General features: G+C 43.1%; 2 protein-coding genes across 3 annotated transcripts; one reads left to right on the top strand and one right to left on the bottom strand.

Annotated features, from left to right (window-relative positions):
- Positions 1 to 41,548: 41,548 nt before the first annotated feature.
- GALC (galactosylceramidase) lies at positions 41,549 to 103,692 on the bottom strand. Of its 2 annotated transcripts, XM_074998776.1 has the most exons (17): positions 103,460 to 103,692; positions 102,159 to 102,227; positions 96,110 to 96,173; positions 94,203 to 94,316; positions 90,192 to 90,331; positions 87,461 to 87,499; positions 76,138 to 76,268; positions 66,448 to 66,603; positions 65,251 to 65,375; positions 64,141 to 64,268; positions 63,228 to 63,317; positions 61,548 to 61,637; positions 60,158 to 60,302; positions 56,659 to 56,839; positions 50,778 to 50,941; positions 47,842 to 47,918; positions 41,549 to 42,875 (listed from the first exon to the last, which is right to left on the bottom strand). In XM_074998776.1, exons 1-17 carry the CDS (start codon positions 103,673 to 103,675, stop codon positions 42,732 to 42,734), a joined length of 2,073 nt encoding a protein of 690 aa, XP_074854877.1. In that variant the 5' UTR covers positions 103,676 to 103,692; the 3' UTR covers positions 41,549 to 42,731. The 2 variants fall into 2 exon arrangements, with proteins under 2 accessions (XP_074854877.1, XP_074854878.1); XM_074998777.1 differs by lacking the exons at positions 96,110 to 96,173; positions 102,159 to 102,227; positions 103,460 to 103,692 and adding an exon at positions 95,021 to 95,157.
- A 30,656-nt stretch (positions 103,693 to 134,348) lies between these two features.
- GPR65 (G protein-coupled receptor 65) lies at positions 134,349 to 135,988 on the top strand. Its single transcript, XM_074997490.1, has 2 exons — positions 134,349 to 134,447; positions 134,972 to 135,988. Exons 1-2 carry the CDS (start codon positions 134,349 to 134,351, stop codon positions 135,986 to 135,988), a joined length of 1,116 nt encoding a protein of 371 aa, XP_074853591.1.
- The last annotated feature ends 8,191 nt before the right edge of the window (positions 135,989 to 144,179 follow it).

Raw genomic sequence — 144,179 nt, 5'->3', positions numbered from 1 at the left:
TCGGAGCTGTGACCTTAGCAACTGCTACTCTCTGGCTGCCAAGCACTTAGAGCAGCAGTACAAAAATAAAGATACCATGGGCATGGTGTTGCCACCCTTCTTACTTCTCCATTGCTGCAGGTGGTGTCCTGCCTTCAGAGCTGGGCATCTGACCAACATGACAACCCCTGCTTTCCAGTGCCCAGCTGTGAAGGCAGTGCAGAAGTAAGGATGGCAAAAGCATGACCCTCGTAAAAGAACCCTGTGGATCTCCCTTCATTTCCCTTTTGAGTCAGGACCCCCAATTTGAGAGACGCTGGTGAAATCTGTACACTATAGGGTAAAAGCACACATAAGGCCAGATTTCATGGAAGGTCCCAGATTCCACAGTCCATGATGCATTTGAGGTGAATAGGCATGAAACCAAAAATTTTGGGTCAAAGCAAAATTGGTTTAAAAAGTTTAGATCATCTAACCTGAGATCAGAAACAATATCACATGACCAACCAGTCACACAACTTAAATGTCTAATTCCAAGTACAGGAATGACCATGCAGAGTGAGCAGTTTGTAAGTAAGATAATATGTCTACACAAAACATTTGTCTGACAATTCCAAATAGTCATCAAATTCATTTAAAAATGGTAAGTTCCTTGCAGAACATTAAGAATAGAGAAAAGTGCTTAATTTGCCAAATAAATTGTTCATTGAGAATTGTTTCCTCTGCTCAAAAGCTTTGCTTACATATCTGATTTATGTCCATGTTTTTCATTGTCTCACATTTCAGAAAGCAACATATTATACAAAAATCATGGTTGTTTATTACCTGAGACACACCATTTTGAAAAGAAAACAAGGGAATGCATTTTTTTTTAACTATAAATTTTCAGCATGTTTACCCCTTGCATAAACAAATAGTGCTGGAGCTTGCAAATAATATTAAAGTTAATTTAAATTGCAAATCTGACCTTATTAAAATGGCTTTTCAGAGAGCAATAAACAAGCAGTGTGTAAGCTGGTATTGTAGCCAAAACAACAGAACACACTCAACCAACACTATAATTATCATGGAAAAATTTTTGTTTTCAGTTCTAAAAATCTGAGAAGAAACCAGGGAAAACATATCCTGGCAATATCTTGAGGAGGAGAAACAATTCCATCTGGACATCCCCTTTAAGAATACTTTGGGACAATTAGTCTTTCAAATTCAATATAAATTCTGATGAACAGCATGAAAACATTATTACACAGTTGCTAATTTAATGTGTTTTGAATATTTTTCCTACAGCTACTATGTTCCCTTTTAATGTTTGAAGCACAACCATTAAGATTTACTGTGTTTTCAGTGAGAATAAAAATGGAACAATTAAGACTGTGCTTGTATCTGCTAGGGATATGGAGAGCTAGTAAATTTCAGCATTAAATGCCAAACAGATATACCAAGTCTGTTTCTTGGTTTATGGAAAATCTATACCTGAAGGTATATTTAAATCAGGATATTGTCAGCAAACAAATTGTTTCCTTTTACTTAGAAAAATAATACAAGCAGCAGAGGACCAAGCAAATTAGTTGGAGCAGAGGTGAAACATGATGGGTATTCTTTCCCCTGCGGCTGAGCGTTGCAGTTGGTAATTATGGCTCTTTGGTACAGCACGCCTGGCTCCCCATGAGCTCAGAGGAGTAATGGCTCAGAGTTTAAAATTACCTCTGAACAACACAAAAGCACATACTAAATATAGTCATGGCTAAAAATATGCCTTTGATAGAAGAACATCTGTAACACAGTCATCCAGACAGATCGGAAAAGAGCCACCTGCACTTCATGTGACCAGAAAGAGCCTGGCTAGACGGAAACATTCAGCAGATTAGGAACAGGAAACCCTATACATGAATGGACAATGGACCACTATGGTAACTGAATCTCTTTAACATGGGCATTGAAGCAAGTAACCTTCCACCTTCTGGGGTGGGACTGTACTTGGGGTTCACTCAGCTTTCATCAAGAGCACAGCTTCCAAAGTCAGATACTCCCTCATAGAGCAAGTGGGTAGAGAATGGATGAATAGTTTGCTGAGCCCTGGTAGCACCTCTGATGCAGTCCCCACTGATGATGGCTGGCCAGGGAGAAGGAGGGAGCTGCCCCATGGAAAAGGTTTGCACCAGAGTACTTAGCCCTAACCCTGCTGGGCTCTCTCAGGAGGAACTGGACCTCAGGGAGGTGTAATGCTCCCTCCTGGGCCAGTGCAGCTACTCACCATCCTTTATTTAGACCAGTGCATAAAATGTACCATTCAGCCCCAAACGATGTTCTGGCAAAAGACCTCCCGGACGCCCCCAGTTGCGCTACAAAGATGTCTGCAAGAGAGACCTCAGAGAGGTAGACATCGAGCTGGACAACTGGGAAGAACTAGCAGACGACCGCAGCAGATGGAGGCAGGAACTACACAAGGGCCTTCAGAAGGGCGAGATGAAGATCAGACAGCTATCAGAGGAGAAAGCGAGTGCAAAGAAAGCACAATAAGGACTTGCCAGACACCCACGACAACTGCAAGAGATGCAGCAAGGACTGTCACTCTCGTGTGGGTCTTCATAGTCACAATAGACACTGTAAACGAAGTCCTCAATTGAAACTTTAAAGGGCGCAATCCATAGTCTATGCAGACTGAAGGATGCCTACTACTACTGATGTTCTGCTCAGGCAAAGGCAATGAACTGTGTGGGAGTTCTCAATCCCCTGGTGTAGTAAATGCAGCAAAGCAACAGATTAAACCAACCTTAGATTAACTACTGATGGTCAAAACTCAGCTTCTGATGAGTTCCTCAATCAGATACCATTGTGTTCCTTTGTGCTTACACAGTACCTTCTATATATAGGACACAGATACTCACTGGAGCCTCTAAGTACCACTAAATTGTTTGTATATAACTCTTTGCATCTGCCAAATGGGACTGGAAATCACACATGGAACAGCATTTGTTGGGAGATTTCCAGCCTTGTTGCTGCACAGCCTGGCAATGCCAAGAGAATGAGCTTTCTTTGCAACAGCTTGATGTTTCCACAGCCAGCCAGGACCCAGGAGAGCAGATGCAGCATGGAAGTAATGGGGAGACATTAACCAAATTATTGCAAAGCTTGGAAAGAAGCATCTCAGGGCTGATCCAAACTCTGCATCAATGCTCAGAACAGGTCTTATCTTGTTCAAATCAGTTCACCAAGCCCTGCCTGTGATGTCCCTATGCAACTCCATTAAACGCTAAGCAGTCTCTGATTTCTTTACTGGTTTTCATTCTATTGCTCACTTACTTCAGGCTCAGCTGACTACATCCAGGGATCAGTCATCATGTAAAAAAAAACCATATTTCCTATTGAACTAAAAGGGACAGTTTGACCTCTGACCAAGAGGCAGGGTTGCGTGGGCAAAGCAGAGTGGAAAGGTGAAAGCTTTGTGTGTTAATCTCTCCAGCTGGCCACTCCCCCAGCGACAGTTAAATCAGGGTCCGAAACTCCATGCTGAAAGAATATGAAAGTCTTTATTATTGTTAAGTAGCTAATGTGCTGCCAGCAAGCTTGATTGTTACTCTCAGTGCCAGCTAGCTACTCCTACAACTGGTTCAAACCAGCGCATTTCAGAGCACAGTAATGAAGAAAAAGGCCCAAGTAACCCTTCCAGAATGAACTCTGAAATGCTGCACTGCATTGTCCTATGTCATATTTGACAAAAGGGACCAAGGCACAGTGGCAGTCCCAGCTGCAGAGAGAAATCACAGGAGCAAAATGATCAATTGGCCTGCCAGGCGATTATACTCACGGCACGCCAAAGATGCACGGAGAAATAAAGTTCACAGCCAGCCACGCTCAACAGCCCTGAACATTTCTGTGTTAGTGCCTGGGAATTAGATAAAGAGGAGAATGGAAAAGGCAGCAGGTCATGCATGAAGGCAGCAATGCAAGGTTTAGATCTGTTTGCCTGACATTTAAAGGAGAGCTTGAATTCAACCAGTTACTATCTGGCAAGTGGAAAAAGGCAATTCTTAAAGGCTGAGAGAAAATTCTCAGTTAATTTACAATACAGTGAAAAGGCAAAATATCAGCAGAATGGAACTGCATTTTCATTATGGGAAGGAATGACAACTTTTAAATAAATTAGAGACAATACACGTGTACTATAGAGCAAAAAATGCTTTAACAGGAGGTTGTTAATACAGCTGGTGAAATAAAAAATATGCTTGTTTTTGTTGTGAGAAAGCTTTGAGATCAACTTTTAAAGAGATTTAAGAATAATATCCTTTATTGTTGGCACTGAAAAAGGAATGAATTACGTCTCAAAAAAATTTGAGATTAGGAAATAGACCCATTTTATAAATGGTAAAACTGAAGCACTGAGTGTCTAAGGCAACCCAAAAATTAATGCCCAAACTAAGAGACCCCAAGAAGTCCTGACATCTGGTTCTTGGTCTTTTTCTTATTAGACTTAGTACTAGTAGTAGCATCCTTCAGCCTACGTAGACTATGGATCACGCCCTTCATAGTTCCATTTGGGATCATCATTTGCAGCATCGACTGTGACTCTGAAGGCCCACACGAGAGTGACAGTCCTTCCTGTATCTGTTGCATGTGTAATGGGTGTCTGGCAGGTCCTTACTGTGCTTTCTGTGGGCTCGCTTCTCCTCTGCTAGCTGTCTGATCCTCATCTCACCTTTTGAAGGCCCTTGTGTAGTTCCTGCCTCTATCTGCTGCAATCATCTGCCAGCTCCTCCCAGCTGTCCGGCCCGATGTCTACCTACCTGAGGTCCCTCTTGCAAACATCTTTGTAACGCAACTGGGGGCGTCTGGGAGATCTTTTGCCAGAGGCTAACTAGCCATACAGGATGTCTTTTGGGATCCTTCCATCATTCATCCTGTGGACATGGCCAAGCCAGTGGAGCCGCTGCTTCCTGAGGAGGGTGTGTATGGTTGGAATTCCAGTTTGCTCAAGGACGGCGGTGTTGGACACTCTGTCCTTCCATGATATTCCAAGGATGCGCCTGAGGCAGCCCAACTGGAAGACATTCAGCCTCTTTTCCTGGTGGGCGTACAGGGTCCAAGACTCACTGCCGTAAAGGCAGGTGCTGAGGGTGCAGGCTCTGTAGACTTGCATTTTGGTGTGGGTGTACAACTTGGTGTTATTCCACACTCTCTCGCTGAGTCTGGATAGAGTTGAGGCTGCTTTTCTGATCCTCCTATTTAGCTCAGTCTCCAATGACAGGGTGTCAGTGATGGTGGACCCAAGATAAACGAACTCGTGGACGACCTCTAACATATAGTCGTCAATGCTGATTGATGGAGGCTCAGCAACATCCTGAGCAAGTACATTTGTCTTCTTTAGGCTGATGGAAAGCCCAAAGTCCTTGCATGCTTTGGAGAACCGGTCCAGCAGTTTCTGAAGTTGGTCTTCTGTGTGTGACACTACAGCAGCACTATCTGAGAACAGCATATCTCTGATGAGGACTTCCCGCACCTCAGATTTAGCTTTCAGCCTTGCAAGATTAAACAGTTTCCCATCAGATCGTGTGTGCAAAAAGATGCCCTCTGTTGAAGATCCAAAGGCGTGCTTCAGGAGGAGCACGAAGAAGATCCCGAACAATGTCGGAGCATGGACGCATCCTTGTTTGACGCCGCTCCTGATGCTGAAAACATCCAATAACGTGCCACCATATTGGATGGTTCCTCTCATGTCTTTGTGGAAAGACTGGATCATCTTGAGTAACTGTGTTGGACAGCCTATCTTGTGGAGCAGTTTGAACAGTCCATCCCTGCGGACCAAGTCGAAGGCCTCGGTCAGGTCGATGAAGGCTATGTAGAGTGGCTTCCTCTGCTCCCTGCATTTCTCCTGCAGCTGCCTCAGAGAGAAGACCATGTCAACGGTAGATCTCTCTGCGTGGAATCCGCACTGTGATTCAGGATCCACCCTCTCAGCAATCTTCTGGAGTCTGCCAAGGATGACGTGAGCGAACAGTTTACCAGAGATGCTTAGGAGGGAGATTCCACAATAATTGTTGCAGTCGCTTCTGTCTCCTTTGTTCTTATACAAGGTTACAATGTTAGCGTCGCGCATATCCTGTGGAACCTCTCCCTCTCTGCAGCACAGGCACAGTAGCTCATGTAGGGGTTCCAGGAGAGTGTCCGTGGCACACTTGATTACCTCTGGTGGTATACCATCCTGGCCCAGGGCTTTCCCACTGCAATGCTGTTGATGGCTTTCTTCAGTTCATCCACAGTTGGTTCCTGGTCCAGTTCGTCCATTACTGGTAGCAGCTTGACGGCATCGAGGGCTGTATCAACCGCAATGTTCTCGCGTGAGTACAGCTTGGAGTAGTGTTCGACCCAGCGCTCCATCTGTTTGGTTTTGTCAGTGATGACTTCACCAGATTTGGATTTCAGAGGTGCCATCTTGTTCTGGGTGGGTCCTAATGCCTTCTTGATGCCCTCGTACATTCCCCTGAGATTACCAAAGTCAGCACTGGTCTGGATGCTGCTGCATAGCTCGAGCCAGTAGTTGTTGGCACAGCACCTGGCCATCTGCTGTACTGTTTTTCTGGCTGCTCTGAGTGCTTGCAGGTACCCTGGCTCGGCGAGCATTTGTACTCCAGGAGTGCAGCGCGCTTCTTTTTGATGGCTGGAATCATCTAATCAGAGTTAGCTTCAAACCAGTCATTTGTGTTGCTAGCTCTTCTTCCAAACACCGACAAGGCCATGTTGTAAATTGTATCCCTCAGATGCTGCCATCTGGATGTCACATCGGCACCCCCAGGGCTGCTGCACAGACTCTCCTCGGGGATCTCTCTGAACTTTTCGGCTCTCTCTGAGTTTGCTGTCTTTCTGGCATCAATGAGGGGCCTTCCAGTTGGTTTAGAGTGGTACAGCTTCTTGGGAATCACCTTGAGTTTGGAGCAAACTAGCGAGTGATCTGTATCACAGAAGGCACTATGGTAGCTGTGTGTCAGAAGGACGTTTTTGAGGTTATCACGTCTAGCGATGACCATGTCTAGTTGATGCCAGTGTTTCAAGTGTGGGTGTCTCCATGACACTCTGTGCTGTGGCTTGATTCGGAAAAATGTGTTTGTGATGCACAGATTGTGGTACGTGCAAAGTTCGAGAAGACGCTGTCTGTTTTCATTCATTTTTCCCACACCGAAGTCGCCTAAGCAGGAAGGCCATGAGTCACGATCGGCTCCAACTCTCACATTGAAGTCACCCAAAATGTACTGTTGTTCGCAAAAAGGTATTTGGGCTATGGCAGCACTAAGCACGTCATAGAACTTGTCTTTTACTTCCAATGTGGTGTACAGGGTTGGGGCATAAGCGCTGATCAGGTGGACAGGAGAGGCGCAAGTTTGAAGTATGACCTGAAGGAGTCTTTCTGATCTGCCCATGACTAATTCCACCATTTGTAGAAGGGCATTTCTGATGGCGAAGCCAACACCACGCTCCCTGGGTTCTTCTTGGGCTTTACCCTGCCAGAAACAGGTGTAGTCCTTTTCCTTTAGGGATCCCGAATCTGCGAGTCGCGTCTCTTGCAGAGCAGCAAAGTCAACTTGGAGCCTCTTCAGTTCCTCATTGATGACAGAGGTCTTTTGAGTGTCGCTGATGTCCTGAAGATCTTCAGTCAAACCAGTCAGCATGGTCCACACATTCCAGCAAGCAAGCTTAAAACTTTGATGGTTTCCTTCTCTTGTTGATTTTCTTATTGGTTTGCCTGGTGCTCAAATTTCAGTCACTTGTCAGGTTTGGGAACCTTAAGCCTCACGCACCCAGTGAGGCAGGTGAACTGTGGCGGGAGAGTACCCTACTGGCTAGGGGCTGCCCAGCTTGAGGTGGGTGGTGACTGTCCAGTGAGATGCGACGATCTCTCCCACTGTTGAAGGCAACCCCTGGCGCTTGTTCTCTACGCCAATCAAGCAAGAGCTTATAACTGGTTTCTGTTACCTCCCGTGTTGGTTCAATGCTGTTAAGCGATGCTGGAGTACTTCTCCAGGCACGAGCCTGGGCAATTTTTGGGACCCTGGGCTGCCCAGATGCCAGTGTTCCCCTCTCGGCTTTACTGATATAGTCCAAAGGAGGGGATAACCTCTACCTCTGGTACCAGCTCAGCTGCAACAGTTGCCAGGACAATGCCAGAAGTTGGCACAGAACCGCCTTAGGATTCACCTCCAGATTTTCTGTCAGAGTTTACTCCCTTAGCCTTACTCCTTCCCAGGATAACCCACAAGGCAGTGGGGCTTATTGGACCACATTCTCCCAGTTCAGAGAGGGCTGAAGTCAAAGAAAGAGCTAGAAGTGTGATGGAGATTAATTAAGTGGAGTACTAAGCACAAGGCAAAGACAGTCACTGTTGAATCAATAAAGCTAGTGTGCAGGATCAGGAATAAATGCAAGCTCCTATGTACTCATTTTTCAAAGAAAGCCTGAATAAAGATAACAGCCCATAGCACAGGAATGTTTAGACAGGGAGGCGGATATTATGACAGTATAACCTGAACTGCTTAGTAGGAATTAAATGAAGAACTCAAACAGGGCTTTTGACCGTCAGCGGGAGAGGGGGTAGGACATGACATTTCTCTTCATAAAGATTAGGCCAATTAATGTTGGTATTAAGAGCTTTGTTAACATATGCAGAACTAACGTGAGGACTGGATGTTTCTGGGTATGGAGCTAGACAGAGAAGCCTCCTTAGGCTGAACCAATGGAACTTTCAGGCAGCTACTTCTGACTAACTTTTCACAAGCCTGTCAGGCAGTATTTGAAAGAACAATGACATAACAAATGTGGCAGATCAGAACCTTAGTTAAGGAGCAGGCTTCAGCACCCACAGGTGTAAAGTAACTGAAAGGCAGTGCATCACCTGACTGGTTTATTAAAAAATTACATTTAAATTTAAAAGCATAGTGTCTATGTCTCCACTAGCTGCAGAACTTCGAAAGGGGCATGATAACGAACCTAATTGAAAGATGCTAATGAGATGCTGCCATGAATATGCAGCACCTGATTAGCATAATGGCAGCTGCAGCACTTCGAAAGTGTCTCTTTCGATCGATTGCAGCTCATCTACGCAGGGTCCTTTTGGAAAGGACCCCACACACTTAGAAATCCCCTTATTCCTATTTGGTTATAGGGATTTCGAAGTGTGCAGGGTCCTTTCAAAAAGGACCCCATGTAGACGAGCCATGAGCAATTGAAAGTGGCACTTTCAAAGTGCTGCAGCTGTCGTTATGCTAATGAGGTGCTGCATATTCATGGCAGTGCCTCATAAAAATGCAGCACCTCATTAGCATCTTTCAATAAGGTTCATTATTATGCCCCTTTCAAAGTTCTGGGGCTAGTGGAGACATAGCCAGTGAGGAAACCAAAAAAGTGCCACATTGGCTAAGTGACAAAGTAAAAAGCAGCAGGAGACAAAAAGGCATCCTTTAAAATGTGGAAGTTAAATCCTGTGAGCAAAAGACAAATGAGCATAAGCTCTGGCAAATGAAGTGTGAAATATACTAAGGAAGGCCAACAAAGAATTTGAAGGACAACTAGACAAAGACTCAAACTAATTAACAAAAAAAAATATGTATATCCAAAGCAGGAAACCTGTTGAACAACCAGTGGGCCGACTAGATGATTGAGATGCTACAGAAGCAGTCAAGGAAGATAAGGATATTACTAAAACTAAATTTATTATTTCTGTCTTCATGGTTGAGAGTGTGAGGGAAACTCCCAAACCTGAGATATTCATTTTAGGAAATAAACTGAAGAAACCGTCTCAGTATAACGTGTCAGGGGAGACTTTGGAAGGAAAAAAAAAAAAAAAATCAAGAAAATAAACAGCAGTAAGTCACCAAGACCAGATGGCAGTCACCCAACAGTCCTGAAGGAACTCAGATGTGAAATTGCAGATCTACTTATTGTGGTTTGTAAATCAGCTTCTGTACCAAATGGCTGGTGAAGAGAGACTATCACACCATTTTTTAAAAAGGGTTCCACAGATGATCCCAGCAATTATGGGCCAGTAAGCCTAACTTCAGTACTAGGCAATCTGGTTGAAACAGTGGTAAGGAACACAACTGTCTGATACGTAAATGAAAAAAAAATTGTGGGAGTCAATGTGGCTTTTATAAAGGGAAATCAAGCATGTGGACAAAGGGGATCCAGAGGAGATACTGTTCTTTGATTTCCAAAAAGCTTCTGACATAGTACCTCACCCAAAGCTCTTAAGCAAAGCAAGCTGTCATAGGATGAAAGAGAAGGTCCTCTCATGGATTGCTAACTGGTTAAAAGATAGGAAATAAAGGGTAGGTAAAATACTCAGTTTTCAGAATTGAGAGATGTAAAAGGACCCCAGGGGTCTGTTCTGTGACCAGCCCTATTCAACATATTAATAAATGATCTGGGAAAGGGGATAGTCAGTGAGGTTGCAAAATTTGTACACAGTATAAATCTACTCAAAACAATCAAATCCCAGGGAGACTGTGAAAAGCTACAGGAGGATCAACCAAACCTGGACTGGGCAACAAAATGCCAGGTGAAATGTAATGTTGATAAATGAAAAGTAACACACATTGGAAAACAGACTCCCAACTATAGATATAGAATTATGGGATCTAAATTAGCAGTTACTACTGAAGACAGACCTTGGAGCCATTATGAATAGTTCTTTGGAAACATCCATTCAACATACAGCAGAAGACAAAAAAGCAAACAATGTTGGGAACCATTAGGAAAAGGATAGATCAGGACCAGACACTCCCAGACCCTGCACCCCCTCCTACGCCATTCTCCCAGACCAGAACTCTCTCTCTGCACCCATGCCCCCTCCCAGACTTTGCACCTCAATTCCCTGCTCTACATCACAACCCCCCACCCAAACTCCCTCTCAGACCCTTCCACCCACCCACACATCTGCATTTGAGTTCCCTACTTCAAGTTTTTTCTGCACCCACCATCTGTCCCAGACCCTTCACCCCCTCCATTCAAAAATGAGGCACTTGACCACTTACCAAAATCTTGGAATATTTCCCCATCAAAAATTATTGCCCACCTTGGGATAGATATGAGTAGTGACTTATGTGCAAGTTACCACGACTTGATCACATTCCTAACATGCAAACAGAATGTTCTATGATTCTATGAAGTCCAAATCAGTAATTTATAAACTTGGTGCTTTCAAAGGGCTGGTTTTACAAAGTTGAAAACAATTATGAGCCAAATCAATTGACAAGATGAATTCAATTGAAAAATGTGAATGATAATTGGGAATTATTTCAGAACAGAACCCAACATACCCAAAAAGCCACAGCTGAGGAAGGAGGACATGGGCATTAGATAACTGACCTCTTTTAGAGGGGAAGTGAAGGCACGTATAGGAATTAAAAATGTATCTGTAACAAATGGAAGAGAGGGGAAGCTGATAGTAATGAATATAAATGGCAAGCTCTGACTTGTCAAAAACTGATAAGGGAAGCAAAAGGACCTAAAGAGAAACCTATGGCCAGCAAAACTAGGAAAATAAAAGGTTTTTAAAGTATATTACAGAAAGAATCCTGACAACGGTGTTTGTCCAATATGAGAGCAAAATGATACAATTTTCAATAATAATGCAGAAAAGAAAAGTGCTGAATAAATATTTGTGTTCTGTATTAGGAAAGAAATACATAACACATTATCATCTGATGATAGCACTCTTTCCAGTTTAACATCCTCCTGAGATTCTAGTGTAACCCTTCTGCCAGAAGGAGTCAGCAGCAATCAGAACTGGCTTCAAAATCTAGGGGCTCCTTCTCATCCATCTCATATAGAACCAGCTCAAGCACACACCCAGTAGCCTGGGAAATTCACACACCCCTGGGCGCCTCGGAGAGGCAATGCTTCCCCACTCGCAAGCACAGAGTCTGAGTGTAGAAAATAAACTTTTAATGAAAGAGACAGAAAAGTCATATGGCCTAAGGTTGGGAAAATACCTCACCTACAGTTCATACCCAATTCTCCAGTAACTGTCCCAGCTCAAATGGATTGAGCAGTGTCCTTTGCCTCACAGGCTCATCAGTCCAAAACTGTAACCAGCCAATCCACGCACCCAAACTTTCTCCGTACCCGCCTTCAAATGCCGCACTTACAATACTGTTCAGTCTGTGCAGGCCATGACACATCACCCTGATGCATTCCATCATTGAACCTGAGGCAATGCCACTTTGCGCTGGTCCGGCATTCCACTTGTCCCCTCTTAGTTGCCCCACTGGCTGGCCACTGGTCACTCCTGCCAGCTGCCCACTTCCTCTCCTGCCTGCCACCCACCAGTCTCACCTGCCAGGTGCCCACTGCTTCTCTTACCAGCCATCCACCAGTCACACCTGCTGGCTGCCCCTGCTCCTCCTACTAGCTATTCACCAGTCATGCATGCCAACTGCCCACTGCTGCTCCTACCAGCCATCCACCAGTCATGCCTGCTGGCTGCCCGCTGCTCCTCCTACTGGCCAGCCACCCATCACTTCTACCAGCTGGCCGCTGGTTGCCTGCTGCTGTCTTGTGGGTTTTGCGGTAGGCAAAACCTTGTGATTCCAGCTTTCCATAGCTTCAGCTACCAGTGATTTCGGCTCACAGTGGCATTCAGCTCCGGGCCTAGCCACAGCATCTCAGTATCCACCAAGGTGGGTTCTCACAAATAAGTGTAGACCTATCTTTAGATCTACGTTTGAACAGTGGAAGGGAGAACTAGTTAAACCAGTCTTACAACTGTATAGCCAAAAGGCTTCCACCCAGCTGGTTCAACCACTATCCCTCCCCTTCCTTTCTTCTCACAATGCTAAGATGACGATAGCCCTCTGCAATCCATATCTTACATAGCAGTGATGACTGCCCTGTACCCCCACAACAATTTCAAGTATTGGTGAGACCCCACAATTCTTACACTGGGTGATAGGATAAATTGTGACTTTACAACAGCACGTTGTTTACAATAGACAAAACCTCATTGCTTCCCCTGCTCCCATGAGGCTTTGTTGACAAGGCATTACATATGCACACCTTTGCATTTTCATGCAAATTATCTCTGAAGGACACATTCCCCAAATCCTGCAGCAGTATTGAGCTCCTGCTGGCACATTCCTTACACCAGTAAACAGCAACTATTAAAACTAGACATTTTTAAATCAGTAGGTTGAGAGAACTTGCAAGTAAGTGTTTTAAACGAGCTGACCAAGGAGCTCATTGTCCCGTCAGTGTTGATTTTCAAAAAGTCTTGTAATAATGGAGAAGCTTCAGAAGACTGGTAGAAAACTAACATTGTGCCAATATTTTAAAAGAGTTAATGGGGTGACCAGGGTAATTATAAGCTTGCCACCATGACATCAGTCTCATGCAAAATAATAGAGCAACTGATAAGGGACTTGATTACTAAAAACTTAATTGAGTGATATAATTAACCCGGTGTAGACCCCTCTACTTTGTTGTATTAGGAAACAGCACTCTGGCTTGGATCACACTTGCAGAGCAAAGCCATAAGCAGTCTATAGTTTTGTGACTGCATAATAAAGGCAACCAAAGAGCAACAAGCAGAGACTCTCACCCATCTCTGGATAGGCAGAACCCTGAGCAATCTTTCGCCCACATGTACTTGGTTGGGCCGGCAGTAATTAATAATCTAAGGCTCTATCCTGTCGATGGGACAGAGCAGAGAACAAGCTTTTGCCTAGACCTACTATCTGCCAGCAAACACAGTCTGGTGCTTTGGCTTTGTGGGGGTTGGGATTGGGGGCAGAACGGAAAGTAAGCTTTAGACCACCAGCTTCTGACTGGAACTGACAACAACTATCTAGGAAGCCCTGATCCTCAGACAAAGTAGTAACAAGATGTCCAATATCTCAGTTCAGGTGGACCAGAGAAAAAGATAAGCCCCTTGGCCCCAGGTGTAGTGAGGAGGAGATGCAGGCCCACCCAATTCACTGCAGTACAGCAGCACGAATCCGGCCATAAAGTGCTGAGCTAGATTCAGTCAGCAACATAGTCGAACCGTGGTCAATTGTGCCTGGGTTACATCCTGCTTCCCAGGGATTTGGCACCTTTGTAATCCACATGTTCTCTGACTGTTCCACATACACAGAGCACAGTAGTCCCAGCAACTTCCCTTCTGAGTCAGTGTCCTCCGGAGGCAGGATGCTGCAGAGTGCAGTTTCAGCTCCTGGGTGCCACAACAGAGGGAGGTGTCCATCTCTTTCCTGGGCTCTCAGTCAGCAGAGCATCAGAGACTTCCTTTTATGCTTCCTTGTTTGTATGGTCACTTCTGGAGAGGGAGGTGAGGTAGTTTTGGCTCCACCCACCATGGGGAATATTGTGGTCCTGCTCTCAATTCCAGGGACAGGTCACTCTGCCTCACTACACCTGAGCTTAAGGAAAAATGATTCCATGAACTAACTTGATAATTTTTCATGATGTCACAAGTTTGATTGATAAAGGTGATAACACTGATACAATATACTTTGACTGGGTACTACACAGCATTTTGATTTAAAAATAGAATATAAAATTAACCTGGTGCCCATTCAATGGATTAAAATACCAAACAGAGAGGTCTTAAAATGTAATTGTAAAAGGAAATTGTCATCAAGTGGGTATGTTCCTAGAAGAGTCTTACAGGGATCTGTTTAGGATTCTGCACTATTTAATTTTTTTTAAATGACCTGAAAGAAAACAAAATTCACCACTGATAAAATTTGCAGACTTTACAGAAACTGTGCTGTGCTAAACAGCGTTGAGGACAAGTCACTAACACAGAACAACCTGGATGACTTGGTAACATGGGTGCAAGAAAACAATGTGTTTTAAAAGCAGCTAATATAAAATGGCAGATATAAAAATAAAAACAGTGAACCATACTTAAAGGATGGGAGGCTCTATTGTGGTAAGTAGTGACCCTGAAAAAGATTTGGAAGTCAGGGTGGGAGTATAAGCAATTGAACATGAGCTCCTAATGTGACACTGTGGCCAAAAGGACTAATGCAATCCTGGGTTGCATAAATTGGGGAATCTCTAGTAGGAATACAGAAGTTATTTCACTTCAGTATTTTGTACTGTGGTGCCCACTGCTGGAATGCTACGTATCCAAAGGTGGGGAAAATACCCAAAAGTGTATGTGAATAAAAGTACAGCTGTTGTGGGGAGGGGGGATGTAATTAAGTACAAATCACCAGTGTCCCCCTGGAAAACAACTTGAGTAAAAGTACACACGCGCATGTGTCACATTTTGATTCTACTCAAGTATCCAGCAGTGAAAACACTTGTGTTTTTACTCGAGTAACTTTTTGAGTACGTTTTCCACCTCTATGTATCCAGTTGTGAGGTCCAAATGCAAGAAGGATGTTGAAAAATTGGAGAGGGCTCAAAAAAAGCCATAACAATGATTAAAGGATTAGGAGCCCTGCCTTATAGCAATAGACTCAGGCAGCTCAATCTATTTAACATAACAAAGAGAAGATTAAGGGGTCTCTTGATCACCTTCTAAGTATCAACTTGAGGGAAGAAATATGTAATAATGGGCTCTTCAATCTTGCAATGAATGGTATAAGATGATCCAATGGCTGGAAGCTGAAGCTAGACAAATTCAGACTAGAAATGAATTGTTAACAGTGACAGTGCAGGAGTCTCCATCATTGAGAAACTTTAATCACAACTGGGTGTTGTCCCAAGAGCCGCACTCCAGAAACAATTTTGGGGGGGTGTTCTCTGGAGGTCAAACTAGATGCACACAGGGGTCCCTTTTGGCTTTGCCATCCCCACTCCCAACCAATGACGAGCAGCCACAGAAAGCTGAGACAGCCAAACTGCTGTGGGTGCACTGCATAGAGAGGCAGGCCACAAAGGGTCAGAAAAGGGTAATCCAGCCTGGGACACAACAGGCCCAAAACGCCTGTGTTCTGTAGGGGCAACACAAAAGCCTCCTTCCTACTGCAGCTGCTGCTACTATAGCAACAGAATGGCTTGGCTGGAGTGGAGGATCATTTCCCCCTCCTCCCACCCATCTCTATCACCTGCACAATAAGGGCCAGGCTTTGCACAACACAGACAGACAGACAGAGAGGCAGCTTCTTCAATTCAGTGCAGAGTATTACAATACCAAGCCACATCTTCTGTATGTCATATTTAACCCCAGAGCACTTTACAAAAAGGATTACTTTCGCCTAGCAATAAAACTCATCTTCCTCCGGTGTGAAACGCCCTAGCTGTTTAAGAGTGCACAGCAACACTGCCCAGCAGTTTACAAAAAGATGTGAAGCATGACACAGTGTAGTATTTGGGCCAGGAGAACACAATGGACTGAACTGGAAGTTAGACAAGACGTTCATAGAATCACAGGGCTGGAAGAGACCTCAAGAGGTCACTGAGTCCAGCCCCATGCCCAAAGCAGGACCAACCCTAACTAAGTCATCCCAGCAGGACTTTGTCAAGTAGGGACTTAAAAACCTCTAGGGATGGAGGTTCCACCACCTCTCTCAGTAACGCATTCCAGTGCTTCACCACCCTTCTGGTGAAACAGGTTTTCCTAATATCCAGCCTAGACCTCCCAAACTGTAACTTGAGACCATTGCTCCTTGTTCTGCCATGTTCAAGGCCAACATCTCTACTTATACAAAACATGCCACAGAAAGATTAATGACCCAAATAGTCAGGATCTCAGTTATGCCACGCCTGACTGGCAGTGCTTCTAGCAGCACAGAGACCTCTAATGCCATGCTGTGGTACAGGTTCAACTTGGGTGAGAGGGAAGACTGACCCAGTTCAGCTCTCTGTAGCAGCCTGAGTTTTCCTTAAAGGTTTCCTGTTCAAGCACTTACCATTTCTCACCCAGCACAGCCTATGGAAACTGACAAGATTATAGCTCAAGATGCTATGGCTCCAGGTTAATCGAAAACCCCCAGCTCTAATCGCAGAATGGATTCCATCACTGTACCTGGACTTAGCTATGTATGTGCTGCACTGTAGAGAGAAAACATTATAAGCACAAGTAGGAGAAAGAATGACTTTCTGGTGAAGCCACAGACCAAGCTAAGCACTGCACACCCCTCACCCCAAAGGGCTTGCAGACTGACTAGACAAGACAAAGGATGGGAAAAGAAGGCTGCAACTATACTGCAAGCTAAAAATCAATTTCTTAAACATTGATTTATTAATGCTGGGTTCTATCAACTCGATTTTGAGCATCCTCACATTCCCACATGCACCCCACAAAATCAACTTATTGCTGCCACACACAAGTAGCTTAAATCGAATGCTGCAGCAGTGTTGTGGGAACCTATCCCACAGTTCCGCAAGCCCTGTAGCACTCTGGATATTTTTACTGGTTCAGCACGGAGAAAAAAAAATGCTCTGCAAGTAGATGTGGATATCTGAGGACATCTTCCCACATTTCATTCCCCTCTTTCCCCTGCTGTGTTAAACAACCTCCCTTTTTCCAGGCAGGGTCTGGCTTGCCTTCACAAAAAATGTGCTTTTTGTAACTGAGGGGTGGGGAAGGGTAGTAAAGTGCTTAGGAATGGCTGAAAAAATATTTTGGGTTTCCTACAAGTTTTTTAAAACAGGATACAAAAGCACTGGATCTGTGCAGGCTTGGATATGGACTTAGACCTCCTGACAAAGACAACCCTCAGAACAAGAATTTGTTTAAGTAGACACTGGTGCTACACTGAAACTGTAATGAATCGTTGAAACAGTTACCGGTTGGGGAGACTAAAAGACCCCGGCTACAGCCAGCACCATATAATCATGATCACTGAGACATACTTCCCCCAGGCAGCTAAAAGACCCCTGACTATAGACAGCGTCTTGGCCTTTGGCTAAAGCCCATCCAAAAATTTCTTGAGAGGACAGCTATGCTAGTGCCCAAGTATTTTCTTCTGTTGCCCAGAAATCGTGATTGACCAGGGAGATTTCCCTGCCTGGCTACAGGACCCTCACCGTGCACAAGCTGCCTGGCACCTTGCACAGTACGTCCTTTTATCGGTTCGGGGTCAAGCCATGTGATGCAGCTGGGCACGGGAAAGTTCCAGACAGCATGGTGCCTCTGGGGGAAGGGAAGGAAGCGGACGCAGGGGGCAGGATAACAAGTAAATGGCTGAAAGTAAGTTTCTTATCCTAGCAGACAAGTACAACCCCACCCACAACCATATGGTACAGGTTGGCAGGGGCTGGCACCAGGCAGCTCAGATAAAAAAGGCAGCTAGCAGGAGTACACACAGAACCACAGACCCGAAAGCCATGCTACTAATAAACAAAAAGAAAGGATTTTCAGTCTTTCATGACCCTACAGCCACAGGCTTCCAGGTGCTGAACTGAAAGGGACTTCCTGTTCCCTAATTTCTCCGCACCTGAGAACAGTGGAGACGGCAGGGGCCAGAGAGGAGAACTGTGGGGCATCGTGAACGTACATAAACTGAATAATTGCATGATTTGTGGGGCACATACAGGACATTTCTGGAGGCTAATGAATTTGATTTAAAGACATGGCGCTTCCTCACTATCCTTCATTTGGAATTTTAAATCTGAACTGAACGCTACACCCGTCAAGTTACTATGGTACTGTGATATCAATATTATGTTGATTTTAGTGCACCATAAATTGAGCTAATGGAATTTACAGTGAGGACAGGCACTTGGAAAAATCAGGCCAAATGACTTAAAAATTAATATTATCTCATAGTGTAGACATACCCGAAGTGTCATTATCCCCACCCTGAGGGAACTGAGGCTCAATGAGATTAGGTGACATTCTCAAGATCCTAGAGAGTCTGTGACAAAACCATGACTAGAGTCCATATCGCTCAAGCCTGAGGGCTTGTGTAGACAGACAAAAAGCTGTGAATGTAGAGTGCACTAGCCTGCCACACACTAATTGACCATATGAACACTGCAATGGGACTTTCAGTGCACCTGTGGCAGGGTCCACATGGTGACTGAATACACAGTGGCTTAGCATGATATATTTACACCCTAGGTAGCTGGGCATTTCCATGTGATTCACCTCTGTTCAGTCCCTTAATTACAAATCCAACCTTCCTCTCTTTGCCCAGCTCTGCCAATGACCTGCAGTGTGACTTTGGGCCTATTACTTCAGATACCCTGTGCAATATATTGAATGTTCCTTAGCTATGGGAATATTTTTTTGCCTTTCAGAGGCATTGTGATAAATCATCAGTACTTGTGTAGTTCTTCGAAGAGTTCCTCAGATGAAAAGCTCCATAGAAGTACAATGCAATATTAATATATGATCCAGAAAAATGACACAATAGAGCCATGTACAGATACAAAAATTGTATCTGCATCTAATCTGCAATCAGCAAAAATGGTCTGCAGATATAAAGCAGATATCTGTAGCTTGGCAGGGTTCTAACAATATACTGATGCAAATGCTGCAGTACAGTGCTTAATAAATTTATAACTAGCATAATACTCAATGATAAAATTCGTTCTCAGTTAATTACATTCTTGTCTATCCAGAAACTATCCAGAGCAGGTAAGTTATTGACTACCATCATCTTCTATAAAATGACAACATAGTCACCAGGCCATCCTGGATATACTGTTATTATTCATAGACCAGAGTAACAAATTCTGCCACAGATCTATTCGAATAATTTAAACACCTTAGGTTTCACCAAAGAGAGCTAAATTGGTACTGTAAAAGTCTATTAGATTACACACCAACCCACATGTGCTGTGTGCACACATGCCTTTATTAACCAATTAAAGCAACAAACTTGTGAACATACATAAACTAAACAATTGGGTGATTTGATCCCTGAAACCTTTGCCCTGCCTCACAGCATCCTTTCTTTACAGCTTATTGTGTTACTCACTTACCACGTTATGTCGCAGATTAAAGCGTAACCTCTTCAAGGCAATGAGCTTGTCTTCCTATCTATCCAGGAAGGCATCCGCTGACTAAAAATAATACAGAGTAACAATAAAGGATTTGTGAACAGGTATTTGGGTGGAGGGAGAATCACCAATTTACTTCCATTACAGTAACCCTTCTTATTCATGTTCTCATTCACGAGAAATACATTTTCACTGGAATGTTTGTAGAAAACATAAGAATGGTCACACATGATGCATGTCCAAAAATGTATGTGAATATCTTTTATTTCCTTCCACCAGGCTACAAATTACGTGGTCATCTAATCAAGGAACAGAAGCAATGTCATGCAAATTGGTGTCTAATGCTCCACAAACAAAACAGAAAAAAAGTCAAATCATTTGCAAATAATCCATAAGCTAAAAGATGTGCACACAAAATGATCAAATGGACAAATTCATATATAAGTCTTTTGGCAGATAACTGACAAAGTAATTATATTAACATTAACAATTTGCCACATTTTAAGCATCACTTTGCAGCAGATTCTATATTCAGGAGCAGCTGGCTTAGCAATCTAAGCACAGCACATTTGAAATGTCTCAATTCAGTGATCCACCACATGAATCCAAACATCAACACAACCTCTCAAGCCTCTACAGTAGCTGCATTGAGTTCCAGGGAGAATACTGAATGCAACTCTTTCAGATGAGAATTAACAAGCAATTTCTGCTCTGCATGGATATTAACGATCCTATGGCTCCTTTTAATTAAAAATAAAAGGGTAATCACAGGTATCCTTGGCACTATTTGCCTACCTATACTTATCTCTCCTTCTTGTCCCCAGCACGGCTGTACACCAGTTAGGCCACTGTGAGTGTTCTGTTTCCTGTGCCCCATGTCTAAATTTTGGAACAGTCTCTCTGCGTCATTTTGTTCTGAGATCTCAATGCAGAGAGAGGAGATTTTATGTTTGTTCTTTCTAGTGTTACACAGTTAGTCATCAAACCAAAGTATTTATTGTATACAGAGAAACGACCATTTGCACAGCAGTGGTGATACTCCAGGATAAGAGACCTTATGTAAATGGAAACAGTTTTATGAAGATTTCATATTACATACTACTGAAAGAGGAAAGGCATTATATTGTCTAGTCCAGAGACTGCACAAAAGCAATCTGTGACCCACATTCAACTAAGGGATTTCCTCTTGTGCATCATTCTCTTTTCTAAAGGCTGCAGATTCTGTGTGACTTCTGCTGAGATCATGGTGAAGCATTGTGAGCTTTTGCATTTCACCTTCATATATGTGAAACATCGCTATTCAAGATGAAGGGGGCTGCAGTGTGCTCCATTTCACAAAAATTAAATGTAGCCTTATAGTGCCAACATTGCTCATGGTGGGGCAAAATCTGTGCTGACCTTGATCTACTCAATAACTACTGTGGGAGATATGGAGAGAAATCCTTTGTAACCGTGGTGCCAACTGCTGCCACGGGCCTGGTGGCAAGGTAGTCGTAGGATTCCCAGAAGGGGCAGGGCTTAGGGAAGTCAGTCCTTTGGGCTTCCCCCCATGCTCCCTCAAAGCCACACACAGAGTGGTGGCACAACCCTCTGTGGCACTTCAAAGGGGCCTAGGGATCCAGCTGCTGCTGCTACTTCAGCAGCACCCACAGCTGGAGCTCTGGGCCCCTTCGAAATGCTAGACCCAGAAGCGACTACCCCCTTTTGCTCCCTCCACTGGCAGGCCTGCTTCACAAAAGTCCTAAGGGACCCTGGAATGAAGTTATTGTCAATGGTATAGCCAAAAACCATTTATCTGGAGGCCCTGGAAAGGGCTTCATTATTGTATAGACAGCGAAGCACTGTCTTCTTTATGATGGCCCTTACTTCCCATATGGTACCAACAGTTTGGAGGATTTGAAAGCAATTCTGATAAAAATGATCCCATGAAATGAACAGACTAAATCTAAAAGCAGCCTGGCTTCTGCTTGCTCTAAACAGGTGTTTATAGGCACTTAAAAAAAGGAGAAGAGTGAGAGAATTGTTTGGCAAAGGAAAATGCCTGAGAGGGAAGTGACTTTCTCGAGACTCTGATGTCTTAAGTGCAATCCAAATTTATTGCACTGTGGCTAAGGTTGAAATTCTTTTGATGTATTTACAGTGCTGTTACTCTGTGTCATGTCTTCGAAGAATGTGATGACCAAATGCCACACGGCCTCCTTAGAAATGCACTGTAGACCTAATAAATACAAAAATAATCTGACATTTCTTTGACATTTATTGACTTCCCAGAGGGTGATGGTATATAAAAGATAGACCTCTGGAATTTTAAATGGTGTTGGACTGACATAGTTAGCAGGGGGGAAACCTTCTTCTACCAATAACCCAAGATCCAAAGAGAATATAAGAAACTGACAGTGAGAAGAGATTAATATTGACAAGATTTTAATGCCAGAGATATACAAGCACTGATCTCCCATCGAAAGCTCTAAATCCATTTATAATGCAGAGAGACCATCAGTTTAACCTAATGTATCAGCATGAGCTATAACTTATCATAGAATGCTAGGACTGGAAGGGACCTTGAGAGGTCATCGAGTCCAGCCCCCTGCTCTCATGGCAGAACCAAGTATTGCCTAGACAATCCCTGACAGACATTTATCTAACATGTTTTTAAATATCGCCAGAGATGAAGATTCCACAACCTCCCTAAGCAATTTATTCCAGTGGTTGACCATCCTGACAATTAGGAACTTTTTCCTAATGTCCAACCTAAACCTCCCTTGCAGCAGTTTAAGCCCATTGCTTCTTGTTCTATGCTCAGAGGCCAAGAAGAACTCCTCAGAGGCCAAGAAGAACTTGTGTTTGGCTTCCAGATTCTCAAAATTTTCTATGGAATTCCGGGTTGGGTGTGTAATAGTGATAAAGGCTTTTTTTTGCTGTCAGTACATTGGGGCTTTTCCCTTCTGCATTACCCTGATTCTGAGATAGTTCAAGGCAGCTCTAGGAATAAGAAATGCTGCTTGGTGTTGTTTTCAACAGGGCTACCTACCTTTTTAGATAATCTTTGTCAATAGATAGATAGATTGTGGCATTTTAAAGGAAACCAGTGTGCCTGGCTTTCAGTCTTCCCACTAGTGCTCTTAACAAAAGCCATTTATAATTATAACCAGACTGGGGGGAAAGGAAGGCAGAGAAATAGAGGCAGTAAGACAGTTCCATAAAACAATAAACTCCTAAAATGACCATATGTTTTTCTGTGATACAAACACTACCCCAAAAATGCGGCATTAAATTAAAGTGCCACATGGGTCTGTGCGATATAGTGAATTTCAAAGTCGTAAATGCAAAAAGGAGTTGGAGGAGGGGTTAAAAGAGGATGGCAAATACAACAAACTCAATAAAAGCCAGTTCAATAATGACCTTCATAGCACTTGATTTATTATTTTTAATAAGGTATCTTAAAGGCCACGTTGAATACACCACAGTGTTTTATTTAGTTCATTTGCTCTGAGATAGAAGATGGTGTTCAACAAATGCCTGTTATTAACAAAGGAGTAAATGAGTTCAGAACTTCCTCCCATCTCAGAAACATGGTGGAATGAGGACAATCAGTGGGACACTATCATACCGGGATATAAATTATATCGGAAAGACAGAACAGGTCGTGCGGGTGGCGGAGTGGTACTATATGTGAAGGATAATATAGAAGCAAATGAAGTAAAAATCCTAAAGGAATCAAAATGTTCCATAGAATCATTATGGATAACAATTCATTCCTCTAATATGAATATGGCATTAGGAATATATTACCGACCACCTAACCAGGACAGTGATAGTGATGCTGAAATGTTAAGGGAGATTAGAGAGGCTATCAAAATAAAAAACACAGTAATAATAGGAGATTTCAATTATCCCCATATTGATTGGGTGCATGTCACCTCAGGACAGGATTCAGAGATTAAATTTCTTGATGCCTTAAATGACTGCTTCTTGGAGCAGCTAGTACAGGAACCCACAAGGGGAGAGTCGATTCTCGATCTAGTCTTGACTGGAACGCAGGATCTGGTCCAAGAGGTAACTGTTACTGGACCGCTTGGAAATAGTGACCACAATATAATAACTTTTAATATTCCTGTGTCGGGAAGAACACCGCAGCGGTCAAACACTCTGGCATTTAATTTCAAAAAGGGGAATTACACTAAAATGAGGAAGCTAGTTAAACAGAAACTAAAAGGTAGAGTAATTAAACTAAAATCCCTGGAAGCTGCATGGAAACTGTTTAAAGACACCATACTAGAGGCCCAACTTAAATGTATACCCCAAATAAAAAAAACACAGTAAGAGACCTAACAAAGAACCACCATGGCTAAACAGCCATGTTAAAAAGGCAGTGAGAGAGAAAAGGGCAGCTTTTAAAAAGTGGAAGTCAAATCCTAGTGAGGAAAATAGAAAGGAACATAAACACTCCCAAATTAACTGTCATAATGTAGTAAGAAAAGCCAAAAAAGAGTTTGAGGAACAGCTAGCCAAAAATTCAAAACAATAGTAAAATGTTTTTTAAATACATTAGAAGCAGGAAGCCTGCTAAAAAAGCAGTGGGGCCCTTGGATGATAAAGATATAAAAGGAGCGATAAAGGAAGACAGTGCCATTGCGGAGCGATTAAATGATTTCTTTGCTTCAGTCTTCACGGCTGAAGATGTTACAGAGGTTCCTAAATCTGAGCCAGCCTTTTTAGGCGACAAATCTGAGGAACTCACTCAGATTGAAGTGACATTAGAGGAGGTTTTGGAATTAATTGATAAGCTGAATAGTAACAAGTCTCCAGGACCAGATGGCATTCACCCAAGGGTTCTGAAAGAACTCAAATGTGAAATTGCGGAGTTATTAACAGTGGTTTGTAACCTATCCTTTAAATCCACTTTGGTACCAAATGACTGGAAGACGGCCAATATAACACCAATATTTAAAAAAGGCTCTAGAGGAGATCCTGGCAATTATAGACCGATAAGTTTAACATCAGTACCAGGTAAATTAGTAGAAACACTAGTAAAGAGTAAAATTGCAAGGCACATAGAAGAGCACGAATTGTTGGGCAAAAGTCAGCATGGTTTCTGCAGAGGGAAGTCGTGTCTGTCTAATCTATTAGAATTCTTTGAAGGGGTTAATAAACATGCGGACAAGGGGCACCCAGTGGACATAATATACCTAGATTTCCAGAAAGCCTTTGACACGGTCCCACACCAAAGGCTTTTATGTAAATTAGGTGGTCATGGGATAGGAGGAAAGGTCCTTTCATGGATCGGGAATTGGTTAAAAGACAGAAAACAAAGGGTTGGAATAAATGGTAAATTTTCACAATGGAGGGGGGTAACTAGTGGTGTTCCCCAGGGCTCAGTCCTGGGACCGATCCTGTTCAACTTGTTCATCAATGATCTAGAAAATGAGGTAAGCAGTGAGGTGGTAAAGTTTGCAGATGACACCAAGTTGTTCAGGACAGTCAAAAGCAAAAGGGATTGTGAAGAACTACAAAAAGATCTCAGCAAACTGAGTGATTGGGCAGCAAAATGGCAAATGAAATTTAATGTGGGTAAGTGTAAGGTAATGCATGTTGGAAAAAATAACCCAAATTACACGTACTACATGATGGGGTCAAATTTAGCTACGACAGATCAGGAAAGGGATCTTGGAGTTATAGTGGATAGTTCTCTGAAGACATCCACGCAGTGTGCAGCGGCAGTTAGTAAGGCAAATAGGATGTTAGGAATTATTAAAAAAGGGATCGATAATAAGACAAAAGATATCATACTTCCCCTATATAAAACTATGGTACGCCCACATCTCGAGTACTGCGTGCAGATGTGGTCTCCTCACCTCAAAAAAGATATATTGGCATTAGAAAAGGTTCAGAAAAGGGCGACTAAGATGATTAGGGGCTTGGAAAGGGTCCCATATGGGGAGAGGCTAGAGAGACTGGGACTTTTCAGTTTGGAAAAAAGGCGATTGAGGGGCGATATGATAGAGGTATATAAAATCATGAATGGTGTGGAGAAAGTGAATATAGAAAAATTATTTACCTTTTCCCATAATACAAGAACTAGGGGACACCAAATGAAATTGATGGGTCGTAGGTTCAAAACTAATAAAAGGAAATTTTTCTTCACACAGCGCACAGTCAACCTGTGGAACTCCTTGCCCGAGGAGGCTGTGAAGGCCAGGACTCTATTAGGGTTTAAAAAAGAGCTTGATAAATTTTTGCAGGTCAGGTCCATAAATGGCTATTAGCCAGGGATAAAGTATGGTGCCCTAGCCTTCATAACAAGGGCAGGAGATGGATGGCAGGAGATAAATCACTTGTCTTCTGTTCTCCTTCTCTGGGGCACCTGGCATTGGCCACCGTCGGCAGATGGGATGCTGGGCTTGATGGACCTTTGGTCTGACCCAGTATGGCCATTCTTATGTTCTTATGTTCTTATGTACTGCCAAAAATGACCACGGTGTGATATGTAAGACAGCTTTCTGCCATATTATCCCTATGATGCTAATGTGAATCACCTCCACCTGCTCTGAGACTGGAGAGGACCAGAGTGAAGTCAAGCTTCCTATAATTCCACTGTGACTGGAAAGAGAAGAGGGGAAAAGAGCGGCCTCCTTATAGGTCATTCACAAGGATTAGGGTAATTCTGGAAAATGGTCACATCCTACAGTGGTGAGTAAAAGGCAAACACCTCAGGTGATATCCTAGCTCCAGTGACATCAATGCCAAACTCTCCTGTGGAGTCACAGCGAGGCCAGGATTTCGTCCCCAGATTAGATTAAGTAGAAAGATGCTACTCGGTCCAGTTATGCACACACAGAATCTGAGCAACATAAGAGAGGTTACAAGAGGGCTAATATGTCTTCTGGGAGTATATGGAAAATGAATTAACTTCACAAGAGAAGTCTCATTATGGCCCATTTCTTTAAATTAGTTTGGACCAAATTGTTAGATCCACACTTTTCAATTGGCCCATCCTTTCATACTGAGTTGAATCAAATCCCTGACTCTAAATAGGCTCAAGGTTTGGGTAACCTTTTATCCTAATGTCATGGCTCTGGCTCATCTCTAACATTCATACATTCAAGCCCAACATGCTTCATCACCCACCAATTACCATCAATACAAGCTCAGCGCTGGAGTTGAATCCAGAAGATGCTGTGATTGCAATGCACTTCTAAAAGAGCTCTAGACCACAGTGAGAAAGATTCTGGCAGAAAATTCATTCATCAGAAAATGCTAATTCAAAAATGCAATTGAAATTTTTAATGGAAACCAGGCAGGTGGGTAGCCCAGCCTACCTGCCCGTCTCTTTGCCAGCTTGAGCCCTGCCAGCCTCCTGGAGCTTCCCAGCTAGAAAGTTCCTGGGAGGCAGGATATAACCCAGGCACACCATTCTCTCAAGCACTGCATCTCATGCTCTAGTTTTAAGTGCTTTGAGTCAAGTGTCTGGTACAGCATTTTCCATAGCCAAACTCAGGAGCTAAGAGTGCTCTCTGCTGTGTGGGGGTAAAGTATGGATCTCTATAGCATCAGGATTATAGTGAGGTGCTGTTACTACAACTCCTTGCTATTACATACTGTACGTGGGAGCAGCCTAAGTTTTAATTAGCAGTGGTAGACTGGGGTCCAACCAGGGGGCTCAGCATTACAGAATGGAAACCAGAAGCATAAGCTTTATTGTCTATACTAGGCACTGGTAACCAATAGAGATCAACAGCTCACCCTGGCTCTCTCAGCAGTCAGGAACTTAAAAAACCAAGCAGTCAAGTAGCACTTTAAAGACTAACAAAATAATTTATAAGGTGATGAGCTTTCTTGGGACAAACCCACTTCTTCAGAACTCTGAAGACGTGGGTTTGTCCCAAGAAAGCTCATCACCTAATAAATTATTTTGTTAGCCTTTAAAGTGCTACTTGACTGCTTTTTTGTTTTGATAGAATACAGACTGACATGGCTCTCTCTCTGTCACTACTCAGGAACTACAGTTCTTTCTTCAGTAAATTCCCTCACTAACTAATCTCACCAAGAGCATCTCAAACCCTCACAAACACACTGCCAAGCTGCCACCTTGTGCTGACTCCACAAATAATGTAGTAATCGGGATCAGCATCCAGTAAGGCAGACCTATGTAACCCACCTGGCTCCAAAGATGCTTTTAAGTAACTGATGTCCTACACAGGCCCTATGGTGCCTTGGGATCTCTTCTCTGCCATACCCTGTATTCTTCACTTATTTAAGCTCTTTTGGTAAGCAACTGATCTCCAGATTACTGTAATCTAAAGGAAAAAAGCTCATCAAGATTTAATGATCTTAGTTCAGTACCTCACTGCTTACTGGAAACTTTGATTTCTGGTCCTTATGTAGTAGACGCCAGTTACTAACATGAACAAGGGCAGAGAAATGCAAACTGAAGATTTGAAACATTGTCAAAAGACCACATACCATCAATCAAAGGAAATCAATAGGGGAAAGGTTCTTGACAAAAGAGTAGAGGGTACCCAAGGAACTATAACAGCAGGCCAATAAAATTCAAATGGGATTTCGTCGAGAAAATACATCAGAACATAAATGAGCAATATTACGGTTATAAACCAAATGTGTGTAGTTCTTCAAAGCGGACCAACCCCCTAGGCTCCATGGTAATACAAATAAATCATCATGATCATCAACAGAGGGATGACACACCTGGAAGAAGTTACCCTCCTCCCCTCCCTTTCTCTGCAAACGCTCATGTGACCAGCCAGCCATGAGAGGCACTTAGCCAAGTTGCACCAAAGCCTTTGGATCCCCTAAATAGGGAGAGTTTCCTCTCTAGAAGAATCAGGCTCACAGGATGCACCATACTCTAAAAAGAACATGACTGCCCTTCAGGTTTTTTAGAAGCTGCGTCCAGAGTCTATACTAGGGATAAGCAAACTAAGGAATTGATTAGCACTCTGAGCAGCTTGTGGGGGGCTTCTCATTCACTTTTTATTATTAGAATCTTCCTGATATAGTATTATGCATGGGACGCCAGAAATATTCTTGCTTTGGGCCCCGCTGGGTTAGCGCTTATACCCGCTACTCATATTAGTGTAACAAAAAAATCAAAACCATTTCTCCTGTCATCCTTCTGGGGGAAGGATGCAAAATTATGACCTTTCAAAAAGACACCCTGAGAACTAATGAACTCATAACCCTAATTTGTGTAAAACTCACATTTCCTCTTACCCATTACCTTTGGTCGCTGTTTTATCTAACCTGGGTCTCCATCCTACAATTGCATGTGCACGTATAGACTCTCCCTTCTGCAATGTCGCATCAAAATAAATCAAATCTTTTGACAGATCAGAGAGTTACCATGCCTAACTGTTCAGGGCACGAACTAAACTTTGTAACTGCCTCAAAATCAAACTGCAAATGCATGGTGATCTAGAAATAATCATCACGCTTTTCTCAATATGGGGAGTGGATTTTTGACACTTGTGCAAGAACTCACACCTGCCTACTTCTGGCAACAGTTGAAGGCTTTATGGGGTTTCATTTTTTTAAAATTGTCTCCAGACAAACTCACATGGGTACCAGATGCTTTGTTTAGCTTAATCTGGGTAGTGCAGATACAAAAAAATCAGTAAGAGGTGACTGAATATTCCTTGTGTGAGCAGCAACAGGTTGTGGGTGCATGGAGTCTTCCATAAGATCAACCTCATCCTTCTCCACAAATAAAACTGCATCTGTTCCACATTTTCATGGCTGACAGAGGCTGAATCTTAATCTACTGAAATTGCCAAATGTGTCTTAGTTTTGCCAACACTGCCATCTAGTGACTCTGGAGTGAAGCAGAAGTTTTTGTGCCTTCAGGAACTTGTCACAAAAATAAAAAGTGGTAAGGTTCCTGTCAACCCTCTATTTTTCATTTGGAAACCAATCTTTGTGATACCTCTATAGATTTTTTGAGTACAGCTCAGGCTAGCTTTAATGAGGTTTTCTTGTAGCCTGAAGTATGTGCTAACCCTCTTGACTGCCTTGGCTGAGTGGTGTTTTTCAAATATTGTGTCAGTCACACTCAATGAACTGGAATAGCATTGCTGTTTATCTGTCTTCAGTTTGGTCTAAGAGGCTTTATGTGGGCGAATAGGCTGCCAGTGTGGAAGTTGCACCAATAACTAAGCAATAACGTGATCCATGTTCATTAATTTCAGGGACTTTTTAAAAAGGAAGCCACAGATGGGAACATATTGGCCTGGCCTTTGGTTTTGCTCTCAGGCTGTCTAGGGCTTGCATGCTGGCCAGATACTTTTCCCTAGAAAAAAAGTTGGCTGGAAGTTTTGCTCATTGCAATTAAGGGCCAGATCATGCCCTCCCAGTGTGAAACCCACAGGCGGGAGCCTGGTGAAAGGCATTTCGATGAGTGTGCTGAGGAGTTCCCTACAGACTGTGAGAGTGTTGTACTGCCCCACCCACCTGGCAGATTCAGTGCTTTATACGATTCACAAGGGACACACCAGAGGCCAGGGCCATCTCTGGGGAGACCCACTGTGGGCCCCAGTGGCTCTCACAAGCACAGTATCCATGCTCCTGAAAAAGCAAATGCCATCCTTCAGATGCCCTTGAGACAATAGTGTGTGCGCCTCTGCAACATTTTGTATTATTGTATGTATTTTCTAATGAGGAATTGAGACACAAAAATACCATGCAGAGAGCCTATAAGTGCATGCCTTCACTATTAATTTAAATTGCTCCTATTCATTAAAAGCAACCTGCATATCAACTTTGACTGAAAAGCTAGAGTTTTCATCAGTCGATTGATAACTTGTGCCAAATGTCAAGCTGGAGTCAAGTCCTTTAAAGGCTTTAATAAGATGTGTAACTAAATAATACCATAAATTCAGTATCATCTAGGACCACACACTGCGCAGCACAGTCATTTCAAAACATCACTAAATTCACAGACGCTTCAAGGACAAAATTCAGGCCTTCCTACTCTTAAAGATGTGTCCCCTACTACTTGAGTAGGAGGACAATCTTCAACAGCTTTTAGCAGTCACAGGTCTTTTGACACACAATGAGCAGAGGGCAGTGATGACACCCCTGGAATTGCCAGTTTAATACAAAACTGAATGGCCTGGAATTGCCCAACACCACTGAATAAACAACAGGTACAGATGGAAAAAGACATTCTGCTATGAAGATGTATAAAAGACACATGTGGATGCACAAAATAACCCACCAATGTTCTAACCAACTTATTACTTAAATGAAAGCCAAAGAATCTTCTGCAAAATGGTTTCTCTTTTGAGATGACCTAGTATGGCTAAGCATTTCCTAGCAGAAGCTTTCAAAAGACATAAGGGAAGCTGGCAGGCAGAGAATTGAGATAATCAGCCTTTGAAATGATAAAAGCAAGACAGCACCTTCCCTGCACCAGGCTGCATTAACCACTTTGCTTGCAAAAACTTTTTCTGGTAAAGGGACAGATAAACAAAAACCTGAAAGGGAAGAGAAAAATAGCTTAGAGACCATTAATACCTCACAGCCCTGATGATCATTCTGGGAAGAAAGACCCAAAATGTGCTTAAAATTGAGAATTTAAAAAGCAATCGGGGGGAGGATGAGAAGAAGAGGAAGAAAAATGATCAGAAACTGTTTTTGTACTTGTTTTAATTCAAAGAGACTATCATTCCCAATGTTCTCTGGAGAAGCAAATGGCATGTATAAGACATCTCTACCCCATACGGTGTGTGTCATCTGACCTGAAAACTAGCATTCAGGATTTTGTCCTTGTAGCCATCACATACTTTGTGTGAGGTAAAACAGCAGAGAGGATGTGTCAGTCTCTCCAGTGGCTTATGATAGATAACCCACTAGCTGAGCTATCCTCATTTTCTTATGCATGGGATTTCTGACACCTCTTCACAATACAGTAGTTAATTTTATTTATACTAAAAAAGCTGGGTTACAATGAAAATGTTTTCAGTCTCACTACCTCACACCTAATAAGCGATAACCCAAAGGAGTAACCAATAAACTGAACAGGTAGAAGGAAGGTAAGTCAGCTTTGACATTTGAACTTGAGTGCCTGACTTTTAAAGGACAGACAAAAGCATTATAGTCTCTCTAGTCTGGCTAAGCAATTAGTTGGATGGGGAGGGATATGATGAGCCTCTATAAATATTTGTAGCATCGAAGGTGTAAACACCATGGACGGACAGAAATTCTTTAGAATGGTAGCAAGCATTATAAAGAGCATATTTAAGTTATATGTTAGGAATTTTTTCCTGGTATTGAGATCTATTGAGTTGAATAGTTGTGAACCAGGGTGCTAATTAGCAGAGGGATTCATAAGATTCCACATGGATCCCCTATATTGAATATATACATAATTAACCAAACCGTGATATGCGAGGCTGCTACTGAGCGCTTGCAGCCCACTGATTATAATAAATCAGTGTGAGATGTACCTACTGATAATATTTAAGGAACCTTTACTGAAAATTATGTTCGTAGGGCAAATAGCTAAAGGATGACTCTCTCAGACATGTTCCTTTCAAGCAGGAGATAACAAACTTGGTTCTCAGTCTGGTTGTGTACATTAGACATTGTGTCTCTCGCAATGCATGCCTGTTTGCATACCCAGCCAAATGTTAATCAAGAATGGAAAATTTTCAAGAGGAAATTTGCAGAAAGAAAAACAGCAGAAGGGAGGCTTCTTTGCAAGAAAAGACAGCAGATGTCAATGGTGGTGGTATATATAGGGGACAGAGGTATACCCTGGACCCTTCACTGAGGCCACAAGCTACCAGTATGTGTATTATGAACAGAGGATCACTGACTGTAAAATGCTGGAAAGACCTGTGGGGTGAGCCTTGCTCTGTAACACATGAAGATACCTAGATAAGTAAGTCTAGGTTCTAAAAATGCATGTTATGATTTTACTGTATTTATAACAATTTTTTCCAATATTTCTATTTTCTTTCACTTGAATCTGTAAACTTTGTTAAATAAACATTTATCTAATTTTCCCTAAAAGCATATCTAAATGTTGTGTTAAGCATAGCAGTGACCTGATATGTAACTAGTCAGCTGGAAACTACACTTCTGTAAATGCTGTAAGTGTCCAGTGACACAGGGGCTGGATGCTCTAAAAAGGTGTTTGAAGAGCGGATTTGTGCCTCTCGATAACTTACAGGCAGTGAGGAGGGGGGCACCTCTGGCAATCTACAATGGGGGGATACTTGTGATGTCCTGTTCTGGTCAAGCTGGGGAGATCACACACACAGCAGATACAAATGAGGCATCTTCTGACTAAGGGCAGGTTGTAGCATAATGCCTCACAATTCTCGGTAATCCCAATAGTGTCAGAACAGTCACCCAAATGAAACCAGGAGAAATTTTAAACTAAGCTTTGTCCTGCATTCAGTAACACGCAGTCAGTTAATATTTTACCAGATATTCACCAGTTAATAGTTTACCAGATCCTATCATATCAGTTACCCATCTACACCAGCATTCTGTCTGAGGATATTTGACTAATACACACTTGCTAGCATACACATGAAATATGTTGATATTATCCACAGTATACAATTTAAGCACTTAAATACACATATAGGATGTAAGTCCACAGTGTGCCCTTGCTGCCAAAAAGGCTAATGGTGTATTGGGTGTGTTAGTATGACTGCCAGCAGATTGAGGGAAGTCATTATTTGGCAGTGGTGAGGCCACATAAGAAGTACTGATTCTAGTTTTGGGGCCCCCATTACAGAAAGAACATGGACAAATTGGAGATTGGCAGAAGGCAATGAAAATGATTAGCAGGCTGGAGTACATAACTTAGGAGGAGAGACGAAGGGAACTGGGCTGATTTAGGTTGAAAAGAGAAGACTAATGAGGGATTTGATAGTAGCCTTCAACTACCTGAAGGGGTTTCCAAAAAAGGATGTAGCCAGGCTGTTTTAAGTGGTGGCAGATGACAGAAGATGGAGCAATTGTCACAAGTTGTAGGGAGGAAGATTTAGGATGTTTGCAAAGAAAGAAAAAAATCCCTAGGGCTACGTCTACACTAAAGCAATCTTACAAAAGGCGAGCTTCTAGCAGGTATCTTCTGGAAGACCACCTTTCAAAAGAGCACATCTACACCCAAACAGCAGATCGAGCCTTCAATCCACTCGTTCAAAAGACTGGCTCGTTGTTTTGAAAGAGTGCTTCCACACAGCTGCGGGCACTCTTTCAAAAGAACAGGCCAGGAAATGCCGTGGACAGAGTCACGTGGCTGACAAGGCTTTACAGGGGCCGCAGCCAACCACTCCCTCAAAGGGCCCCTCCCCAACACCCTCAGCCTGCACACACCAAGTGCTGCCAGGCTGTCTGCAGCACAGCAGACCCCATTCACAGTGTGGAGCCACTGTGGGGAACCCATGAATCCCCTGCAGCTCCTTCACGAGGCTGTCCCAACGCCATCATCTGGTTGCTGACTATGGTGGTCATTGCTGTGCTCTACCTCCTCCAGTGGACAACCCCCATCGCTGCGGTCATGCAGGGTACCTCCAAGAGGCACCGTCCATGCTCAATCACCTATGTGATCCAGCCCCTGTGGAGTCATCCCATGAGTCCAAGTGGCGGGACTGGCTCATGATAGGTGTATGAGACAACTGCCAGCTCCAGAACTTTGGCATGACCAAAGCAGACATTTCTGGAGCTATGTCACTGGCTCGCCCCCACCCTCCAGCACCAGGACGCGCGTATGAGGCCTGCACTCCCCCTGGAGAAGAGGATCGTGATATGGAAGCTGGCCACCACAGACAGCCACCAGTGGGGCACCAGTTTGGGGTGAGCAAGGCAACTGTCAGGGCCATCCTCATGGAGGTAAGGCAGGCTTGGGGGAGGGCAGAAGAGCTCCCTGGCAAAGGGGATCTTCAGGAAGTGGGAGTGAGAGGCTCCAGGGCACCCGGCCATGCACTCACAAGTGCATCTGCCCTCCATCCTACAGAGGTCATCAGGGCGATCAATGCTGTCCTCCTGCGGAGGGTCATCTGTGCAGGACCCTTGATGCCACCCTTGTGGGATTTGTGGTCCCTGGCTTTCCCAACTGTTTTGGTGTGCAGGAAGGGACCCACCTCGCAATCTGGGGCCTGCACCACAGTGTGGAGTGCTACATCAATAGAAGGATACCACTCTGTTGTGCTCCAGGCCATCATGGATCACAAAGGACAATTTATGGATGTTTGTGTGGGTTGGTCCAGCCATGGCCACGATGCCCAGGTATTCTGAAACTCATGGCTTGGGCACAGGATGGAGGAGGGAACCTACATCCCCCTGCAGGAGCTCCTGGTCAGGGATGTGACCATGCTCCCCTACATCATGGTCAATGCCAGCTACCCCCTGCACCTGGGGATCATTCAGCCCTACACAGACCACACTGACCCTAGCCAAGACCTTTTTACTGCCTGCCTGAGCCAGGCCCACAACACCATTGCCATGAGCCCCTGGGCAAGTTCCAGCTGGGCGACTGGGGGGAGGCAGGAGGGGAAGGTTAGGCGGGAGCAAAACAGTGAGGGCACGGGCTGCAGGGGGGTGGTGGGAAGGGGAGAGTTGTCTGCTGGAGGAGGTAGAGGGTGGTCTACTGCTGGCTGGCTGCTATGTAGGCAAGCAGCTTCCTCCTCCTCCCAGCAGTGATGGCAGCACAGCCTCTGGGCACAGGCCTGCCCCAGGCACCAGAGGTGGGGGTGCCCCAACCCCCTCTGCAGCAGACAGTGGGCTCCCCTGCCCCTGGACAGCCCTCGGATGGTGGAGCTGTGGAGACAGAAGGGGTGGGGGTGATCCATCAGTCCCACGACCCGGCCCCAAGGACCATGCCCCTCCACACCCCCCGCCATGGCCACCACCCTCTCAACCCGCATCCAATTGCCAAATGGCCCTGTGGGATCCCAGGCACTATGGGGTCTCCACATGGGTGGGGCACAAGCTGGATGCTGTCCACCCTTCCCAGTCCTTCCCTGGGCATGCGGCTTGTGGTGCTGTCTACAGGAGCGGGTGCTGAGTGCCATGCATGGCCCAGGGGTTGCAGCCGTCCAGGGTATGTCCGGACAGAGACTGGTGGCTGTGTGCCCAGCAACCGCTTCTGATGCCTCAAGGTGTCTGAAGTGCTGGTTACCTACATTTACAATAGAAAATTAGGTTTCTAACAATCAGAGGAGAAAGGTTCTGTAATCGTTTCCCAATAGGTACAATTGCATAAATAGTTTTATGACGGAGCATGACAAAATTATGAATAAAATTACATGATGGACTTGCCTGCCATGGTGGAGGATTGACTTGACCCAAAAGTCCTTTCTGACCTATGTTCCTGTGTGGGGCTAAAACCTAGGTCTCTCCCCAGCTCCCAGCATTCTAACCTAACCTCTCAAGGATTCTAAGCACCAACATGGAAGGTAGTTTGGTGTGATAGCAGAGGTATATAATAAGCAGTGGGAACCAATTAAGATAGGGAAAATGTAGGCTGAACCTTAGCAAAACCTGAGTAGAAAGATGAGATTATTCTACAGTTTAATTTATGATGGAAAGAGGTGGAAGCCCCATGAATATGGCACTTCTACAACTAGATGAAGGAAGGCATTTGAAAATAGTTAACAGGGAACAGTCCTGCATTGCCTGTGAGGTGGATTGGTTGATGTATCTTCTACTATTCACACTGCTTAGCAGGACAAAATGAAGTCCATAGACTATGTGCAAAAAAACTTTATGATAAAGTATCAGTGGAGGAATGAAAGAAAATTTAAGTTAAGCCATTAGCCAGCCATATCAGACTGAATAAGAAATAGGTAGTTTGAGCCATAGCCATTTTGTGCCCCATTGCAGATTTACAGATCTCATACTGAAGCATTAGTGTTCACCTCGACGCAACACAAAACCCAAATGATCTCTTGCTGTTTTACAGCTCTGTGAGCACTGTCATTTATTGCTCCCACCATGAGAGCAATCATAGGCGAGCAGAGAATGGATATCTATAATAGGATTTGCTCTTTGTCACTGCTATACACACGTGCTCTTTCCAGACTGACTCAAATAATAATGTACTCTGTATTCAGACTCTGTGGGACATAGGGTCTTTCATTTGAGAATCTTAAAACTGTTGATAGGCTTTAAACTTTAACTCCAGCTCATGATATTGAGCATACAGTGTTTTCCCTCTCCATCTAGCCTTGCCACTGTCCCAGCATAAAAGACATGAGCCCAAGATAGAAATGCTGGATTAATGCTGGGTGGGAATTTGACTTCCTACCCACCTGAATGAGAAAATTCTCTCTAAAACATCCACAACTAGAAAATGGCGGGAGGGGGCAGGGAAGTTAGTTCTGGTCAATGCAAATGTTTTTATTAATTTTGAAACTGTTTCAATTGTTTTAATTTTAGTTTCATATTCTATGCAAAAAATATTAAAGTTCTGAATTTAAAATTGTTTTAAACCAAAAAAATCAAAATTCAATTCCAGGAGTTCAAATGAGAGATTTTCAACACTCTCCCAATTTCTTTTTATTTGGACAACTTCTTGAAATTGACATATTCCCAGGGGGAAGTTTCAGTTTTAAATAATCTGCCTCGTCCAGTGGAAAAAAATTATCAGAAATTCCTGACCAATTTTACACTAGAATCTGACATGTTAAAGACTTTCCAGTAGTCACATTTTTGAGGTCGAACCAGGAACTGAGAGAAGTTGTGTCACCACTTGTTCAGTACCAGTCCCTTAAAATGCTTTACTGTTGTATCCCCCTTTCTGGCCATTCCCCGCCTGCTTACAAACACACACCAAGTCTGCATGTCAAACAAACCTGGTTCTACAGGGCTCCAGCAGCTTGTTCTTTATGCCACAGCTGGACTTCACCAAGTGACCCCAACACAGCTTCAGTCCCAAATTTACCCTAAACCATCTATCCTGAAACATTTAGCCCTTTCCTAGAACACAGAAATAAGGTCCTTTGGCCCTTTAAAGAAACAAAGCAAAGAAGTTTAGTTGCTTTAGCTGGAGCTAGTAATCACTTCAAGTCCAAAACAGTACTGGACTGATCTAGAAGTAAAATGTTTATTTAATCAAAGAGAGAGGTTTCATGTGACTTCAAGTATAAAAGATTCAGAAGTAGTCAGAAACAAAAGTGAGGAATGTTTTCTAGTGACTAAGATTTGCCAAAACTGGTCTTGGTTCAAGGTAAGGTTCACACCATATCTCGTTCCAGCAAGATGGCTAATTGTCCCTTAGTTAGTATCTCCCACAGAGTCTTAAGTGCTCATTTCTTCTGTCATGTTAGGGTAGGAGATAACTGTCTTCCGTTCTCATTTAAAAAAAATAAAAAAACTCCTGTTAATCCAAAGCCTTTCCAACTGGTTTTGGCATAAAAAACAATCATACTGGTCACAAACGATCCGTCTAGCCCAGTACCCTATCTTCCAACAGTGGCCAATGCTAGGTGCTTCAGAAGTAATGGCCAACTGAGACTACGAACATCATCTTTGCCCATCTTGCTAAAACCCACAGACTGGTCCTCCATGAAACTGTTCTTTTTAGAACGCTGTTACAATCTTCACTTTCACAACATCAGGTACAGAAAGCAACCCTGGTAGCTAAAGCATTGATGTATTGTTGGCATGAGGACGCATGAAACCAACATCTGAAGAATCCTAGAAAGACTACCCAAGAATAGAAAAGACACCAAGATTTTTTTCAAAGCATATGTGTCTACATCTCCTAGACTACTTTGAAAATCCCAACAATGGTTTACAATCACTGAACCAACACCAACTACATATCCTGAAACACATCAGGTGCTGGTTTGGTGAGCTACATAATACACATAATAAGTTTGTTCTAACCCAATATTTGCATTATTGAAGTGATTTATAATGTATGACAGAAAACTCCACTGTGGCTCAAACTTAACCTTGCCCTGATATTGGGGGATGCCTGAAGGCCTTTTATTTGCAAGACCAAGCACTGAAAATTTAAATTCCAGCCTAAATGGCAAGTGGCATAACCAGGTCATAAACAGCCCAAATTTCACGGCTGTTGATGCCAGGAATGTTTGTTCTCCTTTGAAGCTGAAGTTTGAGGTTTTTAAACCATATCTATATATTCACATTTAAATTCAAGGGAAGGTAAAAGTCTCTTAACTATGAAACCTGAGTCTTTTTACAGTAACTGGTCAGCCATCTATGAATAAATGGACCTGAGGCTTAGTCTTGCAATCTGGTCAACTTCCAATGAAGCTAAAAAGTATATGAAGACACTCTGCACTTTGCAAGACTGGACGTTGAAACAGCTTCTTACCCTTAGCATAATGCAAAAGCACTAGAAAGTGCATCCTTTCACCAGTTATTCTTTGAACTGCATTTTTACATAATCACATCAGGCATGTAACCACTAACCTGAAAGAGACTTCTTGAGAACTTTGTAAAAAAAGGGACATAAATAAATAAAATCATTCAAAGTTGAAGTAGAAAATCTTTCGGCCCAGGTAAACTAAAGACAATCATTCTTATCAGGAATCACAAATGAAAGATTATCAATCTTCTCTCTGAAGGATACTAGGACATATTTACAGAATGGCTCTGCACAAAGAAAGGGATTTTTTAAAGTGTTATATTTGTTCATTTGAAATCATTAGTATGTATAATCAGTCATGTAAATCTATCCCTCACTGAAGCACTTTAACAGCTTCTGTGCTGTTACCAAATGCATTACAGTCCATTCAAGGGGAAAGAATTACAGATGTATAAAGATGACTACATAACAAACCACTAAACATAGTATTCACAGTAATTTAAAGTTAAGTGATTTTAAACATTTTAATCTTATAAATTAACACAAAAGCTGTACTCTCAATAATATATAACACATTTAGTGCATAATGCAAAACAGTACAATTAATTAATAAACTAGTGCAAAAATGCAAAAAATGAACTGTATTCTTTGGAATAGTTGCATCACCAATACATATATGCCCTGCATCTAACAGAGTTACCAAAAATTGCTGCACAAATATCACACTGAGGAACAAGACCTCTAGTTCCACCTATTTTAATTTTTTCTTGAACTTTATTCACTAACACTTAGTCACATTCTTCTAATGTGTGTGCAACCTTAGGGACCCTCAAGCACCATGATTTTAAGAAGTGCTGAATATCTGCAGGTCCCACTGACATCCCTCCAGAAATCAAATCACTTATTTAGGTATCTACATATAAAAATTAGGCACTTAAGGAAACCGTCCGCCCACCCCTACCCATTTGAACATTGGACTAGAAAATTCTCTTATTTATCAAATAAAACTAACTTAATTTTTGTCCTGGGAAGTAAGTAGGTGATTTTTAACTCATATTGATTTCAAGGTTACCCGAATACAAGAGATTGCATATACAGGCTTTTGCTAATAGTCAAAAGAAGTATGAATGTAACTGATTAGGAAAAATGCATCCCACTCTGGCAATTAAAGATGGAATTCAGAGATAACTTCCCCTGAAAGCTATTTGCAAAATGTTCTGCATTATCTTGTCATCTTCAGACTTCAAAATATTTGCAGTTACATTATGCTTGTCGTCAGCAACCATTCGAACAATCAGTTGATTAATGGAGTTAGTCTTCTAATAAAAGTGGATCAGAACTGTGCTCAGTATGTTTAGAGATACTTTGGGGCAGTTTTTTTAAGACAGGAGAAGTTTTTTAAGACAGGAGATTGCCTAACAAATGTGTTATCAACTCTGGAGTAAGATTTTTGTGTCACTGGGTTTCCTTAATTAAACCAGTGAAATTTGGTAAGCTTTAATCAATTGGGAGGTGTAGAAAATTTTTCCTCCTAGCAAGTCAAAATGACATATCTCACTGAATTACCAAGATACTATTTCCAAACTGAGCCTAGCAGAACAGGAACAAACAAAAGACAAAAACTGCAAGAACAGAGTAAACTACTTGAGTAGCCATATGAGAGTCTCAGTACTTGAAATCTTACTTATATATTCAAGAAAATTAACTCTGCAGCTCACGTTGTGACTTGAAAAGCCAAGGAATGGCAGCAACATGGAGGTCTGTCACCCATGAAAATTTATAACATGTAATTATACTTAATTTATTCTTTGTTTTAGAATAGAAACCCATATTGTAAATGGAAGATGCGTGACAAGCCTTTTAGGAAAACAAAAAAGCAGTCCAGTAGCACTTAAAAGACTAACAAAATAATTTATTAGGTGATGAGCTTTTGTGGGACAGACCCACTTCTTCAGACCACAGCCATACCAGAACAGACTCAATATTTAAGGCACAGAGAACCAAAAAGAGTAAGCAAGGTTGACAAATCAGAAAAATATTACCAAGGTGAGCAAATCAGAGTAGAGAGGCAGAAGGGGGATGGGGAGTCAAGAATTAGATAAAGCCAAGTATGCATACAAGCCCCTATAATGACCCGGAAAATTCCCATCCCACGTTCAAACCAGGATGGGAATTTTCTAGGTCATTATAGGGGCTCGTATGCATAGTTGTCTTTATCTAATTCTTGACTCCCCACCCCCCTTCTGCCCCTCTATTCTGATTTGCTCACCTTGGTAATATTTTTCTGATTTGTCAACCTTGCTTACTCTTTTTGGTTCTCTGTACCTTAAATATTGAGTCTGTTCTGGTATGGCTATGGTCTGAAGAAGTGGGTCTGTCCCACAAAAGCTCATCACCTAATAAATTATTTTGTTAGTCTTTAAAGTGCTACTGGACTGCTTTTTTGTTCGATAGTATACAGATGCGCACAGCTATCTCTCTGTTACTTTTAGGAAAAGAGGTACATCTTTCACATATTGGCTACTTGGAAGTCCTGCCTGATGTTAATGAAAAGTTTATAGTTGCCAACATCCAGGGCAAAACAATTTCTGCATTGCAGAAGGGAGTCTTTACTTGTTGGACCATACAAATATCTTGGCTGCCAATTCTAAAGGAAATTTGCTCATCTGTACCTTCATGAGCTCATGACCACATTATGTCAATAGGTGCATCTTTACCCTCCCACTTCTGGAAAGCAGCCAAGATGGTGCACAAAAAGGAGTGGGGAGATCAACAGCTCATTGTATTACAATAGCTTTCAGCTCATTTGCATTATCATCATCATTAATGATAGAGGTAGTTTAACAATAAGGCACATCCTAAAAGGCAAGAACAACCATGTTTGAATGCAATGCAAAGAATAGAGACTCAAATATACATATGCCTAGAGGCTGATATGGCAGGTCTCATTTACGACTGGAGGAAGTCATTCAAATGCACTTGCAGTTGCATATTCCCTATTCATGGGCTAAGGCAGAGAAAAAAATAAGGCAAACATCCTTATAATAGAACTAAGCATTTGGGCAAAATAGAATTTAGGAAGAGTAAACAGAACTCTCTAGTAATACGTTCACTAAACTTTGGTGTTAAATTCATAGGTGGAAGGTGAAAGGGAAGAACATCAGAGCCATGTAAATGTTAAAACTGAAGCTTCCCAGGTCTTCCGTACACTGCACCTTAATTTCTTAAAAAGGTTTCACGTGAACTGGGATGTTTGGATTCCAAAAATTCAGGAAGGGTTGAGTCCATGGCTCCTGCCATCTCTAACTTAGATGAAAAATTTTCTCTGTAACTTAAAAGGCAAAATCCCAGAACATCCTTTTGATTAAGTCACAAGCATGTCACACTTACCTACTAGAGTAAATTTCTAACAAACAGTAATAAATAAAGGTGGAAATTAGATCCCTGGCTAACAGCTCAAACTCAAAATAGCATTTAAAAGATATCTGCAAAGTCTGAGCTGGCTCACATTCAAAGTAGTAACAAACAACTGGCTTGTCCTAGTATGCCAGCAGCTTCAGCTAGCCTCAACGTGAAAATTGTCAAACTGTGCAAATTCAAAGGAGCGTGTTCCAATAGCCACCCAGCCATGACTTGTCTCCGATATGGTGACGTTTTCCCAGAGAGGATAACTATTGAGTGATCCTGAGGCAGAAGAACCCTGTCAAAAGAAAGGGGAGAAAGTTTAGCAAATCCAGTGATCAGTTTCTCAACACTAGATCTATCATTTATGGGAGACAAGACTGGCAAAGTCAGCATGATGTTGGAAGCACTTGTGGAAACATTAGCCCTTTAAGTGATGTTCTCTACTGAAAAGTGACTAAAACATTCCATCATAACGTAACATTTATCAGCACAGTTAACTCCAGATCAAATATGATTATAGTCTGCATGTAAAAAATGTACTTCCCCTAAACTCCAACTCTGCAAATTCAATCTGGAATTGAGAGCTAAATTGGGATTTCCCCTTATTGCTGGTGAGAGTTCCACTCGGCAAAATCTGCCATTAGATTTCCCTGAGCAGCCCCTATTGTCTTCAGTAGGTTTGCATGGACAGAACTAACTGGAATGCCAGACACAAAGAGGAACAGAAACCGGCTCACTTTCGGAGAGCTGTATTGACTCTCCTAGGTTAACAGGAATCAAAAACTCTGCTCCATAAGTGTTGTTAGAACTGTATGCACTCATAATAACAACTAAAATATGTTTTATTATTTTGGGGTACGATGGTACCATTAGTAACTTTCAATATAGAAAAATTTTAAGTCACAATGTCTCCATCTGCCATGATTTTCCACTAGGTGGCAGTAACAAATACAAATTCACACTAGCAGGCTTTTCTAAGGGCGGCTGTAACCAAAGGCAAAAGCTACAGGGGAAAGATTTAACAGAAGGTAACATGGACCAGCAGGGATTACCCTCTTTGGACACTACTGAAATTCTTTAGAGGGAGCTTCAGTTTTAATACCATCACAACAAATTGGAGATTGCCTAGGCATATTTTTAATTACAGTAATATGCCTCAGATGTAGTTCCAAAATCATATAGCAATCTTCTATCACACCAGTATCTGAGCATCTCACAAACAGCATAGTTTTCCCTTTAAAATTCCCATGAGGCAAGTTTCATTATCTCCATTTGACAGAGGTGGATAGGGGCATAAAGATAAGACTCTTGCTTGAGATCACCAGCTCTGTGGATGAGTGGAAACTGAGCCCAAATCATTCCAGTCCCAGTTGGGTAACAGCCAAAGCATAATCACTTTTCATTACTTTAAAATACAGCGCACCAAGAACACACACAAATCACATGTCAGTTTTACAGCAAACACGGTGGCATGTGGGCAACTAGGGTACGGACAGTGTGCCATTTAAAAAAAAAAAATCTAAATTCAAGCCTGTGCCTCACTGGTGTCAGACTATGTGCAGTGGCAAAGTCTACAGAAGGGCAGAGAATCTAGCTTTAGAATGTCCATAGAAATGCATGTGACATCAGTTCTAGTTACATGAGTCAGTAGCACATAAAGTTGGTTAGATATAACTATTTAAGGAACGGCTGACAGTGCTCCAGGAGGGAATGGAGAGGTGCTCCCAAACTGTGGCTAGAGATGGTTTTTTATGGAGAATGGCAAAATTCTTACTGGTAATGAAGAAAAAGACCAGATATTTAATCATGATTTCTGCTCCATACCCAAAAAGAAATGGGGTAACATTCTTATTATGAGGAGGGCGTAATTACCAGTCTATTGATAACCAAGCGAGGATGTTAGACAATATCCACCAAGAATACACATCTTCAAAAAACAGTAAGTCCACTTAATTAGTGCCCAAAATTCTAAAAAATATCTCTGGCCCTCAGATGTTAACTTTTTAATATGTCATCATAACAGAGAAGGGAAATTCCATAAGACTGTGGAAGGGCTAATATGCCAATATTCAAAAAGCATGAATGGGATGACTTGTGTAACTATAGGCTACGTAAATCTAAACAAAATAATGGAAGAGCTGACATTCAATTAATAAAGAAATAAAGCATGGGATAGCAATCATCATGACTTTATGGACACTAGGTATTGCCAACCAAACCAGATTTCATTCTTTGAGAGTTTGGTTGGTTGATAAGAGCAACTGTGTAGGGATCAGACTTTTGTTAGGCATCTGATATAGTGGGGCATAACATTCTGATTACAAGGTAGCATGACAAATCAATAAAGCACATGTTAAATGGACCAAGAACTGACTGACAGATTTCAAAAAGCAGTTATCAATTGGTAACCACTGAATGAGTGAGTTTCTAATCAGTTTCTGCATCTCAGATGCATATAGAAGAAGCGAGATGTTAGAACCACTGCACTGTAAATACTCAGTTTGATGGAGAGACAGATGTTGTGTTGGTTAAGAAGTTTTGTTTAAGGTTAGCCAAAGACATGGCTGGCTTTAATAATTCTGGAGGAGATTTCCTTATCAAGGGAGCTATCAGTTGAGACCATACTGCCCAAATACTCAAAATGATCCAGTTCCAAGGGTGAAGATGGCTGGCACTGGGGCATCACAATGAGGTGCTGGGTGGAACAAGCCCTCTGTCTTCCCAAGGCTGATGGTGAGACCAAAGAGCTGGGGTGCTTCAGAAAGCCTATCAGTGATGATCCAAAGGTCTTCTTGTCTGTGAGCCATCAAGGAGTAGTCATGTGCAAAAAATATCTCTATGAAAAGCCTCTTCGGTGTCTTGGTCTTAGCACAGAGTCTTTGACAATCCAAGAGGCAGCCATTGAGTCAGCAGTGGATATATGCACGCAGATCCAAATCCCTTGATTCATGGCTAAGAACACAAAGACAAGTCGAACAGCACTGGAGCAAATAACGCAGCCTTGTTTCACTCCATTTGATATTTCAATGCACTGGAAAAGCCACAACTGGTAAGTACTTGCACAGCAGGTGGTCATGGAACAGAGGAATGATTTGTATAAACCTTCTGGGGCAGCCTTGTTATTTTTAGCCCATAGACTGTGTTAACTGTTACAAAAGCTTTGGTCAAATTGATGAAAGCTGCATACAGGGCAATGTTCTATTCTAAACATTTTTCCCAGACCTGCCTTACAACAAAGGTCATGCCCATAATGCTATGACCTGATCTAAAAACACTCTATGCCTCTGGCAGATTCTCCTCAGATATGTTTATGATGAGTTTGTTCAGTAAAATGTGAGCTAACATGTTGCCTGTTGTACAGACGAGAGCAATGCCTCCATAGTTTCCACAGTCAGCTTTCTAAACAGTGATATGAGCATCTTTGAAGTTTTGTGGCATTTCTTTTTCCTTCCAAAAGCTACACAAGATGACATGAGACACCTCAACTGCCTATGGGCTTGTTCCTTTATGCAATTCTGCTGGGATACCATCCCTTGCAACTGTTTTGCCAGAGTTTAGTTGCTTGATGGCTTTTGCAACTTTCTGAACTGGTGGAGAGAGATCAAGATCCTCTTTCATGAGTTTCACAAGTCAAAGTCACGTGAGTGGCCTATTGAGTAGATTCCTGATGTGTTTGGTCCAGCCTTGTTTGAGTCTCTCCACTTTTGATGAGTGGTGTGTCATCTGCTGTTTTCAGGGGTGCTGTGCCAGATATAGATGGTCTGTATATTGCTTTGGGAGAGTCAAAAGAACATCTTTATGTGGTCTGTATCTGTGTACTGCTGGACGTCTGCAACTTCCCTGTCCCATGATGACTCCTGCCTTCTCCTTAGCTAAAGACTGGGTCTTGCTCTGTAAGTACTTAAACCTATCTTTCTTGGAGATGGAAGTGATGTGATTCTGCCCCTCAACAAACACTTTGTGCTTATCACTTAGTAGTTTAGCAAGATCTTCATTGTTCTCATCAAACCAATCTTGGTGTAACCTTTTCTTTGACTCCAGCACTGATTTAACTGTGTCTACAGTCACATGTTTAAACTGGTTCCATTTTTCTGTTCAGCTGCCAGTGACTGGCAGGCATAAACAAAGCTTGTCATCACATCATGGCTGAAACTGGATCTGACAGCTGACATGACTGAGCTTTGCTATACTGAAGGCTGTTCTATTAAATATGGGACACTTACAGTCTAGAGGTGACTACATGCAGGTTCAGAGCTGCTCTTACCAATCTGTGCTAAGAACTACAAAAAGACTCATTAAGTGAGTGGACAAGGGCACATAAGAATGAGTGGCAGGAAGCTGAAGCCAGACAAATTCAAAGTAGGCAGAACTAGGTGAAAAACAGGATGGCTAGTCATCACAACACACTACCAAAGGCAGTGCTAGATTCTAAGCTGCTTGATGTCTTTCTGGAAGGCCTCTTTTAGTCCAACACAAGTTACTGGGGTCAAAAGAGGGCTACTGAGTGAAATAGAAAGGCGTGTGGTATACAGCAGAGCAGACAATCACCTCGGGTAATGCCAGTGTGCCAAAAAGTTACTTTAATTCCCCTATGATTTTATGCAAAGCACAGTCTAGGGAATTACAGTTTCTTCCTGGGAATTTAAGGCTATCATTTTTAAACCCAGTCTTCCAAAAACACCCTTTGTAGTACTGATCATTTTAACAACCTGTACCACGACGGTCTACAAAACCCCACTTCCCCTAGGCTCCTAGGGGTGGGGGGGGCATAAAATTTTGTAAGGGGGGCGTGGCACAATGGGCTGCTTTGTCTCAGGCCCATCCGTCTCATTAAATATGTTGAACTATGTTACTGCTTCTATGTACGTGTATTCACAGCAATATACCAACTAATAACGTTTTTACATTCTACATATTTTCTTACATATGCTGATAGGGTAGGGTTTTTTTTTCATAATCAATAAAATCAAAATGTCCATCAGTGGATTACATTAGGCAGGTTGGAGGTGGAGGAAGCTGCTAACTGCAAACATGAAAAGTGGAACCTGACGCAAAATTTTATCACCCCTGCCCTAGGGTGTTGTGAGGATTCATGTCTGCAAAGATCTTTGAAGGTGCAACACAAAATATTTTTATTACTTTAACTAACTGATACAATCACCATTTGCTACTGGACAGTCAATATCCCAGTTTGCTGTATTTTAAGGTAATTATGCAAAGAATTTTGGTTAATTCTTGTGGCTTTCAACTTGCACCCTTACCCTGAGGTTCAGAGTGAGCGTATGCCATTCTCTGGCTCGCACACCAGATACGCCTTTCATCAGTACTTCCTTTCCAGCTGAAACACATAAACAATATTAAATCGATAAAAGCTTCCAAATCCAGTACACATAACAGAGACCTTCCTTTTCTTGGCTGAATATTTAACACCTGATATTCAGAAAAGCTGAGAACCTGAAACTTCTGTTGAAATATAGGTGGGAGGAGAGACTCCAAACTCCTGCGGGGAGTGGGGGAGGAGTCAGACCCTTAAACAGAACAACCAAGATATACTGTTACGATAGCCAAACCATTTGTCCTTCCCCTAGTTTCATCAAAAATAATAGCAAGTGTCTGTGGGAGATCAGTTGCCTCTGTCAACATTACGTCACAGATGGGTGGCCAAGTTAGTCAGTGGCTTCACCCAAGGAAAAAAAGCAAGCAATCCTGTAGCACCTTAACTAACAAGTTTAAGTCACCGGAATTACCTGAGACATGGACCATTCTGCTCATAGAATTTTGTCCCAGGTTGATCGTAAAGTTGAAAAAAATGTTCTGTCAACAATATGGTTCAGGTTGAGCCTCTCTAATCCAAAGCTCTCTTGTCCAGCAACATCTGTGATCCAGCATGATTTTAGTTAGCTGGATAACCACTTATCATGGATATGGCCAAGTTTTTCATGGTCCCATAAAGTTTGTTTACAGGCACCAGTCCTGGTACTCAGTGTTCTATGCTGTTGTTTAGCTATACGCTCATCCCTCACTATATGAGCACAACTGGTTCCTAAATTTCTGCTCATAGGCGAAAACTCATGAGAGAGACACTAAATTCCCATTAAAATACATGTAAAAGTCTCCAATTCATTCCAAGTGCTCATAACTTGACATAAACCAGTTGAGTTCAGGCACTTTTCTAAAGTATTTGAATAGTTTGACACCAGAAATAGGATGTAGTGTATGTATGTAGAGCAGGGATTCCCAAATATGGGTCCCATTAGATTTGTTAAAGGTCACCAGCTGGGCAGTTCCCAGCTACATGTGGCTGTTAAAGAACCCAGTTGCAGTTTCCTAACACTGCTTGCGCAGGCAGATATCGAGCAATAGAGATAGCTGCTGGAGATGGCAGCGCTCTCTATCACTAGGGATAGCAATTACCTTATGCCTAGGTGCTGAAACCTTAATACTTGAGTTAATTGCTGGGAGCAGGAGGGCTGAGTGAGCCACCCAGCCTAGCAGCCCCAGTGAAGAGGCTGCAGGAGGAGGAGGAGTGTCTAAGGTGTTGAGGGATGCAGAGTGGGGTCTAAGACTGGGGGAAGGTTGGGGCTGCAGGGGGTGTTGTAAAGCTGGGGGCAGTTTGGGGCTGCTGGGGGGAGGGGAGCTTTAAGGCTGGAGGCATTTTGTGACCTTGCAGTGGGGGGTGGGGGGCGGGGAGGATTAAAACCTAGCCGAGGGTGAGGTCTGCAGGGCGGGTGGGGGGTCTAATACAATAAGCCTTCGAGTTACCCAGGGGTTGTTCCTGCAACCGCTGCATAACTCGGATTTTCCTGCAAGGGGAGGGGAGCCAGGAACAACCAGGGCTGGTCAATTTCCTGGCTCCCAGAGTGGCAGGAGCTGGGAACCAAGGGCAGGCTAGTTCCAGACTCCATGGCTTGCAGGGCCAAGAAAACTGATCAGCTCATGGCCAGTCAGTTTCACATTCCCACCAGTGCAGGGGAGGGAACCAGGCCAAGAGCCTTCTCCCTCTCTTCCCCCAGCTGAAGGGCTATCAGACAGCTGCATGTCTGAGGGCATAGAAGGAAAAGGCTCCAGCTGCATGGCTGCAGGTCTCCCCGCCCCCCGCCTGGGACTCCATGGCTGGCTCCACTCCAGCCACAGGGCTGCAGGTCTCCCCACCCCCTGGCCAGAGACCCCGCTCATATAAGTGGGGGAAGTTCACTCATATAGTGAATAAAGGTAGGTATATATGTTTCCATGTTTTAGAGACTACTCATTAGTAAAGTACTTGTTAAATGAGGGATGAGTGTAATTTACCCCTAAATGTCTTCCAAGAGCTCAGTAAGCAGTGAAAGTGTTGGTAATGTGCTAGACAATGTTGACGTCCCATAGTCCGGCAAATTGTCTCAGTGGGCAGTGGTCAGGTCCCAAGGGTGCCAGAAGAGAGAGGTTCAACCTGTATTTGACTAAATTTAGAGCGCAACCCCAGTGCTGTTTTTTTCTTTATGTACCTACCATATGCCAGAAATTGGGTTTAATATATTCTTAAATGAAAACCGTCGCACCAGCATGTATTTAAGCAGATCAGAACTCTGACAGAAGACCAGGAAGTCAAATGCTACAGAAAGTAGTGTTAATGATTCAATAGATACCTTCTGTCCTGTGTGTGAGAACTGAATGGATGTGCTACGTAATCAAATACCCTTTTGCTGAAAGTATCTTCCAGGCGGCAAATAAAACTGATGTCCTGACTATTTATGATTCACTCATTCATCTTCCCACGGAGCAGAGGTTTTAAACCATATTCTGTCTACCAAAAAGTCCCCTTGTTTCTGCTAGATAAATTCTTATCACCCTACCAAACCGATAGTGTACAGCAGTACTGCACAATCTACATAAATTCTCACACCACATCCACCACCCGAGTATCTAAGCACATGCACGGACATCTTACGTCAATTATACTAAGCATACAGCAGAACCAGTGACTACTATTATGAATAAAAGAAGCCACGTATGTATCCATTAACCTGAAAGCAATATGCACAAGAAGGATACATTATAAACCCATTGTCCTGTAAAGACTCTTCACATATGAAATTAAGCATCCTGCATTTTTTCTAGCTTTTTCTTCAAACCTTGAAGTTGACTTTACTTCAAGCTTAGATATAACCAAATGTCAGCCCTATAAGGGGGCAGTTGTTAATAATGATGAGTTACTTACAGATATCACCAGTGACCTGGTAGGTGCCATCTGCAAACACCCAGAAGAAAAGTCCTTTGCTACGTCGAACATATATCCCACCATTTTTTACTCTTCCTGCAATAAACACACCTCCATTGCCTAGACGCTCGATGAAGACATCACAAGTTATTGTCACATTTATCCTGCAAGAGAAAGTTAACACTTCATAAAGAAATGAGCATAAACATGTTACTCTGCTATCCTTAAGTCTTGTCTGTATAGCTATAGATATCTATATAGCTTGACAGCCATTTCAGTGATACAAAATGGAGAAATACATTATTTATTTACTTCAATATGAAGATTCAGTCCTCCAACTGTTTCATCAATGTGAGCAAAATAGCTTTGGGACATCCCACCAAATCTCTCAAACCTTCGTCTAGAGGAATGGAATCAAACCCAGTATTTCAGGTCTTATTGTCACTGCTGTTAAAAATACAAGATTAACCTCTGTCTCTACAGAGCTTTGCATACAAGGCAAGCATAAGGAAACCAACTCCCAGCTGACAGACCAACTGTATGACCAAGGGTAACTCACATCAACTCCCTGCCTGTGAAATGTTTAAGACACTCACCCACCTTTGCAAAGCACTAAGATTTAGGGATAAAAGCAATATAGGAGTTGGCTGCTTGACCGCCATGATTGTCTCATCTGACCTCCTATATAAAATGGGCCACAGAACTCCCCTGCAGTTTTCTTTTTTGAACAAGAACATCCTAGCGTGATTTAAAGATTACCAGTGATGGAGAAGCCACAATGGCTCCTGGTAAATTGTTCTAATGGTTAATTACTATGACTATTAACAATGTAAGCTTCATTTCTGGTCTGAATGCGTCTAATTTCAGCTTCCAGCTGTGTTATACCTTTGCTCTGCTAAACTGAAGAGCACATTACTAAGTATTTGTTCTCCTTGTAGATACTTAGTGACTAATCAAGTCACGGCTTAACTTTTCCCTTTATTAAGCTAAGTAAATTGAGTTCTCTGCATCTATAACTACAGGGCATGTTTTCTAATCCTTTACTCAGTCTTGTTACTATTCTCTTCACCTCACCAATTTGTCCAATATCTTTCTTGAACTATGGGCACTAAAACTGGCCACAGTATTCCAGGGAGAAATCCTAGTATACTACAAAGTAATTCATTTTCCTGGCATTAGAATATAAAGATAAGCAGTTTACCAGGTAAAATACACAACATCTTTACACATTACCAAGCTACTTTCTTGTTCATATTTTTAAAAAAAGGTTTGAAAACACAATGTATAAAAATTGAAGTTCCTTACGACAAATTACATTAACAGAGATAGGGCCTCAAGGCCAAATACTCAAACTTTCACTGTTCAGAGAGGCTATGGCTACACTAGCCACCCCCTTTTGAAAGGAGGATGCTCATGAGACACTTCAGGATATGCTAATGAGGCACTGCAACGAATATGCAACATCTCATTAGCATAATGGCAGCCACAGCACTTTTGAAAGTGCCACTTTTGATCACACATTCGGCTCATCTACATGGGGTCCTTTTCAAAATAGGACCAATAGGAATACAGGGATTTCAAAGCGTGCAGCGTCCTTTCAAAAAGGACTCTGTGCAGACAAGCCACACATGATTGACAGCAGCACTTTCAAAGTTCTGCGGCTGCCATTATGCTAATAAGGCATTTGCACATTCATTGCACTGCCTCATTAGCGTATCACAAGTGTCTCATGAGCATCCCCCTCTGGAAAGGGCAGTGTAGTGTAGACATACCCAGAGTCTTGTTAGTTAAGACGTTAGTTGGCAAATACCTCTTATTAGAAGGTATGTCTGATGCTTGGCTACTTTGTAACATTGTTAAAGGATGGATAAGTTTCTCAGTTACACAGATAATCAATACATACAGGATTAAAAACAGCACAAAACACTTCAGGAAAAACTCAGCTGAAAGTGCACACTGATAGCACACAACGGCAAACAGAGAGAGACCCTTTTCTCATGCCATCATTCAGACTGCATGTAAAAAGCAAGGAAGAAACACACACAGATCTATCCAAAGTTTTTGTCACAGACCATGGATCACAAGGGTCCACACAACAATAAGACCAAACAGAGAATGCCACTAAGGAACAGAGAATTATGAGGCACTCCAGGAACAACAGTCAATGCAAAAAGAAGTTAATGACTTGGAAGTAGAACTGTGATAGATCTAGCTGGACCTAAATTCCCCAAGATGAGATTATAGGCTGATTCAACACTCCACCTCACCATTTCAAAAGCAAAAAGTATGAGGACAGAGTATATCAAAGGACGACCACTTCAACAGGCTAAGGCTAGCCTTCTACTGGAATGAAACAATAAAATCAAAAGGGCAGTAATTAGATGAAGCAGGTATATAGAACTAGTGATTGAACTGAGAATATTGAACTGCTCATATTCAACACATAAGAATATGGAGTTGCAAATGTGCAAACATCTTTGTTTTCCATTTAAATCAATATTTACCCAAAAAACAGGATTAAAAGAAGGTGATTACTTCCTGATTGTCACCCTACTTTTGCATCATTTAAATATAAAAAAATAAAATAAGTTTTATTAAGGATGTACACCTTTATCATGCAATGCATTGTAGCTATACTATTATAAAAGGAGAGCTGTCTGTCTGTCTGTCCGTCTGTCCTACTGTAGTCACTCCTATAGTAATGAGAGGACCTGACAATCAGACCTGGTGTAAACCTAAAGGCCTCAAGCTGAAACAACATAGGGTTAAAGCAAAAATAGTGAGCTAGGTAGATTCTGCTCACAGGAATGCAGCAAGAGACAGGGCTGATAAGTAACAGGCTTAAAAGCACCCAGCGCCAGGCAGCCAGTGATAAACATCTTGCTTGGTACCATACACTCCCCACAGATAACAGCTCAGCATCGGGTACGTTCCAACCCAAGTTCAGGAACAGGTCGTTATTAAAAGCATGATGGACGGTGTTGTTTTGATGGTACCACCACTATCCCCAAGTTAGTGGGTAGGTCCAGTTACTTTGGGGGGGCGGGGTTTGACATATTACAATTAAGGGTTGTACCTGGATACATAATGGGTACGTAACTTGTTTGTACCTGAGTATAAAAGTAAATGTCACACTGAATGTATTACCTGGTTTTAGGGGACAGTTTTGGGACACTCCAGCCCCCTGGAAATATACTGAGGCCATTGTTGCAACGCATGCAAGCACCAAAATAAAACCATAGACAACTAATCTAGGTGCCATGGTGGGGTTGGAGACCAAAGTCAATTACAATAAAATCTGGCTTCAGTTCCTTTGTCCCTCGCTTGATTTGTGGTTCTTGGGGGCTCTCTGAGGTCTGCAGTGTTGGCTAACTGCAGAGCTTACACTGCTTTCCAAAGAGAACACATGCATGCAGCCAAGGTGATTAACATCAAACAGAGCAGACTAGACATCCGAGCACCACTGGTAATTATGTCCCAACTACAACTCCCAGAGTGGGAGTGCAGTCTGCCACTCTCCGCACACGCCCCACCAAACTCATTAGCAAGCAATACATAAATTACAATAATTTGGACATCTATATATGGATAGATGTTTCTGCTAAAGATAATTAAATATTTGAGGGGAAAGTGTGACAGTAGCCATCAGCAAGAGTTGGTGGCTACACTCTTTAGGTCACCTAATAATTTATCTTGAGAACACTTAATATGGAAGATACACACAAACAGGCACACATGCACGCTGTGAAGCACATCCTCATCTGCTCTACCTGCATCTGATGAAGTGGGTCTTGCCCACAAAAGCTTATGCTCATACATTTCTGTTAGTCTATAAGGTGCCCCAGGACCCCTCATTGTATCTGAACATACTGAGACATCTCATGCCAACCCCATACACGTTTCAAGCTGGTAGCAATAGTATAAAGATTTGATTCAATACAATGGGAAGAAAAAAGAAAAATGAAAATATATCAGAGTGTTTCACAGCTTAAGTACATAGACTTCACGTTAAGACAGTGTTTATAAATATTTTAAAATACTGAACATTATTATTAAATGAAATATTTATGGGCTAAGAGTTCTAAGTCTATAGAAATAAACTGTTTATTTAAATGAGAAGTTTAACTTGATGATTAGTGATACATTGTATTCTTATAGTTGACATTGTGTTTTGAGTTCTTTTTTTAATTCTGCAGCAGATCACACTGCATTCTATTCATCAAAGCATCTACTGAATATGCTCCCCATCCTTCTGTCTGCCAAAATAAACTCTGATGTTTGCCCAGAAAAAAAAAAGATTTTCAGCTGCTTTTGATGCTGTACAGATTAAACCTCTCTCATCCAGCACCCTGGGGACCTGACCAGTGCCAACTAAGAGAATTTGACAGATGATGGGATGTCAATATTTTCTAGCACATGACCAACTTTCACTTTCTGGGCTCTTGAAAGACATTTAGGAGTAAATTACACCTAAATAACAGCACAGAACACTGAGAGCCAGGACTGAGAGCTGTAAAGAAACTTTAAGGGACCCAGGGAAACTCGACCACACCCATAATAAGTGGTCAGCCAGCTAACTAAAATCATGCTGGATTATGGAGTTTGCTAGATGAGACTGTTCCGGATTAGAGATTTTCAACCTGTACCAAATACCAGTAAATTCCTTGAGGGGGGAAAAAAAAAGTAAAGAAAATAAAGGGCCCTATTAATCTGAAGGAAGTCAGAATAGTAACATGGAGTAGGAACATTTTAACAATACTATGGGACAAAGAGATACTGAAAATCAGAGAACTCAAAATTCCTGCTTGTGATCTTCACCAAGCAACCTCTGAACAACGTTGGTTCTGTATTCCCTCTTTTCTCCTGTTAGTCTTTTTAGGTAAACCAACAGACCACCAAACTCAGAGTGTCTCACTAGACTGTCTCTGTGTTCATCGGGTTACTAACATCCTTTGACCACTCTTGCTGACTGATGCATCCACAGACATCTCTCCCAGGAATACAGTATTCCATGTGCTCTACAGTTCAATATAGTTCCTTTTTCAGGACTGAACAGAAGATGGCACTCTAAGACTAATGTACCCCACTTCTCTTTCAATTACAAATCATCTCTCTAACATCAAACATTTACATTGACATTGTCGCACACAAACAAGCCTGACCCAAAGCTTTTGCATCTGACAGTCATCTTGCACACTTCCCCACTTGTACAACAGATCATTCATTCAGCCTGGCTACAAACACAGATATCTGCACTGGATTCACAAAAATCTGACCTATACCTTACAATCAGATTAGCATTTATATTTTCACTCTTCCAAATCAAAATCATTCCTATACTTTACATTCAAAAGGACAGATGTGTACACTCAAACTATCCCAGGTGTGGATCAGTCTAGCTGTATTAGTTTTGGAAAGAAAATTCAAAACATAACCTGTCCAATGGGAGGGGATGGAACAGCACAGGACTGTGAATACTTGGGTTAAAATTAGTCTCAGAAGAATCAATGTTTTTAATCAATAAATGTCAGCAAACAATGATTTCACCACATGCGTGTGCACGCACACACACACACACACACACACACACACCCACCCCCCCCCAGTGGAAAATATTTCCATTAATAACTGAAATTTACAGATAGGCAAAAATTGCAATTTTACAGTTTTAAGGATATTTAATTTGTATGTTTTGATATATGATTGTCTTTTAACAATTACAAAACTTTACCTTTTTCATCCTACCAATAAATTGTGTGATGCCCTCGCAATAATTTTCTGCAACTTGAAAATGTAAATAAATAATATCAATGTTTATTTTTATCATCAATTAAATCTTTAAAAAAACTAAAAAAATTCTGTAAAAGTTGATTCAACATACCATTTAAAGTCACCTATAATGCTGATGGTCTGGTCTGCATCAGAAGCCCAGGTGATGGGTCGCTGAACCACTACTTGGCGGAGCGTGAAATTGTGATCCCCTGGATCAGAATTGTTGACAAAGTACTCGAATACTCCAGTCTGATCAGCAAAATAGGGAGCCTCACTGAAGGGTGGATTATCTATTGAAAGAAGAAACAAATCCAACAGTGACAGTTATAGTTATTTCTTTCAGCCCCCTACACTCCACCGTTTCAGAAAGTTCTCATAAAATAGTCTTCATATTTATGCTTTCTTTCTATCCAAGTACCTGTGCTTGAGAATCAACAGCAGTGCAAAATGATGGTCTGGTTTTCAACCCAGAATTTTTTTTTTTTGCCAATACTTTTTGTCCCCCCAAGAATTATCAAGAAAAAGCATGAATGAATTGTGTGTGCAAATGGGGGCACAAACTCAAGTTCAACCACACCCAATGAAACGTCTGCCACAAATTAATTTACTTCTTATAGTGCTACCACACTTTACTTTACCCAACTTGAAAGAATAATGTTTGTCATCACTGCTTGTTTTGTTTTTGTATTTTCTTCATCATGTGCAGTGAAACCGGACAGACTTGGGCATGAGGCATAGGACAGTGGCACTCAACCTTTCCAGACTCAAACCCTTTCAGGAGTGTGAGGGTATGTCTACATTACCCAGAAGATTGACCCACTTAGGGTTAATCTTCCAGGGTTCAATTTTACACACCTGGTAGAGACACATGAAATCCAAATTATCTGGGGTCCGCAGCCGACCCCCGTACTCCTCAATATTGTGATAAGTAAGGGAGGTTGACGTGTTTCTCCCATCAACCTCCTTCTTTGAAGATGACCAGGTAAGTAAATTGCAAATAAGTTGATTCTAGCTACTCAATGGCTGTAGCTAAAACTGTGTCTGCAGTCAACTTACTTGCCTAGTGCAGAATGAGCCTGATTTGTCTTGTGTATCCAAAAGTTTCACCTCACTTAAAAATTACTTGCTTACAAAAATCAGACATAAAAACACAAAAAGTGTCACAGCACATTATTACTGAAACCACTGGTTACTTCCTAATTTACCATATAATTATAAAATATGTCAATTGGAATATAAATGTTTTACTTACTTTTCATTGTATAGGGGTATAGATAAGTATAAACAAGTCATTGCCTACACAAAATTGTACTTTGAACTGACTTTGCTAGTGCATTTTATGTTGCCTGTTTAAATTAGGCAAACATCTAGATGAGCTGATATACCCCCAGAAGACCTCCAAGTCTCCCCAGGGTATGCATCCCTTCATTGAGAGGACTAATGCATAATGCTTCCTCTTCAGGACTGGTATGTATATTACGAAGGAATGGACAGCTCTCATGGAGTCCTTCAGTGAATAAAAAGACTCATCTGTTTTGTGATGAAAAAGACTGATTTTAAAGGGCAAGCTGGGCATAGCATTTTGTAGTCCCTGGGGAGTCCCAAAGATTCCCACCTGATACTGCTTCAGAATCTATGGTATCAGAAGAGTTGGCTGCAGTTTGTTAACAAGGTTCTTGGCCACCAGCCTGCCTTTGTCAATAAAAGCTTAAGGTGTCCATATCCTGGGATAACTTCTCTTCGGTTCATTAACTTAGATAATTTAAAAAAATCTCGTTTGTCAAGAGGGTTTGATAGCTGCACATTCTATACTGAAGGCTGGTGACAGTAAATACTTATCTCACCATGAAGTCTAAACACTTGTCATCTTTATGAGCTAGGGTGGCTTTTGAATACAGCTGTCTGGACCCTTCTGTGCTGCTTGGATAACTAGGGAGATCAGGGTAAAACAGAAATAAAATCTGCTCCCTTTGACAGGAAAAAGACTTTTCCACCTGCTCAGAAGCAGAGGCACAAGTGGCTAACACACACCATACAGTACTCGGTGGTTCCAATATGGCCACAGTGACTGCATATGCTATTAAGCTAGGCCTAATGGACTGTACAAGGTCCAATAGCTTGAATTAGGAGCCCTGGTCTTCCCTACGGGGATCTAAAGCAATTACGCTACTCTCTGAAGCAGCTTTTGGAACTGTTAAGGGTTTTCTGCAGGACAAGGTAAGACTGAAGCAATTGTTTTTTGTGAGCAAGCAAGAAATCTGTCAGTACCAGTGGATCTTCCTCCTCTTCCACAGGCTCAGGATGACTGATCTTCTGAGAGAAAGGGTGGTCGGACTTCCCTACCGGAACATACAGGCCCTTTTCCTTGTGTGTACAGGTTCCCTGATCCCAGGAAGGGCAATATGAAGGACTGAAAGGAGGTTGTGGTGATCCCTAATGTACAGGGTACCAATAGTCTAAGGAGATCTCCACATAGGCAAGTGAGATTGGAAGTAGGAGGCACTCAATCCTTTGTCCAGAATAAACGCCTTCATTGGAGAGGAAAATAGTTTCACTGGAACATTAGAATCTCTAAAATAAAAGGTTGGGAATGGTTCCATTGGTGATACCATTGTAAGAAACTGCAGCCAGCAAAATGGATTAAGAAACTAGATTCTCCCAGCACTAGAATCTCCTTTGAAAGGGCTGGTCCCAGCAACAGAGGGGGCTGTGAGTCCAAGAGTGCAAACATATATTATGTTGCTCCTGAATCAGACAGTGAGCTATTAAACATACTTTGATATCTCAGGCTGATATAAGTGTGCAGGGGCCTCACTGGCCTAGATCCAACTGAAGCCTCATAACACATTCCAATAGGTGCTTCCCATGTCAAAGTTCTCATGTCTGTCATGTTCCTCTGAGTCAAAAAAAAAGTGGCTTATATTGCACTTTGTGAAGACAGGAGCTTCTATAAGGCAATAAAGGAAACACTGGTGGTCAATACTGAACAAAAAGGAATGGGAACAAGTGATGCAATTCTTAAAGCCTGGACATAAACCAAATCCTACACTGAAGATTCAATGGACTGACAGTTTAAACAATGAAGAATATTAACAATACAAAAAATTTAATAGTTACCAGAAAGAACTTCAAAGAGGATCAATACCAGACACCGCAGAATTCTGATTCAGGCCATGTGATCGTAAGAAGGAACTGAAGATCTGTCGGTCTGGATTGCTACCTAACCCTTTGGTACAGAGCACAGGGAGAACATCTGCACAGGTGCAAGCCAGCAGACACTACTTGCTAAAAATCTACATATGCAGGCGTCATGCACAGCCACAGCAGATCCTCCCATCAGCATAAGGAATCCACCTCCGACAAGGGACAGTAGCTAGACTGGAGGAAGAATTCTCCCATTGACCCCATGCTGTTTACTCCAGGGACCAGATCAGCTTAAATACGTCACTTAAATGGGTGGATCTTTTCACATCCCTGAGGATGTAGCTGGGTCAGCCTAACTTGTTTGTGTAGACTAGGCCATATTAATGTGAACCACTCCCCTAAGCAGTGTAGCTCTTCTGCTTGCACAGGCAGCACAGACCTTAAGAAATTAGGAGTCAACTTACAAATGCTGAAATCATCCTTGTAATTTGTTGGAAAAGGCTTGGATGGGGGAGGATCTGGATAAGTGCCTTTCTGGCCTGTCATGAGGGTGGTTAAGGTGTAGACTTCATCCACATCCAGATTTAAGCTGAACACTCCTTCATTTACCTGGAATGAAAGAAAGCACAAGCTAAAGAAGGCAATGAGTGTGTGCCAAGATTCTGCAGCATCTCCTTTGAGTTAATACAAAAGCCAGCATCTACTGTCAATGAATTTAATCTCTTCCAGATACGCTGAGCTTTGTCATTCCATTCTCCAGTTAGCTTTAACACTGCAAACTACCTATAAATGAGTTAATGAGGCACAACCCCATTCGTCCATTCTGAGCATGAAAGACATAAGGGAGTTACAGTGAAGATGGGAAGCAGCAGTTTTGCACTACAGGGATCCATCTGGAAACATCCATTTACACCAGACCATATGCAAGGTCTCATACTACTGAGAACAGCTTTGTGAGAAGTAGCATTTATCAAGGCAATCAGCACCTGGCCTGCAGAAGCTTCTCCATTTTCCTATCTTCCCATTAGTTGGGGTATAACATTCACTGGCACCAGGGGTGGGTCCGTTACCACAAACTACTTCTAAATGTGTGGGAAGAACACCAGACAAGCAGCAGAGCTCAAAAATAATATCAGGTTGAACTTGTGAAGATGAGATGTGGGAAAGGGGATGGTCCTGTCCAGAGAAATAAGGCCTGGATCCCCGGGGGCAGGAGGGAGGAGAAATCACTGTACAACAGAGTGCAAGGTTGATGCAGTCTAGCATAGATGCAAACATCAGGGACACAAGTAGTGTAAGCGCTGCACTGTGAAGTAAAGGATTCCGTCCACTCTGCACCTGTTCCAGGATTCAAGTGTATACATAAGAAAGGGGAAAGGCCTGGGGAAAGCATGAGTATATCTGTATGTTAGTGAGTCACTAAACTACATCCTTGTTCCTGAAGATTCACTCCAGCTCCCATGAAAGACAGATGTGGCAGTCATGCAGCAGGACTCTTGCTAACAAGAATATCTACTTCCCTTGGACTCCCCATCCTGCTCAACACCTTATGATTACACAGGGAATACTGTACACCTACATCATGCAATGTCAGGCCCAAACAGACATATTCTCTTCTCACACTGGGGTAAATGTGAAGTGCACTTTAACATTCCACAACTGAACTGGATAGGATTAGACCCCTTTGAACAAGCCAGAAGCATCAAAACTTTTTGTGTGTATATACCAGGTTTTCCTTCCACATCCCATCAGTTACCCAGAATAATAAATCACCACCACCACCGCCGCCTCCCCACCCCCCAAATAAATAAATAAATGAAACCTTTAATCGTGATCACTAAGTAACAAACTCACCTTTACTGGAGGAAGTGGATGGAATAAGGTGGAATTCACAGATTTGAAGCCAAGCTTAGTATACCACATTTTCAGAGTTTTCACTTTGTGCTAGGAAGAAATATACAAAAGCTTTCATAAGACTCTTCTTTGGAAATATTGAGGATTTAGAGATATTAAATCTGTTTTAGTGAGATGTTGGGTGGACATCCTGAGAGACAACCATTCTTTGCTTGTCCACAGACCAGCTATAGCATGGACAGTTGCAGCTCACAATTCCCACTTCGTGGGTCTCAGCCCAATATGCAAGAATACCCCCTTTTTTTTTTTGGAACATGGAATTAACTCTTAATAGCCCACTGACACCTTTGCTTCTGTCAAGAATGGTAACAACATGGCCAATTAGCACCAGCTATGATGTAGGTTACAGTACAGATATTTACCTCCAGCAGCTGGGCTTAGATTGCCTCACTCCTTTCAAAGAAGTATCCAGACAACTAAGTTTTGGTCACTAGTGCCTGGACCTAATTATAACCATAAACACCACGGCTGGTGTATCCTAGTGCTATAAGAATACAAGGACAACTATCATTCTGTTACTGAAAAAAATCATTCACCAAATTTCTTGAGTTTGAATTTAGTCACAGTGAAATCAGGAAGAGAAAATACAGAATTCGAGATGTGGTATGTCAACTGTCCCTACAGGATCTCTAATACAGCCTGCCTGGCAAGCTGTAGGCCATAAAAGCAGGTCTATGTGGGTACTAGCAGAGACTGTGATCCAAGAACAGTGCTTGAGGACTGCTGACAAGTCTTCTATTTCATTATTCAAGTGGGGAATGATGGCCCAGGACCACAATAGGCTGTACAGCTGTGAAGGAAGAGGAACCAATCCTACTAGAAATGAAAAAACTTAGAGAGTTTGAAATACTTTCACCTTCTGATAAATAACTCCCCAAATCTACCATTTATTGTAGACTATTTTCCATGGCTACTGGAGTTCCAGTCATACTTTTCTCACCTGAGCTGCATTTATTCACCCACCCAGCCCCAGAGAGATATCCAGCATATGTTTACATAGAGCAGAACTGTTTAGACTGGACTGTAGGCCTTTACTTTTTGGCAGAAGAGTTACAGGAGGTGGCAAGTGAAACAACGTTCCATAAAAAGAGGATCTGTCACCATTAAGTGAGAGGATTAACCATGCCCACGTGGGAGAAAGGAAGTGGTGGATTTCCAGGCCCAATACAGGAAAGCGTTTTCCTTGCCATTTCACCAAAAGTATTTTCAGGCAAACAATAAGGAAAAAACAGTGGCGTTCTTTGAATGCCCTTTTTGGGGTGGGGAAGTCAGTTGTCAGTAGGTGAAGGTAATCATACCATGACACATAGTTATTGTGCTCCTAGAAGAACATTTAAGTCTTACACATCCGTAGAATGAGAAACACAGTGCTCATCTTTCAGCATGCAAAATATAGTACTTCACTATAAAAGTTAAAGAACTTTCAGTTATCCGTAGTAGTCAGTCCCCTCTCTTTTATGTGAATACAATTAGATGTCAACATGAACAAAGCTGGTTCATTACGCAGTGACATCTTGTTTTACTATAGGCCCCGGGTACACACACACCACACTAAATGCAGCAGCCCAATGTCCCTGAATGACTTATACAATATATGCAAACAAATAAACATTTGCTTACAAAGGATCCCTTGAGGTAGAAGGTTGCTTTTTGAGGTGACACATGGAAGGGACTCAATGGAGGCCTGATACATGGAGAGTGATGATAAGTCTGGAAAGAAAACGAACAGAACAAATGACAACCTACATCACTAAAATTGGTCATTTGCCTATTTTGATGAATTGTCTTTTCTTAACAAATCAGTATTTTCATGTACTTACGAGATTCAAAACTCAGGTTAAAAAAAAAAAAAAAACACAAAAACAAAATACCTTTGGAATAACTTGAGAATTTTTCACTATAAAAAGGGCCTAACACATGACCAACCATAATTAATCAAGAGCTCAAATTTCAAAGACAGGAAAAGAACAAAGACCATCTTCCAGGACGATATCATCAGAGATTGAAGAGGAAGACTGAACTGACCCTCAAGCCCCCACTGAAGAGTCCGGTAGATGTCTATACTTGTTTAAAAAAAAATACCTCACCAATAATTATAAAGCAACAGAACGTGCAGAGTAAATATTAATTTAGAAGCAAATATTTCAAAAGCCCAAAAGATGGTATTGTATCTATCTACACAGCAAAGAGGCTGGAAGGCTCTCACTGAATACTGAATTTATGTGATCTAAAAGGTAAAAGGAGTAAAGTACCTATAGAAGTTAAAATTGTCAGAAATACATTATTCATCAAATGGTTTTCTACTGCTCTGTGTCAAAATTTAAAACCGGGATGCAAGTCTGATGCATGGGCTGATTTCCAAGAAGATCTCAGTAGCTGTACAATCTAGGTAGATGTCAGGAGGAGCTCCATCTGCTCTCACTGGCAAAGCTGCAAGCAACACATAATATCTTCACATAGAGTTTTCTGAAAGACATTTTTAGAAAAATCCTCCTAAGTATCTACTGCTTTGTTGGCTATTAGGAAACATTACCATAGTTTCAATGATGATAGTAAGGTTGCCTAGGCCATCGGTCAGAGCTACATAGCTGCCACCACGCTGTAGATGTCCATCCATCTGCAAGTAGTGCCATCCGGGCTGGGTAAACTGTGTTGTGTGCGCTGTGCAACAGTGAAAAGAAAGCAAAATGAAAGATCAGCATTAATTCCAAGAAGGTCATCCTGCTACCATTTTGTAGCTTCCATGTCGCAGATTTTAAAACCATACACTTGACTTTGAGACAAAACTCTATAGACTTAACAAGGTGGGGACTCTGGCTAGTTAACTGAAAAGAGATCAAAGAGTATAGCTGAATGCTTATATATGAACCACTTGCTACATGATACATTTTTCTGTTTGCATATGAATAGTGGAAGATCCAAAAATAGGAGAACTTCCCATGATCCTGTCACATGGGAGAACAGGCAGGTCATCTGATCTAACAATCAACTCTGCAGTCATAAGCAAAGATTAAAAATGGACCAGAGGGTGGCCACTGGATCTATATATACATATTTAAATTGCAAGTACATACATTTATATATACACACAGACCAAAGTGATGGTTTACAATAGCAGCTATCACAAACAGAATATAGGTGTATTCCAATTCCATTCTCTTTTTCTCCATCTCAGAACTCTAGTAGCCAGATAATTTAGAAATAAAATTGAAAACAAAAATCAGGCACAGAGCCCTAGTTTTTCAACAGGTTTTAGCTCCAAGCCCTTACTACTTCTTTTAGAACACAATCTCAAACCAAGAAAACAGCAGTTTGCAATGAAAGCCAATCTTTACTAATGACAGCCATGAACTACAATGATGTAAGTCATATATATGTGCAAAAGTCAAATCACAGAACCCGTTCTCATCTCCTGTAAGGATTGTCTCCTGCCCCATTCTAGTTAAAGTGACGAAGGGAGAGTCCTCCTATTGCTAAGAAAGTAAAAATGTTCAATACAAGTTCTGTATCCAATAAAAAGTGAACACAAAAGAAAATCATTTAACACCAAAAATAAAGGACATTTTACTAGTTTAATTTAGCATAGAATACTGAGTATTGCATTGTCAATACTTTTGTAGGTCTCCCTGGACTTTATATTTACCTGTGATCCAGATGGGACCATCTACTACATAATGGCCACTCCATGGCTCTTGTGCTGTCATTAATCCTGATCGACCAAAGGGCAAATCTTCATAATAACTAGCTTCCAAATTCCAAGCAATAGTTCTGGAAAATAGTTTTGTTTTTAAAGTTACAATAATTTTGAATGCAGAGAAGGTTAAATATTTTTGATAGTGCTGAAATTGAAAGTTCATACTTGTCTGCATAAACTAAACATTCCAGTGGAATCCCTCCTTTGGGGGATTAACACATTGCACATTTGCTGAAGCTAGAACCGGCTGGGAATCTCCCAATGGATTGTTTTATTGTTTGAACATGTCAATTCATCAGCAATAAGTTGTTACAAAAGGATAAAGGTAAATTTTGGCCAATTGCAATTTCAAAAATAACCATGAAGCATTTTGACATCAAAATGGAATGTTCTGAAACTTTTGGAATTGATTTTTGTATCGTTTTTAGATTCCATCTCATTTCAATATTTTATATTATAAACATTTTTTTAAAATGTAAAATGGTGAACGTAGAACAAAAAATTTTGATCACTCCAACTCTTCCACACCTCTAAGTTTCTTTTTTATATACAAGAAAGTATCAATTTTTGGTTTTATTTCTCCTCAGACCAGATTTTCCCAGAAAACATTTCCCAATCCAACCCTAGCCAGCCCAAGAAGAGGCCTGAGAACCATAAAGAAAATCTGTGGCAGGTTTGAAGCAGAACTGTCTGTCAAGGGATTTGGGAAGGGGTGTAAGTGGAGTTATTCAGCAGAACCAGCTGAAGATGCACACTCTCTGGGGTATCTCTAGTGAGCCCCTCTACATTATCACCAGGAGATGACAGCCAGGTGTGAGTGTTGTCGCTGTAAAATCCTCCTCTCTCTCCTATGCATTTCTGCTCCAAAACATATACTTTCCTCTCGAGGAGACGGTTATCATTACATCACCACTGTCAGACCCACCCCAAAGAAAAGAACCACAGGGTGTCCAAACTCAACTGGACCTGCTGGGTAATAACCATTGATACACAGGATACTGCAGCCCACAATCTAGTCTAAAAGTGGACAAACCATGGAATTCCAGCCAGAAGGAGTAAAGGCCTGAGTCCTGAGAAGTGCACACTGATCAGAGAAGTGCAGCTATGCTAAAGTTATAAATGTAACTGACTGCATGCAAGACTTACGAGGTTATATTTCCATTCACATAGTTCTGGTTCAGGATCCGAGCCCAGCAGCCTGCACCCACTTCATTATTGAACGTGCTATAGTCTTCTGAAGCCCATAGTTTCTTCTTAGTTGCTAAGGCATCAGCCACTGTTTTTGTTCCAGGGTAATGAGCCCTGGATAACATTTCAAAAAAGGACAGCACTTAACACAAGAAAAGCAGAATTCAAGCCACATTCGATTATTAGCTCAAAGCACAAAAAAAATGTCTGGTGCCCAAAAACAAATCACGAAGTGGATTTCACCTCAGAGAACCATATTGGTTAGATCCCGAAGAGAGCTACAATATTTAATAATTTAGTCTCATCTGTGCCAACAAACAATTTTTCCTTAGAATGTATTCTGATGCTTTAACAAGTCTAGTTTTAAACATCATACACCAATCAGGCTTTTTGTTTCATTTCTTCCTGTGCAATTTTTTCCTGATATTTAGCATGCATCTTCCTATGACTATTCCACTGTTGCTAATTATACCACCTTAAATAAATCCCCTCCTGAGTTTTTATGATCTTCAAATATTTGTGGATTAATAGTAATACAGTTTAATCTCCCCTTAGTCATCACTCATCCGAACTCTATGCTCCACTCTTACACTATCCCCTGAGATACCAATTCTTTGAACTTTCAGCAAGTATGTTAGTCAAAAGAAAAAGCACTGAAAGTTTGAAGCAGCTGTATTAAACCGAGGTTATAAACAGAATACAATAGGAGCTCTACTGCTTTCTTTTTACCAAATCTTTCCTGCTTCTAATTCAGATATTTGTTTTCATCACAGATGACCTTTTGTGCTCACACTGATTTGATTATCACTGATTCACTAACGCAATTTATCCTTGTAACAGTTTCAAGGCCTTATTTCAGACAATAAAAGGCAGTTTTAGTTTCCCCTCAGATAACAGAGAACTCAACCAGGGAATCAACTCAACTACACAATGTAAACAAAGCCATAAACTAGAGTGAGAGAGGTCTAAAAAGGCACCTTAATATTAATCTGATACAGAGGCAAGGATCCTTGCAAATTCATGGGCATGGGAAGGGAATAATATTCTAAAATGCATAGGAAAGAACTGAACCAAGTGAGCTGTTTTCTTCTAAAAGGAGTATGGACAATGTGCCAATACTATTCATTCACATTAGCTTTACAAGGCTCTGGTTTACAGTAGCAGCCAATTTTGAAATAAGGCCCCTTATTTCAAAGTAACAGGCAGAGTATCCAACACTACCGTTTGAACCTCTCTAGTCCTTGCACCCTTAGGACCTGATGGTGCCAAACCTGAGAATTTGCTGGACCACAGGAGGTCAATATTGTCTAGCAGCATTACCAACATTTCCATTGCTTATTGGGCTCTTGGACATTTTAGGGGTAAATTAGAGTTAAACAACAGCACAGAACACTGAAAGCCAGGACTAGTGGCTGTAAATGAACTGCAGGAAACTTGGCCACACCCTTGATAAGTGGTCACCTGGCTCACTAAAATCATGCTAGATTATGGATGCTGCCAGATGAGAGAGTTCAGGAGCAGAAAGGTTCAACTTCTGCCATGCCTGCTATTTTAAAATAATGGGGCACTTATTTTGAACCTGGTACTCTTGCTGTCCATGAGGAGTAACACTTATTTCAAAATAGTTATTTGAAACAGAGTGTAGCCAACCAGGCTCGGGTTCCCCAGAAACAAGGCTGCACCCAGAAGGCGAGTGCTATATTTGGTTTATTGAAAGCGCGTGACACCCGCGACGGGAGCCCCGGAGACGCCGCAGTCACCAGTGGGGAAACCCGACGCGTCGGAACTTCACTCGGGGAGAGGCTCTACACAGGCCTCCTAACGCTAGCTGATAAAGCTAAGCTCATTAACATAAGATTGCCTAAAATTGCCTATGCATTTCTTATCACTACCTCTAGTGGCCTCCTGCCAGGCTATAGCCTTGGAGTTTTGGCAAACACAGCATAGTTCGCAGGTGTGCGTTGTTTTGCAGCTTTCATTTTGCACAGACCAGTTCCGGTATCTCTTGTTTGTTGGCAGCATGCTTTTGTATATGATTCCTGTGAGAGTTCACAGAGGGGTCGGACTGCTCTCATGAGACCGTTACAAAGTCTTCTCGCACCCTACACAGAGGTAATGTGGATATGACCCTCCCTTTCAAACAGCTGAATGCACATTCCACCATCATGCAGCACCTACTCAGGCTGGTGTTCAACTGCTCCTAGTTAGGGTCCAGGCTGCCATGTAGGGCTTCATGAGCCACAGGAGCAAGGGGTAGGCTGCCTCACCCAGAATGACGGACATGTTCGCCCCCTCAACTCTGATGGTGCAGTCAGGGCAAAAAATGCTGGTGTGCATCTTTTGGAAGAGGCAGGAGTTCTAGAAGTTGGCAGACAGCTTCCCAACTAACAGCGATGTTGGTGAAGCATCCCTGGTGATCCATGTGGGCCTTTAGTCCCATGGAGAAGTACCCCTTCCTATTGATATAGTCCATGGCTCGATGGTTGGGGGCCAGAATGGGGATGTGTATGCCATATATATGCCCCCATACACATTTGGGAAGCCCACGACAGTGAACCTGCCCATGATGGCATCCATGTTTCCTGGAGCAATGATCCACTGTAGCAACACATGGTTGATGGCCTTGGCTACCTGCAGGAGCATGACCCTGTCTGTGGATTTCCTCATGATGAACTGGTTCCCAACTGAGCCGTAGCTGTCTGGTGTGGTGAACTCCCACAGGGCAATGGCAGGTCTCATACAGGTGTCCTGTTGCCTGATGGCAGGGGTGAGCCACTCACAGAGCTCCAGGAAGGTAGCCTCACGCATCCAGAAGTTGTGCAGCCACTGCTGATTGTCCCATCCCTGCAGCACAATGTGGCCCCACCAGCCCAAGCTTGCCTTACGCTGATGAAGCAGCATTCCATGGTGTCCAGGATATTCAGCTGCAGGAGTGCCAGGACCTGGTGAGCAGGGCTGTGGACTACACTGGGTTTTGTCCTGATAAAGCAACATGTGGGCAGCTTAGAAGTACTGTGCCATGAATTGCAGCACATGGCACAGGAGTACAACACTGCTTTGCAGCAGCTCTAGCTCCAGGATATGGATGCCACAGCATGTACAAGGGCAACCAGAGTATAAGAACGAACGTACCTACTGCATCCCTTTTATGTTCCACAGGGGGCAGCAGGGCCAGAGTGGATTGTGAGATGCAGCCATAGACAGAAGCTCCTGGAACTACACCTCACAGCAAGCCTGACCCAGCAGCCACAAGAAGTATTCACACACCCCACACCCCACTTCCAGGCAGACGTCATTCAGTGTGAACACACTAAATAGTTCTGCCTTATTTCGACACTTCCCCATAGCGCGGGCACTCTAATTTGATTTAGTTATTTTGGGAATTTTTCATTCTATTTTAAGCTATTCTGAAATAGTTTCCTAGTGCAGACACAGCCTAGGTCAGTGATTCTTAACCTAGGGTGCACGCACCCCCTGGGAGTGCATGATGCCCTTTCTGGGGGTGAGACACATGCCAGATTTTTTCAGAAGGTAAATCACTGAAAACACAAATTAAGCACAGGCAGGTAAGTACAACTACTTAGTTTCAACAAACCTACGCATTTATTAACATCATACATTTAACAATGACTGTAATATACAAAGTTTATTTTCAAGTTTGTAAGCTAATTGTAGTGAAATTATCTCACTACAAAATACAGCATACCACCATGTTGTAGGGTATTTCTTGACACATGCGCAGATGATGATGTGGTAGCACAGAAGCTTTGTTTGAATTCAGTTAGCCATTAACTGTTAGCATATCAATTACAGTTTATTTCCACAGCAAAACTTCTCAACACCTCTGGGTTGTACTAGTGTATTATTGTACACCTACTGTACTATTATTTGTGGTGAATAATAAACATAAAACTATTTGAAATATATTTAATATGCATTTAAAATTGTATCGGCTCCCCATCTCCATTTGTGATTAACGATCTTTAAACGGCTGGCACAGGTCAAGCTGCAGTGGCCAATACAGAGACAACCAAGGGCCCAATAAGGCTGCCTAAGATTTTCCACCAGCCACCAAGCACCAGCCCAGGTTTTACCCCGCTACCTGGATCGATGTCAACGGTGTCTGATCCACAGGGGTTTACAGGGTGTGTGACAGAGCCCGTTTGTTCCCCAGAAAAGATGACAGACAAGGGGTCAACTGTCCACAACTAAGTTTCTTTTTATTCTAACAAGAGCTAGGTTTTTACAATGTAGTGTTTTCTCTTTCCTATTTATTTACTATGTTACCACACTTTATTTTACTATGTATCTATTTAATATCTCTAGAAGCTACAACTATATCCTTCCCTGTTCCCTGAGTCTCAGCACAGGATTTGGAACTAGTTGACTAATAGCCCCTTTGTTGTATTTGTGTAGTTACAACGTTTAAACTATACCCTTCTTTAGACTTACTGTTGGCTCCACTGGGACGCACAACTTGGTGCTCTTCCGTGCGTGTGCTATAAGGGAAAAGAAATAAACCAGAACTGATAACAACAACTCTGCTATATATTTCCTTATGTATCTATTTGAATATGTGTATATCTTTATGTTTCTCTTTATGTTATATATTAATACGTTTCTATATATTTAATTATGCCAGGTTGTTTAATCTGGTAACGGGCTTCCAGAATGTCTATGTATACATATAATATGCCAGGTTATTTAGTCTGGTAACGGGCTTCCAGATTTATGGGATATTTTTACCCGAAAAGACCCCAGCGCAATAAATTAAGACTGCGCTGGCTTCCCTTCGCCTCAGCGTCCCAAACGCTTAATTATGGGTAGTTTTGGGCTTAAAGGGACTATAATACGACGCCTCCCGAGAGCTGCCTATGTCGGACCCCCTAATAAGGGAGCCCCTTTACTGCCCTGCCTCGGGAGGAACTATACAATATTATATTCCTCTTACTCGGGGCACCCGCCCCCTTCAGAGCACTTTTCGCCTTTTAGGAAAATGGCCGGTGATGCTCTACCCTAGGTCCCCCAGCGACCCAAGGGAACAGCTGGAATTTAAAATTGCCTAGGTGAGGTTACCCCTGCTGGCCAGGCAGATGGGGCCTCTAAAAGTGGCTATGGCTACTACCCTAGGACTTCTTATATGTATACACTTAATGAATGTTAATAGGATACCTGCCTCCTACGGCCGCCTCAGGACTTATTGGCAACGCCTGAGGTCTTATGTAACCCTACAGGGATTTATTTAATATGGGTACCCCCTTAATGGGGTGTCCCTTTAAATTACTCTTTTAGTTTAAGATTATGTGTAAAATTCTAATTGGGGTTCTCCCTTTACCGGGTTATCCCCTTATGCTTCAACCCCCGCTTGGGTGAGCTCTACCCAGCGGAGGGAGCAATCAGTTCTGGGTCCCTATGAATTAAAATTCTTATCTAGTCTTCTATTATGTATGCAAAAGGTAAAGCGGCTAGGTCAGTAGACCGCCTCCTGTGCTTTACAAATGAGGACCCTGGGAACAGGGTTCCACAATTTAAAACGATTTAAACCCTTGTAATATCAATAAGGGATCAGTATTATTAATGCTAACAATATATAAACCCTAACTCTAGTGATTTAAGCTAATATCCCTAATGTTTGTGGAGAGCAGTTATTAAATACCTATCCTCCTCCTGATCTGTCAGTCCGGGCGCCGGGCCCGAGGGTCTCCACAGGAACCTAGGAAGTGAAGCCCTCACGGCGCGCTTTTTACTGGCAGCCGCGGCAGGCAGATAGGATAGATAGGGAAAAGAAGAGGAGGCCAGGGGAAAAGGCCAGCTTGGTTAACAAAAACCCCTGGCTAAAAGCAGCAGCAGCTCCGCCGCCGGCCAGCAGAGGCCGCCGCTTGTGCGGCTCCCCAGGCAGGGCACCTGCCGGCGCGGTCTGCCTGGCGAGCCTGCCTCAGGTAAAATCTGAGGCCTTTAGTGAGTTCAGCTCAGTTCTTGTTCACTGGAGCTCTTCAAAAAGGCTTCTCAGCCGGAGCTCTTCGAAAAGGCTTCTGCGTCCCACGGTGGCTGGGGTGCGTAGATTGACACGTGGGTCTGCTTCAGCGCTTCTCGTCGAATCTTCGGCCAAGGCTGAGTCCAGCTCTAAACTCAGTCCTTTTTGCTCTTTTGGGTCCGTTGTCCTCTTCTCCGCTGCTCCCCGACGGACTGGTAAAGCCGGGCTGCGCTCCAGAATTTATAGAGCTGGGGCGGACCTGGTTGAACACTCGCAGGTGTCAGGTCCGCACCTGCGTTGCCCCGGCAACCAGGATGCACGTTCCGTTTACATATTCATGAGCATCATAAATGGTCCAATCCGTGCATCTGAATTCAAACCGATGCTCATGAATAGGCAATTAGCTTATGAATATGCATAGGCAACGGGCAACCCTAACGGTCACTCCCTATACCTTGCATTTACCTGGGTTATATGGTTACCTAAACAGTATTTTATGAAGTAAATTATTTTACAGTTTAAATTTATTCTTACCTAGATTAGTGGGGAAGACTGTTAAGTCCATATAAATCCTATTTTTAATTTAAAACTGCTTGACATCTCGAGGCTATCTGGTAAAGGGTAGTGGAAGGCACACACAAACCTCACAGCCCATGGCCAGGGACATGTTCTCTATAGAGGAATTTACAACAGTGATAAGGGGTGCAAGAGCAGATGCTAAGAACCAAAGGGGTGCAGGCTGCAATAAAGGCTAAGAACCATTGGCCTAGGTGAATAAAGGCATAATACAGTGCTCACAAATATGTTGAATAATCATCCTTCTGCTGTTAGGCTTATTGTATTCATATTCAATGGTTTGGAAGAAAAAATGTAAATGTAAATGACTAAAATATTAACTTTGATACTTCAGGAATTCGATGAAAAGTATAATTTGCAGAGACCAATGTAAAGCAGAGAGGAAGTGTACACTTCTATTCCTCTCTCTGAGGCACCCAAAATGTTTTATAAATATTACTCAAAACCCCTGGCAGAGGCTATCTCCATTTCACAGCAGGGGAAAAAAAGGAGGAAAAAAAAAAAAAAAAAAACAGAAACAAAATTGAGTTGATCAAAATCACACAGGAATGAAGTTAAAAGAAAAGTCTGGGTCTTGGTTTTAACTACAAAGACCCATCTCCCTGTATATTTCCATAAACAAGAGAAGATGGAAAGGGAAAGTCAATGGGAGAGAGAGGACAGCACTAAAAGTATGGGAAGATGACCAAAGGGTTAAGGTTAAAAAAACGAGTAACTGAAACTGGGTCTTGCAGAAAGACTATTTTCAGAATATGTTTCTGAGAAGTTTTGCTCTACTATCAACCCACATCCTGTCAGACACAGCTTCCACATTTGTTCCATTAGTGGGCGGTTTACATGGAACGGTTTCACCAGAAGTGAAAAGTGTGTCAGATTTTTCTGAACTCGGATGCCAGTGAATGAGCAATGCTAATGGACTCTCTGATCCTCAGACACTACTCCCCAAACCCTTGGTGCTTTAGTATGCTTTCTTAACATCTAAATGACTGCAAATACAGCAGAACAAAAAAGCAGTCCAGTAGCACTTTAAAGACTAACAAAATAATTTATTAGGTGATGAGCTTTTGTGGGACAGACCCACTTCTTCAGATCATAGCCATACCAGAACACACACATCAGGTGACAGCTCAGCAATTCAAACCTCATTGCCCCCAGGCAGACTTTTTATTGCTGCTGTAATTAGCTGATTCACTCTCACTTCCCAACACCAGTTTTTAAAACATATTTTTTAAAAACATCTAACAGTGCCAAACAAGCATTCACCATCAAAAGGACTAATAACTCTAACATGGAGGAGTACCATTCTCTTATAAAAGTAGTACTTCTGTGAGTGGCAGAAGTTTCGCATGAGAGGACTAAATTAAATCCAAATTAGAACACCCTGGTAAAAACGAAAAATCATTGTTAGGAAAGAAAAAATCTCATTATTTCTAATTCTCCTTCCTTATCTACAGTGGAAAAAAATTAAACTGGATTTTTCCAGATTAACTATTTATGCCCCTTGATTTTTGCACTGATCTTACTGTTGCACAGAAAATTGACTAGAAACGGACTACCATATTACTCTTTTACTTTCATGCACTAACAATATTGTGATAGACTAAAAACACCACTAAGGAACATTAAAATTTGTCGTTCTGTTCTCATAAGGCTTTACAAAATGGGCTTGTTTGCAAAAACAAAAACTTTGAAGTCATAATTATGCAATACCTCTGTAAGAAAGTTTAAATTTTAACTATTACAATAACTTTTCTGTTTCTTACTACCCTTTCTCATTTTAATTATCTGCTCCTCTTTAACCCAACCCAGACAGAAGTGGTAGGAAAGCAGACTTTCCTGAAATGATATATTGTATTAATTCAACTTTGTATTATCTCAGAAGAATGGGTTCACATTAGCTGCAAGCTGTCACTTCCACCAAGAGACACTTTCATAATAAGATATTTTAAATTCAGAGCTATTGGGCAATATTTAATGCCTTTATTTCCAAAGACACTGTTAAAGAGAGACTTGCTATTAGCCTTCAGCAATGGCAGCTGAAGTCAGTCAACTATAATATTCTTAAAAAGACACTTCCAGAGTTTTAGTAATATGAACACATGCTGATAATTTTAATTATTTTATAGTAGTCTCACATCTTCACTTCTTAGATCATGGGTGTCCAACCTTTTGGCTTGCCTGGGCCGCATATAAAATATATAATATAGTTAATGTTAAAAGTTTACGATCTTGTGGGGCCGCATTACTAGCTGTCCAGGGCCGCATGTGGCCCGCGGGCTGGACACGCCTGTCTTAGATGATTCATAGGAACTAAGACCAGAAGGGACCACTGTGATAATCCAATCTGAGAGCCAATACATACTAGGCCCTGGGACTTCTTCCAACCCCCAAATACCCTACAGCATATCTTTCAGAAAAACATCTAATCTTGATTTTAAAATTGCCAGTGTTGGAGAATCAATATAGGTCTGCAGTTAATTTTAATTTTTCTGCTTCTGAGGTAACATGCTGGTATCCAACAAAACTCAACTAGAAAAACATGTCCACTAGTCCAATGGTCTTATCAACCTCCACAGAAACAAACCCATCTACCTAAACTAAAGCAATAAACAGACTCAGCAGATTAATTGAATCACAGCGAAGTAATGAGGCTCAATTCACCCTGTGGTCTACAATACTGTGGACCCTGTGGGAAACCAGCCACAGCAGAGTATTAGCAAGAGGTTTTCATCAAAGCATGTTGGTGCACCAACTGTGGAGGTTCAATGTAGCCTCTGAAATAGGCAGGGCCAGACAGAGAAGAGGCCTGGGTCTGTGACTGAAGTGACTGGGCATGCAGATTTTTAGGGCTAATTCCACTCAAGTGCAACTTGAAAGGAGCCAGACTACTACATGAATCTGTAACAATCGCCTCCCTGCACTCAACCAAGTGAATTATTAACCAGAAAATTTAAGATATCAAAATCTTGGGTGAGAGGTTAGCAAAGCTCCCAGCAAACGCTACTTCTCTGAAGTTATATATGGACAAACAACAAATATACATGATCACAGCACACTATCAAGACAGCAACTTCATAAAAAAGAAAAAAGTGACCTACCCTATGATATCAATCACTCTATGTAGCTCAGAATCAATCATCATGGAAAAGGAGATTGGCTCCCACTGGTTATCACTGGCTATGATCCTCACTCGTTGCAGACCTTGTTTGTCCAAGGTGTACCTTAATAGCTTTGTAGGTAGGAAAAAAATAGAAAAAAAGTTGCATCAAACTGGCACAAACCAAGGTTTGGAACAGAAAGTGGTTTTTCTTGGTTATACAATGAACATTTTTTAAAACATCCTCTTCCGCTGACTCCTCAATACAGAACAGTTATGTCAAGAGTGTACTCAGCAAAAGAATGTCAACTGTAAGTTGGCAATCAAAACGTACAAAATGATCTTCTACCATGCCAACCCGCAAAAGTCAGGTAGACTCAGGCTGCACAGCACTTAACAGAGGGTAGGAAAACAGCATTTGATCTTTTTTTCTTACAATCATGCAGAGCTCAGACAAAGTTAGACTCTTTCATGAAATGCAGTTGACTTTGCCTCATCTATCTGCAGATCAGACACTTAAAAAATGTGAGTAGTTTCATCGAGTGTGATGTTATAAAGAATACATGCAGAGAAGCATGGACAAGTCTAATTCCAAAAACATACAGCTTTTCTAAAAACAAAGGAAATATTTCCTAATAAAACAAAAGGAAGAACTCCATCACCTGTTAACTGTTTCAGTTTTAAACATGGCTGTCACACATAGTTAACTTATGCAATTGAAAAACTATTGCAGTTAAAAATTTATCACAATTGCTTGCCGTTTTAACTGCGCTGTTCAACAATATCAATTGAAATGTATTAAATATTTGGGATTTTCTTCTACACTTTCATATATAATTATTTAAATTACAACACAGAACAAAGGTGTACAGTGCTCACTTTATATTATTTAGTATAAATATTTGCACTGTAAAGATAACAGCATTTTCAATTTACCTCAAAAATACTTGTGTGAAAGCTCTACCACAAAAGTGCAACTTACAAATGCGGGGTGTTTTTCCTTACATAACTGCACTCAAAAACAAAATAAAGAAAACTTTAGAGCCTACAAAGTCCTACAAATAACAGAGTTCACAAGTTCAACACTATCAACTTACGCTTGAATAAAGACCTTAAGTGGTTAATGCACCACAGCGGCAATTTCCCCACCTTTGATTTAGTCCATTACTCCAATTATTTAAACCTCTGTTACCTACTTAAGTAATCACCCCATTCCCTCCTCAGTGTTCAAACACTGAAAATATTGATATATATTGGTATGTTTAGAACTAACACCAAGCTACTGCATTTTTCACATCTACTCAAGCCTTCAGATAAACTAAAGTACTCTGGACAGGATGCTTTACTAATCAGTTATCTGCAGTTGCTAGCAGAAATAATGTATCTTCACTTCTTGGTACTCATCTCTGAACTCACTTCACTTGGTCACTAGATTTCTGGTAAAAAGATACCCAGAACACATCTTGCATAATATTCCAGAGGCAGTTAAACTGAGACTGTACAGTGCGATTATCCTGCTTATTGTTTCTATCAATTCAGCCAAAAACAGCATGGCCTGGCCTATTTTCTTTGAGTCAGAGAAACACGGATTTGACCCAATACCGAACAACACAAGGTTTATGACCAAGATGAGCCCTCATTTTCAAGTGACATGGGCTGCCCTATAGAAAAAGCACATATAACAGTTAAAAAGAGACTTCTGTTCACACACAGATTAAAGCATGTATATAAATTAAAGAATTGCTTGAAAAATCTGATGGATTAGGAAAGCAGAGAGCAACTGGATTTAAAAAAGTAGCAGCATGTGGGAATATTTTGCCTTCCTCCCCGGAAATTGCTGTAATATTCCTGGGATTACACAGAAGAAAAAAAAAGCATCAAAAAACCAAGCCTAGAAATACAAATAGCTGATAAACAACTAGACCTTAAACATAAAAACTATCAGGAATTAATCCATCAGTGAGAAAGAATGTGACTCATTCAATAGTGTGAAACAGTACTGTGGAATGAGGGAAAGATGTTTAGTCAGCTCCCTACTCATGCTACTGAGAAATTAGATGATTGGTGTTTGCAGAATACGACTTTCTCTATGACAGATTCATGCACCTGCAGAATAACTTTCTGCCAGTGATTCCAAAGTCAATCTTCTCAAATTCTGCTTTGTCCCCCTTTTCTAAACATAGGGAAGTACACTCATCCCTCACTATATGAGCACAATTGGTTTCCAACTTCCTGCTCATAGGCAGAAACTCGTAAGAGGGACACTAAATTCCTATTAAATTACGTGTCACAGTCTCTGATTGGTTACCAGCGCTCCTAACTCAGGGAAGGAGTGGCAGCAGGTGGCACCACTTTTGAAAGATAAGTGAACCTAGGGTTGGGGAGGGTTAAAGGCTGGGGGTAGTATGGAGCTGTGAGCAGGAGGGAGGGTTAAAATCTGGTGGGGTTGGTGGAGTTCAGTCTGCCGTGGTTTGGGCCAGTGGAGTGGGGAGTCAGACTGCGGGAGGTCAGGCGGCAGGTGGGGGTCAGGCTGCTGGGCCACGGAGGATACAGACAGCAGAGGGGAGGTCTGGATGCAGGGCTGCGGGTTGGGCTGTGGGACCTGCCAGGGGGTCAGGCTGCGGGGGATAAGAACATAAGAACATAAGAATGGCCATACTGGGTCAGACCAAAGGTCCATCCAGCCCAGCATCCCATCTGCCGACGGTGGCCAATGCCAGGTGCCCCAGAGAAGGAGAACAGAAGACAATGATCAAGTGATTTATCTCCTGCCATCCATCTCCTGCCCTTGTTATGAAGGCTGGGGCACCATACTTTATCCCTGGCTAATAGCCATTTATGGACCTAACCTGCAAAAATTTATCAAGCTCTTTTTTAAACCCTAATAGAGTCCTGGCCTTCACAGCCTCCTCGGGCAAGGAGTTCCACAAGTTGACTGTGGATTCAGGATGTGGGGCCAGTAAGGGGGTCTGGCTATTGCAGTTTAGGGCTGGGGTGGGGGGGCCAGTCTGTGGGGCCAGCAGGGGGTCTGACTGCAGCAGGTTGGGGCTGCAGGGCTGGCGGTCAGACTGGGGGGGTTGGAGCCACGGGGAGGGGGATAAGGCTTGTGTTAGCAGCTGGAGTTCACTCAGAGTGAGCTGAGGGAGGTATGTGTCCCTCGTTTAAGTGAGTACTTGTAAATAAAGTACTTGTTTAAGGAGGGATGAGTGTAATTCAGTTAGTTTGGCTAATCTAATTTCTTATGCTAAAAACTGACTAATGAACCCCTAAATCAAAACAGATCTGCACTGTATCTAACCCACAAGCTTCAAATCACACAGGATATTAATCCAAATGCAGTAATATGTATCCAGTAAGGGGTTCAACAGGCAAGAGCACAACAGTGAGTTCATACTTTTCCACATAAGGAATGCAAGGTGAGTGCTCTGCAGATGCTGAAGAACTAGCAGGAAGAGTGCCAAAACATTTTTTATATTGGAGGTGCTGAGACACATTAAAAACTTTAGAGTTTGGCTGAAACCCTGTATATAATGGAAATCACTTCAAGTCAGGAAGTACAGCAGCCCTCCCACTCACCCCCGCAATCCCTAATTCCAACACCTATAGCTGTAAGTGTCTTGTTCACATTTCTCATTTGACAAAGCAAAGACCATTCTCAAACCTATCAGTCGGTCAATGATCCTTAAACATTGCTGTCATACCCACCTGTGACTTCAATGAGTGCACAATTGAGACCAAAGTCAAAACTCTCTGACTTTAATGTGCATCAGAGGATTCATATGCGTGTAAATTCAGGAATATGCCCCCTGCTGGCGACGGGCAACAGAAGGAAAGCTCTCAAGGATGTTTTGTTTCCAGTTTCTATGACTTAAATGGGTACAGGATCAAGCCCTAAAAGAGGTTTCAACTAATACTACCACTATGGAAAAGTCCTATATAATTTAAGCCAACTCAGTTCTGTATAGGTTTTTTTAAAGTATCTTCTAGAATTTAACAAAGAATTAATTCCTTTTTCTAGATTGTTTGACCCATGCAATCTATTTCCATAGCAGAAATACAAGTCTTAGAGAATTGTCTGAAATAGTTAAAAAACCAAGAAAAATTATAGAATTTAACAGAGAATAAGATTTTTCCACGTGGTAGAAAACATTTCACAAAAGCACATTTTGAACTTGTCAACAGTTATTTTCAGCCCAGAAATCAGATTCTAAAGCTTATCTCTGTTCACTCCTCAGATTAAAAGATGCGAAAAAGTGTGATACAGAGGTTTTACATGCACGAAGTCTGAAGGAATGCCTGACATAGTGAATGCTGGTGGAAAAGGGGTAGAGTTAGTTTTTGAAATAAAAAAAGAACAAGTTAAAAACCATTTGGAAAAATTAGATGTCTGCAAGTCACCAGGGCCTGATGAAATGCATCCTAGAATCCTCAAGGAGCTGATAGAAGAGGTAGCTGAGCCGTTAGCTCTCATTTTTGGAAAGTCATGGGAGACAGGAGAGATTCCAGAAGACTGGAAGAGGGCAAATATAGTGCCCATCTACAAAAAGGGGAATAAGAGCAACCCAGGAAATTACAGGCCAGTCAGCTTAACTTCTGTGCCAGGAAAGGTAATGGAGCAGGTAGTTAAGGAAGTCATCTGCAAGCACTTGGAAGGTAGTAAAGTGATAGGGAACAGCCAGCATGGTTTTGTAAAAAAACAAATCATGTCAAACCAACCTGATAGCTTTTTTTCACACGATAACGAGACTCGTAGATAAGGGAGAAGCAGTGGATGTGGTATACCTAGACTTTAGTAAAGCATTTGATACAGTCTCGCATAATATTCTTATCGACAAACTAGGCAAGTCCAACTTAAATGGGGCTGCAATAAGGTGGGTGCATAACTGGCTGGCTAATCGTACCCAGAGAGTAGTTGTTAATGGTGCTCAATCCTGCTGGAAAAGCATAACAAGTGGGGTTCCGCAGGGGTCTGTTTTGGGACCGGTTCTGTTCAATATCTTCATTAATGATTTGGATATTGGCATAGAAAGTACGCTTATTAAGTTTGCAGATGATACCAAGCTGGGAGGGGTTGCAACTACCTTGGAGGATAGGGTCAAGATTCAGAATGATCTAGATAAATTGGAGAAATGGTCTGAAGTAAACAGGATGAAGTTTAATAAAGATAAATGTAAGGTGTTGCACTTAGGAAGGAATAATCTGTTTCACACATACAGAATGGGAAAAGACTGTCTAGGAAGGAGTACAGCAGAAAGGGATCTAGGGGTTCTAGTAGATCACAAGTCAAATATGAGTCAACAGTGTGATGCTGTTGCAAAAAAAGCAAACATGATTCTGGGATGCATTAGCAGGAGTGTTGTGAACAAGACACGAGAAATCATTCTACCGCTCTACTCTGCGCTGGTTAGGCCTCAGCTGGAATCTTGTGTCCAGTTCTGGGCACCCCAATTCAAGAAAGATGTGGAGAAATTAGAGAAGGTCCAGAGAAGAGCGACTAGAATGATAAAAGGTCTGGAGAACATGATTTATGAAGAAAGGCTGAAAGAATTGGGCTTGTTTAGCTTGGAAAAAAGAAGATTGAGGAGGGACATGATAACGGTTTTCAGATATCTTAAAGGGTGTCATAAGGAGGAGGGAGAAAACTTGTTCTTCTTGGCCTCTGAGGAGAGAACAAGAGGCAATGGACTTAAGCTGCAGCAAGGGAAGTTTAGGTTGGACATTAGGAAAAAGTTCCTAACTGTCAGGGTGGTCAAGTACTGGAATAAGTTGCCAAGGGAGGTTGTGGAATCTCCCTCGCTGGAGATATTTAAGAACAGATTAGATACATGTCTATCAGGGATGGTATAGAGAGTGGTCGGTCCTGCCGTCGGGGCAGGGGACTGGACTCGATGGCCTCTCGAGGCCCCTTCCGCTCCTTGTGTTCTATGATTCTATGAAGTGGTTGCGGCTGCATTACCCACAAGTGCAAAAGCCATAAGAGAGGTCACTCCAAATTGATGTTGATAAAAATCTTTAACACCATTATCCTGGACCTTTAATATGCTACATAATTATTAAAAAAGCTTTAAAAATTAGAATGTTTTTAATCCCTCCAAATATACATTCAGACTCCATTAATAACAGCATTACCTCTCAGCTGTGCACAACTGAAATTCAGAAAACTACAGATAACATTGCACATTTAAAAGCCAAACATCAGGTCTTCCATGGGCTAAAGTAAGCACTTTTATACAGGTTGAACCTTTCCAATCCAGAACACTTTCATCCAGAAACATCTGTAATCATGCATGATTTCAGTTAGCCAAAGGACCACTTATCCTGCATGTGGCCAAGTTTCCCACAGTCCCATGAAGTTTGTTTACAGCCATCAGTCCTGGATCTCAGTGTTCTGTGCTGTTATTAGCTCTGATTCACCCCTATAATGTCTAAGAGCCCAGTCAGCAATGGAAATGTTGGTAATGCTGCTAGAGTAATATTGACCTCTCATGGTCCAGCAATTCTCATGTTTAGCAGTGGTCAGACCCTGAGTGTGCAGGACTAGAGAGAGAGATTCAAGCTGTAGTTGGCATAGCATTTCCATTCCTAGCCCTAAAATATTGTCACAAGGTATCAGATCACAAACCACTAACTCAGCAAAAATAAAATATTACCAATTCAATTTTTTTTTCAGCAGAGGGAGGGGAGAAAAACCAGAAGAATACTAAATTTCTATGACAATGGAACTTTTAAACATGATACATGATTTAAGGACATGTCAGTACTGCCTGGAATTCAGACTAGCGGGTGCAAATAGTAGCATAAACCAATCAGTGCTGTAAATTCCCCATGTATACGCCGCAGCTGAAAATTTTAAGGTCGAGGATGCAGATCAGCAGGGCTGGGGTTCTGCTATCTTGCCTGCCACCAGACCAAGTAATTACCGTGCACCAAACTCAGAGCCTGCCCTCCATCCTGTGGAGAGCTCGCAGGCTGCTCAATGGCAGCAGAGCGGGTTGGGGGGAAGAGGCGCTGAAGTAGGAAGTAATTCCTAGAGCTTGGCCTGACCGCAGACAGCCTGCAGGTGAAGGGGGGGACAGCTGGAGGGGGACAGCCCCTGGAGCCTGTCCCACCAGACAGCCAGTAAGTTGTGGGGGGAACAACTACAGGGGAGATGTCCCCGGTATCCTACATCCTCCCAGACCAGGCGGCTGTTGAAGGTAGAGGAAGGAGACCCCAAGCCTCACTCCCCATCCCAGACAATCTGCAGTCCTTGGTGGGATTGGGGGAAGCCCCTGGAGGCACAGGGAAGCAGCTGGAGCTTGGCCAGATCTGGAGCAAACCCCACCCTGCAAACAGACTGCAAGATGAGGGGGCACTGGAGGTAGCTTCCAAAGTGCACGCACGCGCACACGCACCACCACCAGCTGCAGGGGAAGGGTAGGGGGCAGCTGAAGGATGGGACCAGCCTGCAGAGCACTGCCTGCACCCATCAGGCTGCATGATGGAGCCGGGGGGGGGGGGGGGGGAGGGTCAGGGTCACTGCCCCAAGCCAGGCCCCACTGGAGCAGCTGCAACCCAGGGGCTGCCCCCAGAGTGCAGCTTCCCCACCTCTCTATCAAGCTACAGGCTTGGGCCTGTCCCAGTCCCCACCCAACAAGTGCATAGTCCCAGATACCCTCTCCTGGGAGGAGCCGCCAGCCAAGAAGCGCCATCCTTGACACCATAGGTGGCCTCGTTAAGCCTCTGCTCAGACTTCTGCACCCCTCATCCTCTGCCTTAAGGTTTACAGTATAATACCAACTGCATATCACAGGGACAAATTCTGCATCCTTACTTACTTTAGGACTTTAACTATTTTCAGTCAGATATTACCCAAGGCGAGAAAGGCTGGCAGAATCCACTCCAAATTTTGGAGTGGATTCTGCGAGCCTATCTGATGCTACTACAACAACCTGCTACAACAGTGAGAACTAAACAGCAGTTCATTAGTTTAGTATTAAATGCAGGCGCAATAGAGACTGTGGCAGGCTATATGACTACTTGAGCTGCTGCTAAGATTATGGCCTCTTTGTAAGAGTTGAATACCCACTTGAAAGTAGAGACAAAAATCAGTAGAGAATCCTTCCCAGGCAGATTAGGCAAAATCCAGCATATGGAGACAAGATATGCTTGTTAAAAGAAAAGCTTTACCCCAGCGATGAGCAACCAGCAGCCCACATGAGGCCCACTGGGGCTCCACCTGCAGGACCCCTTGGCTATTTCCCCATGCCACCGCCTGCCTGTGCCTCTCGAGTATTGGAACATCCAAGCCTGGAGTTTTGGAGCCACCAATTGCTTGATTCACAATCCAGCCCCTGCTCCTCTGCCTCTCTCCCAGAGCTGGAACGCTGTGCATCAGCGGTTCGTGGCATCCCAGCTCTGGAAGGGAGTGGGAACGGAGCGGGAACGGAGCATGAATCTAGTGATTCCTGAGCTCCAGAAGTGCTGGCAGGGAAGGGGAGGGACAGCTAAGTGCAGCGCTCCAGTGCTGTAGTGCACAACAGGCACATGGGGAAGGGAGCCAGCCAGGAAGCACTTGGGGCTGCAGGTGGAGCCCTAATGGGCCATTGACTGCTGCATCCACTGATGTGAAACAGGGCCTCTCATGTGTCCACACCCCCATTCAGAGTTGTCCATTCCTGCTTACACAATCAGAGACCACCCATTCACCAATGAGCAGCTGAAAGTGTAAGGACAGTACATGGTACAGTAAATATCCTTCTCCTCAATGGATAACAAGAAGTCCTGTGGCACCTTATAGACTAACAGGTATTTCATCAGATGCATCTGATGAAGTGGGTCTTTGTCCATGAAAGTTTATGCTCCAAAATATCTGTTAGTCTATAAAGGCGCCGTAGATCTTCTTGTTGTTCTCGAAGATACAGACTAACACAGTTACCTCTCTGATACTCCTCAATGGATGACACTTTACCTAAGGACTTAATATCAAGAGGTCCTGAGTATCCTCAAATCTTATTAAATTAAAAAGTAGTGCATAGCACTCATCACATTCCAGAATTCATGTCCTTTCAAGAGTAAGCAGTGCTCTGTATAAAGCTAATATCTCATGAGCTAAGAGCAGACTGCTTCCTTTTTAAGAGAGAGATTTTGACTAAAGTGATCTCCCCAATTAGTCAGGGTCAACTTTATACTTGAAACTAAAATATTCTGTGGTTTCAGAGTAAGCCAATGTCACTTTTCTAATTGAAAGAGTATGCGACAAACAAAATCTAATTCAGAAGAACTCATTGTAGCTGAGCCATAAAAAGAAGTTGAACAACTCAGTTAGTGGTAAGGCTTGTCTCAGGAAACTGTTTCACAGAATGCTGAAAAAAGCCCTTTATTGATGAAGAATCAGGTTAGTTTTACTTGGATTTAAACTTTTATTAGGGCAAGCAAAATTAGAATGTGAAAAAGAATGTTTTCTGTACAACAGAAGGAAGTGAACCTGAAGGACACACAGAAAAACAAGTGTTAACTTTCTGAAAACAGGCACATTTTTAAGACATACAGAAATCACAAAACAACATTTAAAAAAACCCACATGGTTTCTATCATAATTTATCTGTCCAATTGTTCAGTTCCAATACAGTAAAAGAAACCCAACAATATTTACCAATATTAAATTAGAACTAAAGGCTTGACTCAGTTCTAAAATAATCATGTGTACAAAAACTATAAAAAAAATCTATGGCAAACAAAGGTCTTAAGCAGTTCTAGAATTAATAGAGTAATCTAGTCTGGTTTCCAATCCCTGTTCACTCCTACAGAAATTGCAATGTCTCTCCACAGATCATAAAACCCAGTATTGAATATAATAGAAAAGTTACTTTTACTTCCTAAAGACTAAGAGGAGAACAAAAGAAAGTTAAATTTAAGGTACAAAATTCTGCACCTTAATAAAATTCTACTTTAAAATTACATGTCCTACTGCCCTTCTGTCAACAGTGTTTTTGGTTCTGAGTCACCATCAAGGTATGTGAAAGGCTGAGATCTTTTAACATCTATTTACTTTAATGGGTGTCAAAACAGCTTGGCCACTTGGAAAATTTAGCTTTGGAAGTGGTAATCTAGTTCACATGACTCAGTACCACAGGTATATTTGTCAGAAGTCTTCCAATTCAATGATGACAAATAGAACTAAACATATTTCCTGTATTTCATTTAGAACATATACTTGGTAACATAAGCTATACCTGGACTGCAGGCTTCTGTCGTCAAAATTTATTTTATCAAAACTTCCATCAACAGACTGAGTCCAGACTACAGATCTGTCAGCAGAGATCTGCCATCTGGGAGCATTCTCCCAACATCCCTGCACGCTTTGTTCCACAAGGAAGAAGGGAAGCCTTGACAGACAGGAGTTTTCCATCATTTAGCCGCATTTGGACAAGCCAAATATTGGAAAATCATCTCCCAACAGAACTGTCAGCAGAAGATATGCAAATACATTACACAATTTGTGTATCTTTTGCTGATAAGTTCTCAACAATACAGACATAGCCATAATGTGAACCTTTCATGAGTTCTGTGATGGTAAGACACAGGATGTTAGCATTCCTAATAGAAGTTCTGTAGATGTTCAGCTGGTTCCAGTTGGCAGAGTGGCTTTGAAGTAACGCAACACATCTGCTAGGCTACAGGCACTTCAATAGCAGCCAGTGGAAATCAACAGAAACCAGGCTGAAGAATCCTAATGGTGTCTACTGGACTTTCCATCAGGGATGAGAGTTCCAGGCAGAACTTCCTCCTATGAGAGCATTACCAGCCATAATTTACAGTGATACTGTCCTGACTGCAAAGTCATTTCATTTCAGCAAATCAACAAAGAAATATAATGACAGGGATCTGACCTTGTAGCGCTCCGAGCCTGGAATCGCTATGGTGACCAATGGAGTTCAGCACAGTGTGTTTGCAGGTAGAGCCTTGCAATGAAACTGAGATCCTGCATGTCCTACAGGACCCACGGCCTTAATAATAGGAGCAGGTAAAACATACTTTGTGGTGGGTAGCATTGGGAGGGAGGATGAGAGGGAAACAAACTACCATACTTTGTAGGAAAACACTAAGGCTGCATCTAAGTGATGGTAGTGGGTATTGCAGGGTGGGACAGGTGCAGGATTAAAAAAAATAATCCAGCTCAGGGCTTTACCTATAGGATGTGATCCTAACTCAGACAAATGCAAAAGAGTTGATACATACAACTGCTAAAGCACTTTATTTCTGAGTTTCAAAAGTCATTTACACACTGATAATGTAACACTGTACATCAAATTAATAATGAGGAAGAAATACAAATTACATACCTTGATATAAGTGCTATTAAATGATCTCTCATTCCAGATCTATAGAAAAGAAAATATTACAAAAGAAAAATTTTATTCTTCAGACTAAAAGATTTATCACATTGTTAAAAAAGGAAAAAGTTTTAATCTGTAAAATTGTACAGCCAATATTGTAATAGAATCATGTGGCTTCAGATTCTTGTGTAGGAGAGAGCAACTTCACTTGTTTGTGTTATTTGAGCTAAATAAAATTCACAACTGTTTATTAAAGGCCCATAGACATATTTGCCTACCTTCCCTCTGGAAAGGAATGAGGGAATAGATGTACACATTTACAAAAGCCTGTGACTGCAGGCAGGGTGGATAAAAATCAATGATTTTTTTAAATTTCAATTGGATTTTTTTAATTTTAAAATCAGTAAAATACTAAATTTCTCATTTAAAAGGGTTATAATTAAATCTCACCACAAACATGTTACACCTACATTTATAATCTCGTAAAAATGAATCAATGGCTCTAGTTTGTCCAGCTTAACTACCAGCTCTAGCTTCTTGAAAGTTCTGGGCTGGCTATTTCTGTTTTTCAGCCAACTAAAAAGGAACATATGCAAAGACAGACACAAGCTGGATAGAATTCTTTTTATTGTGTGCTTATATGGTGGACCTTGGCCAATCACTGCAGAAGAGTTAGTTAAGACATTGTCTTAATGACAAAAAAAAGTAAAAGAAAGGACGAAGGCAGCATAGAAAGTAACACTGGCGTGGGCTGGAAAGTAAAAGGGAAGACACTATACAGCGCACACACAGCTTTCTATATGCCCCAGCACATTTGCCACAGAAAAACTACAATGGCCTCTGGGCGTAAGACCCTGTCAAGTAATATTTTGAAGAAATAAAAGGAAAACGTGTCAAGTGTAAGCAGTGCAAGAAGAAGATGCAGAGCCTTGTTGCAAGGACGAAACATCAAAAGGAAAACTGCTTATCGGGAGAAAATGATGTGGATGGAGATGTGGATATTGCTGAGTGGATGAACTGGTTAATAAATTAAATAATTAACTTTGCAATGCGTCACTTTTCAAGACTCTCTTGCGATGCCTTTTAACGTAAATATGATTTGACAAGTAAATTTCCATGCTGTTTGCTGTGTTGATGATGCTAAAAAAAAGTTTATCTTCGCTAATCCTTACAGCTTGGTAAATTAACTAGGTTTAGAATCTATCACTTAACTATACGGTACAGAAAGCTGCTGAAAGAGAAATCTAAAGTTGCCAGTTGCCACCAAGTGTCATTTTCTTTCTTCATATTAAATAATATATACCCCTTATTTTGGAACAGTGTGACTGTAGACCATAATGGTGATGCTGTAAGTCTATTCTCTATTTTACTTCACCGTAACTCAGCTTTGCCAAGGGAACCCCATCCTGTACATATCTGCACAAAAAACAAAACTGCCAGTGAGCTCAATAGGGCTTACACCAAAATTAAGTGCACTCTAAGCACAGTCTTGGCTTTTTGGTAACTTGATTAAAAATTAATAATTTTTAAAGTCATCTTTATTTAAATCAATCCACCTTGACTGCAAGTTTGAACTTCCATGTTCTAACACTACAGGACTCATTTCAGAAGTCCCATCAAAACACATAATTTGAAAATATTTCTGAAGTTCATCACCTATTAAAAAACAACAACAATTGATAGTATCTAATCTGTACTGCATACGCTGTAGGACTAAAGGGCAGAAGAGGTGGCAATGAAACTGTTAAAACAGGGTACTGGCAGTGCGTTTCATTTGCTCAATACAGCCTTCACTATCTCCACATTTTTAAGATACCATAATCAGAGAGATCTATCACACAAGACACCACAGTAACACCCAAAGCACGAGGTCTACAGAAACTAATCTCCCACTTAGAAATACAGTACTTCTATCAATTTTGTAAACATCAAACATTATTTACTGTACTATATACAATGCAGAAATCAAATGCAGCATAACTCAAAATATTCTCAAATATCTAGGCACCAAAGAGATCCATGCTATTCTCAGGGAAGTGAATATTCCAAAAATCATAAAAGAAATAAGACTGCTCTTCAGAAGTATCACTCTCATTTACGATCATGGGGTATATAAATCCAACCAAGCACAAAGGACTTAGCAACATCCAGAGGTAGTAATAGCCTCTAACAGAGGCAGAGAGATCCTGTGAAACATGCTGCCTACTGCACAAAAATATGAGACCACGGGGACCCCAGTTTTTTGGAACTCCAAACCAAGTTTCCATCCATTCATGTTTAACAAGCTGAGAACTGTGCTACTTCTTCAAAATGTTCAGTAGGCCAAGTTCAGTCTTGTAACAGGTGTCTGCAATTCCACTGAAGTCAGAGGGGAAAGTCCCCAGATCTCAGGTGATCTGCCACCTTTTTTCTTTCTAGCTACAAGAAAGTTTCTGTTTAAATGTGTAAATAAATAGCACAGTGCCTCTCTATCCTCTTACAAACACACAGCTTACGTTTTATCGCTCCTTTGCAAAGTGCTATCTGTACATCACTGACTACGTAAGCTGGGTTTGGAAAGTTCTCAAACCTCTCAACACATTTTGAGTCAATATTTATACACTTTGACTCATATGACAAAGAATACTTTGCTTCATTAAAGCTAAGAAGCCAATTAAGAACAATACAAAGTCAGATATTCAGGAACTAAAAGAATTATGAAACAGAAACAGATATTTGAGTTGTGCACTTTACTGACCCCAATGTAATCAATGTCCAAATTATGATACTTTTTGGCGCCTAGAATCCAGGAAATAATATAATACACAGTGACATCTGGATAAGCGTAGGGCCAGTTCTCACCCCTCCCTATCCATCCAGGAAATGCCCACGGTAACCCTACAAAGAGAAAAATTAAAACAGAAAGACAGTTAATTAGGCGTATTGCACACATCAATAAGAAATAAAAACAAGTCATTGCCTATATTAATGGAAACATGTAAGGAAAGATCCTCGCTGCAGATCAGCATAGTTCCACTGACTTGAATGAAATTATGCTATACAGTAAAATTCCTTTAATCCAGCCTCTGATGATTAGGAAGTCCTGATGGTTCAGCATCTGGCAAAAATAGTCCCACTTACAGAGATAATCTGACAAAATTTGATGGTCTGGCACACAGTAGTCTCCCAAGATACGCAAGGGCTGCATTCCACTCAACCCTCAGGTACCTTGAAATTCACGTAAGTCGAGGAGCTTGGGTGCTGGGTTGGTGCCATGGGAGTTAAGCCTGGGGTGGGTTAGGGCATTGAGTCAGGACATGCAGGGGCTGAAGCTGCGGAGTGCACAGATGGTGAAACTGGAGGCACACAGGGGTGAAGAATCGGGAGGAGTGCAGGGGCAGAGAAGCAGTAGGGTAACCATATCTCCCTGTCCCAAATACGGGACAGGAAGATATGGGAGGGGAGGGGCAGCTCCTCCCACCTTCACCAACCCCCAGGGAGCCCTGGGAAAGCGGCAGCCATGGGCACTACCCTCCCCACCCCGGAGGGCCTATATACAGGACAATTCTTCCCCTTTAAAAAATAAGTCGGAAAGCCTTTTAGGCATCCCAAATACGGGATCGTCCCACCCAATACAGGAAGGTTGGTCACCCTACGAAGCAGGAGGAGTGTGGGGTGGTGAAGAAGCTGGGGATGCACCAGGGAGTGGGGTGAGCTGCAGCTGGGTGCTGGGGTGGTGAAGCTCCAGGAGCTCAGCATGGTGACATCTAATAGTCCAGAAAATTTGGTAATACGGCATCTGTCTGGTTCGACGTGCCAGATAAAAGGAATTTTACTGTATTTGTACTAGCTGAGAGTTTAGCTCAAGCTGTACACACTTTTAGTGACATCTTTCCACCTCAAAATCTCACTTTAGGAAATGGCAATCATCTACATAAAGTCTAACCTCAATTGGCTCAAAATGATGAATTATATGTATTTAAAAAAAAACAACACAATTTTGGAACTGCAAGAGCAAGCAATACATTGTTATATCTACACACGAGAATACGATCCTGCTCACTACAGATTCTTAGCCCATAGACGTCAAGGGGACTAATCTCCCAAGTACAGCAAGCAGGATTCGGCCCTATTTTGATTAAACCTTGAACCATGTTTCTTTTTCCAATATCCTCCCCACCCCCACCAATCAAAAACAAAAACAAAAAAAGCTCACAAGAATTCCTGTTTCTGAGGGCTCTCCTCAACAGGGACTGTCTTTTACTGTATGTTTACTCTACATTTATATAGTACAATGGATTTCTGATCCTTGTCTTAAGCTTCTAGACAGTGGTAGGCAACCAGAGGCCCATCAGGTTCCACCTGAAGTCCACGGACCACCTGTCCACCCCTCTCCTCCAGGCGCTTCTCACACACTGGGGCACTGCACTTCCTACTCCTCTCCCACCCTTTCAGTATGTTTGGAGTGTCATGAATCCACTGGGCTTCTTTACCTGCACATCTAGCAATATAATATATGCCATCATCTACAAGACCTTTACCAAGCTTTCCTCAAACTACAATACCCACCTAAGGAAGTGAAGAAAGATTAACAGAGCCAGATGGGTACCCAGAAGCCACCTGCTGCAAGACAGGCCTCGCAAGGAAAACAAGAGAACACCACTGACCATCACATACAGCCCCCACCTAAGGCCACTCCAACGCAACATCAGTGATCTGCAACCCATACTGGACAATGATCCTTCACTCTCACAAACCTTGGGAGGCAGGCCTGTCCTCACCTACAAACAGCCTGCCAACCTTAAACAAATTCTCACTAACAACTATAGATCACAACACAGTAACCCTAAACCTGGAACCAGTCCCTGCAATAAACCTCGCTGCCAACTCTGCTCGCATATCTACACCAGTGATATAATCACAGGACTTATCAACCATACCATCAGGGCTCCTTTACCTGCACATCTACCAATATAATATATGCCATCACATACCAGCAATGCCCCACTGCAACTGACATGGACTAAACTGGACACTCTCTACGTAAAAGAATAAATGGACATAAATCAGACATCAGGAATGGCAATGTACAAAAACCCAGGGGAGAACATATCTCCCTGGACACTCAGTAACAGATTTAAAAGTAGCAGTCCTAAAACAAAGAAATTTCAAAAATCAAATAGAGAGAGAAATCTCTGAGCTGCAATTTATTTGCAAATTTGACTCCATCAACCAAGGATTAAACAGAGACTGGGAGTGGCTGGCCCCTTACAAAAGCAGCTTCTCTGCTTTGGTGTTAACACCTCCACATTAGATTCTCACCATGGGCCACATCCCCCATGACTTATTTGACTTGTTAACTCTTTTGATACATGTTACTGATAATGGGCCATTTCCACCCTGACTGAATAGACCTTGTCAGCTCTGGCCCTCCCTTTTACTGGGACCCCATTCTTTAAATACCCCTCTGAAACAAACACACACATACCCCTACTCATGCATCTGATGAAGTGGGTCTTTGCCCACAAAAGCTTATGCTCCAAAATATCTGTTACTCTGTAAGGTGTCACAGGACTTCTTGTTCTCATGAATCCACTGTTTCATGTTTATGAAGTGAACAACTAGGCAGCGTGTGTTGCCAGTGCATGTAGGGTGCCTAGGGGAGGGGGACAGACAAGAGGAGGGGCACAGGCCTCAGGTTGCCCATGTGGCCCATTATCATTAAGAAGGCCCAAACATGTGGCCCATTCACTCATCTTGGTTGTCCATCACTGCTCTATGCACTCCCACAGTAATCTAGTATTTCATTCCCCTTCAGTGATGCACCATTAAGATTCCCTGTGGGAGGAAGAGTTTCATCACTCACTCATTCTTAATATACAAAGATGGTTCTATCCAAATATTTCTGTCTATAAACTCTTAAGCAATGCTAACCTACACAGCTCAGGCAACTTTTCCCATTACAATTCAGACAGTGCAAATGGTTCTGGGGGCAAAGAAGGCAGTGTGGTTATTTACATAGGTGAAGGAAGGTATCAGAACAGGTGTGACCATAAACCAGAGATCAGTCAGGAGGGAGAAAGCACACAGGCTAGTTTGCAGGAACTCAGACAATTTCAGGCAGTAAGACTTCTATAATACAAGTGTTAAAATATTTGCAAGACTATAATCTTATTGTAAACCTGTGCTTGGAGAGTTTTTTCCCCAGGTCTATGAATATGCAAACTTATTTGGCAACACTCATTTTGCAAAATGAACGTTCATACTGAATTTGTCAGACAGGTAAATTGCAGAAACTGAATATTTAGTGCAGACATGAACAGTACACCCAGGCTATAATGAATCCCCACTGGGGATCAAACCCATTTGTTCAGTAGTGACAGACTCAGAGATTCTGTACAGCAAGGAGTGGAAGAGGGACAGCTCTACAAGCCCCGAAGCCACAGCCAAAGCTGACAGCACTAGCTTCTAGGCCTCATGGTAAAACTCTCCTACTGGCAATGTATGCTTGGCCTAAATCACTAACCACAACTATCACCCAGCACTGGAAAGAACCGAGAAAAAAGCAAAACACGTCGAGTTATCACAATAAAACCTAACATAGTAATACATGTTAAAATGAGAGATAAGGCAAGTTGATTGTACAACTGGTTAACGGGACAAAGAATGCTTTGCTTCATTATAGCTAAGGAGTCAATTACAAATAAGTCAGGTATGAAATCATGTTTGAAATATGAAGACAGAACATTTTGAAAACCCAAATTCTTACCAATCAATTTAATGCCAGGGTTCCTCTTTTTAGCTTCCTTCATTAACCACCACTCATAGCCTCGGAAATAATTCTGATCATTTTCATAGTGCATGTGGGAGGGTTCAGTACCATCTACAAAGGAAATCATAACAAAAATCTCAGTAATTGTTGTCTGTGTCATAACAAATTCTTAGGTAACTTAAGGGCATTTAAAATAATTGCTCATCTCCATTATATGTAGGCACATACCACAAGCACAGTTCAAGCATTCTTTGAAGTTAATTTGCAAGCAAAGTGAACAATGAAAGCCAACATAAGAGACTAGCCATTGCTCCCTCTTAGAAGAGTATGTCTCCACTGCAAGTGGCGAATGACTGCAGCACACAGAGACATACCCAAGCTAGCTTAATCAATTAAGCATGAGTACTGACGGCTGTGAAGCCACAGGCAGCATGAGCTAGCCATCGAAGTGCCCAGAGTACTGGGTAGGCTTTTACAGCTCACACTGCTGCATCTACATTGCTAAACTAAAGCTAGCTCTGGGACATCCTCATATTTTGCAATTATGCCTCTAACTGTGGCACAGATGTATCCTTCAGCCTGAGAAAAAAGCAAAACACATGGAGTTATCACAATAAACCCTAACATAGTAATACATGTTAAAATGAGGGGTGAGGCAAACTGACTGTACACTGGTTAATGGGGCAAAGAATGCTTTGCTTCATTAAAGCTAAGGAGCCACTAGATCTACACTAGGCGGGTAAGCTGACTGTAGATACACAGTTCTAAATACAGCAACTGCATAGCTAGAATCAGTTTATGTGCAATCAATTTACCTGGTCATCTTCACAGCGGGAGGCCAATGAGAGAAACTCTCCCTTCACCTCCCTTATTCCTCACAATACTGTGGAGTCCAGGAGTCAGCTGCTGATGCCAGATTCTGCACATCTCTACCAGGCACGCGAAACTGAACTCTAGAAGACTGACCCTGACTGGGTCAATCTTCCACGTACTCTAAACATACCCTAAGTCCATATCTTTTTTGTTATATACATATATATACACACACACACACATACACACACACAGAGCACATGTAGATCATAGACACCATACATGTGGCTATATGCTGCAGTGACAGGCAGCCGCATCCACACTTGTCACAGCAGCATATAGCTATACATGGCAGCAAAAGGCTCCAGCAGCAAGGAGAGGCTTTTGCCACTAACCACTGCCAGAATCTCTCGTTGTGAAGAAGAAATGATCTAGCCAGAGGAAAGCTGCCATATCCTTCCCCCCATGATATTCCCCTACCAGAGAATAATTGTGACAGGGAAAGGCTCAGGCAACTGAGAGGCAACAAGACCCTACACTGCTGAAAAATAGCAGTGTTCAGATAGGAAGCACAGTGTGAGCATGTGGACCAGTGGTACTCACACTTTAGCAACCCAGCGGCTCTCATTTTCCTTCAATTTTTTTCAGGGACCCCCTGTTATGCCCCTTCTCTGAGGTGTCACCCTTGACCATGCCATCTTCCCTCCCTGTGTCACTCACTGTCCCCTGCCAACACACTTCCAAATTAACGTCACCAGGCTGGGGCACAGAGTTGGAGTGCAACGGCTGGGATGTGGGCTCCAGCTGGGGATGCTGGTGCTGGGGTGGGGCAAAGGATGGAAGGGAAGTTAATATTGTAGGGTCCTGGCGGCCCTTATTACAGCTCCAAAAGTGGCCCCAGGTCCCAGTGGTCCCTCGGTGCAGTTCCAAGTGTTTCATGGAGAGACTTAGTATTTCAAATAAGGTGCAATGATGTTCATGACAATGTTTATGGCTAAGCAGGGGGCCTCTATTGTACTGCAGCACTATCTGAAGTGATGAACGACCTGCATAAAACCAGTAAGAAGCCCAGTCCCTCCAAGAATTCATACCTGTTGACTGTCCATCACCACCAATCTCCACTTTGAGAATATGCAGAGAAGCACCAAAGTTTGGCTTTAAAAAAAGAGAGGAGGGAAAAAAAAAAAACCAAAAACAGTGAATATAGATTCACATTATAAGCCGAGGAATATTTAGGTAAAAAGTGTATCAGCACCAATTTCACCACTTTTCTATCTAAAGAAAACAGCAGTCATGTAGCACTTTAAAGTGCTACAAAATAATTTATTAAGTGATGAGCTTGCACGGGACAGACCCACTTCTTCAGATCTATAGCATTTCCAGTCCAGACTCAGTCATATAGCACAGCGGTCCAAAAATACTGCAATAAAAACTGAGAAATCAAATACATGGAACTGAGGGAGGGGGGTGAGGGATGTTAAGTGTCTTGCCTGAGATAATTACAAGCATCAAAAGGAAGGGAGACAGTCCTTGTAGCGCGTGAGATAATTGCTACAATTGCTATAGTTGTTAAATTTCTATCCGATAATCTCTACCATTCTCACAATCACCTAAAAGTAATATAACCACAAAGATCAGAGTGAAAAAGCTATTCCTCTTTTTCTATTTTATTTTGTGCAATTGAGAGTACTTTGTTGCTAGTCAGTTTTACTGTGTCTTCTGTTATGGTATTAGTATGTTTCCCTGTTTGCACAGGTCTTCAGCACAGAAAAACTAACAAAATAGGAAAATGTCAAGATAAGACAAAAAAATTGCACAATAGTCCTGAGTCTAGTGTAGAACAAAACTATTTTAAGTTGGCTAGATTTCAAGATAACCTGGTTTCTTACAAAAAAAAAACCCTACAAAGGCTTGCAAGCTGATGTAATTATACTTTAGACATTTATACAGTTAAAGTGATGAAAGTTACAGCCTTCTAAATGGCTAGATTTACTAATTAACTGATTGAATAGGCAAGCCTTTGGATAGTAATTCTATTGACATGGAACAATCTTAGCAGGCTAGAGAGCAAGGATACTCTGCAATCGCCAGTTAACTCTACAGTCATGACGCACACATACTTTTACACTCTGATTCAATATTGCCTTTAGGATCTACAACCCATCATAGTTATGGCCACCAGTGTTCCCTGTAAGTTGTGCACTTGTGTAGCCATTCACAAGAGATTTCAATACCACCGAGCTGATCAGCAGCACACTAACAGCCACGTTTGTGATTGTCTTGGGGAGGCACATACCCACATGCCTCGGTGCACATAAAATTTATTCCACACATGGATGGAAAAGGTTAGAGGGAGCATCAAAGACTGTATCAACCTTTTACTTATCCACTTTAAAACTAGCGTGAAAAAAAAGCTAGTGTTAACCCACTATCGCACAATAGTTAATCATTAGCTGTCTCAGTAATCAGTATTTGCAAAATTAAACATCAAGGCTACGTCTACACTAGCACACTATGTCAAAGTAGCCTATTTCCAAGTAATATCATCGAAATAGGCTACTTCAATGCCTGTCCTCTACATATCCTCCAGGGCTGGTGCCGTCAACGTTCAACATTGAAGTAGCAACGGGGAACATCAAAAAGAACCGCCCTGGAAGGAATTGCAGAGCGTCCACACATACACATGCGCGCGCACGTGCTCCCCATTTAACTAAGGGTCCAGGAAAGCCCATGGACGGGGTCACAGGCTGGACTAGCCCTTCCAGGGCAACAGCAAGCCACTCCTTTAAAGGACCCCTCCCAGACACACCCAGCCTGCACAGCACGAGGTCTGCAGAGCGCTAGCCACACTCTCGCAGACCGATGCACAGCAGCTATGGACTCCCAGCAGCAGCAGCTGGAAGCCCTCCACGTAGTCACCCAGGGAGCAAGCACCCTGCTAGGTATGCCAGGAGCTGCTGGGTAGCCTCCTGTGCAGGAGAAGCCCTCCCGGGGGCAGACAGGGACACCCCTGATCACCAGGCTCCCCTCTTCCTCCCCTGCTGGGTGCTCCACCGCCTCTGGAGCTACCCCACCAGCTCCAAGTGGTGGGAGCAGCTGATCTTGGGGGAGTGGGATGACGACCAGTGGCTGTGGAACTTCCGCATGCGCCGGCAGACCTTCCTGGAGCTCTGTCAGTGGCTCATCCCCGCACTGAGGCGCCAGGACACATGGATGCGGTGCGCCCTCCCCGGCGACAAGAGGGTCGCAATAGCCGTCTGGAAGCTGGCCACTCCAGACAGCTACCACTCTGTGGGACACCAGTTTGGAGTGGGAAAGGCCACAGTTGGGGCTATTGTCATGGACATAAGGAGGCCTCAGCACACAACCACGGGGTGGGGGGGGGGCCGGGCATGGGGGTACGCGGGGATGTGCTCAGGAGGGAGGCTGGTGGGAGGGCCCTGGGGCACCCTGCACACCCTCATGGGCACTTGTGTTCCCTCCCCACAGCTGGTCCATGTGCTCAATTCCATGCTGCTCCAGAGGGTCGTCCGAGTCGGGGACTTGGATGCAGCCGTCGCCGGATTTGCCGCCATGGGGTTTCCAAACTGCTTCAGGGGCCTGGATAGGACCCACATCCCCATCCGCGCCCCGGACCACAGCGGGGAAAGATACATCAACTGCAAGAGCTACCATTCTGTGGTTCTGCAGGCCATGGTGGACAGCTGGGGCCGCTTCCAGGATGTCTACGGGGGCTGGCCCAGCTGCACACACGATGCCTGCATCTTCCGGAACTCGGGCCTGTGCTGCTGGCTGGAGGCAGGGACCTACTCCCTCTGGGGGACACCACCATGCCCCTCTGCCTCGTGGCAGACGCGGCCTACCTCCTCCAGCTCTGGCTCATGTGCCCATACACTGGCCACCTCAACGCCAGCCAGAAGTGGTTCAATGCCTGCCTGAAACAAGCCCGCCAAGTGGTGGAAAGGACCTTCGGCCACCTGTAGGGCTGCTGGTGGTGCCTCCTTGCCCGCCTGCACATCAGCCTCCAGAACAACCCCCAGGTTGTGGGCGCGTGCTGCATGCTCCACAACATTGTCAAGAGCAAGGGGGAGGCCTTTGTCCAGTGGTTGGCAGTTGACGCCGGCACGGGCTTCCCCAGCCAGCTGCCACACCCAGTCGCCAGGCCCACCACAAGGGGGTACGGGTCTGCAAGGCCCTGTGGGGCCATTTTGATCAGGGAGACCCCTGAGCACCTCCCTGGCCTTCCCCGGAGGGCCCCCCACGCTGCCCACACACCATCCCCACCGCCCGCATACCATCCCCCCAACAAGCACACATCTCAGGTTCTTTGGAAAATAAAACTGTGAATCATTGAAAACTGGTAACTGTGTTACGTGCACAACCAAAACTGCAACCAATATACAAAGGAGGACAACTATACACAAGGGGGTCCAGCAGATGGGTGTGTCCCTGTTGGATGTCCCCATCACATGGTCCCCCCACCCCCAGGGTTAGGGCACAGTGCTATTCATGGATGTGGGTGCTGACGGGCGCTGATGGCCATGCCACCATCCTGTGGCTGGGCAGTTGCGGGTCGGGGTCCACTGGGGGTGTGTGAGGCTCTCGGTCATGTCTGATGCCCCCACCCCATGGCCCGGGGGCGTGTGCCCTGCGGGGTACATACCTGCCCATCCATTGCCGCGATCGGGGGAACCCCGGTGGCTGGACGCCCAGCTGGTGCTCTGGGAAGGGAGGTCTATGAGGAGCCCCCCTCCTCTGCCATCCCGAGGGGGGCTCCTCGGGTGGGCCCCAGGGTGCTGGACTGGCCTCATTGGCTGTGGTGTCAAGGATGGCCCTGAGCTCCCTGTAATAGGGGCAAGTGGCGGGAGCGGCCCCAGACCGGCTGGCCAAGTCCCAGGCCTGGGCATAACCCTGCTGCAACTCCTTCACCTTGCTCCGGACGTGATCCACAGCGCAGGCAGGTTGACCCCGGGCGGCCTGGCCTTCAGCCAGTCGGGCGAATGCTTCTGCATTCCACTGCTTGCTCCCCATCACATGAAGCACCTCCTCCTCACCCCAGAGCCCCAGCAGGTCTCGGAGCTCAGCCTCCGACCACGTGGGGCCCCGCCCCCCCCCCCCCCGTTTGGCTGCCAGGGGTGCCTGGGTCCCCTCAGCGGCAGGGGGGGGGCGGCCTGGAGGCACTCTGAGGGCTGGCTGGATGCCACAGGTGGTGGTTTGGGGCCTCTGGAGGGCATGCAGGACTAGCACATGCGTGTGCTGCTGCCTGCACGCTCTCAGCTTCCTGCCACAGGAAGTCCAGGTACGTAGTGCTTTAAGGGCTGCTGCACGCAGGGACCATGCAGCCCCACAGTGGCTGGACAGAGTGTCTCAACCCCTGAGCCCCTCAGCTGATTGCTGCCATGGAGGACCCCACTATTTCGAAGTAGCGGGACGCGGATCGTCTACACATGCCCTACTTCGACGTTGAACATCGAAGTAGGGCGCTATTCCCATCTTCAGATAGGAATAGAGATTTCGACGTCTCGCCGCCTCACATCGATTTCAACGTCAAAATAGCACACGGCGCGTGTAGATGCAACACATGCTATTTCAACATTGTGCCGGCTACTTCAGACGTACCCCAAGAGAAACAATAAGGTGTTGCTTACCCTAGAATATGCTTAAGAAAGTACCCTCAAATTGTTTAGTCTATTCAGTATAATTACTTGTTTTGTCTTAACAAAGGTGTTGTTTACTCTTGGCAGCTGTAACACCTTGGGGTAACAAGTCTCGACTATGGGACCTAAGTTTTGAGACCTAAGTTTTGAGGCTGAATAAACAGTTACCACCACACAAATAGGACATAACTTCAAGTTGCTATATTAATAACCATAATATCTGGTATTTAGACAGGATTGCAAAGCAAGCTGCAGAATTGGGCCAGTATTCATTGTCTGTCACAGAGACAGCTGGTCTCAGAGAGGTTAAGATACCAATCCTGTGAACGCTAATGAACATTAACAGAGAGGTAGCCGTGTTAGTCTGTACTCCAACAAAACAAAAACAGCAGAAATGCAGCACTTTAAAGACTAACAATATGATTTATTTTGGTGATGAGCTTTTGTGGGACAGATCCACTTCATCAGATCTGATGAAGTGGGTCTGTCCAGAAAAAGTGCACCACCAAACTAATGAATGTGCTTAACTTTACATACGAGTAGCCACTCTGGAATTTAAAAAAGACTTCTTACGTGCTTAGAAACAAGCAAGTACGTAAGTGTTTGCCAGTTCAAGACCTAAGAGACTTTACCGAAGTTAAAACAAGTTATTCAATGACATAGCCAGAATTAGAATATGGATTATCTTACTTATCGACAAGAGTTCTGTTTACTGGGGTATATTAATTTTATTTTGGGGTACTTTTAGGCATTTTTGTGTTCTACACAGATGCCCAAAATCCATATGGCAGGAGGGAGATGAAGCTGGGTGGAGCGCTCTCCTTATAAATACTGCAATGAATAATTTTTGTAATATTCCCTAGTACACCTTCACACGGAACTGTTTTAAAAACACACACACACACACACACACACCCATAGTAAAGTTAAATAAGAAGCCTTCATACCAGCAGGTTCAACATGTACCAATTAACATGCAACATGTTAGCATGCGCTAGACGTCACAAGCTCTTAATCTTCATTATTTCTCTGTAGAGACAAGTTCTTAGATACAAATAACCATGTCTGGTGTTGGATGGACATTCACCAATTTCATGTGTTTATATCAGGAATTTACTGGTGCTTATCAATTAAAAACAAACATCAAAGCCGTACTTAACTATAACAAAACATTATTTACAAATGTAAATATAGGTAAATTATTATTAATCTGTGTATAATGCTTAGAAGACAGATTTTTAGAGGTATTAAGGTGACTAGTGGGGTTTCAAAAACACTTAGCATCTAAAATCTGTCTGTAAGTATCATGATAATAATTAGCAAAATGACTTTATTTAACCATACCCTCCAGCACTTCAGAAAAACAAGACTTTTTTAAAAGAATATCTAACATACTTTAGGAGAACTGCCATTAAAAACAAAGTACATATTAAAGCTTTACAAGAGGCTGGAAATATTTATATATCAGTAAGACAAATATTACCATGAACAGATAATCTAAGATCTGAGAGCGATAAGGCTCTGGATAATTCACCAGAAGTCGAGAGGTAGCCTAAAAAGAAAAGAACAAAAGGGTATATTTAGAGTTATATTATTTAATTGGATTTCAAATAGTAAAGGCAGTCCTATCTAAAGCTCTTCAAGATAACCTAATATAATTCATAACCCAATTAAATCCAAACAAGAACTAAGGAATCACATCAGCAGGAATTCAGTCAGACAGATAACCCCCAAAAACTCAACACCCCTTTAAGAGACACAGTTTACTATTTTATAGTAGCATGACTGTCAGACTTCTAGCAGCAGCAGTATGATATCCCAACATACATTTCATGATACAAGAGTCAGAGGAGAGACTGGAATCCAACATGAGCATGACAAGACAGGTACATTTTCCCAAGCAAAATCCTATACCCTATTAACGTAGTCTTCTTTCCTGTGTGCAATCTCCCTGCTTTTCTTCCTCCTTAAACCAAGTCAGATTACATGTCCAACTCCAGAGAGGTGCTAGTTACCTATCAAAGCAGAGTGCAAATGATGCTCATGACACTGGACTAGAAGAGGTCCCTGGAAACTTACTGGTCTTTTGGGGGCTTAAATATCCTAACAACCATAAAGTATTTTAAAATGTGGTTAAATGGTAAAATTTAATTCTAAAATTCCACTGGAGTTACCCAATCAATAATTTGCGCTTTACACTTCCTTATCATCCTATCTTGTTTGCAAGAGGCAAAATGCCAACCAGAAGCAGTCTCCCACACAGTTCCACATCCTTAAATGCTATTCACAGCTGGGACCTGCAGCTACCATTGGGGAGAGAAACCCCTGTCTCCATCCAGTAGCACTAACTTGGTGTCATGCTTTCAGCTCCTGAATTTGACCTACAACAGTACCTCCATCCCGTTTCCCTACATTAATGTCACACATGCACACACAATCATCCTTCTAGATCTCCCCCTACTATTATTTTCCTCGAGTCCTTTTAGATGAAGCCATTCACTTTGTATTGCAAAACCAGAGGCAGCTCAAGAGACTTTTCCCACGAGTCCTATCCTATCCCCCCACCCCACACACACACAGCCCAATAAGGGGGTGGACACCAAGCAACTTCTCCAAGGCTCTTTGATCTCCCTCCAACCCCCACTCGCATCTATTCGTTTCCCACCTCACTTGCCTCTCCAGCCCCCCACCCACATTCCCGCTTCTCCGCCCTCCTATACACCCTCCCTTCAGGCCCGACCCACCCCACACACAACCCCTCCCGCCAGGCACAGGCTCGCTCACCCCTCCGCCGCTCACAGCCCCGATGCCGTCGAACTCCCTACCCAGCCCGCCCGAATCGTCCAGCACGTAGCCGGCTGAGAAGTGGGCGGCAGTGGCCCCCGACGAGCGAGGGCACCAGGTGTAGCACAGCAGGGCCCAGCCCCACAGCACAGCCCGCCCGCCAACCATAACCGGACACTCCAGGCGCTTCCAGCCGACAACGCCCATAAGACCCATCCCGTTCCTACAGCAACTCTGGCGGCAAGCACGCAGCCATTGTCACATGACCACGCCAGCTGTCGGTCACCTGACAGGGGCTGAGCCGGTGAGCCAACCGCCTCCTTCCTCCCACAGGACAGGGCGGGAGAGAGGGACTCGAGAGGTCACGTGACACTAAGACTGACGCACCCGCTGCCATGGTGGCTAAGGGCACGAAGCTGCTAACTATGTTACGGGACGCTGCGGGGGGCTGGCTTCAGAAGGAAGCTGCTGTGGAGCCCTATCGGAGGCAGGTGGCGTTAAAGGATAGAGCTTTGCGTGTAGGGTATCTACGGGGGCTGTAGCTTTACAGACTGGGGCCCCACAGGGGAGCCAGCCCCGCACCAGACGTGGGGCGGGGCTTAGAATCAGTCTGAGGTTCGGCCCAGGCCCCGGAGGCCTGCAGGAGTTGAATTGCGGTGCGGGTTCAGAGTCCGTCACCCCGGTGAGACAGACGGGCCGGGCGCGGGCCCGGGTCCTCCGTAGGGCTGATGCTGGCTGCTTTATGCTGTGTATTTGCCCCACCTCTCACAGCTGGGGCGAGTCTGCAGAGCCCTGCTGCAGTACTGTGGCGTAAATCACCGCGCCACAGACTCCAGGGGACAGGAGGGAAAATGTCAGACCCTGGACGCTGGAGTGTAAACCGTTTCCTGCAACAGAATGTACATGCAGTAATCCCTCAATGTAATGGACTTGGGGGGGAGGGGTGTCCGTTAATGCCGAAAGTTCATGGTGTATGGGGTGTCCAGGGAGGGGTAGCACCTCTGGTGTGGGGACTTGTGTTTCTTTGGGGCAGTTCGTGCACCTTTGGTCCCCACCTGGCACCCAGCTGTCACCTGTGGCTCCAAGAAGACTGATAAACCACTTCAACTGGTGGGCTAAACCCAGTGAGGGTAGCCAGCAGGTCTGAAACCTGCGGTGAGATAGGGAATTGCCTATATCAGCATACAAAGACGGCCCCAGCAGAATGGAGGGATGAGATCAACAGCAAGATCCAATGACCAGTAAGGTGGTTCTGCAACACTGTGGAGAGTGAAGGGCATGACAAGGCACCAAAGACAGCATGGCCATCCACTGCAGCCTAGGAAGTCCCAGCCATGACGACTTTTCATACCACTGGAAACAGGCTTCTGAGATCAAGAGAGTGGAACTGCCCCTGTGCAATGGCTTTTCCACTTCAGACATTCTCCCGCACAGGTCCTTTGCATTTTGGTGTCATCGTCGGACATGACGGACTACCTACATAATGAGGCACTGACTTTCCCAGTCCATCACTCACACCTGTCCTCTGCCCCCATTCTGCCTCATTCTTTCCCGCACACCGCCATCTCCTCTCAATTACCAGGAGAAGAGCTAAATGCCAGCCTGGCTCCTTCCACCTCCTGCAGCTCTCAGCCCCTAGCTCTGAGCCACCTGCATGAAGGCAGAGCATGGCCACCCCCTGCCTCCAAAATCATGGCTGCTGCTCAGCACCATTGCAGGCAGCAGTGGCTGAGTCCCAACATGTGGGACTGGAGAAGGAGAGCTCCTGTGCCCCACCACAACCCCTCTCCCAGCTCCTCTGGCAGCCCCCTTCCCAGTGGTGGCTCTGGTGAGTCTACAGCATTTTGTGGGGGGCGCTGGCAGACACCGTATGTTATTTCCGAAGACCGCTATATGGGGATCCGTTAAATTGAAGGGTTACAGTATGTACCTCCAACCAAGCCAGGTCATCTGCCTCTGCGCAATGAGCTGAAAGTCAGCTGGGTGTTACTGAGGGGTGTAGAGCAGACTCAGTATTCTCTGTGTCAGCCATCTCAGTACCAGCCATTAAACATGACAGTACACATGCAAGAGATGTGTGGGTTACAAATACAATAGACAGCACTGAAACAAGTGGTCAAGTATGCACACACCAGAGACACACTAATTCAGCAGCTGTACAGCCGTGTAACACAGACCATTTCTTGGCACAGCTAGATCATCCTGAAGCCCATGGAAGCACTTCTTGATTTAGTCCTAAGTGCAGCCCAGGATCTGGTCCTGAACGTAGCCGAACTGCTTGGTAATAGTAACCATAATGTAATTAAAATCAAAGCAGTGGATGGGAATAACAAGCCAACAGTTGTTACCTGAGAACAGTATGCAGAAAAGTTTCTGCTTTTACATGCCCAGATCCCCTAATGTTTTTATTAGTGTGTGTATGGGACACCTCACAAATAAAAAACAATAATGATGTATTTAATAACACGTATTAATTAAATAAACCTTTTGGTTGCTAGAACAATTTACAAGAGAATGCAATTTTCCCTTGAGCAACCCCTTTTTAAAGTTATTTTTACTGCAGTCCAAGTTATGCATGGATGTTAGGTAATTTGAGCTGTTCTTACAGAAAGGAGAAAGGCTGCGGATTTTGCTTCCTAGATGCTCTTTTCCAGGCACACGAACAGATTGATCTTTTTTTTATTTTTTGCCTTTTGTTCTTGGCTCATGGTCCTGCGTGTAGCAATGCCTAAGAGAACTGATGGTATGCGTGTGGGTAAGACACTACGCTCCCTTGTTTTAGTCTTAAAATTAAAATTCAGTAAGGCTCCTGACCTACAAGGTCTCCACACTCCCTATTTTACAGTAGCAGTGTTTCGCCCTAGCCACCAGGGGGTCATCTCCTCCTCTGGTGGCTCAGAGCTGGGGAGGCAGCAGAGGGAGAGAGAGAGAACCCAGAGCAGGCTGGGTTACCTCCTCTTATAGCTTCTTGTCTCCAGGCAGATTGGTACCACATGACTCCCTTTTTTTCCGCCTTTAGTTTGCGCCCTTTTCTGAGGGGGATGTTGACTTGTCAATTTTTTATACTTTATTTTAAAGATGGATCCCAACAGGGACTCCATATTGAATAATAATTTTTAGTGAAACGCTTTTAACAATCCCCTCCTTGGCCACTTCCACACTTTAACACATGTGGACTGTTGCCACACTAATAACTTAAAAGGAATAAAAGGTTGAACTATTAAGAACATAAGAACAGCCATATTGGGTCAGACCAAAGGTCCATCCAGCCTAGTATCCTGTCTGCCAACAGTGGCCAGCGCCAGGTGCCCCAGAGGAGGTGAACGGAAGACAATGATCAAGCTATTTGTCTCCTGCCATCTGTCTCCAGCCTTTGACTAAAGACTAGGGGCACCATACTTTACCCCTGGCTAATAGCCATTTATGGACCAAACCTGCAAAAACTTATCAAGCTCTATTTTAAAGCCTAATAGAGTGCTGGCCTTCACAGCCTCCTCCGGCAAGGAGTTCCACAGGTTGACTGTGTGCTGTGTAAAGAAAAATTTTCTTTTATTAGTTTTGAACCTACTACCCATTAATTTCATTTGGTGTCCTCTAGTTCTTATATTATGGGAACAAGTAAATAACTTTTCAATATTCACTTTCTCCACACCATTCATGATTTTATATACCTCTATCATATCACCCCTCAGTCTCCTTTCTTCTAGACTGAAAAGTCCCAGTCTCTCTGGCCTATCCTCATATGGGACCCTTTCCAAACCCTTAATCATTTTAGTTGCCCTTTTCTGAACTTTTTCTAACGCCAGTATATCTTTTTTGAGGTGAGGAAACCACTTCTGCACGCAGTACTCAAGATGTGGGCGTACCATAGTTTTATATAGGGGAAGTATGATATTCTTTGTCTTATTTTCTATTCCTTTTTTTAATAATTCCTAACACCCTATTTGTTTTACTGACTGCCGCTGCATACTGTGTGGATGTTTTCAGAGAACTATCCACTATAATTCCAAGATCCCTTTCCTGATCTGCTGTATCTAAATTTGCCCCCATCACATTGTATGTATAATTGGAGTTATTTTTCCCAATGTGCATTACCTTACACTTACCCACATTAAATTTCATTTGCCATTTTGCTGCCCAATCACTCAGTTTGCTGAGATCTTTTTGAAGTTCTTCACAATCTACTTTGGTTTTGACTATCCTGAACAGCTTGGTATCATCTGCAAACTTTGCCACCTCACTGCTTACCCCTTTCTCTAGATCATTGATGAACAAGTTGAACAGGATTGGTCCCAGGACTGACCCTTGGGGAATGCCACTAGTTACCCCCCTCCATTGTGAAAATTTAATATTTATTCCAACCCTTTGTTTCCTGTCTTTTAAGCAGTTTCCAATCCATGAAAGGACCTTTCCTCCTATCCCATGACCACCTAATTTACATAAGAGCCTTTGGTGAGGGACCCTGTCAAAGGCTTTCTGGAAATCTAAGTATATTATGTCCACTGGATCCCCCCTGTCTGCATGTTTGTTAACGCCTTCAAAGAACTCTAATAGATTAGTACGACACGACTTCCTTCTACAGAAACCATGCTGACTTTTGCCCAACAAATCATGTTCTTCTACGTGTCTGACAATTTTATTCTTTACTATAGTTTCTACTAATTTGCCCGGTACTGACGTTAGACTTACCGGTCTGTAATTGCCAGGGTCTCCTCTAGAGCCCTTTTTAAATATTGGTGTTATATTAGCTGTATTCCAGTCATTGGGTACCGAATCTGATTTAAAGGATAGGTTACAAACCACCATTAATAGCTCTGCAATTTCACATTTGAGTTCTTTCAGAACCCTTGGGTGAATGCCATCTGGTCCTTGAGACTTGTTACTGTTTAGCTTATCAATTAGTTCCAAAACCTCTTCTACTGACACTTCAATCTGGGACAGTGCCTCAGATTTGTAACCTACAAAGGACGGCTCAGATTTGGGAACCTCTGTAATATCCTCAGCCGTGAAGACTGAAGCAAAGAAATCATTTAGTTTCTCTGCAATGACATTATCTTCCTTGATTGCTCCTTTTATATCTCTATCGTCCAGGGGTCCCACTGCTTTTTTTAGCGGGCTTCCTGCTTCTAATATACTTAAAAAACATTTTACTATTGTTTTTTGAATTTGTGGCTAACTGTTCCCCAACTTGTTAGCCCTTTTTGAAACTTTTTTAACCCATATGATTAGAACTATTAATACAACAATTACAACTTGAATGAACAGAATAACAACAAACGGGTGAATTAATATATTTTAAACATTGCCACCCATGGGACTGGCAAATAACATTTTTTACCAGTTTGCAAATTTAGATAAAGTTTGTACCCTTTTTAATACCCTTTTAATTTTTTTTGTGGAATGATGGACCGATACTATAATGTTTGAACCTTGTTTTTTTAAACTTTGAATTTGTTGTTTTATTTTAGGGTGTGATATTAACTGCTTTAATGCCTTTAAGTTTGCTCCCAAACTAACTGAATTTACATGAGTGTATAGCACATAAGCTACCACCAGATTTTTGGTATTTGGCCTTTTAGAATAAAACTTTACATTACATTTTATAATTGATAATATGAAACACAAACACATATTAACAGATGGGTTATTAAGAATGGTGTGCACAAAATGGACAATAAATTGGTGACGTGCTTTTTATACAGATACGATTGTTAAGAATTACCAGTTTTGATTGAGATTTATTTTTTAGGCGCATGTTGTAATGACACTTTTTTTTTGATTGAGACAAATATGAGGTTTTTTTAGGTGCTGTAACATTACATAAAAATATGCCACTAGATTTTTATGGACACAGGGAAGAATTTATACTGTAAAATTTACCTTCCCTAGGAGTTACCCATTTTGGTAGATTTAATGGAGTTAGCACAGAATGGTTTACATTTATTTTTAAAGATACCAAAGGATATAACCACTGGAGCTTAGCTTTTCTGATGGTAAGTGTATGAGTGGAGATTTGAGCAGCTTTTGGGTTAAAGTTAAAACTGACCATTTTTTATAAATTTTGATTTTTTTAAAGGGGGTTACATCCTTTAAAATTAAGGTTTTGATTTTTAAGGGAAGAATTTTTTGTAATTTTGATTTGATAATGTTTTGCATGATAGATTGCAACCATACTTGAATTTGTATGCAACTGAGTTCCCAGGAGGTGTTGAACTGAAATTTGTTTATAGCTTTTACCACCCTTTGGAGGTCTTCCTTCTGATTGCGATACTATGATACCGGAGTTGTTATTGATTTATAGTTAAACTTTACTATTTTATTATGGGATTTTGTTAAAGGTTGACTTAATGATATTTTATGACCCATATTGCTCAACTGTTGAGCTAGGGAGTTGGCATTTATTGCATTTACAATTCCTAACCCAGTACCCACTTTTTTAAAACCTTTGCTTTAAGGCCTTGCTTTTTTTTACTTACACAGGATGTTGTATTTTTTACCCAAAGGTTTTATTTTTTTAATAGTGGACCAATGAGGGGGCCACATTTAGGTTGAATTTTTTTAATTGAAATTTGGAGATTTACAGTTACCTTTTGTAACATATAGTGTGGATGTGTAACCGTTAACTGTTTAAGATTCTGTTTTACAACTACAGGTTCTATTTGGCTGACATAAGGTTTTGATAGAACTGATACTGGCATTTTTAATGTTGATCCAAATACTCGCGCTATAGTTTACATTTCTGTATTAGTAACATTTAATGTGGTGTTATACCATTTTGTACAACTAGTTTTGTTAATATAAGAGACTTTTAGGGCATAAGCTGTTTGCATTACGTGATTTATTAAACCATTGGTGATACCTATTTGCACAGTTAAGATTAATAAACAGAGTCTTAGAGGGGGAATGGATCCTTACCATTTGCGAGCAAGAATAAAACTGTCCATTTGAATAAATTACTTGCATTTTTCTTTTTTCTTTTGTATTTTATGTCAGAAGCAATACATGAACACTTTTGATGGCTGTTTGTAACCAAACCTTCTATGCATTTGACTATATTGCGGTTTAAAAGATTTTAATTGCATTTGCCTTTTATCTTTGTTACACTCCCAATCAGAGGAATAGTTTTGGTCCATGTTTTTTCCTTATTGGCCAAGATTATTTTGGCTTGGGTACCCAATTGTGTTTTCCATTGAAGGACACAGTTATTTAAACTTACATATGCAAAAATAGAAACAGGACCTTTTACCTTTTTATTGTTAGGTGGGAACCATATACCTTTTCTATATGTCTTAACCGTAGGAATTACCTTAGAATTTGGGTTTGGAACAACTGTGCAAAAGTAATGATTACCAAGGTTTAAAATAATGGAAACACTTGAATTTAACAATATTAAACTATATACACAATGATTTATTAGATAACTACGATGATGTTGGTTCTGCATAGTTCAGGAGAAATGGAGACATTGATGATTAAATTTGAGACTGAACAATTTTTTTCTTTTAATTTTCTTTCCACTCCTTCAATTGGCTGGAGTGGAACCATTTACCATAACGCTTTTTCTTTTTACCAATAATCTCTACTTTCTAGACCACTGGACTGGCCTTGTCTACAGTTTGCACTGGTTGAAATTACCAAACTCCCTCCCTCACCGATATTACTGTTGTGGGTCTTTCCCATCTATCGTTAGTAATTGGCACCTCACATGGGGAAGCAGGGGAAGTCTGGCTCCATCATAGCAAGTTGGGATGGCTGTGCTGCAGAGCACCAGGCCGCTCGTGGAGTGCCAATTTTTGCAGCAGCTCCTCTGTTGGCAGCCCATTAATTGCCTCCTTAGACTTACAAGATAACAGCCATTTTTATAATTCATTCCTAAAGGCTCTCTAGTCCTCCACACTGGAAGCCCCAGCACAGCTGTCTCATTTGTACCACCTCGGTGATAACTTTCTTTTATCCCTAGGAGAGTAGGGTCCCTTTTGGGTCCTCTGATCTCTTTTCCCTTCCTTAGATGTTTCAGGGTTTTTAGGACTCCCATGGTTCTTGCTATCAGTGACAACTGCCACCCGTTTTTTAGAATTTACTGAGGGAAAGGCCTTTTTTTGTAATTTATAAGCCTCCCTGATTCTATTCTTTAATTCTCTTAGAGGAGTATTCGGGATGTTCACCCTACCTAATGTTATCCTGAGGGTGGGGTCCAATCCCTGTAAGACTGCCTACCTAAATTCAACAGTATTACAGTCGGGTGCCCCAGCTGCTCAAAATAGCAGCTTCTTCCTGTTTAGATATTTTTGGGGCGCTCTTGGGGTTGCTATCTTTCTGAGTAATATTTCCCGATCAAACTTTGATTCAGGAAATAAAATTTAAACAGCCCTTCGTAAATTTGCATGTGCGTAGTTGCAGTACCCATCTGTAGGTGCATAAGCAAGGCACCAAACTTCTCCCCACTTATGCACTCCCTTATGAGCGCTGCTATGTCCCCTGTACCCAACTCAGGCATAGCATAAACTTGGGACACCCAGTCCAGTACAGTGTCTCTGTTAAGGGGACCTAGGGTTTTTTTCTGCTGCTCTAGCTTGTTCTGGGGTGAAGGATTCATTTCTTGTCTGACCTCTGGGTGTCTCCCAAATCCCGGTCCATAGTTCACTACCGTGGTGGTTATGGGGGCCATAGGGACTCCCCCCATAGGCTAATCCTCTAAACAAGGGGCACTTGGTTGAACCTTCCTGTCCAGATCCCCATGCTGTTGGTCTTTTACCACCCCTCCTGGCTCTCTGACATCGAGGTCTGACAACATCGGTGAGCTACTAGAACTGCCAGAGGTGGACTGCAACGGGTCTTTACGAGCAGCCCATAGCATGCCTCTTGTTTTTAACAATTTATCCCTTAGGTCTTTTATTTCTTCGTGACATTTGGAGTGGTTGGCCTTTTTACATGTACTTTCCCTTACCTTCTCTAATAGTTTCCTGACTGCTGCCTGCACTTCATGTCTAATGATCGTCTGACTTAATTCCCTCTCTTGTCTGTTCAGCTTGTTAGATTGCTCTGACAGCTGAACGTTTAGACAGCTTAGCTGGGCCAAATACCCACTGTTTTGATTTTTTAGCCCCTCTATCCTGCCCTTACATTTTTTTAGCTTGGTGTCCTTCTTTTTAATAGATGTTTGCAGCTTGTCTATAGTCTCCGCATTTAGCTTACAGGAGCCGTGCAGTTCTCTGGAGGCTATATATAAGCTATATATAAGGGCTCTTCTTTTCTGTTTTTTTGTTGAGGGTGGGCTTCCCTGGCAGAAAATTTTCCCAACACCGGGATAAGGTGTCAAACACTTCTGCACCCTTAAGCAACCCTCTGGCCCAAGGATTTTTCCTTTTCCCGAATAACTCAACATTCGCCTGCAGGGAGTTTTTATTAACTGCTGGTAGCCAGCCAGCCTCTCCAATTGTTCAGGTGCACATCTTACTTCAATGCAACAACCTTAAACAACACCCAGCAGATTCAGCATTAGCCGAGAGTGTCCCCGTATAGTGGCTGGGTACACACCGCTATACCCGCAGTCATGGCCGACACACCCCTTAGGTCGAATCCCTTAATGACTTGTGGCCCCAGGTGGTTCTTTTACCTCAGACTATGCTTGTGGGGGCTCTGCACCATCCCGCGACCCAAACATCTTCACTGCGACTGGCCGATCTTCTTAATCTCCTAGGAGGGGGCCAATTCCTCCCGAAATTCCCTCCCATGAGTTACCCCACGGGAGCATCTCCTCTATGTCTAGTACCGATGTGGGAGGATTTTCTGGTCCCGGGGATCTACCCCTCCTTGATGCCACTATCAAGGTACCAGGGATCATGATACCCTTGACCAGTGGTCACTCCCAGCTGCCAATGGGCAGCCGACCAGTGGGCCTTCCTACCACCCACAGGACGCACAGCTTCCCCAGCCATGGGCGCTAGGCCTCCCGCTGGCGAGCGTTGTCCCGGTAGCCTCAGGAACAGACCTTGCCCCCCACCGCAGCCTGTGGGCTGTGACAAAATTTGAGAGAGACGGAAAATTAAACAAACAAAAACAACAGTGATGTGTTCAATAGCTGGGGGTCCTGCCACAGTCGCCAAACTGTTACCTGAGAACAGTATGCAGAAAAGTTTCTGCTTTTACAGGCCCAGACCCCCTAACGTTTTTATCACCATGCGTATTGGCACCTCAGAAAAGATAAACAATAACGATTTATTTAACCAACAAGTATTAATTAAATAAACCTTCCAGTTGTTAGACCTATTTACACGAGAACGGAATTTTTCCTTAAGCTACCCCTTTCCAAAGTTATTTTTGCCACAGTCCAAGTTATGCATGGATGTTAGGTAATTTGAGCTGTTCTTAAGACAGGAGAAAGGCTGCGGATTTTGCTTCCTAGATGCTCTCTTCCAGGCACACGAACAGATGGATCTTTTTTTTATTTTTTGCCTTTTGTTCTTGGCTCATGGTCCTGCGTGTAGCAATGCCTAAGAGAACTGATGGTATGCGTGTGGGTAAGACACTACGCTCCCTTGTTTTAGTCTTAAAATTAAAATTCAGTAAGGCTCCTGACCTACAAGGTCTCCACACTCCCTATTTTACAGTAGGAATGTTTCGCCCTAGCCACCAGGGGGTCTCCTTCTCGTCTGGTGCTTCAGCTCAGAGTTGGGAAGGCAGTTGAGGGAGAGAGAGAGAGCCCAGAGCAGGCTGGGTTACCTCCTCTTATAGCTTCTTGTCTCCAGGCAGATTTGTACCATGGGACACCCTTTTTTTTTTAGTTCACACCTTTTTCTAAGGAGGATAATAACTTAGCAATTTTTTTATACTTTATTTTAAAGATGGATCCCAATGGGGACTCCATACTCAATAATAACTTTTAGTGAACCACTTTTATCACAGTAGCAGCTAATTTCAAAAAGGGCAACTATACAAAAATGAGGAGCTTGGTTACAGAAAGTTAAAAGAGCAGTCAAAAGATTGAAAAACTTGCAAACTGTAGGGAAACTTTTCAAAAAGATGATAGCAGTGGCTCAAATTAAATATAAAAACTAAAAATAGAAATAGAAAAATATAGAAGATGAACAAATGCTAATATAACCCACACACCTACGTATGGTTAACAGTCCCATGTAGTGGGACCTAGAGCACATCACAGAGAAAGAAAAAGTGTCCTCTGCATCCTAAGCTGAGAGCTGGCTGGCCTTTAGCTAAAGCTGTAGAGGCACCTGCACAAAGCTGCAGAGCTCCCACATTTGAATCTGCCTCATGGCAGTTACACTAAGTAACAGTAAAAGAGGCAGTTAGAGACAAAAAGGTATCCTTTAAAACTGGAAGTCAGATCCTACTCAGGAAAATAGAATGAAGCAGATGTACTAGCAATCAAGTACACATGTGTAAAGCCAGTGCTACCCTATGCACCTAGTTCTCTGTGGTAACTACATTGCTCAGGGGTGTGATAAATGTGCACAGGAGCACATCTTCACTGATGTAGTTATAGCAGTGTTGACCTCCCCTGTGCAAACAGTGCTATGTCAGCAGGAGATCTTCTGCTGTGATATAGGGCTTGCCTTCACTGTGTCGGGTTGTAACAAACTAAAACAGCAGTCATGTAGCACTTTAAAAACTAACAAAAAGATTTATTGGATGATGAGTTTTTGTGTCCGTCCCATGAAAGCTCATCACCTAATAAACTTTTTGTTAGTTTTTAAAGTGCTACAAGAACAACGAGAAGTCCTGCGGCACGTTATAGACTAACAGATATTTTGGTGCGTAAGCTTTCGTGGGTAAAGATATGCTTCGTCAGATGCATCAGAAGTGTTACATGACTGCGGTTTTGTTTTGTTAGAATACAGACTAACACCTAACTTGGCTACCTTTGTGTTGGGTTGGGTTTTTTTTTTTTTGAGGAAAAGCACCTCTTTTCTTGGAGGGGGGAAAAAAAAACTTAAGCTTTCACACAGCCAAGCAGGATAATTCAAGATAAGAGAGCTTTTCCCTTAAAATAATTACTCCAGCTATGTGAATGACTTTTCTGACCACCCACCCCCCCTCAAGGTTGAAAAGGAATGTGTGTAAACTAAGTACGACTATGACTGGCTCACATGAAGGCTTCTTTTGCATTGCAGTGTCTGTGAACTGTGGCTGTAAATGAAAACACTCCATTTTGCAATTCTGTGGCTGTGTGAATGCAATTTCCTAACGTTACTAATTTAGCCATTAGAACATTGAAATAAGTAACATTGAAAAAAAACTGCAGTGTAGACTTAGCCATAGCTGTCACCTCCTTTAGAGGTTGGCTAATTAAGGCACTAGGCTATGTCTAAACTGCAGGCTTCTTTCAGAAGACAGGAGATCTCTCGGCAGAAGTCTGCTACATCGGGAGTGTTCTGCCGACATCCTGGTCTTCCTCGTTCCAGAAGGAGGAAGGGCTGTCTTGCAGAGGGGGTTTGCCCGACATTTGGGCCCATGTGGATGGGCCAAATATAGGAAAAGTCTCTCCCAACAGAACTGTCAGCAGGAGATAAGCAAATGCAGTGCGCAGTTTGCAGATCTTTTGCTGACAATTCTTGGCAATCTAGACAGCCTAGGAGAGCTCTATCCTGTCACAGCATCTTCATGAAAGAGCTGCAATGGCATTCACAATGTAGACCTACCCTAAGGAGGCAGGATAAAAAAGAATTTGAAAACCAAAAGAAAAAAAGGGAGGGAGGAATTAAAATATGCAAGCAGAAAGCCTGCAGAACAAGCATGGGGCCCCTGAGCAATCAAGGTGCTAAAGGAGCACTCGTTGCAATGCCATTGCAGAGCAGCTAAATGCATTTGTTGGAGCAGTCGTCACTTGAGAAAATGTGCTCCTATAAAATATGAATAACTAAAATGAAATAGAAATAGTATTCCATAAAACTAAGCCACGTTTTCCACACAGATCCTATTCCAAGAAAATGTTTTATATCAATGGAAGCTGCATCAAATTGGTAATACGTTGAAATAAGAACAATACTTCTTGTCTGCGAATGCTTTTCAAAGTTTGATCTCAAAGCACTTGACAAGACTAGTTACTTCTCTTCCAGATGGGGAAAATGAGGCACAAAGAGGTGAAAGGATCCCATAGCTAGTCAGTGTCAGAACTTATTAGAGAAACCCAGATTTTTTCTGTTTATCCAAATAGGGATATTGCTAATCTTGTGCTAACAACTGCTTCTGCTTCTTATGTTGTTGAAGAACTGTAAGGTCTCAATGATGACTGAAGCTTCCTTTTTGTTTGCTAATCCTTACTAAAAACATTGAACATATATATAACATTTCGTATTTTCAAACATTATAAACATTAATCTTCCCACATTCCAGTGAAATGTGTAAACTGGTATTGTTAGCTCTCTTTAACAAGGAAGAAGGGCGCAATAAAGAGGTTAGCTGACTGCTCAAAGCTACAAAGTGAGTCAGTGACAAAGCCAAAATTAGAATTCTTGACTTCCAGTTCATAGTCATTAGACAAGACTATACATCTTGCCACATCCTAATATTTTTTTTTATATAAGCTACTTGGTCATATTTTCCCATAATGATGAGACAAATGAATTCAGGACAGTGATTTTTGATGAGCACCTACATGAATACAAATTACTTTCAGTAAAGACCCTCAACTCTGGAATGAACATCATCTCATTTACCAATCAAAAGCCAAATTTAGACACAGCTCAGGTCTTGATCCTGCTATGTGCTGAGTCCTCACACCTCTGAGCGGTGCCAAGCAAGCCATAAAATCAGGTCATCACAGGTCGCTTCTTATGCAGACTATTACAGAGGGCATTTGAAGAATCTTAGACTGGTTGAGAATATTGGTCCTGACCCCGATATTATGGTTGTTGCTTCTGGCTTTTGTAGTGAATTTCAAGGATCTATGGGGGGACCATTTATAAATCCAAAGCTAAATAAAAATGTTAAAATTTTAAACAAAATGCTACCCAATATAAAGTATTTTACCATACAGTACTTTTCTTTTCTTTTCAATTTTTCAATAACTAATGCCCAATACTAAGATAATTTGAGACACAGACAGTGGACAAATTTACCCTTGGTAGAAGCAGGCATCAGTGAGAAGTGAGTGTTCTTGCACAGTTTATGATACCTCATCTCTTCTTCTGCTTCTGCTTCCTTTTCTGATAAGTGCACAGTGAAGAAATGGTAGGAGTAGCTGGTGTACAAGACACTAAAGGAAAAAAAAGCTAGAAATCTGTTTGATAGAAACAAATTGCTTCTTTCACACTGCAGAATGAGAACTTCCAACAGAAAACCTGAGCTACCACATATCTGAATGGCTACATCTACATGTGAAGCCTACATCGAAGTAGCCTATTTCAATGTGGCGACATCGAAATAGGCTATTTCGATGAATAACGTCTACACATCCTCCAGGGCTGGCAACGTCGATGTTCAACATCGACATTGCGCAGCACCACATCGAAATAGGCGCTGCGAGGGAATGTCTACACGCCAAAGTAGCACACATCAAAATAAGGGTGCCAAGCACAGCTGCAGACAGGGTCACAGGGCAGACTCAACAGCAAGCCGCTCCCTTAAAGGGCCCCTCCCAGACACAATTGCACTAAACAGCACAAGATACACAGAGCCGACAACTGGTTGCAGACCCTGTGCATGCAGCATGGATCCCCAGCTGCAGCAGCAGCAGCCAGAAGCCCTGGGCGAAGGGCTGCTGCACACGGTGACCATAGAGCCCCGCAGGGGCTGGAGAGAGAGCGTCTCTCAACCCCTCAGCTGATGGCTGCCATGGCGGACCCTGCTATTTCGAAGTTGCGGGATGCGCAACGACTACACGGTCCCTACTTCGACGTTGAATGTCGAAGTAGGGCGCTATTCCCATCCCCTCATGGGGTTAGCAGCTTCGATGTCTCGCCGCCTAACGTCAATGTTAACATCGAAATAGCGCCCAACACGTGTAGCCGTGACGGGCGCTATTTCGAAGTTAGTGCCGCTACTTCGAAGTAGCATGCACGTGTAGACACGGCTAACCTGAGTTCACAAGCAGCAAGTGAAAAGTGAGTCAGAATAACAAGAAATCTTGTGGCACCTTATAGACTAATCGATATTTTGGAGCATAAGCTTTCATGCACAAAGACCCGCTTCATCAGATGCATGAGTGGGCGGGGGTGGGGGCTTTCAGAGGGGTATTTAAAGAATGGGATCCCAGAAAAAGGGAGGGCCAGAGATGACAAGGTCTATTCAGCAAGGTGGAAATGGCCCATTATCAGTAGTAAGATATCAAAAGAGCAAAAAACAAGTCAGGTGAGACAGGGGGATATGAGCCATTGTCAGAGTCTAATGGAGAGATCTTAACACCCAGAGCAGAAAAGCTGCCTTTGTAAGCTGCGAACCACTCCCAGTCTCTGTTTAATCCTTGGTTAATGGAGTCATATTTGCAACTAAATTGCAGCTCAGACATTTCTCTCTCCATTTGATTTCTGAAATTTCTTTGTTTCAGGACTGCCACCCTTAAATGTTCCACTGAGTGTCCAGGGAGATTGAAGTGTTCCCCCAAGGGCTTCTGTACATTACCATTCCTGATGTCTGATTTATGTCCATTTATTCTTTTACGTAGAGACTGTCGAGTTTGGCCTCAAACTACAATACCCACCTAAGGAAGTGAGGAAACAGATTGACAGAGCCAGATGGATACCCAGAAGCCACCTGCCACAAGACAGGCCTCGCAAGGAAAACAAGAGAACACCACTGACCATCACATACAGCCCCCTCCTAAGGCCTCTCCAATGCATCATCAGTGATCTGCAACCCATCCTGAACAATGGTCCTTCACTCTCACAGACCTTGGGAGGCAGGCCTGTCCTCGCCTACACACAACCTTCCAACCTTAAACAAATCCTCACCAGCCACTACAAATCACAAACCAGTGGCTCTAGGCTTGGAACCAGCCCCTGCAATGGTCCTCGCTGCCAACTCTACTCACGTATCTACACCAGTGACATCATCACAGGACCAAACATCAACCATACCATTAGGGGCTCCTTTACCTGCACATCTACTAATATAATATATGCCATCATGTGCCAGCAATGCCGCACTGCAATTTACATTGGCCAAACTGGACCGTGTCTACGTAAAATTATAAATGGACATATATCAGACATCAGGAATGGTAATGTACAGAAGCCCTTGGGGGAACACTTCAATCTCCCTGGACACTCAGTAGCACATTTAAGGGTGGCAGTCCTGAAACAAAGACATTTCAGAAATCAAATGGAGAGAGACATCTCTGAGCTGCAATTTATTTGCAAATTTGACTCCATTAAACAGAGACTGGGAGTGGTTTGCAGCTTACAAAGGCAGCTTCTCTGCCCTGGGTGTTGAGATCTCCCCATTAGACTCTGACAATGGCTCATATCCCCCTGTCTGATCTGACTTGTTTTTTCCTCTTTTGATATCTACTATTGATAATGGGCCATTCCCACCTTGCTGAATAGACCTTGTCAGCTCTGGCCCTCCCTTTTTCTGGGACCTCATTCTTTAAATACTCCTCTGAAACCAGGTTCCACAGGATATGCGCAATGCTAACATCGTAACCTTGTATAAGAACAAAGGAGACAGAAGCTACTGTGGAATCTCCCTCCTAAGCATCACTGGTAAACTGTTCGCTCGCGTCATCTTCGTCAGACTCCAGAAGATTGCTGAGAGGGTGGAGCCCGAATCACAGTGCGGATTCTGCACAGAGAGATCTACCATTGACATGGTCTTCTCTCTGAGGCAGCTGCAGGAGAAATGCAGGGAGCAGAGGAAGCCACTCTATATTGCCTTCATCGACCTGACCAGGGCCTTCGACTTGGTCAGCAGGGATGGACTGTTCAAACTGCTCCACAAGATAGGCTGTCCAACACAGTTACTCAAGATGATCCAGTCTTTCCTCAAAGACATGAGGGAACCATCCAATATGGTGGCACATTATCAGATGTTTTCAGCATCAGGAGCGGCGTCAAACAAGGATGTGTCCTTGCTCCGACATTGTTCGGGATCTTCTTCACGCTCCTCCTGAAGCACACCTTTGGATTTTCAACAGAGGGCATCTTTTTGCACACAAGATCTGATGGGAAACTGTTTAATCTTGCAAGGCTGAAAGCTAAATCTAAGATGCGGGAAGTCCTCATCAGAGATATGCTGTTCTCAGATGACGCTGCTGTAGTGTCACACACAGAACAGCAGCTTCAGAAACTGCTGGATCAGTTCTCCAAAGCATGCAAGGACTTTGGGCTTTCCATCAGCCTAAAGAAGACGAATGTACTCAGTCAGGACGTTGCAAAACCTCCATCAATCAGCATTGACAACTATATGTTAGAGGTCGTCCACGAGTTCGTTTACCTCGGGTCCACCATCACTGACACCCTGTCATTGGAGACTGAGCTAAATAGGAGGATCAGAAAAGCAGCCAAAACTCTGTCCAGACTCAGCAAGAGAATGCGGAATAACATCAAGTTGTACACCCACACCAAAATGCAAGTCTACCGAGCCTGCATCCTCAGCACCCTCCTTTACGGCAGCGAGTCTTGGATCCTGTGCGCCTGCCAGGACAAGAGGCTGAACGTCTTCCACTTGCGCTGCCTCAGGCGCATCCTTGGAATATCATGGAAGGACAGAGTGTCCAACACCACCATGCTTGAGCAAGCTGGAATCCCGACCATGCACACCCTCCTCAGGCAGCGGCAGCTCCGCTGGCTTGGCCATGTCCACAGGATGAATGATGGAAGGATCCCAAAAGACATCCTGTATGGCGAGCTAGCCTCTGGCAAAAGACCTCCCGGACTCCCCCAGTTGTGCTACAAAGATGTTTGCAAGAGGGACCTCAGGGAGGTAGACATCGAGCTGGACAGCTGGGAGGAGCTGGCAGATGATCACAGCAGATGGAGGCAGGAACTACACAAGGGCCTTCAGAAGGGTGAGATGAGGATCAGACAGCTAGCAGAGGAGAAGCAAGCCCACAGAAAGCACAGTAAGGACCTGCCAGACACCCATTACACGTGCAACAGATGCAGCAAGGACTGTCACTCTCGTGTGGGCCTTCACAGTCACAGTTGACGCTGCAAATGATGATCCCAAATGAAACTACGAAGGCACGATCCGTAGTCTACGTAGACTGAAGGATGCCTACTACTACTACTACTACTGCTACTACTACCTCTGAAACCACCCACCCCACACTCATGCATCTGATGAAGCAGGTCTTTGCCCACAAAAGCTTATGCTCCAAAATATCTGTTAGTCTATAAGGTGCCACAAGACTTCTTCTTGTTCTCGAAGCTACAGACTAACATGGCTACCTCTTTGCTACATGTGAGTCTGAATGTTTTAGTCAGTGAGTAAAATGCAAGCCTGATAGATAAAGTCCTGATCTGCCCACCATCCCAGCTAGCAGAAAACCACCCAACTGGCACATCATAGACCAGTGTCTGGACCCCATTTTGCAGATATCCTTCTGTCTGACACTGATGAGTGATTTTAGATTTAATATAGCCAGTCCAGCCCATCACTGCAAACACAATGTATGAAACTGTTGGGTCTCATTCTGGCTGGAAAACAGGATCAAAATCTTTGTCATAAACTGAAAAGAGTTGTCTGGAGTTGTCTTTCAATTCATCAGAACCTGAATTTGCTGGTTAACATATTTCAGGGTTTTGAACTATGCCACCAAGATCTGTATTTAATTTCTCTAATCATTCCACCTGATTCAGCAAACAAACTGTGTGTTTAAGTTACCAAGTATGTAGAAATCTGGTGTGTAGTTGTACCAGCTTCCCAAATGCAGAAGTGAATCACATCCAAATGCCAAAGTCATGAAAATGAATGTGTACAAAAACCACAGTCACCTCCACAGCTGAAAAAAGAGGATCTGCACAAATTAGTCAACTGTACAATAGTCACATTAAGCCAGGATTAGTTGTTAAGCTACTCAAAGTTCCTGAACTTCCTTCTTTTTATTCCCCTGGGAGGTTTCAGTTTATAGAAAATGATAATTATGTATACATTTACTTATTTTATATATCAGACATTCTGTGGGTCAACTCCCCTAGTCCGTACTAGACCAAAGCTTCCATTGAAAGATTTGACCCTGTAAATGGGTGAATATAAATCTAGTTTATAAATCCATATTTGCAACTTTTGAAATGAATTAATTCATGTTGGGCCAAACCCTCTGATCCTTTTTGGTTTCAATTAGGTTTTGTTCAGACCAATTTCCATCTGACTGAATGAGGTTGTCCAATAAAGGTTGGAATAAAAATTGAATGTGTGATACTTCCAACAGGCAGGAGTTAGTGAGAACCTCTGATTTTTAGCATATTCAAATTAAAAAGATGGAGCACTGTATCTAAGGGACTGTCATCGCTGCAGATTCCACATTGGTAGCATAGATAAGAGTGGCACAATATACTCCACTTTATGAAACTGGATGTGGACTTTGGGTTCCTATAACGTTGCCCAAGCACCCTCAGTTGGGCAAAGCTTGAGCACCCTGGCTTATTCAGTCATTTTGCCCGCCGAGATTAGCAGAGCAAAGTGCAAGACAAAAATTAATTCCTGAAAAGTAAGGCAGATTTTTTTTCCAAATCTGAATTCGTTCATTGTGTCTGTTGAGCTGCTTTCTCATTGGTGTGTTCTCTATGAAACGTGTTGCAGTTTCCTGTTTCTCCAAGGCCACGCTTTGCTGTAAGGCGTTTCCTGTCTCAAAACCAGCCTCTGTTCACATTAATTGTGGCGTCACAGTAAAAACTGCAACACTGGGATGTGAGGTTTGTCAGGTAAGTCTAACACTTCTAAGAAACCTGCAGGCACTTAACGTTTGACAGTAGCATTATCCTCTAGTACAGCCCTCCTGCTGGTTCTCCTTGAATATGATGCTGACAACATCAGAACAGAAATGCTAGACAATGAGACATATGGGGTGTGGAGAGAGACTGTCTGATGCTATAATACCAACCTGTGGGTGAGGCACGAGGTATAACGGTGAGTGGATAGTTCCAATGATGGGGTGATTACTACTATACTACTCCAACCTGGTTATTAAAATATCATGGTTGTCATTTCAACAGTTTCCCATTGAACATTGACTTAATACAGCTTTGAAACTTTACTATGTAGAAGAAAAATGCTGCTTTCCCTTTATTTTGTAGTAGTTTACATTTAATACAGTGCTGTTCTGTATTTGCTTTTGTGGGAGGACGGTTGGGGGGGTGTCACTACTGCTACTTGATCATGTACTTCCAATTCTAAACAAGGCGTATGGCTGACTAGTCAGTTCATTACGCTGAGGGTCTGTCAAAATATTGCCCCAGCATCCTCGTGGCTAAGGAATTTCAATAGCTCATCTAATTGTTGCTCTTTATTATTTGTTTGGCTTTATTATATTATTTGTGAAACTGTGTACAGTACAAAAAATAATCTCTGCTTGACAGAGTTTATGAACTAACCTAAAGAGACAGAGAAGACAAGATGCTCTGAAAACTGGTTTATTAATATTTATAGCACCATCTATATTCTGTTTGATATACGTTCGCTCTCTAAATGTGCAATATCAAAAATGCAGGGTCATCCTTACCTATATGCAGACTATGCAGCTGCATAGGGCACCTAAATATTTGGGGCACCACTGGGTCTTAATGTTCACTCATCTGCTTCTTCTTGTCCCTGTTCTGTGGCTTTGCTTTCTTTCAGGGAGGATTCAGTTAATTTAACAGTGTAAAAGGCAGAGTTAGTAGCCAAAGAATCTGTGAAAGAGCCATTTGAGTGGAAAAGATGCCATTTTGCAGGCATTTGCCAAACCCTGTCAATTTCTGCATTTACTGTGTTAGTCTACAGGACTTCAGTTTCAAATAGGACTGGTGAACCTTTTTTTTGAGTCTGGGGCCACTGACTTACAGAAAAATCAGTCGGGGGCCACAAGGGAGGAGGAAAAAAAACAACTTCATACGTGTTTCCCCCAACTGAGAAGCAGGAAAAAAAGACGTTCATTTCACTACACTCAAGCTGCTCCCCAGAGTCTAAGGAGACAGGGGTGAGAGGGCTGTGGATTTCATGGGGACCCACCTGGCTCTGGGGAGGGGCCAAAATCAGGGATTCAGTGCATGGGAGGACACTGCCAGACAGAATGCTCAGTGCAGATGTGGGGTCCAGGCAGGATGTAGGGTACAGAGTGAGCTTGGGGTGTTAGGTCAGGTTGGGAGGTATAGGAGTAGGCTTGGCTTGGGCAGAGGGTGAAGCTTCCACTTGTGGAGGCAGTAGCCCTCCTGCCCAGGCTGTGCCCCCTTCCCACTCTTTCCTCCTCTTTACCCTCCCCCTCCTTGTGCATCCCATATCCCTGCTCACCATGTGCTTCTCCCTTTCTAGCCAAATTCCTCAACCTAAGCAAATTCTTTTCGAAAAAACTCTCCACTTTTCTGCAATTTTTCTCAACAAAATGCAGCACGTTTTGTAACCAGTACCAGACATGCAGAAGGTACCTACTTTTTTAAAAGTGCTAAATTTGGGAATAAGAAATTTTAGACACAGGTTTTTTATATACGCTGGTTAGTGATATGCCTGAAAATACCCCAGACCCATTTTATTGATCATGGGAACATATAATGGCAAGCACCAGTTAAAGTTAATGGAGAAATCGCTATTCTTTTTCCACACAATAAAACAAAGAAACAGAGAGGTAGCCATGTTAGTCTGTATTCTAACAAAACAAAACAGGAGTCATGTAGCACTTTAAAGACTAACAGAATGATTTATTCGGCAATGAGCTTTTGTGGGACAGACCCACTTCACCAGAGCAATAAAACAAAGTGTCAAGCCTTACCCTCAGTTGGCATTTGTCTCCTGATGGGAAGAACATAACTGAAACCAGACTGCAGAAGTTGCCACCTCATTTTCACTTCTTCACACAAACAAGCCGAGAGCTTCCTAAGTTTACTGTTTCAGCAGCAGGGAGCACTTCAGACAAAGAATAAGAATTGCCAACAGACATGGATCCTGTCAGTAAAATACAGGCTGGCTGCTGCTTTAAAAATAGTGCCCATTCAGCTCACAGAACCAAGGAGGCAAAATGTCTCACTGAGGCAGCATGATGGTACTAGTTTTATATACCAGACTGACAGACCCAAGATCCCTAGGAATGAAGTAACCAAATCCCCTTCCTGTTCTCACCATGCAACTGTAATCACCCATCCACTGAAAAAGAGCTGAGACCTATCCTACCAATGGATTCTCACCCTGCCACCATGTCCTTCCTGCGGGAACCTTCTGAAGGGCTGCTGGCCTAGATTCATTCCTCCTGGCCATTTATGCTCTGCCCAGTCTCACTTAGCTGGCCCTGGCCCTGGCCCTGAGGACAGGCCAGCACAGAGTGCCTGATGCCACAAATGACCTCCCTCACTCACATAACATAAGGTTGGCTGGTATACCTGCATCTTAGGCTAGCCCTTTGAAAAGTGATGATGGGAAAGGCCAGGTGGGACCCTGTTCTCACTACACCATCTCTTCTGGCAAATTGCTCTAGCGTCACCCAATAGTGGGAGAAGTCATCCCATAAAGTCCCAAATTGAATTTCTTCTGTTATCCAGGAGCAGTGCTTACTGCATGTATGAAGCAGAAAGGGTTTGGAATGGTAAAAAACACTTTGCAAAAATTGTACTTCTCAGGACTTTCCATCTGCTGACCTCAAAGCACCGACCTGAAACCGATGAATTTGCACAAACTTCTGTGAGGCAGGCAAGTACTATTATTATCCCTTTTCTTCAGAAGATGAAACTGAGGCACAGGATAATTAAGTCCCTTGTCATACTGGAAGTCTGTGATAGGAGGGCCATTAAGAAAAACCCAAATCTTCACATTTCTAGCATTGGGGAGCATCAGCCACTGGCTGCATTGAAGTGGGCAGATCACCTTGAAACTCCACCTCTTCTGGTACAGGAACTCAGCAGTGAGGCTGTGCCTGACCCTGACATAGTGTGGAAGGGCTGCTGAGGGGACAGTGCATGCCAGATTCCCGTTTCCCCTGTGATTCCCCTATTCCCTTTTCTTCTCCAACCACATCCCCTCATTTTGCTCAGTCATTCACCTGCCCAACTGCCTCTTTCCCTCACCCCTTCACCCAGTTCTCTCATTCCCCCTACACACCCCGTACCCAGCTCCAGTGCAGGCACAGAAAACATGATGGCTCTCTCAGCACACAGAAGGGGAAACCAACAGGCACTAGGACCCAGCCAGCAGGATAGCCTGGGGGCAGACCTGCATTTCAAATGTGAGCTTGTATGGTCCCTGCATCTTCCAGGGCAGGCCACTGAAGCGGCTCCTTACTATCCGTGTGGTCTGGGTGGGAGGTACTGTGCAGGAGCAGGATGGTGGTGGGGTACAGGAGTGGGTGGGGGTGACAGTGTGATTGTCAGCTCTGGGTGAAAGGGAGGAGGGTGCAGGAGAGGGATGCAAGTGGGAGGTCTAGGCAGGAGAGAAAGTGCACAGATTGGTGTGTGGTGTCTGAAAGGGGGTGCAGGAGCAGGATGGTGGGCCTGGTGGGAGAGGGGTTCCGGAGCAGGCTGGGGATGGCGATGCTGGGCTGGGAGAGAGGGGGCAGGGGACTGGGGCAACTACCTGGTGCTGCTCCAGGGGATGGGGCATATGTGGCTCCATGCAACTCTTCATGCGGCAGGAACTGCTCCCCGCTTGCACCATCCCTGCTGCTCCCATTGTCCACTGTTTGGCCAATAAGAGTAACGGGGCAGTGCTGGTGTGGGCCACTTCCCTGCAGCACACACGAGCCACTTCCTCCCCCTCTACTAGACAAATACCACTGGCAGGCAGGGCCATGGTCCCCACCCACAGGGCTGGAGCACCTGTGCTGGCTTGCACCCCTGGGTGGAGGGAGGGGGAAGCTCTGAGCCTCAAAAGCTGGACCCAGGCAAACTGCAAGTTCTGGTTTAAAATTTATTTTAAAAATACTACATTAGTGTATTGCTGAAGATTATAAAATTATGTCTCAAAAAATTACCCCTACCCTCTCAGCTGTCATCAGGCATAGGGGCACTAATTTAACAGTATTGCACAGGGCCCCATAAATCCTGAGGATAGTCCTGTAAAAATATGCTTCATATAAGGTATAACAAAGTTATATTCATAGACACATGAGTGAACTACATCCTACCCAACCAAAGATTTCTGTTTTATTTACGCATTAGCCAATTTCTTTTAACAATAGTATTTGGGACGTTTATTGCTTTGAGGATTAGTCTGGTAAGCATATCACAGAGTTACCTGAAGTCTTTGTAGACTTCTCTGGGTCCCTAATAAAAATGGAATACATTTGCAACAGTTGTAAGTATAATTAACAATTCATGAAATAAGATGCTGTTCATTTTAAGCATGGGGGACAAGATATACCATATTAGTATAAATCTCAAGTAAACATTAACTATGGCCTCAAGCATAAAAACTCCCTTAAGAATATGGTTTTCAAACCCTCAAAAGTTTAGCCAGATGCAGACTTCAGTTTTTCAATCTGCTCATTTCAAAGATAAGGACCACTTGCAAAATTCATATCAAAATCTAGATTTGAGAGCTCTTACTGTTAGATGGTTTCATTTGGGTCTCTCATTTTAAGCTCATAAAACACTACTCTTGTCAATATCAGCTTGTTAGCAAACAGGCACTACAGGCCAACTAGCTGCACCTACAACTTTTGGATGCTTTGTTACAGTTTTGGATCCAAACACTTGCAAACTCAACGTTTGTGATCTGGGCTTATCTCTGCACTTTAGGTGAAATAATTCAGCCTACATTTAAATGGCCTATTCACCCAGAGGGCAGTTGAACAGACCATAGTGAAATGCAATTCTCCTTCAAGAGTACTCAAGGATCTGATAGAGGAGGTAGCTGAGCCTTTAGCTATCACTTTGAAAAGTCATGGAAGTCAAGAGAGATTCCAGAAGATTGGAAAAGGGCTAATATAGTGCCAAACCATGTAAAGGAAACTAAGAACAATCCAGGAACCTACAGGATGAAGTTTAATAAGAACAAATGCAAAGTACTCCACTTAGGAAGGAACAATCAGTTTCACACATACACAATGGAAAGGAATTATCTAGGAAGCAGTTCTGCAGAAAGGGATCTAGAGGTCATAGTGGACCACAAGCTAAATATGAGTCAACAGTGTGACACTGTTGCAAAAAAAAAAAAGTGAAAATAATTCTGAGATACATTAACAGGAGTGTGGTGAGCAAGACACGAGAAGTCATTCTTCCACTATATTCAGTGCTGATTAGGCCTCACTTGAAGTATTATGTGCAGTTCTGGGTACCACATTTTAAGAAAGATGTAGATAAATTGGAAAAGGCCCAGAGAAGAGCAACAAGAATGGTTCTTTAATCATTTATGGAACATGAGCTATGGCTTAGTTTAGAAAAGACAAACTGAGGGGGACATAATAGTAATTTTCAAGTATTTAAAAGAGTGTTTTAAGGAGGAGGGAGAAAAATTGTTATCCTTCGCCTCTGAGGATAGCACAAGAGCCTAAGCAACAGGCCTAAACTGCAGCAAGAAAGGTTTAGGTTGGACATTAGGAAAAACTTACTAACTGTCTGTGTGGTTAAACACTGAAATAAATTGCCTATGGAAGTTGTAGAAATCTCATCACTGGAGATAATTAAGAGCAGGTTAGATAAACACCTATCAGGAATGGTCTAGAAACTCTGGATGGTGCTTGGTCCTCCTGTGAGGGTAGGAGACTGGACTTGATGACCTCTTGAGACCCCTTCCAGTTCTACACCATGATTCACTCTTGGCTAAATATTACTTTTTCCACGCTAAATTTTCCTGTTAAAATTAATGATCTTAGATAGCCTCTCAAGCATGCAGTTTGGCTGTGGTCTCTTTTCATTCAAAGGAATGTGTGTGAATTTAGTATTTCCAAAGCGAGGAATTAGTTGACTGGTTTTTGAGTTAAACATTGGCAAGGGCAAGTAATGTGCTGAAGGTAACTTGCGATTCCTCAAGTAGGGAAACTATCTCTAGAGTAAAAGGAGTAATGGAATAACAACTAAAGATGGGTGAAAAACCCACCATGAACTTCAGACTTGTTGGATTCTCTGTCTGATGGGTCCAGAAACTTCAGCCCATGCACGCAAACTCCATAAAGGATGAGCTGAAATTGCTCAGAGTGCTCCAGCTGGCTTCCTTCTCTCTCCACTTACAGGAATGGTTCTTTACTGCTGTACTCTCCATCAACATGCTTGGTATGATCATAGTTCTTCCACAATGGGCCACATTCTCATTCCACAGCAAGTTTCTCCTCCTCTTCGGCTGACCTTCTGTCTGAGAATAAAACCACAGATGAGACATAGAGAACCCTTAGGAAAAAAAGGAAGAATTTATCTTTATTAGTTGGCAAACCACACTACAACTGAAATGGCCCACTGAAATGTTCTTTTATCTCCTGAACGTTAATTGCCCAGCCTCAAAGTAGGAAAGCCAATGAAGACCAAAAGTTAAGGCTTAGAAATCTGAGCTTCAAACTGATCGTTACATAGATCATCTACAGTTGTGGGTTCAGACCTAGACAGTACGGTTTATTGGCCAGAGCCCTCTGAGAATGACAAGCTGAATAGCATGTAATTTACTACAGGAGAGCCTTTCACAGAAGACTTCAAATCAGCGGCCATAGCATCTATGCAGGAACATTAAAACTACGATTAAAAGGGGAAGGGGCATTTGACATAGCTTCAGCAAAGAGCCAGGTGAGTGACTATGTCAGGACCATTTATTTTGAAAATCAGAAATTTTGTGGTGAAGCCTAAATTATATTATTCAAATGTAGGGTGAGGATGTAGAAAACAAGGCTTTTAAGATTTAACTCTACACTTGACATTTGGATTTGAGGGAAAGGAAATTTAGAAATCTGCTTCATTGGTGGGTTTAACCCTTCTTTAGACATTTGGATTCACAACCAGCTGGTGGGAAGAAGTAGATGTTAGATACTTTTACTAGTCGAATCCTAAAACTATAGCATCATGTTCCATACTTACATTACGTACCAAAAAGAGGCAGTGCATTCCCAGGAGTCTAGAATGTTGTCTAAAAGCTACAGAACTATAATACTTTACAATTTGATGGTGCTTTCCCACTTCAGTGCACTTTATAACCACTAACTGAGCCTCCCAACTCACTGCTGTCATGTTGTAGGCTTATTCACAATAAGTGGTGAACATGAAGGATCAAAAGTTGAGAGGCCTGACTTACAATACAAAATAGGACCTTTTGATTATCTCAGAAGAGAAAAGTGATGACACAGCAGTTATTTGTAAAGTAAACAGAACCTGCTTCTCTGTCCAAAGTCACACGGGAAGCCTGCAGCTGAGCAGGAAAAATACAACCTGTGTTTTACAGGGTAGCAGAAAGACTTTCTTTCCCTTCACATACATGTTGGGAATGAGCCACTATGACCTAACCAATCTTTCCCATTAAGTTCTGTGATCCAGGAAGAAGCATGTAATTTGGAAAAAATCTGCATTAGAACCAGACTTTTCCAGAGCTCCTGGTGCCAAAGGTGGGAGCCTCAGATGAAGCAGCGAAAATCACTACACATTGCTTCATTTTCAGCTGTAGAAAATGTCCTCTGTTTATCCCCTGTGTTAGCAATAACTCCACCTATTTCTTCAGCACCAAGAAAGGATTCAGCAGCAGGCTCAGCAGGTGCAGCACGTGCTTTTGGTAGACTGAAAGGACACAGGCATTGTGTACTCACTAGATTGTCCTGTCTTTGCACTGAAATCCAATAGTAATAGCTGCCTATTGCACCCTGCATAATTTTGTGAAGCAAAAGGGGAAAACTTGTTGCTGGGGTGGAGCTGCAGAAGTTGTCTGCTTAGTTTGAACAGTTAGACACAAGGACTATCAAACAAGCTTAGCATGCAGCTCTTTGGCCAAGGGAGGCTTTGAAAGAATATAGTGAGCCACAGTAATGAGCTATGGTGTACTGTGCTCAACCTAGTGCTGCAGTCTGGGTGCCTGTTAGAAACTGTGTAGTGCTTTCTGCACACTTGTACGTATGTCACTGACAGTGCACCTATTAATGCTGGGGTGCTTGGTGCTCATTTATGATGACCATATTGTTTGGCACTGATCTTATGGGTTGTGAGGGTATAAGACCACTACTTTCACTGACAGCAGGCAAAATACGTCGTGCTGGAAAATATTACAGATGAGTTGCTTTCAGAACAAAGGATTTTTATTTAGTTATGGAAAAAAAACCCAAAAAAGCAATCTGAAGAACTTACAAATAAATACATTTTTAACTCGAAAAGGAACCTTCCTAAATAAACAAGAGGAGGGAATACCGATGTCCACTGTTACAACATACACTGGCCTATGAGAGCCACAGTGGATGAATATGTGCAGCCGTGCTATCCATGCTTTCCCTTGGAGTGGAATGACAGGGGTAGGTGTCTGGGCCCTGAGGCCACGTGAGGGAACGCTGAGGAGGTATAGAAAAGCAATATGCTGCAGCTCTCCATAAACTTCATTGGAACTCCAGCCAAGGGTTGTTGAACTTGGGAATCTGCGGCATCTGTGTGTGCTGCTGAGACACTTCATTAAGTCGAAGTGCAGCTCCCTCTCCTTTTCCTGCTGAGACTCCTAGGCCTTTCAATATTCCACTTTGTCCTTCTCCACACAGTCAGCCAAATTGACACTCCAGGCTGTCAGCTCATTGTCTGATACAACACTTGGTTGCAGAGTCTCACAGAACATATCCTCCTGTGTCCACTCTTTTCTCTCCTTACCTGGGTCACTCCTTCCACTGGTGCAGAAGGCCCCCCTCAATTCTGAAACAGACACAGCAACTGATAAAAGAGAGAGGTTCCATTGTCAGTGTAGAAGGAATTAAAAGTGAAACTTAAGATACAAGTCTTCCCACTTCTCCTGATTCCTAAAAGTGTTAACAAGACATGATGATTGACTCCCCTGCTTTGGAGTGTTGTTCCCAGTGCCACTCTCAGCTCAGGCATTGGGGAATGCAGCTCACCAGGGGTGAGAGAACCAAATAAGGAATAGCTCAGTGGCATGAAACTCTGAGTCTAAGCCAATGGAACTGAACACTGGCACCATCTTCCAGAGGTAATGTTAATTTTAGCTAATGCCACACTTCTGGGGGTAATAAAGGCAAAAGAAACACCACTGTTGCTGGTATCTTGAAGCTGCTGGACTTGTATGCAGTCTCTTTAAGGCAATAGCACCTGCCAAAGTTACTGGTGACTGGAATGGGAAAGTATCCTGCCTCAGAGCTAAAAATAAACCCACCATCCCTAAAAAACCTCTGGGAGAGAAGTGCAGTGTATCCCCATGTAAGTTTCATCAAGATCCGTGAGCAGGGTTAAAGGGACGTCCCTGTGTACATAAACCCACTGCTCTTTATGGTCCATCTTCCCATCCCAGCCCAACCCTAGAAGGAAATGAAAAGCAGAGAGCAACTCTACCTCTCTGTTGTACTGCTACCTCTTCTAGCACAAGTAAACTAGTGAAAAGTCAATCAATGCCTCCTGCGAAGAAGTGGAAACCATAACAGAAAGTTTACTTACTCACTGACTGCAGAGACGAGCTGGACTGCAGTGGAGTCAGGAAGAGTTCCAGACTTGTAGCACAGCTGGGCCCCCATTCGTTTGTCCCTGATACTCCTCTTCCTTGTGCACCTCCTCCTCCTTCTCACTGTTCACAGCAGAACCCTCTGTCTTGGGCTCCTTGGAGTATTCACGGTGGTGTGGGGGTCACTGCCAAGTATGGTACGCAGCCCTTTGTGAAAGCTGCAGATCTGCAGTTCAGTGCCAGATCGATTACTGTTCTCCTTGGCCTTCTAATATGCCTGCCACAGTTCCTTGGCTTTCACTCAGTGCAGCTTCTGATCCTTGTCATACTCCTCCTCCTGCATCCCTGAGCAATTTGCTCACAGACACTGACACTGCTACCACTTTTTCTGAGCTGTGCCTGAATAGCCTCTTCTCCCCGTAGGCTCAAGAGATCCATTATCTCCTGTCTACTCCACGCCAGAGTATATCTAGAGCATGTTGCCAGCATGGTCAGCTGAGCCATTGCACATAACATTGCAGAACAGACAGAGGGCTGCTCATCAAGCTGGACAGCCAGGAAAGACATGGGGGTGGGGGAACTTCTGGTCTCTTTGACCCCTTGGCAGTGGCATGTCCACAGCAATCTGTCTTGGGGATTGTGGGATAGCTGCAGGAGGAGGATTAGGATCAACAAAGGTCATGTAGCATCCAGAGTCATCTCCAGAAGGGGCTGGGGGCGGAACCCAGAGCAACCCCCTCTTTGTTGCAAGCCCCACCCTCACTTCACCCCTTCCCACAAGCCTGGCCCCTACTCCACCCTCACCCTGCCTCTTTCCATCCCTACTCTGCCCTCATTCTATCCCTTCCCCAAAACCCTCTCCATTGAGAGATGTGACCTGGGATATTACTGGGGGGCTGATACGGGGCAGAAGGAGGGGTTGCCCCCCCACACACACACCACAGCAGCAGGAAGCAGAACAACCCAGCTCTAGGGCACTCTGCTCCCTCGAGCCCCCCACACTTGCGGGGGGTGGAGTGGGCCTTGGCCAGAACACTCTTCTTCCCACTGTGCAGTGAAGTAGAGCAACCTGACTGGGAGGTAGCAGCCTGCTTCACTCCACTGTCAAGTTGTTCCACTTCCTGCAGCTCCCACCACCGACCCCCTGCTGCTGCCCTGCACCAGGTCCCCCAGGTAATTTCTGAAGCTGCCGTGGGCCACGGGGGCTAACCTCAATGTGGGGAACCATCCCATCCATAGGGTGGTTGGGGCAGCCACCATGGGGCCCCCAAAATACAGAGCCAAAGATAGCCACCTCGAATTGCCCTATGGACAGGACATCTTTGATAGTCCCTATTCTCATCCTGTGTTCGCCTCTGTACAGCAAACATTGCTCAATGCTGCTCAGGGAGCTGGCATTACTATGTTAGCAAAATCAGGCAATTGCATCAGTGGGAGACAAATTTAAATGTAAATGTGCACAAGTAGTTTGAAGCAAGGCAGATAGAGGCAGGGGCTCTGCACAGAAGTGCTTCACTGGGCCTGCTCCTCCACTGGTTGACATTAGGGGCAGCCCCTCTACAACCCTATTCTTCCCAAACCTAGATAGCTTTGAACCAGGGAGCAGCAACTGGCCCATGTGAGAATCAAGCCCTATTAGTCTACCTCCTTTACTGCTGCATGGGCTTGAAGCTTTTGAAGGACCAGTGCACTTTTTAACTCTAGATTAACTGACTGATCAACCAAATGACTTTTTTTTCATGCAACAGAGGGAAGTTTCAATGCAGTGGATGGAATCCTTGTCGTCATGCCCTGGGGGAGTAGCAGAAGAAAGTGACCCATAAAATGACAGCATTTGCTCTTCCATGTCCAGATTGGAATTAACTCAGTGATTGTTCTAAGGAAGAGACAATCAGTAGAATAATGGGGTGTGATGACGAGCACAGTCTGGACCGGAACTTGTTTCCATTTGTTTACATCATTGTGATTGTGGTCAGTATTCCTGTGAATTGTGCATCCCTCTGTGTAGCCCGTATACAAGTGAAGAAAAAAAATGAGTTAGCAATATACCTCTTCAGTTTATCCTTAGCTGACCTCCTATACTCTCTGACGTTGCCTCTGTGGATTGATTACACATGGCATGGAGATCACTGGCGATTCTCGTCTTTGCTTTGCAAGATTTCTGCCTTCCTTATGTACATGAATTTTTACACCAGTGCTGCCTTCCTCACCTGCATCTCCATTGATAGATACTTGGCATTAGTTCACCCCTTCAGATTCCAATATCTGCGCACAAGAAGTTTTGCCTTACTTGTTAGCATCTTTGTTTGGCTTCTAGAAACCAGTCTGAACTCTGTGATTCTGGTGAAAAAGGAAACATTCACGGAATTCTGCAATTCCACTCATATCCTATGTTATGAGAAATATCCTTTGGAAAAATGGCAAGCCATACTAAACATCTTCCGGATCGTCTCTGGATATATGATCCCTTTGGCAATCATGATGTTTTGTTACCAAAAAATCTACCAAACTGTGAGGCATAATCAAGCCACAGAAGACACAGAGAAAAAGAAAATCAAGAAGCTGCTACTGAGCATCATCATCACTTTCTTCTTTTGCTTCACTCCTTACCACATTGTGTTGCTGATTCGCAGCATCACTGAACTAAACAATGACAAATTGGCCAATATGTTTAAGTGTTATAGAATCACACAGGCCTTAACGAGTTTCAATTGTATTGCTGACCCTATTCTGTACTGCTTTGTGAGTGAAAGTGGGCGAACAGATATATTGAACATGCTCAGGTGCTGCTTCTGCTCACAGCAGTCGGAGTCATTGCAGCCCAAAGATGTTATGGTGCCTAGTACTATTACAAAGAATGCTTCCATAGTCACAATGAAGACAGCTACAGAACTTTAGGTGAAAATGTACCCTTGTCCAAAATGCTCAATACAGTGAACTGCCAAAAGGACTACCCAACTGGGAAAATAGGCCAAATTCTTTTCTTATGTCCAGCTAAGAAATGCCACTACAGCTGCGTAGCATCAAAATCAGTGGAAATGTCTCAGTGTATCTGAGTGAAAAATTCAGCAATTATAGTTTATTGCTTTGCATGTACAATGCAAGGGCAAGCGTACAGTCTAATGATCTAAAGGTGGTGAATGGGCATCGGGAGTAGGGCTGGTGACAGACTTTGATGGGCCCATGATAAGGTTGGGGACTTGGCTCTGAGCGCCCTGGAAAGTGCGGTGCCTCAGGCAGAAGGGGAGGGACTATGGGCAGCTGGCCCTCAGCGCTGCCTGGGGCTCTTGCAGCAATTTAAAGAGCCCAGGGAGCCAGATGCCTCGGTTGCCACAGTATTGGCAGCAGCACCCAGGAGCCCCAGTCCCTTTTAAATCACCAGGCCCCAGGACAACCACCTCCTTTGAGCCACCATCACTGCCCCTGCATCGGTGGCCCTGGTCAGGACTCATGGGTTCTATTTCTGGAGGATCTGACATGGCTACATTACCTGACCAGGGCACATCACTGACTTCAGTGAAGCTGCACCACTATGCAACTGGAGTGGAGAAGGAGGCCTCCTGTCATTGTTCTAACCCAGCAGTTGCCAAACTTTTTCAGGTCATGGAACATTGGATGTCACGGCGCTCTCTGCAGAACCCATCTTTTTTACATCATACTAACTATGAGGGATTGAGCCGCAGCCGTACAGGGCCAAGAGGTTTCAGCTGGGGCTGTCGGGAGCTGGGAGGTTTGAGCTGAGGCTAGGGGGGTTAAGCCATGACAGTGTGGAGTCAGAAGGGTTGAGCTGGGGCTAGACGGGGGTTGAATCACAGTCCTCGGGGGTGGGGTTGAGCCGGGGCTGGGGGGGATTTGAGCCATAGCCATGTAGGGCTGGAGGGTTGAGCTGGGACTGGTGGTGGGGGAGGGGTTTGATCCACAGCTGTGCAGTGCCAGGGTATTTTGAGACAAGGCTGGAGGAGTTGACCCACAGCTGCATGGGTGACGGGGGGTTGAGCCAGGGCTGGGGTTTAGTCTCAGCCATGCACAGGGACAGGGGCAGGGGCAGGTTTGAGCTGCAGCCATGTGGGGCTAGGGGATTTGAGTCAGGGCTGTGGGGGATTTGAGCTGCAGCCGCATGCGGGGTCAGGGGGGTTAAGCTGCAGCCGCATGGGGTTGGGGAGGTTTGAACTGCAGCTGCTCAGGGCCAGGAGGTTTCATCTGGGGCTGTGCGGGGCTGCAAGGTTTGAGCTGGGGCTGGCGGGAGGGAGGGGATTGAGCCGCAGTTTACCATAGGTCTAAGCCAGTGGTGAGCAAAACTGCAAAACTGAGCAAATTGTATCCCCCTGAATTTTTTTTTCCCCTGAGCATGGGGTAGAGACCGCCATTAAACAATTTCACTAGTGGAACACTTTGCAATAGCTTGCGGAACACCAGTGTTCCACCAGAACATAGTTTGGGAACCACTGTTCTAACCAGTGAAAAGCAAATGCAGAAATCAAATGGGAATAAAGACTGTAGCTCACTCTGTATTGTGCTGCTAATAATTTAACAAGCAGCTCCCACAAAACTGTCAGACACCCCGGCCTTGTTTCACTCTTTGTACCTTGAACCAGGCATGCACGTGCTTACAAAGAAGATGTCAGAAAAGTTCTGAACCTATTTGCTTCCCAATTTTCATATACACATGAGTATTCAGGAGGGCGGGGGTCAGGAAGGCTCCTCTCCTGGGTTGATTTTTAAGTACCTGGTCTTTTAATACAAATCATGTTCCAAAGGCAAAATAGGCCTATGAATTCCAAGAAGAGATGTTACAAGCATGACTGGAATTATACGGCAGTAGCTAGACAGAGGGTGACTATGCAGGGTACTCATCCTCATCTACCTTCTAACGTGATGGTGAAATTTTAACATGCAGGTTTCTCGGAGCCCCTGATATATTCAGCAACCTTTTAAACCTATGTAAATTTACACAGGCTTGTCAAAAAAGTGTCCATTTTTGTCTTTGTTAATACATATGCTCTCCCTGAGATGGTTTCATTATAATGGGAAAATCCAGCTTCAGATGGTTAAAAGTTAATTACTGTTGAAACATACACAGGGCCTCAGCATGAAGCCATTCTCAACTGGTGGTGGTCACCAGTCACCTTGGTAGAAATCCTTAGGAGAACCTATTTGTGTGCAGTTAGTTCATAAAATTCATGTTACATAGCACCAGATCCATTATTGGCATAAGCCACTGGCTGTGCCTGTTTATACCATCAGTGAATTTGGTCCTTTGTCAGGGGCACTCTAGATCAGTGTTTCTTAAACTATGTTCCACACAACACTGGTGTTCGATGAATAACTTGCAGGTGTGCCACAAGCATCCGACACTTTTTTGATACCATACACTGATGGTATATATTTCCTGTTATTAAAACCAGATACAATGTTACTTCTTCATTGCTATGATACTTCATTAAATTACTTACATTTTGGTTTTGCTCTACATGTTGCTGTTTGCTTTTTGTTTGCTCTGACAATTTTTTTGAAGAAAATTCTCTTAGGTGTTCCACATAAAAATATTATTGTTTGGTGTTCCATGGTCTCAAAAAGTTTAGATAAACAGATCAGAAGGACTTGGGTTTCCAAACCAGTACTCGAGGGTGGATCTTCATACTAGCAGCTGTTCCACAAATTATTTTTGCAATAACAGTCTTTTAACTTTGTAAGTTATGGGTGGTGTTTTATTGTTGACGAGAAAAGGACTGCACAGCACAGGAAGCAGCGCTGTCAGTTGCTTCATTAAAGTGCTCCACTGTTGCCCTGGGAATATGATGGGTTTCATAAATGAACCAGAAATTTCATCACACTGGAAGAATTAAGAAAAGAAACACCGCCACTGTATTTGATTTGATTTGCATTGTTTTGAATCAGAGCTGGTTGGCTCCTGAAAAGATCTGTTACAATGTTAAAACAGTATTAAGTATTAGCAGTATTAAAAAGTACTGTTCTTTGGTAACTGGCCAACATTGTGAGCTGCACTCTGAAAGAGAACAGCCTTGCTGCAGTGCCTAAGCATGAAATCATCTTTCAGTGCATAGTGGGAAAGGTTAGAAAAGGAAAAGCCACTCACTGGGCTGCAAGGCAGCTCTCTCTCTGTTGCCACATAGCTAGAATATAGCAGTGGAATTTAGAAGACTTAGGTTCTGTTCCTGGCCCTTCTGTCTCTCACTTGGCAAGTCACTAAGGCCCGCATCTTGCCCCAAGTTCTATTGGGCAAGATCAGGACCTTATTGACTTCTGCATTGTATTGCTCAAGAGCAGGTGGCCTTCCCCTGTAAATATCAGCCTAAGATCTCCGTGCCTCTGTTTTCTCATCTGTAAAATGTTGGAATTGAGCCTCCTCACACCTTTGCGAAGTAATTTGCAGAGTTAAGAAGGATAGCACATAACAACATTTCTGGTATTATCAATGTAATTCTTGTGATATATTTTTAAAAGGTGAGGGAAATCAAACCAAAGCAACAAAATCTGCCTAAATTTAGCCAAATTTAGCTTTGGAGTAAGCAGGGCTGCTGAATGCTTCTGGGGAGAAAGTAGGGTGGGGGGAGGGGGACAAAGGGGACAGTTATGCTGGGACCTAGTGATTTAAAAGGGCCAAGTGCGCTGGACCCTTTTAAATCACCACTGGAGCCCTGCATGGCATGGCACAGGTGGAGCAGAGGGTTAGTTGCTTCTAGCCCCATTCCTTTCACCCAAGACCCTGTCCCTTCTCAGGGACCAGCAAAGTCTTTAAAGCTAGACCTGCTTTAAAACAAGCCTGAATATGACCATGATCTTTTACAAGCCTTTAATTTCCACCAACGTACTATGAAAAGCCCAGATCCAGGATTGCTTGCATAGCCACATGCATATGTTTCTGCAGAACAACCTCCAAAACTGACTAAATTTTCCCAAATTGATTTGGAGATATTTGGAGGTAAAGAAATGATGCAACTGTGCTTACAATAGGCACAGAGACTGGAATTTTCAAAGGAGCCCACAGGACTTAAGAGCCCAATTGCCACTGAATTTCAATAGGATGTAGGTGCCTAATTCTCTTAAGACACCACTTCTTTGACAGTTCCAGTATCTGTGCCCAAGAATGTATTCCAGCTTCAAGGGTGCTTTGGGAGTGTGGAGAATGCAATGTGTTATACCTAACATAACAGATGCATTTGTCCAGTAAGCATTACAAGGCTAAAAAATGTAGTGGGAGAGAAAATATATTTTTCTACTTAATCAACATCTCTTAGTTTGTTTACCTCAGATGTGGCAAGTTCATCTGGGGAGCTTTCACCTGGCAAGATAGGGGTGAGCAATGCCAGTGTTGCATAAGTAGCAATCACACTGTTGGCCCGTTAGCAGCAGAGTTATTTTTGTACATCAATAATTCACACAGGATAGGACCATTGTCCCATCCACTCGGTTTTAGAAGTATAAATCAAGTGCTAGGTGAGTGATAAGTTTTTCAGACAGTTAGGTCACCTTGAGGCGGACCCAGTTACATTTCGTATATTTTGTGAAAACTCTTCCTAATACTTTAGAAGTGACCTCGCTCACTCTTAAGAATACAGGGCCTGATTGCCCTCTCTGCTCACAGCAGCATAGACCCACTGACTTCAGTTGAGTTACTGTAGATTTATGTTGATGTGTGTGAGAGACAATCAAGCCAGTAGCTTTTATTTCCAAAATTGCCCTTCCCTTGATTCTCAGCCACCACAAAACACGTGACTTTTGAGAAACAGGAAAGAGTGTGGTTTGGATGTAAAGGTTAAAATTCTCTATTTCCTTTTTCCATCACTCAAGAAACATAATAGTAATTTCAAATACAGCTTCAAGAATGAATCCCTTATAAATATATTAATCATGATTTGTTAGTGCTTATTAAGAAAATGAAAAAAAAGTGTGGTTGTGGTTATAAGTAAAGAGCAGAGATGTCTGCTATTTACCATACTCCTTTGTACCACTGTAATCAGGACTCTGTTAATCACATATCGTATTACACATTTAAACCTGCTAAGAGATAGCAGCAGCAACAAGGACTGGGGCCATTATCTGGGGGTTCCTCTTAACATTGCAAAACAATATCAAATAGACAATTTACCCCCAGTATCTGGGAAAACTGATCACCATCCTTGTGCGTTTCCAAGAGGCTGTACTCCACTTGCAAGGACATGTACGAAAAGCTAGAGGGAATCAGCATTAGTGTGAAACACCACAACGACTAAAAAGTATGCAAACAATAAGTAAACACCTTCCCTACAGTATATTGGGCAGTTATCTTTTGCCTGAGTTTCCTACCCTATTGTGTGAAAACCCAATGAAGGAATGTCCTTCAACACACCGCTCCCATTTCCCTTTGCTGTACAGTATTCACAGCTGGTTGTTTGCAGTCACCAAAGTCCTAGATTTCACGGCTGCATTCAGATGGGTTCATCATGTCCTCTTCTGCTGCCACCATTACACTCACCCCTACTGCTGCCTTGCTACCCCTTTCGCTGCTCATCACCGGGGTCTCCTCCACTGCTCGCACTTGTTGCTGCTGCAGCTGCCCCAGCTGCAATGCCACATGCTGAGGTTCCACCACTTAGTCCATCTCCTACTGACTTCTGTTCTTAGTGATTTCACCGGGTAGTGAGAAAACTCAGTTTTGCTGCAACACTGCTCCCACATCAGGTCTCAGCCTCTGCCTGGTAGGCCTCATTTCAGCTCTTGTGCTCACTGACCAGGAACAAAGACTCTGTGTTGAACCTGCTCAGATCTGTCATTAAATGCTGGAGTAAAAGGCTTAAATGGTATCCAGGACTCTTCACTCAAGTATGCACAAGCAACTAGGGATGCCTTTCCCCCCACCTCTTACTTTCATCTGGACATGGAATCAGGACCACCTGCTCAATGAGCGATTACAGAGTTAGGGTGACCCCCCCGGAATTAAGGCATCTGAAATGCAGTTCTGCTGTCTCAAATGAAAACAATTTCATTTTTTTTTGTTTTGTTTGGAGGAGGCTGCAGATATGGGACTAGTGAAAGGAGATGTGACCCTCCACATTCCTCAGGTGGGATGAGTGAGGAAGCTGGTTATCTGTGTGCCACCGCAGTGAGTACCTCAGTGGAGCTGATGTTTTAAATATAGCATTGCCAGAGAAAATATTGCTATAGCAACCACTTACTGGAAAACCCAATGCCAAGGACAAAAGCCATCTCCACTCTCTCTTTTTATTAAGGGTGTGAACTATTTCTGGGATAGGACGTTGACATGGCACAAAATTAGCAAATGCAATTTCCTAGTCACATTACTATGAGTATAAGCACTTCACTTAGCACATGGAAACTGAACTACACAGACTAACGACGACCTCATCAGCTTTGCATCCGAGGAGTTGGGGAGGTGTATCATTGCCTAGAGATGAGGATTGGTGCCTTATAAGTATACTAGTAGATGTCATTCAGAAATAAGATATAAAACCAAGTTAATTTGTGATGAGCAGACCCCTTAGTACCTGTTATGTGAAGGTGGGTTAACTCCAATTTCTTCCTCAAATTTACCTTGAGCAACTGTTTCCTTTCAGTTTAACCTGGAGGAGTTGTATTGGGCCCAAACTTGGATACCAAACACAAAGAAAATTGCAGAGGTGGTGAACGGGACCTAGATCTTTCCACCATCTGGGATCCAATCTGCATCCAAAACCAAAGGAACCTCTTTACCCTTCTAGCACTCTCCCCTTGTAGCTAGCAGAAGTCTGAGATCATGATCCATATCAGACAGGTAGCTGTGTTAGCCTGTATCTGCAAAAAAAAGAAGTCCTCTGGCACCTTATAGACTAATAGATATATTGGAGCATAAGCTTTCAGGGGCAAAGACCCACTTCATCAGATGTACCACAGGACTTCTCACAGTTTTTACTCTGCTCGTGAGTTGCACATTTTTGGCTGTCAAAGAAATCCTCCTCATGCAATGACAGGATCGTGATCATTTTGAATAACAGATATGGCTTCATGACTCTCTCACAACTCAGCTAAATGCAGTTAGTGACAGAAAGTAGCATCTCTCCCCCACTCAAGAATATTTGGCTGCTTTGCAGTTGGTTGCCTCGCCTGTTTGTAGAGGGCACAGGGCTGAAAGGACGTTCTCCCCATAAGGCAAGTGCAGCCCTGTTTCCCTTTGTGAAACATTTGCAGCAGCTGGTGCCCTCAGAGGCTTCAGGGAGAGAAGGCCAGGAAAAGACAAAGCCCAAAGGAGCAGTCTGTGTCTCCTCTCCTCCTCCCCCAGCTATGTAAGTGCTTTGCTGGAGAGAGCAGCTGGCTGCAGGAGCAGAGTGCAGTTCTCCCAATCTGGGCACATAACCTTAGGCTTGCCAACAATGGGTTTTAAGCCCCATCCCCACCTCGCAGTCTATAGACATAGGCCTGCACTACAGTGCTAAAAAGTCTGCTGCTCAGACATGAGCTGCTCAGACATTGCGGTTCAGGCTGGAGCTCTGGCTCTGAAGCCCACCCACTTCCTGTGGGTTCAGAGTTAGATCTCCAGCCCAAGTCTGAATGGCTAAAGAGCTTCTTTTAGTACAGTAAAACAAGTCCAGCCGGCCTGAGTCGATAGCCCCAGGCTCTGTGACTAGTTGCCACGTGTTTTAAAATCCTGTCTCAACATACCCTTCACCCCTATTGCCCAGGCAGGAAAGTTCCTAGCCACAATTGGTTAAGCAATCTCTATGCTGGGAAAGATGCTGGCATCATCTCAGCAGCCCCCACCCCTGATACAAAGAGGCAGACAGGGCTAGCAAAGCCAGATCCAAGGGTTAATAGCTCCTCCTCCCATATCTCCAGAAGAGGAATGATGCCAGAAGGACAACATGCTGGATGGAAAATTTCCATGGTCCCACACCAGTTGCTATCTTCATGACTGGAACTCGGCCACTTCCTCACCCATATCTTCCCCTTGGGACATGGCACGGGATGTGGCACAGTCACCACCAATGCTAGAAAGTGCAGTAGGCAGCCTTCAGACCCAGGCCTGCCCACCTCTGTACCAGGCCTCCAAAGAGGTTCCCTATTGTTATCCCAGGTGGCAGAGCCCAGGGGAAAT

Source organism: Carettochelys insculpta, chromosome 6 (genome assembly GCF_033958435.1).
Source record: "Carettochelys insculpta isolate YL-2023 chromosome 6, ASM3395843v1, whole genome shotgun sequence".
NCBI lineage: Eukaryota > Metazoa > Chordata > Testudines > Carettochelyidae > Carettochelys > Carettochelys insculpta.
This window is presented reverse-complemented; position numbering and strand designations above follow the sequence as displayed.

Bases quoted from the DNA above. Each gene is read 5' to 3' on its own strand.
- GALC (XM_074998776.1), bottom strand. From the start codon at position 103,675: ATGGGTCTTATGGGCGTTGTCGGCTGGAAGCGCCTGGAGTGTCCGGTT. The intron at 90,332-94,202 runs GTAAGAATTTGG...TTCTCTTTGTAG, and splicing joins CCCTGGCATTAAATTGATTG to GGTTACCGTGGGCATTTCCT. The intron at 50,942-56,658 runs GTATGTTGAATC...TTTCTCTTGCAG, and splicing joins ATTATAGGTGACTTTAAATG to GATAAATGTGACAATAACTT.
- GPR65 (XM_074997490.1), top strand. From the start codon at position 134,349: ATGGGGCCCCCAAAATACAGAGCCAAAGATAGCCACCTCGAATTGCCC. The intron at 134,448-134,971 runs GTACAGCAAACA...GATTGTTCTAAG, and splicing joins CTCATCCTGTGTTCGCCTCT to GAAGAGACAATCAGTAGAAT.